At 45.7% G+C, this 118,316-nt stretch overlaps 2 protein-coding genes across 6 annotated transcripts; one reads left to right on the forward strand and one right to left on the reverse strand.

Moving 5' to 3' along the window:
• Positions 1–25,965: 25,965 nt before the first annotated feature.
• Positions 25,966–92,722, reverse strand: SNAP47 (synaptosome associated protein 47). 3 transcript variants are annotated; one of them, XR_009737306.1, is made up of 6 exons: positions 92,588–92,722; positions 82,336–82,880; positions 51,393–51,883; positions 44,728–44,852; positions 38,961–39,189; positions 27,450–27,540 (listed from the first exon to the last, which is right to left on the reverse strand). XR_009737306.1 is itself a non-coding variant. In XM_061421410.1 (5 exons), the coding sequence occupies exons 1-5, from the start codon at positions 92,720–92,722 to the stop codon at positions 27,394–27,396; spliced, it is 1,194 nt and encodes a 397-aa protein (XP_061277394.1). In that variant the 3' UTR covers positions 25,966–27,393. The 3 variants fall into 3 exon arrangements, 2 of the variants coding, with proteins under 2 accessions (XP_061277394.1, XP_061277393.1); XM_061421410.1 differs by lacking the exon at positions 38,961–39,189 and having other exon boundaries at positions 25,966–27,540; positions 51,393–51,634; XM_061421409.1 differs by lacking the exon at positions 38,961–39,189 and having other exon boundaries at positions 25,966–27,540.
• Positions 92,721–101,372, forward strand: JMJD4 (jumonji domain containing 4). 3 transcript variants are annotated; one of them, XM_061421406.1, is made up of 6 exons: positions 92,721–93,453; positions 93,682–93,847; positions 95,877–96,002; positions 96,303–96,570; positions 97,109–97,255; positions 97,701–101,372. In XM_061421406.1, exons 1-6 carry the CDS (start codon positions 92,721–92,723, stop codon positions 98,001–98,003), a joined length of 1,743 nt encoding a protein of 580 aa, XP_061277390.1. In that variant the 3' UTR covers positions 98,004–101,372. The 3 variants fall into 3 exon arrangements, with proteins under 3 accessions (XP_061277390.1, XP_061277391.1, XP_061277392.1); XM_061421407.1 differs by having other exon boundaries at positions 96,339–96,570; XM_061421408.1 differs by lacking the exon at positions 95,877–96,002 and having other exon boundaries at positions 93,656–93,847; positions 96,389–96,570.
• The last annotated feature ends 16,944 nt before the right edge of the window (positions 101,373–118,316 follow it).

The following is a 118,316-nucleotide window of genomic DNA, read 5'->3' on the forward strand; positions in this document are numbered from 1 at the left end:
ATGGACCACGTCTGGCTGCCACCTGTTTTATAAATGAAATTTTATTGGAAGAACCACACCCCTTTGTTTCCATATTGTCACTGGCTGCTTCTACTCTACTGCAGCAGAGTCAAGTATGTAGTAGTAACAGAGACCATAACCAGCTCGATTAAACTCAGCGGGGGCCACTGGAGAGGGTGGGAAAGATTCACAGGATCTGCTCTTGTCCTAATTAAAGGAAACTGAGTGGTTGATGAGTTTTGGATGGACACAACCGAGTGTGACAGCTGAGCACCTTCATATTGCCCCTGGGGAGCTATAGCTGTGACTCAGCTCAGCGTGCTGTTGCTCAGAGACTGAAGCACACACGCAGGCCTTGGGCCTTCTCCTCTTCTGGGGCCTCTGTCTCACCACCTGATCCACCTCACCTGGGCTGCTCCTCCTCACTCAGGCTGCCAATGAGACCCTATGCACCTGAGATGGAGCCTTCAACTCAGTCATCAAAAATATCGATAATTTTGGAGAAAGTCTCAGATCCTATGGGTTTTACACTGCAGTTGTTGGATGGGGACAGATAAGGATTTAAACAAACAGGGGAGTCTCAGACAGGATGATTGCTACAGAGACCCTGGCAGGCTCCTCATCAGGCACCTGCCCCATGAGAAGCCTGTTCACTAGGTAGGTAGCTACCTTAGTTTTTCTTCTCTTCCACGACAACTTTTCTAGGCTGTCAGATGGCCCCCGCCAGTTGAGAACTTGCACCTGTTCCGGTGTGAGGTCTTACCTGTGGTCTCTATTCCTACTGTGTGAGTGTGGAGGCTGACCTGACCAGGAAAACAAACTCACTTAAAGGGCCCAAGGAGTAGCAGGCCCTTACTGACCAGATGGCCAGGCTGGGAAGGCCTAGAGAGGGAAGGAAATGCCTGGCACCACAGGGCTGCCCAGCTGGGACAGGTCTCTTGGCTACCAATCATTGCTCTGAACAAAAAGGGCAGAGATGGCAACACAGAGGGTGTCCTAACATGAGCTCCCCCCATCCCTCCTTAAAATACCCTCTCTGATCTCCAAACCATATCTGGACCCAAGAGAACAGACCGCAGTGCTCCACCAACGGCCTTTGTTAACACCAAAGCCTCCGTATTCATCAGGGGCACGAGAGGCACCAGACACAGGCTATGGGAGCAGAGTGCACCTGCAGAGGCCTCGGGAAGGAATCCTGTTCTCACCAAGCGGCTCCGACATATGCCATGCACTGCTTGGTGCCATGCTCACAGCAGGGCTTGGGGTGGGGGTCGGGGGCGGTTCCTGATGGAAGGGCCTGTACTTCACATGGAGACACCATCTAAAGATGCCAGGACAGGTGACTGGGCATGCAGCTTCTCACCTGTGACACGCAGGATAATCACACAGGCCTCACCTAGGCACATGGTGAGTGATGCTTTCTGTTAGCTCTTCTTCCTACCTCCAATCTGATGCCACTATACTTTTCCCAAATGTTCTTTCTTGTCACTTATTTATTGTGTGAGATATTTTATGCATCCTTTACAAGCTGCTCCAAAACTAAACAACAAGGAGCACTGAGTATGTGCTGTGTGCCTGCCTGCCTGCATGTGCCAGCAGGTCCCCATGTGTCTGCGTGCGTCTGCAGGTCTCTTCATGTGTGTGTCTCTGTGAGCATCCCTGAGTGCCTGAGTCTGCCTGCACATGTGGGTCTCTGTGTGTGCATGCCTCTGCGTGCGCACACAAATGCACATGTGAAGAAATAACTGTGTAATTACATCTGAGTTGCTGGGGGATGAAGTCCCCGAGCAACTCTCCCACGTTGATTTTAGTGAGTTAGCACATGCTCCAGGAGCCCGTGTGATGGAAGGCTTGCTTCCACGGAGTGGCCACCAAAGGTAACTGAGACACAGCCTCCTCCTTCTGGGCCCAGTTCCAAGGGAAGGAAGTTCGTGTGACAAAACCTTGAATACACACAAACATTGCACAACATTACAAGTGCTCCTGACATCATAGGAAGACAGGAAGCTGGCCAGCAGCCCACGGTGGCCAGTGCTCCCCAGGGCATGCGTGGCCAGAAGGTTCTTCTGATGGCCCTTGGAGCACGGGTTTCTAGACTCACACCCTCTAGCTGTGTCTACAAGTCAGAGTTTTGCCTGAAAATAACCTCCATTTCCTTATAAAGATTAAAAAGTAACTAGAGAAGAAAACTATTTTTCCAGCATAAATTTCCCCTCTTCTTTCCTTTCATGAAGACTATCTACTAACATAGATTTTGAGAATATCACTCCAAGGTGTACTAAAAAGCAAACATCAGTTTTGGAGAGAAGGTGCAGACTCCCACCCTGCAGGGTACCTGGTGAGAATGTGTCTGCACGGTTACTACTGCAGATGGTTCTTAGGGAATTAGTGTTTAATGGTCAACCCATAAATAAGATAAAAATTGCAACTGAGGAACAATCCCAGAGAGGAGGTTATGGATTTCAAGCTTGATTTCAAATAAATATAATGATGCACTTACCACCATATGTTTAAACTGTGACTTTTACAGAGGTAGCCAAGGAAGAGGCTGTTTTAGGGCCAGTCTCAGCTCCAATTTATTTTGTTGGTTTTACAGTAAATTCAATGTTTTAAGTTTGCCTTGCAATATCAAAACACTGATCCAGAAGCTCCAGGGAAGGAAAACTTGTGTTGCAAAGCTCCACACAGCTGCTTGTATTTTTAATTATAAATAACACAAGTCAGCAAGAAGCACCCAACACTTGCAAGGACCATGGAACCATCCCTAATCCATGCACACATTTAGTTCCAACGTTCGTGGGTCACGGAAGAACCAAGAGAGCTCCAGAAAAGCAGCACGCAGTTAGCACCTCAAAGGAAGACTCCAGACAGCTCTGCGTGGAAGGTGGCAGGTGGAAAAAAACCCACTTCTCCCGTCAACTCTTCAGCTTGCCCACATCCATCCAGAGATATGACAAAAGTAGGTATTTACATGCCATTTGGCCTTGGCCCAGCCTCCTGAGGTGACTTCACCCAGTCTCCTGGTTTGTTTCCTTCTCCACAAGACAGAGTTTCCTAAGCTTTTTTCCAGTTTTAAGCGTTCCATATACATGTTTTTATTTTAAGCCAGCATGATCCTTTCTGAGAGAAAGTAAACACAAACCATTAATTTGTTGACTGGTATGTTATCTGGTTATAGTGGCCCCTCCTTATTTGCAGGCTCTGTATTTGTGAATTTTCCTACTTTTTAGTGCTGGTTTCCCTTTTTGAAACTTATTTGGCCCCTTGCAGTGAAGGCCTGTGAACACAGGACTGGGGCTGGGGAGCAGCGCCTGACCTGGGCGGGACGGTCCTGCCCAGAGGGTGGACTCAGAGGCCGTCGGCCCTATGCTCCTTTGGTTAAGACTGTATGTTTTTGGCTTTCAGCACGGCGAGGCCGTGGGCCGCCTTGGAACAGTTCGCTCCACCTCTGCGGAGCCTCAGCGCTGCCAAGGGTGGGGGTTAAACCGGGTGCCTTTCTGCCCCCTCAACCCTGCTCGGCGGCCTCTCCTTCAGCTCTTGCAGTGTCATCCAGCACTCAAAGAGAAGATGAGCCAGGCTTAGGAAAGGAGGGTGGGCAGCAGCCTCGCTTTCTTCAGTGGAAACCTGGCCCAAAGGCTTCCTTTGGCTGTGAGAAAGCTCTGCATGGCTGCAGCGAGGAACTGGAGAGGAGCTGACAGCACTCGGGGAGGACGGGGTCTGAGGGACGAGGGTGTGAGTGTCCTGCTGCCCCCTGAAGTGAGGAGCTGGGTGGAGGCCCGCCTCTGGGGGTCACCATCTCGACTGGAGCCTGGGCCCAGGTGGGATAGTGTAACTGCCTCACTGGACCTTCCCTTCTCCCATCCTTGCTTCTCAGTGGCTGTGAGTCTAAGCCTGAGCAGCTGGGAGTGAAGCAGCACCTTGGTGGGCGGGAGGATAGGACTCTACAGAGGGTGGATTCAGAGGCCATCGGCTGCATGTTCCTTCTTGGGTAAGACTGTATGTTTTTGACTCTCACCATGGCGAGGCCCTGGGCCACCTGTGGCCAGTTCACTCTATGGACTGAGGAAGATGGACTCTTGCTGGCTTGCAGAGAACTTGGGGTGCCACAGCTCCTGTCCTCAGTCTTTCACCGCTTGCCCCAAGTTTCCCTGGATGGTGCACTGAGAACAGGACTCCTGGTATCACATGGGGCCTTGGGCCTCTCGAAGCCAGCCACAGATGGGCCAAAGGGAGCCCCGTGGTGTGCACACCCTGTGCCCTTCCTAGCTAACCCTCGGGGTGCCCTGATGAGGACACAGTCCCTCCCCCTTGGAGGGAGGAAGCAGCTGGGCTGGAGTTGGGAGGGCACAGGAAACGAGCAGGCCCCACAGAGGGCGTGCCTTGCTTGAGAAACGCAGGTGGGAGGTTTGAATTCTGTGAAGTCATTCTGGCTATTGGTTTCTTTACCACTGTGCCCCTCCAGGGGGACTGTATGGACGGTGCATCCTCTAGGGTCCCTCAGGTCCCAGGATGAGAACGTGCCATCCTAGTGTTCATGACAAAGTCCCACACACTGGGAAGCTTCTCCCAGGCGCGTGAAAGGTGCAGGGTCTTTGATTGAAGCAGAAGACTGGGAGAAGAGTAAAAAGGTCACATGGTGGCCCCAAACGTGGTGAAAGCAGGCCTGTCTAGTGCCTAGTGGATAGGGCACAGACTGCTGATCTTTCACAGGGACAGGACGTGGCGACCTGGGACTCACGCTGCAGTGACGCAGTCCAAGCGCTCACTGTTGCACTCTGTGCTGAGGCGGTACTAGTTAACTGTTGCCCGGGGAATCACAGGGGATGAAAAAGAGAATGATGCTTACTAGCGCCAGGACAACCTGGCTGTCACCAAAAGGAAGGCTTCGGCATCAGAAGGAAGGACCACACACCTGGCTGAGAAGCCGGAGCTCACCCAGAGCACACGCACCATATGCTGGGTCTGGAGTGGGCGAGGAGCAAGAGTTGGCCACACACGTGGAGACCAAAGCCCAGTCCCTCAGACGGCAGCACTTCTGCCCAGGCGTGGGTTTCATCTCCCTGAGGGACCCCACGTGCAGCTGAGAGCGGTGGCTGCTGGGCGTCTTGGGCACACCACCCAAACGAGCACCATTCCCTTTACTGCCCTGGCTGAGAATACTCACATTTCCTATTTCAGAAGTTGCAACTAATGTCCTGTGGGTGGTAGAGGGGAAAATTTGGAGTAGACAGCCCCAGATCTATCCCTGCCCAGGGCTGTGCACATCTCGGGGAGGTGCTGCCTGACGACAGAATGGGGCATGGCTGACCTCAGCTACTGGGAGGCAGAACTCCTTGTCCTGGCACAGGGCAGCCTGGGCCAGGCTCCCAACCCACCCGGACTCTCTCACACACACATGTGCACACAGTCACACCCCAGCCCCTTCATATGCACATATACCCCACACCCAAACGCGTGTACATACTTATGTGTACATTCATTCACATGCACACACACACACCCAAACTCTTGCACACACATATACATACACCCATGCACATGTAGGGCTTCCCTGATAGCTCAGTTGCTAAAGAATCTGCCTGCAGTGCAGGAAACCCCGGTTCAATTCCTGGGTCAGGAAGATCTGCTGGAGAAGAGATAGGCTACCCACTCCAGTATTCTTGGGCTTCCTTTGTGGCTCAGCTGGTAAAGAATCCACCTGCAATGTGGGAGACCTGCGTTTGATCCCTGGGTTGGGAAGATCCCCTGGAGAAGGGAAAGGCTACCCACTCCAGTATTTTGGCCTGGAGGATGCCATGGATGGTATAGTTCATGGGGTCTCAAAGAGTCGGACATGACTGAGCAACTTTCACTTTCATGCACATACAAACTCATACACACCTAAACTCACACACATACCCTTGCACACACATCTCCAAATCCACTCACACACCCTCCATTGCACATATATGACTCCACACATAGTGTACACACACCCCACACACACACACGCTCATGTATCCACACCCCTTGTCCTACACCACCCCACACACACACACATTCATGTATCCACACCTTTTGTCCTGTGGTGTGTACACACACCACACACTCATGTACCCACACCGCTTGTCCTGTGGTGTGTACACACCCCCCCACACACACACGCTCACGTACCCACACCGCTTGTCCTGTGGTGTGTCTTCATCCAGGACCAGGAACACTGACCACAACAGCGCCGAGGGAGCTTGGCAAGCCACAGGTCAGAGCACTCCCTCCCACTGGCTCCCCTGCCCTGGAGCCAGGCTAGCCCTCCCTCTTCTACCTCATGAGGCTGTTCCCACTGCGTCCTTGGACAGCCCTAGGCATGCATCCCCAGACCAAACCCAGCTCCGGAACGAGGAGGAAAAGAAGCCAACGCTGAGCAGGGCTGCTAGTCAGTATCCTATGCAAATCCTGGTGGCCAAGGCCTGAGGAGGCCACAGGGCTCGTCAGAAGGCGGGACCCTCGGAAGGAGCTGGGAGCTTCCCACAGTCAGCTGACGTCTGCCCAGGCTGCGGGCAGCCTGTATGCAGACATACTTGTCTGGAGGGCTCCACAGTGTGCAGGTACCACTGTGTCACCTCAGGTACTGTTTCCAGAACACCGTCAGGGTTTCACCCTGTCTCCCTGCCTAAGCTCGGTGCCTGGAGGGTGCGGATCCTTTGCTCCCCCTCCCCCTATCCTTTGCTGCTTACCAAAGACCTCCCTCCTAAAGAAAGGGAGCTCGGTGCATCGTCCCTTCCCACCTTCAGACTCCAGCTGCCGGGAGATGCCCCCCAGCGCTACATGCTGCCCTTTCTATCACCTGTCCCCTCCACTTGGATGCCCTCCTGCTGCCATGCCCAAATCCCCTTCCACCTGACCATCCATTGCCCAGCCCACACTGCTCGGCCCCTTCTGCCTCGCTGCGGCTGTAAGCTCACTCTCACACCTTCCCAGTGGTCTGGAGACCAGTGGTGCCCAGACAAGCCCATACGCAGAGATGATAGAGCTCAACATATGAATGAGCAAAATATTAATACTCCCCGCACAAAATTTTCATCTGGATCCTTTAGCACTATACAGATAGAAGGACTGTATTAAAACAGGCCTCAGACTGTACCTAATTTTTATCAGACTCTGAACATAAGGAAAGAATTAAGCTTTGAAGGAGGTATCATTTCCAAATTTAAGCAGATTTTTGTTTTGGAACTTTCTCCCTTGAAAATTACCAAAAGCCAAAACTGACAGGCATGCTTTCTTCTGAAATTGCAGAGTAATTTATTTATTTATTCAGGCCATGTGCTCGCTGGGATGGCATCTGGAGATAAACATCTGCTTTTGGTGAGAGTCTGCAATTTAGTCATGCCAGGCGCACAGCAACTTCAGGCGTGCAAACACACAAAATATCTGGCCCTCTTTCTAAAATAAGAGACTGGTCAGAGGTGGGAGCCAAGTGTGGAGTCCTTCCACATCCTCCTGTGATGGAGCTTGTCCCAGGCAACGGGTCTTCTTTACAGGAAGGGGCCTTAGGAATGCCTATCCTGCCCTCTCTCCAGGACCCTATCCCAGGCCTTCTGCTTTCTGCCTCCTCACTCCTGCAATTCCATGCTCACCACTCCCCTGCTCAGACACACCCAAGCTGAAGGCTTAAGGCGTGGGGCAATAAAAAGTAACCTCTCCCAGTGGCATACCCCTCAGAAGCTCTCCCCTATATTATCCATCTGAACTTCATGTAGCCAGGACCCTAAATGGGTTTTGGTACGAACTGTGTGCCAGGCATGCCCTTATGGGTGCAAATGGTGCCCACTTGACCCCTGGGAGGCCCCACTGGAAGAGTGGAGAAGCCCAGCTGCAGGCGGGTATAGCTAACACACCCAGATCCTAATGAGGGCTCCAGCATCACCTCTGGGCCTGCTTGGGGCTCACCCTGAATGCCAACAAGCTGCAAGCTACCTGCCCGATCTCCTGTCCCCTCACATGGAGTTCCTGTAGTCCTAGTGTAAAGAGGAGAGGGAAGACTGTAGTCCTGAGGGCTGGAGAGTCTCCATCTCTGTCTCCCAGAGACACGCTTCATGGCAATTTCCAAAAAGTCTCTCAGGCACTGGACAGATGACAGATGAGCTTTGCTCCGTGCAATCAGTCAATTCAACACAAGATCTGTCAACAGCACTGAGTCCTTGTCACGCACAGAATTTCAGACACCCGGCTTGTTCTCTCCATTCTGTATCACTCAGAGGCAGCTTCCTAGTGCCCTGGGTGCCATCAGATGATCTCTGCCCCATTTTGGCCTCGCCCCCTCTCTCCATGGATGGAAGAGCCTCTCTTCCCTCCCGGAAGCCAAAGGGTTTTCGTTGAACAAATTCATGATCTCAGGACAAGCCAGGAGGGCCAGACTTGTCTCAGGTTTAAACATGAGCAATTTGAGTCAGGGACCCTCTTGACTGATTGGAAAAGACTGTGATGCTGGAAAGACAGAGGGCAGGAGAAGGGGATGACAGAGGGTGAGATGGCTGGATGACATCTCCAACTCAAAGGACATGAGTTCAAGCAAACTCCAGGAGATAGTGAAGGTCAGAGGAGCCTGGCATGCTACAGTCCATTGTGTCACAAAGAGTCAGACACGACTTAGCAACTGAACAACAAAAGTACCATTCTTTTAGATTCTACATATATGTGTTGGTACATGATGTTTGTTTTCCTCTTTCTGACTTACTTCACTCTGTGTGATACTCTCTAGGTCCATTCACGTCTCTGCAGACAACACAATTTTGTTCTGTTTTATGGCTGAGTAATATTCATATGTACCCCATCTTCTTTATCCATTCCTCAGTTGATGGGCATTTAGATTACCTGGAGAGCATCACCAACTCAATGGACATGAACTTGAACAAACTCCAGGAGACAGTGGGGGACACAGCAACTGAACAACAGATACCCTCTCGTAAAAAGATGACACCACTCTTATGGCAGAAAGTGAAGAGGAACTCAAAAGCCTCTTGATGAAAGTGAAAGTGGAGAGTGAAAAAGTTGGCTTAAAGCTCAACATTCAGAAAACAAAGATCATGGCATCTGGCCCCATCACTTCATGGCAAATAGATGGGGAAACAGTGGAAACAGTGTCAGACTTTATTTTTCTGGGCTCCAAAATCACTGCAGATGGTGACTGCAGCCATGAAATGAAAAGACGCTTACTCCTTGGAAGGAAAGTTATGACCAACCTAGATAGCATATTCAAAAGCAGAGACATTACTTTGCCAACAAAGGTCTGTCTAGTCAAGGCTGTGGTTTTTCCTGTGGTCATGTATGGATGTGAGAGTTGGACTGTGAAGAAGGCTGAGTGCCGAAGAATTGATGCTTTTAAACTGTGGTGTTGGAGAAGACTCTTGAGAGTCCCTTGGACTGCAAGGAGATCCAACCAGTCCATTCTGAAGGAGATCAGCCCTGGGATTTCTTTGGAAGAAATGATGCTAAAGCTGAAACTCCAGTACTTTGGCCACCTCATGCGAAGAGTTGACTCATTGGAAAAGACTCTGATGCTGGGAGGGATTGGGGGCAGGAGGAGAAGGGGACGACAGAGGATGAGATGGCTGGATGGCATCACTGACTCGATGGACGTGAGTCTGAGTGAACTCCGGGAGTTGGTGATGGACAGGGAGGCCTGGTGTGCTGCGATTCATGGGGTTGCAAAGAGTCAGACACGACTGAGCGACTGAACTGAACTGAACTGAACAAGCAGGCAGCAAGATGGGCTGTTGAACCACAGCATTTCATGACGTTATGTGATGTACAGGTCCCTGTCGCCATTTCTCAGGAGAAAAAAAAAAAAGTGAGACCATCTCTAGCAGTGTCAGGAGTGCCCTGGCTTCTGGAACACCTCCAGGATGGGAACACGTCAGAAATGCTTACTGTCCCTAGTGGGAAGGAACTAAACTCAGGGGGTCCTGCTTTCAAAACAGACAAGATGCAAGCCCCAGAGGGCAGGGTGCTCTGAGTTTGCTCTCCAATCGGGGAGCATCAAAAACACTTGGCCAGCATTAGCCTGCCTGTCTCCGCCACACATCTACAGTGTGCAGAGAGTGGAGGGACCCTGCCTGAGCACAGCGGGTTCCATTGAGGCCTCAGCACTCTTCTTGCTGTCTCCTCCCTTCACACTGCCCTGCCGATGGAGCACGCTGCACCCACAAACAGCAGCAAACCATGATGTCCCTCTCGGACGCTTACTCCACTGGTCACTGGTAACTGGACAGCGCCCTACTCACTCTATGGGGGTCCTGGATCCACTATTACTTCCTGTCTCTCCTGACTTTACTGCTGTAAACACCAGGCACCACGACACAAACTATTAAACTAAAAACATGCTGAACATGGGGAACAAATAGGAACATTTCCATAGACGGGTCTGGTGTCCAGCTGGCCATCTGCATTTTAAGTCCCCTGCTGTACCTCCCGGGCCCACTGCAGGTTCTGGACTGGCTGTCACCTTGAAAATAGCCTGCTGGAACCAGAGCAAGAGGTTCCTTTTGCGATGACAAGGACACCTGGTCCCCAGGCTGAGAGGGTGAGGGGGTTTCCTCCCCACAGCTGTGGCCCTCATGACTGCCTTCATCATACTCCTTCTGTCTCCTCAAATGTGTGATGGAGAGGAAGGGACTTCTCCCAGGACCTCAGCACTAAAGACCTCCTGGAAAAGGAGTGGCTTCACAAAACCCTTTGTTCGCTGTCTCCTAGCTCCTGAAGCCACTGTGAGGACATCTCACAGCCACCAGGGGTGCGGAAGTCTCACAGATAAGCAGATAGGAAGTAATGGCTTGGGCCAGGGGCTCTGGCTGGTTGTAACAGTGGGCCTTTAGAATCCATATGTTATAGATGCAGAAGTAAGTTACTTCCCACTTCAGAGGTGGGAAGTAACTTACAGAAGTCCTACAGACAGACAGCAAGGAGAACCAGCACTGTGAGCTTATGCATCGGCCCTGTGGGTGAGGAGTGAGGTCTGCACCACCACTTTCCTGGAGGCAGGAAACAGCCAGGGGTAGATCCTAAGACACCCTCAACATTCCTGCCCTTGTGTTCACACAGGCTTGCCCAGCTTTTTGATCAAACACTGATAAGGTGTTGCCGCATAAAGATTTTGTAGATAGGATGAGGGGACCTTAAGATAGGAAGATATCCATGTGGGCCTGACCCAGTTACATGACTTCCTTTAAAAGTATTTTTCTCTACCTGGTTGCAGAGGAAGAGTCCTAGGTTCACAGCATGAAAAGGATTTGGCCTGCTTCTGCTGGTATGAAGATGGAGGAGGCCATGGGGCAAGGAACATGGGTCACCTCTAGGGGCTCAGAGCAGCCCAACTGAGAGCCAGAAAGGAAACAAAGACCTCAGTCTCACTGCTGCAGGGAGACGAATTCTGCCAACAACCTGGATGAGCCTGGAAGAGCCCCAGATGAGCCCATATGAGGATGCAGCCTGGCTAACACCCTGATTTCAGAATTCTGGCCTCCAAGACTGTGAAAGGAAATTTCTGTTGTTTCAAGCCACCCAGCTTGTAGCACTTTGTTATGGCAGCCCTGGGAAACAAATACAGATTGTATTACTTGGGAGTGGTACACCACTGCAACAAATACCTAAAAACATGGAAGTGGCTTTAGAATTAGGTAATGCCTTGAAAAGTTTAGAGACGCATGATAGAAAAAGCCTAAACCGCCTTGAACAGACTATTGGTAGAAATATGGATGTTAACAACTCTGCCAGTGAGTACTCAGAAGGAAATGAGTAACATGTTATTGGAAACTGGAGGAAACTTATTATAAAGTGGCAGAGAACTCAGCTGAACTGTGTTCCACTGTGGGGTGAAAAGCAGAACTTGTAAACGAACACGAGGAGATTTCTAAGCAAAGTCTCGAAGGTGCAGCCTGGTACCTCCTGATGAGCATCTGATGATGTGGGAAACTCTCAGCCTGTTCAGATAGCAAAAGAGGCTAAAATTAGGAGATTCGTCATGGTTAATAAGGTATCCACTAGTGTGGCTGAAGAGATTAAGGGTGTGACTCAACCATCTCAGCAGAAGCAAGGAACAGAGATGGCGTTACCCAGGAAAGATCTAATGGAGGATCTTCTTGTCTGCGGTGTGGATCCCCATGACAAACACAGGAGACCCACACGTGTTTTGAGAATGTCAATCAGCAGAAACACTGCCAGCTGGGACTGAAAAGGATGAAGTGGAAAAGGGCTGTTGGACTTCTAAAATTCTACAGGCAGGAACCACGCTGATAGAGCTACTGAGCTATTGACGTGTTCCACCCTTCAAGAAAAAGGAAGAGTGTGCTGGGCCCAGAGGACGAAGCCTTGAACCACAGAGGATTCTTCTCAGGTCTTGAAACTGAGTGGGATTTGCCTTGCTGGACTTCCTTCCTTTATCTCCTTCTCTCTTTCCCTTATTTTTTCCCAGTGGTCTTTGTTTCTTAGAGCGGTTTTAGGTTCACAGCAAAACTGAGTGCAAGGTATAGAGAAAGTAATCCCTGGCCTGACGTTCACAGTGTCTCCTCCCACCACAATCCCACAACAAAGGGCACACTCATTATAATCAGTAAGCCCACACTGACACATCACTATCATCCAAAGTTCACATGAGGGTTCCCTCTCGGTCTCATACAATCAACGGGTTTTGACAAAAATAACCCTATTTTTTAGCAGTATCATACAAAGTGGTTTCACTGCCCTAAAAATCCTCTGTGCCCTGCCTATCCATCCCCTTCTCCCCTCCATCCCCAATTCCTGGGAACCATTGATCTTTTTACTGCCTCCATGGTCCTGCTGTTTCCAGAACATTATATAGTTGGAATTATATGGTACGTATATTCTCAAATTTTCTTTCAGTTAGTTAATATACATTTAAGCTTTTTCCATGTCACTTCATACTTCATAGCTCATTTCTTTTTAATGTTGAGTAACATTTCATTGTCTAATCAGCGAACTGAAATGGACTGGAATGGGTGAATTTAACTCAAATGACCATTATATCTACTACTGCGGGCAGGAATCCCTCAGAAGAAATGGAGTGGCCATCATGGTCAACAAAAGAGTCCGAAATGCAGTACTTGGATGCAATCTCAAAAACGACAGAATGATCTCTGTTCGTTTCCAAGGCAAACCATTCAATATCACAGTAATCCAAGTCTATGCCCCAACCAGTAACGCTGAAGAAGCTGAAGTTGAATGGTTCTATGAAGACCTACAAGACCTTTTAGAACGAACACCCAAAAAAGATGTCCTTTTCATTATAGGGGACTGGAATGCAAAAGTAGGAAGTCAAGAAACACTTGGAGTAACAGGCAAATTTGGCCTTGGAATACGGAATGAAGCAAAGACTGATAGAGTTTTGCCAAGAAAATGCACTGGTCATAACAAACACTCTCTTCCAACAACACAAGAGAAGACTCTATACATGGACATCACCAGATGGTCAACACCGAAATCAGATTGATTATATTCTTTGCAGCCAAAGATGGAGAAGCTCTGTACAGTCAGCAAAAACAAGACCAGGAGCTGACTGTGGCTCAGACCATGAACTCCTTATTGCCAAATTCAGACTTAAATTGAAGAAAGTAGGGAAAAGCACCAGACCATTCAGGTATGACCTAAATCAAATCCCTTATGATTATACAGCGGAAGTGAGAAATAGATTTAAGGGCCTAGATCTGATAGATAGAGTGCCTGATGAACTATGGAATGAGGTTCGTGACATTGTACAGGAGACAGGGATGAAGACCATTCCCATGGAAAAGAAATGCAAAAATGCAAAATGGCTGTCTGGGGAGGCCTTACAAATAGCTGTGAAAAGAAGAGAAATGAAAAGCAAAGGAGAAAAGGAAAGATATAAACATCTGAATGCAGAGTTCCAAAGAATAGCAAGAAGAGATAAGAAAGCCTTCTTCATCGATCAATGCAAAGAAATAGAGGAAAACAACAGAATGGCAAAGACTAGGGATCTCTTCAAGAAAATCAGAGATACCAAAGGAACATTTCATGCAAAGATGAGCTCGATAAAGGACATAAATGGTATGGACCTAACAGAAGCAGAAGATACTAAGAAGAGATGGCAAGAATACACAGAATTGTACAAAAAAGATCTTCACGACCCAGATAATCACAATGATGTGATCACTGACCTAGAGCCAGACATCCTGGAATGTGAAGTCAAGTGGGCCTTAGAAAGCATCACTACGAACAAAGCTAGTGGAGGTGATGGAATTCCAGTTGAACTATTCCAAATCCTGAAAGATGATGCTGTGAAAGTGCTGCACTCAATATGTAAGCAAATTTGGAAAACTCAGCAGTGGCCACAGGACTGGAAAGATCAGTTTTCATTCCAATCCCAAAGAAAGGTAATTCCAAAGAATGCTCAAACTACCGCACAATTGCACTCATCTCACACACTAGTAAAGTAATGCTCAAAATTCTCCATGCCAGGCTTCAGCAATATGTGAACCGTGAACTTCCTGATGTTCAAGCTGGTTTTAGAAAAGGCAGAGGAACCAGAGATCAAATTGTCAACATCTGCTGGATCATAGAAAAAGCAAGAGAGTTCCAGAAAAACATCTATTTCTGCTTTATTGACTATGCCAAAGCCTTTGACTGTGTGGATCACAATAAACTGTGGAAAATTCTGAAAGTGATGGGAATACCAGACCACCTGATCTGCCTCTTGAGAAATCTGTATGCAGGTCAGGAGGCAACAGTTAGAACTGGACATGGAACAACAGACTGGTTCCAAATAGGAAAAGGAGTTCGTCAAGGCTGTATATTGTCACCCTGTTTATTTAACTTATATGCAGAGTACATCATGAGAAACGCTGGGCTGGAAGAAACACAAGCTGGAATCAAGATTGCTGGGAGAAATATCAATAACCTCAGATATGCAGATGACACCACTCTTATGGCAGAAAGTGAAGAGGAACTAAAAAGCCTCTTGATGAAAGTGAAAGTGGAGAGTGAAAAAGTTGGCTTAAAGCTCAACATTCAGAAAACAAAGATCATGGCATCCGGTCCCACCACTTCATGGGAAATAGATGGGGAAACAGTGGAAACAGTGTCAGACTTTATTTTTGGGGGCTCCAAAATCACTGCAGATGGTGACTGCAGCCATGAAATGAAAAGACGCTTACTCCTTGGAAGGAAAGTTATGACCAACCTAGATAGCATATTCAAAAGCAGAGACATTACTTTGCCAACAAAGGTTCATCTAGTCAAGGCTATGGTTTTTCCTGTGGTCATGTATGGATGTGAGAGTTGGACTGTGAAGAAGGCTGAGCGCCGAAGAATTGATGCTTTTGAACTGTGGTGTTGGAGAAGACTCTTGAGAGTCCCTTGGACTGCAAGGAGATCCAAAAAGTCCATTCTGAAGGAGATCAGCCCTGGGATTTCGTTGGAAGGAATGATGCTAAAGCTGAAACTCCAGTACTTTGGCCACCTCATGGGAAGAGTTGACTCATTGGAAAAGACTCTGATGCTGGGAGGGATTGGGGGCAGGAGGACAAAAGGGGACAACAGAGGATGAGATGGCTGAATGGCATCACTGACTCGATGGACATGAGTCTGAGTGAACTCCGGGAGTTGGTGATGGACAGGGAGGCCTGGAGTGCTGCGATTCATGGGGTCGCAAAGAGTCAGACACGACTGAGCGACTGATCTGATCTGATCTCTGACCACAGTTTATTGGTTCGTTTTGTTCTTTGGATTACAGTCCTTACCAGGTATGTCTTTTGCAAATATTTTTTCCCCAGTCTGTGGCTTGACTTCTCATTCTCTTGACAGTATCTTTCACAGAGCTGAAGATTGAAATTGTAATGAAACCCAACTTATCCATTCTTCCTTTCATGGATCATGACTTTAGGGTTGTATCTTTCCTAAGATCTAGGTTTTTTCCTATGTTATCTTCTAGGTATAGTTTCGTGCGTTACATTTAAGCCTGTGATCCATTTGGAGTTAAATTTTTGTGAACAAAGTCTGTGTCTAAAGATTAATTTTTTTTCATGTGGGTGTCCAGTTGTTCCAGCACCATTTGTTGAAGTGTATATTTGCTACATTTTGTCGCCTTTGCTCCTTTGTCAAAGATTCACTTACTACATTCAGGTGAATCTACTTCCGGGCCCTCTACTGTTTCATTGATTTGTCTATTTTTTCAACAATACCACACTGTCTGGATTACTATCGCATTATAGTCATCTTGAAGTCAGTCCTCAGACTCTGTTCTCATTCAGTATTGAGTTGCCTATTGTGAGTCTTTTGATTCTCCAGATAAACCATAGAATCAGTTTGCTGATACCCACAGAGTGACTTACTGGGATTTTGGCTGGCATTGCATTGAATTTATAGATCAAGTTGGAAAATACTGATATCATAACAATAGTGACTCTTCCTATCCATGAACACAGAGTGTATTTAGCTCTTCTTTAATTTCTTTCATTAGTATATTGTAATTTACTACAATTACATAATACCACATACATAATTACAATTACATATACTACAATTATCTATAAGAGCTCTCATAGAGCTCTTATATATATTTTGTTAGATTTCTACCTAAGTATTATATTGGGGGCGGGTGTGCTAAAGTAAATGACATAGCAGTGAAACATGTATAATATCATGTATGAAACGAGTCGCCAGTCCAGGTTCGATGCATGATACTGGATGCTTGGGGCTGGTGCACTGGGACGACCCAGAGGGAGGGTATGGGGAGGGAGGAGGGAGGAAGGTTCAGGATGGGAAACACAGGTATACCTGTGGCGGATTCATTTCGATATTTAGCAAAACTAATACAATATTGTAAAGTTTAAAAATAAAATTTAAAAAAAAAAGAAAGAAAAAGAAAGAAGATAGGAAACCCATGAGAAAAAAAAATAAAGTAAATGACAGTGTTAACTTCAAATTCCATGTGTTCATCGATGGTATCTAGGAAAGTGATTGACTTTTGCATATTAACACTGTATCCTGCAACTTTGCCATAATTGTTTATTAGTTTCAGCAGTTTGTTTTGGTCAATTCTGATTTTTTTCATAGAAAATCATAACCTCTGCAAGCAAAAAAACTTTTATTTTTCCTTTCCAATCACTATACTTTTTATTTCTTTTTAGTTTCATTGCATTAACTTTCAGAACAATGTTAGAAGGAACACTTTTGCCTTGTCCCTGATCTTAGCAGAAAAACTTCAAGCTTCTCACTATTATGTATAGTATTTGCTTTAGATTTTTTTGTAGATGTTCCTTATGAAGTTGAGAAAATTCCCTTCTGTTCCTAGTTTGTTGGAAGATTTTTTTTTTTATCGTGAATGAGTATAGGATTTATCTTATGGTTTTTCTGTATCTATTGATATGATCATGTGATTTTTCTTCATCTGTTGATGTGATGGATTATACTGACTTTTTAAAATGTTGAACCAGCCTTGCAAACATGGGATAAATCCCACTCAGTCATTGTGTATAATCATTTTATGCTTTGTTGATTTGGTTTGCTAACACTTTGTTGAGGATTTGTGCATGTATTGGTACCCTGTAATACTTTTGTCTGGTTTCGTATTAAGGAAATGCTGGCCTCATAGAATGAGTTAGGAAGTTTGCCCTGTGAACTCATTTCTTTAATAGATATAAGAAGGGTTGTTGCTTTTCAGTTTGCTCAGCTTTTAACTTGTTGTTAGGATGGAGAAGTGAGTTCCCAGCCCCCCTCATGCCAGACAGCAAACAGGAACTCTGGTGACCCTTCCTAACTTCCATATCCCCTTCCCCCCTTTTGGAGTAAGAACAGCCTATCACTTTATCATAGGCCTGCCCCACTACTGTATTTGGAAGCAATCTGTTTTCTGGCTTCACAGGTCAGAGATGGAGAGAAATTTTGCCCCAGGATGGACCATACCAAGTGTCTCACCAATACTAGATGTAAATGATTCAGATGATGAGGTCAGAGCTGATGATATTTAGATGAGACTTTGGATGAAGAGCTGTCATGTAATGGGTTGAGACTTTTGCAGATGTTGGGATGGACGAATATATTTTCTATGTGGGATGAATGTGAATTTAGGAGGAACATCAGACAGATTATAACAGGCTGAACTATCGCCCTCAAAAGACATGTCCAAGTCCTAATTCCAGGAACCTGTAAATATGACCTACTTGGAAAAAGTGTCTCTACGTATGCAGTTAGGTTACAAATCTTGAGATGACCAGGTCATATGGGATATTTTAGTGGATGCGAAATCCACTGCCAAGTGTCCTTGTAAAAAAGAAGCACCGGGAATTTTGAGGCAGATACACAGAAGAGGAAGCGGTAATGGGAAGATGCAGCAGAAATGGAGAAATGTGGCTTCAGGAAGTGGAGAGGCAAAGATTCTCCCCTGGAGCCTCTGAGGAGACCAGGGCTCTGCTGACACCTTGACTTCAGAATTCGGAACTCTGGAATTGAGAGAGCTTAAATTCTGTTGTTTCAGGCCACCCAGTTTGTGGTATTCTGCTACAGCAGCCCCAGAACCATATGTCTCCATCTACTTTGCAGACAGGCCAGGTAATGGGGAGATCCTAGTCCATGCTGTGAGGTCTGTGAGTGAAGGGCTGGGTGACGCGGAGACCCCACCCCTCTGAGGTCTGTGGACTGTGAGAGCAGAGTAACATGGACACCCCACCCATGATGATGTTCCTGTGCTGGGCAGTGTGACAAGGGAGAGCTGAGCAAGCAGGAGTGGGTGGATCTGTGAGCAGCCTCAGGCTAGTTTATGAGGCCAAGAGGGCAGAGTGCTTACTTCACAGGATCCAGAGGTCAGAGTGGGCTTGAACAAGATGCAGTGGTGTCTTTTCTTATGACCCCACGCTCCAACAAGCACACAGAGCAAGTGAGGCTGCAGGTTCAGGCATCTCCTCATTTTGGGTTAAGCTGACAGGACAGTGAGTGACCGAGAAGGCATCTTGTTGCCTCCCCAGCTATTGCTTCAACCCCCTCTGTGACCCTCCCGTGCTGAAGCAATGTTCTACATGAATAAGCCAGTTGGAAAGACAGGTGGTCTCTAAGTTTAGCAAGCAGCTACTGCTTCCAAAAAGAAACAAATTTTCTATGACATGGGGCACAAAATGGGTGGGTTTGGATCTGTAAGTAACCCTGGTTCGTTGAGACCACACCCCGTGACCTGGGACACTTCCCTTCTCTCCACACTGTTCTGCGGGCTCACTCCTGTTGGGCGGTCAGGATCTCAGCAGAGCCTTGACTACAGACCTTGGGGGGGGGGGGTGTTAGGTATTTTGTTTCCTCACTTGTCAGAAAGATAAACAGAGATGCCCTCTGGGGAACTTCTGTGAGCACTCTGCAAAGCCAACAGGCTTGTGCGTCTGATTCACAGACGAACCACTTACTGGGCACTTAGGAATGGGATCCCTGGTCTCGTCTTCTGACCCACTTCCATCATCTTCATTCCTAATCTCTATTCCCAAATTGTCTATCTCTATGCTGCCATCACATTAGGAAATGAACCGCCCTCTAAAGCATCACTTCCATTGGAAAATGCAGCAGAAGGTCCAAACAACTCCATATGAGACTTCACAAGGCTGTGTATTCTCTGCTTGTCCTCACCTTCCATGGTAGGAGAACCCAGTGCCTGCACCCCACCTGCCACTCCTTTCCAGGGCACCTGCCCCGAGCCTCTAAAAAAGAGTCCAGCCTCATTAATCCCAGCACCAGCTCCACTGACCAGAAGTGGGAACAGAACAGCCGCTGCATGGGGGAAGCCGCGTGAGTGTGGCGGAAGAGGCATGGGCAGCAGGCTTGGGCTGTTTGCACATCCTGGGAGGGCCGATCCTCCTTTATGGATAGCTGGGTTTCTGCATCCTGCCCTTTACTCACTCTGGGGAACATGCCCTAGACCTACTAACCCTCCAGCCTCCAGAAGAGATAGATGGCGGAAATGAGTTGCCGTTCCCTAGCTCACACCTCCCTCCCCAGGGTGAGAGAAAGGGCCAGAGGTTGTGATAGAAGATGAAGGTAAAATGCAGAGGTCACTGAGGAACCAGTGCCGCCTCGGACCTGGTGGGAGAGCACGTGGGACAGTGTGGCACTACCGCGCCCCAGGACAGCAGCTGCTCATGGTGCGACGGCCTGAATATGGCTGCCTACCCAGCGAGAGCCCAGGACGTGAGCCAGGCTCAAAGAACACAGCCTTGACCGTGGTCGTGCTCACAGCTCCCCACTCCTGAAGCCGGGATCTCCTCACCTGGACGCTGCACACGGGCCTTGAGTGGCTCCTGGGTTGACAAGCAGCCCCTGCTGTCTTTGAATTGATGCCTTCTCTGCTCCTGCTGGTCTGTTTCTCACTGAGGAGGCTGAGGGACGAGACTAGGCAGTCCTTCTGGGAAGCAGGACCACCCTCGTCTTCAGACTAGCTGAAGGACCAACCTTGTGGCTTTTTACTTTCAAAATGAATCAGGGAAAATTACCTCCTGGGTAAACCCACTGCTGTTCTGTTTCCAGATGGGTGCCAAAAGCTTGAGATACTATGTGGCTGCGGAAATCAGTTGCAAATGCGAAAACTGATTACAATTTGCAAGTTGTATTCAAACCCATGACTAATAATTAAATCAGGAGCAGTGAGAGGCGAGCGGACTCCTCATAGGTGAGGCCAGTGGGGCCTTGGAAGCTTGCAGCATGGTCTCATGCCACGGCTGACATCCCAATCAATACAACTTCCTCCAAGAGGGCATTCCATCAAACCCAAAACCAAAGCCCCACACCCCAACTAACTGCCTGTAGTCAAGTTTCCTGTGTTATTTGAAAATGTCTCTAGGATTGACTGCTATCTTTTTCTCTCCTAAAATGTGTGTGTGTGCTGTTTTGGAGCCTCCAGAGATTACTCGTGGAAACCATTACCTGCCATTTCCCATCTCATTCTCTCTCTACTGTCCCCCATTTCTGCCTTATAAAGGGAGGGGACTGACTAGTGCCATTAACGCAGGCTTTGAAGCTCTGAACAGCTGAGCAGAGTCAGGAAACAAGCCGGTGGGTGTCTCCCAGCCTGTGGCTGGTACTTGTGCTGTAAGCAACTTTGCCGCGAGCAGTTTGGTCTCACAATTGGCTGTAAGGCAATTGTTCCATGAAAGATAATTGACTACAGTCTTGCAGAGCATTAATTATCAATTCTTTAGCTAATTTAGACACAGCAGCTTGTTCTCTAATGCTTTCTTAACCAAATTATGCAATATTAGAAGCTGGAGGGAAAGAAGAATCAAGGACCTCCTATTCCCCCCAACTCCAAAATACATGGTTATGTGATTCCTCATGAGCATAAGTTTCTTAAAAATGGTGATGTTATTTGATAGCAGAGTACGTGATGTAGCTAGAATTTTGGTATTTGGCACAGAATCTGGCTTAGATGATTTGGTTAAATATTAATATAGGAATGGGCATGTGATGGAACACTTAAATATAGGCCATGTATGTACTACCAATTATACACAATATATTGATAATAGCATCCTTCATCTGTTCATTTTACTTCCAGGAAAACGTCAAAAGATTTCAGATTTTTTTATATCATAAAGAACGTACAACTGACATTAGATCCTGAATCCTTAAATGATTGACTGTGAAAAAGGAAGTATCATCACTTTCTCTTAAAGTGAAAGTGAAATAGCTCAGTCATGTCCGACTCTTTGCGACCCCGTGGACTGTAGCCCACCAGGCTCCTTCGTCCACGGGATTCTCCAGGCAAGAATACTGGAGTGGGCTGCCATTTCCTTCTCCAGGGGATCTTCCCAACCCAGGGATCGAAACAGGGTCTCCCACATTGCAGGCAGATGCTTTAACCTCTGAGCCCCCAGGGAAACCATACTTTCTAAGTTATACCCAAATACAAGTATAACCATGAATTTACACACATTTTAATGACATTCAAATATTTTTAGCATTTTCATTTTTCCAAAATAAGATCTTTTAAAGATTCTGTCATTAGTTTTTCATGTTTCATTGTCATTTTTGCCTTTTTATCTTTTATGGCAAAAATACCCAAAACCCTCCCAGCCGCAACCCTAGACTCAGTGCTGGCCACCACAAGGAATGCCGTGTGAAGAGCTCAAGCCACACTTGAGTTTGGGGCTAAGGAGGGAAGTGAGATGCCCTCCAGACAATGCTCAAAGACTCTGATGTGAAACGTCAAAGGAACACACCCATCTGGGCAGGTGAGTGCAAAGCCCTGCAGTCTGTTCTCCTATGGCTTGCAAGCTGGGGACGTGTCTAAATGTTCAAATGGTTGAAAGAAAATCAGAACAAGAATAACATTGTGGAACACATGAAATATATGAAATTCTAACTTCACAGGTAGTTTTGATGGAACACAGCATGACCATTTGTTCCTAAGTCCAGGCTGCCTTCATTTAACAGTAGACCTGAGACATTTCAACAGATAACCACATGGCTTGAAAGATGAAGTATTTTTTACCTGGCCTTTTATTGAAAAAGTCTGCTGACCTCTGCCCTAAACAAACAAAAGAATCAGCCATTTTTGATGAAATGTCAAAGCAGTTTCATTTCAGCTCAGTATTCGTCTCACGGCTGCATTAGATGTGGGTCCTTATTCTGCCCACCTTTATAGTGTAAAACTGAACTTAAAGAATTACATGTTTTAAGAAGTGCAAACTCCTTATAGGGTGACAACAAACTTAACTCAATCCATTCCCTCAGTCAGAGGTTAAAGGGCAAATAGATTTTGTTACTCACATGCGTGAGCTTGACCCCCCCACACAAACCCAAAGTCAGTGTTAGGAGGACAAGCTCCACATCAGGAAAATTAAAAGCACAATAGGAGACACAGCAGGTCCTGATCCAAACACCAGTGGTGATGACCACGGGCTCGGTGTGCCTTTCCTGCCACTCTCCAGAGGGTCTACTCACCTGGTAGGATCCACTTGGTTCCAGCCATCACGCTTACCACCTAGGCCGCCTGAGGGTGGCAGGAGAGCTCACCAGCTGACCTGCTTGTCCCCTTCCCTTGGCACTGCTTCTAGGAGCATCTCAACAGCTGTCCCCCTCGAGGCCTCCCCATGTCCAGAACACGGAGGCAGAGCCAGTGCACCACAGTTGCAGGGAGCAGTGGGAGGTGGAATTACTTCCCTGGGATAAGTGTATCATGGGAGTCACTGCCTGGTTTCATAGAGTTCCTGGCAATTTTGCTTCAGCCTTGGTGACTAACCATTTGGCAGATGGATTTTCTGCTACGGGAAGGTGTTGAGGTTAAAAAGTTAGTTCTGGGGTCAAGGTTTAAAAAAAAATAGCATAAAATGGTCTTTGATGGCCCCCTTTTTTAAAAAAAAAAAAAAACACACTCTAAGTCTCCACATCAATTTAGCTATTCATGGGCGAGAAAGGGCCCAGAGAATAGTCCTCTAACAGTACAATGTCTTCTGTGCCACACACCTTCATGCTCAGAGTATCTGGTGATGGATAAGGAGAGGGTGAGGCCCACAGAGCTCAGGGCTTGTTCCTGGCAGGGGATCACCAGCAGAGTCCTGGCCCCTGCTTTCCAGAGGCCTGTTGGCAGCTGAGGTGTGTATGGTCCTGATGCCAGAGGAGTTACCTATTTTCAGGATGAGCAGAGGCTGGCTGGCTGCTGGAGACTGAGCTGGGGACCTCTGACCAGTGCCCACCTGTATTCAGAATAGCATCATGAGTGGCACGGATCTGTGTTCATGTCCACTGCTCAGGGCTCTCCAGAGCTAGATGCAGAGAGCGCAGGTCTGGCAGTAAGTCACCTGCTAATTGAGACATCTGGGTAACGCACGCACCCTCAGGTGTCCTGACTCCGGGCCTGAGGTCAGTGTGTGTTGTGTGCATGTATGTCTGTGTTTTCTGAGTCCCAGGCACGAGCCCCGTGCGTGGCCATGGTGAGAACCACGTACTCTACCCCAGGGGACACACTCTTTGAGGGATGCCGTGAGAAGCTATGGTATTTGGGTGTAGCCTGCCCACCTGCACTTGCCTGTGCCCAGGGCACATGTGCTAAATCTCTTCAGTCGTGTCCAACTCTATGCAACCCCGTGGACTGTAGCCCGCCAGGAGCCTCTGTCCATGGGATTCTCCAGGCAAGAATACTGGAGTGAGTTGCCATGCCCTCCTCCAGAGGATCTTCCCAACTAAGGGATCTAACCCGTCTCTCCTAAGTCTCCTGCACTGGCAGGCAGGTTCTTTACCACTAGTGCTACCTGGGGAGCCCATGCCCAGGGCACAGGCTGCCTTTCCTCAAGTGTTCCTCCAAGTTCCACAGGGATGTGATCCAGCTGCGGCTGCCTCTAGGCTGCCTCTCAGTAACTGTCCTTGTTGACACACGTTCCCATCTACTGTGTTCTCCCTGACCTCCCTGGGATCATGCACAAGAAAGGGCGGCATGGGCTCAGACCCCATGGAAGGGGCACGAGCTCTGAGCTGATCCGTCATTTGATGCAAAGGAAAGGTCAAGAGCAACTCTGCACACGCCTGCATTGGTACGAGAAACCTCGAGACGACAGGCCCACTTCTCATCTTGGAGGTTAGTGAGTACAAACCAAGGAAGACAAACAGAGACTAGGAATATAATTTACCAAACTGAATAAAGAAGGACCCTTATGACCATTACTCTCTAGAAATGCTACTTTCCATGTCTTTTTGGAATGGATCGGCTCTCACAAGGCTGGGCATCCCTAGGTGACCCAAAATCCATGCCCACTGGGAACCTCAGGCCTAATGTGGAAATGGGGTCTCTGTAGACATCATCAAGGTAAAAAGATCTTGAGGTGAGATAACCCTGGATTAGGACGGATCCTCATAAGAGAAAGGACAGGGAGTTTTGAAACACAGAAATGTGGGATGGTGGCCACATGACAATGGAGGCAGAGATCTGGGTGATGTGGCCACAAGCCCAGGGATACCTGGAGGCACCGGTGACCTGAAATGGCACAAATGATCCTCTCCTAGAGACACCAGAAGGACCGCAGACTGCCCACACCTCAACCCTGAATTTGCGGCCTCCAACCATGCATTCCTACTGCTGTAGGCCTCCTGTTTGTGGTACTTTGTTAGGGCAGCCCCAGAAAACTAACACTGTATCTGTGAATTAATTCTTAAAACCACCCAGGACTTAGTACGCAAGTGGAGTGGTGCGACGTGGCAGCACAGGGCTTGCAGGCGCCATCCCAGGAGGGCTGCAGCAACGGCGCTTCACAGCAACACCATACAAGGCCTAAGTGAGCTTCTCTGGGCAGGGCTCCTTGGGATGTGATTTCAAAGCAGCCTGAATGGGACTTGTTGTGAGAATGGGAGGACGCCACCCATTTCTCTACTCTCCCTCATCTTCCCATGAGGGGCTCTCCCAGGCACACGCTGTGCTGTGCTGTGCTTAGTCACTCAGTCGTGTCTGACTCTTTGAGACCCCTTAGTCCATCAGTCTCCTCTGTCCATGGGGATTCTCCAGGCAGGAATACTGGGGTGGGTTGCCATGCCCTCTTCCAGGGGATCTTCTCAACCCAGGGATTGAATCCAGGTCTCCCACATTGCAGATGGATTCTTCACTGTCTGATCCGCCAGGGAACACACTAAGACACCCCAAACCAAGCGAAAAGGCATCAATGTATAGCTTCAGACAACATTCTAAAACTAGCATTTCTGTCTCTGGATAGAAATGGGGCAGAAAAGCAAAAATTAACACTATTTAAAACAGGTGCAATTTCACCAGTCAGAATGGCTGCTATCTAAAAGTCTACAAGCAATAAATGCTAGAGAGGGTGTGGAGAAAAGGGAGCCCTCTTACACTGTTGGTGGGAACGCAAACTAGTACAGCCACTATGGAGAACAGTGTGGAGATTTCTTTAAAAACTGGAAATAGAACTGCCATACGACCCAGCAATCCCGCTGCTGGGCATACTCACCAAGGAAACCAGAATTGAAAGAGACACGTGTACCCCAATGTTCATCGCAGCACTGTTTATAATAGCCAGGGCGTGGAAGCAACCTAGATGTCCATCAGCAGATGAATGGATAAGAAAGCTGTGGTACATATACACAATGGAGTATTACTCAGCCATTAAAAAGAATACATCTGAATCAGTTCTAATGAGGTGGATGAAACTGGAGCCTATAGAGTGAAGTAAGCCAGAAAGAAAAACAATACAGTATGCTAACGCATTATATATGGAATTTAGAAAGATGGTTAACAATAACCCTGTATACGAGACAGCAAAAGAGACACTGATGTATAGAACAGTCTTTTGGACTCTGTGGGAGAGGGAGAGGGTGGGATGATTTGGGAGAATGGCATTGAAACATGTATAATATCATATGTGAAACGAATCGCCAGTCCAGGTTCGAAGCACAATACTGGATGCTCGGGGCTGGTGCACTGGGACGACCCAGAGGGATGGGATGGGGAGGGAGGTGGGAGGAGGGTTCAGGATGGGGAACACGTGTGCACCCGTGGTGGATTCATGTTGATGTATGGCAAAACCAATACAATATTGTAAAGTAATTAGCCTCCAATTAAAATAAATAAATTTATATTAAAAAATAATAAATTAAAAAAAATAGGTGCAGTATGTACTGTTTTCATGTTTGACTAAAAACTGAACAGTTAAAGAACATTTCAGGTGTCTACAGGATGATCTCGGGGTGCACCAGGTGTACTCTTAGCTTTTGTTAGAACTTACAGTATAACCAAAGAGAAACTGACCTGTCCATCAGAGAAAAACGGAACAACGTGAAGGCAATGGGGTCTGTGCTGAGCAGGCCATGCAGGAGAGGCAGGCTCAGGACTGAATGTAGTTCTGGAGAAGAGATTTTCCTGACAAAGGATACGCCTGCAGTGTTCAAACGGGCAGAGGGTTAGAAATAAGCAGATTCTTTCATAGAGACATAAATCATCCTTTTTATGGTTATCAAGAGGAGACAGGATGCAAATACAGCTAGTTGTGCACTGGAGACCTGGGACTGTGGCCAGGCAAAGTGGTCCCTGAGGCCTGCGTCCAGCTCACCCTCAGAATGAAGACGCCGTGCTGCCGTGGCCACCTCACAGGGCTCAGCCTGTGTTTGAATGTGTGTGCGCTCCTGACTCCCCAGGCAGCCTGGGAGGGCCCTGCGGGCAGGAGCTCACTGTACTTGTAGGCAGAACTCCTTCCCTGCACGTTCAACTCCCTACAAGGGAATCCCTTGGTGGCAGCTACGATCACCCCGAGCCACTTTCTCAGCAGCCCTTCATCCTGAGGCAGCCATGCACCTCCCAGGACAGGCACTTGGAATGACTTTCCGGGGTCTTCATCTCAAAGGAAGCATGCAGGATCTGAGAACAACGTACTCAGAAGTGATTCTCATCAGAAGCAGTCGTCCCTAAGCTTGCCTGTTCTTCTAAGTCAGTTTCTTCATTCGTCGGTTATGCTTGTCGATGGTTAAGGTCGCCCGGTCCACAGCTTCAGTGATGCCATCCAAGGCCTCATCCTGTCTCTCCAGCTCTGTCTCGGTGTCTAACGCAAGACCTTTGAGCTTCCTCAGGATCTGCAAGAGAAGCAGAAATGATAGGAGGGGCTGCCTTTTCTCATGCTCTCAAAAACAGATAATGTATCTTTCCATTATTTTCATAATACTCAGAAAATGTGTAAGTTAATGGAGATAACCAACCAATGTGTAAGTTAATGGGGAGGCTCTGACCCGGCTTTGGGTCTCAGCGCTGCCGTTTTCTGGCACTGACCTTCGGCGAGGTAGGGCTGTTGGGAGATGATGCATCCGCTGTCTGGCCCTGCTCCAGGCCATAAACAAGGAGACTGACCACACAGCCCCAGGAGATACATCCCTGAGGCACTGCTGTTTCCAACCCGTGATTTCGACGCTGACCGCCTTGCTGAGAATGTTACCACATCCACATGGAATTCCTGCGAACGGCAGTGGCACGGCACAGAACCAGGAATCCGGAGGCTACAACTCAGATCTGAGTCCCAGCTCTCACCTCATCACTGCTTCATTTACCTTTCTGCACCCAAGCGCCTAACTGCAGACTGAAGCTGGAAAACCAAAGCTTAAAGAGAAAGGCAACCCCCCTGTTTCGTCTGTATATTTGGGATATTTCACACACAAATATAAAAGGCAGAACACAACAGGAGAGATAGCCAGAGGTGATGAAGCAGGGACACACCATAGCCCCGTGGGCCTACCCAGAAATGCGGGGACAGCCCCGCGAGCGCAGGCCCTGGCATCCCAGCGAGCGCACACACGGGGGACACACAGAGACGCCATGAGCGCGCAGTGACGCCCGGGGAAGGACGGCGTCCCAGACCAAGGGAGCGGCCCAGGCTGGACGGCAGCTCCTTGCTCCATTGCCGGGACTCATGTCATACTTCATACAGTTTTATAAACTAGTTGAGGGCAACACTGTATTACTGTGAAATGTACTTTAATTATATACCTACTGAACCGGGGTTTAAAAATTTAATGTCTTTGACAACAAAAAGAAATGATTTTGAGAGAAATCTTAATGACCAACTACTTGCAATAAATATCAATACTGTTCCTCTTTTAGAGAAAGGTTCAGGAAAGGAAGGAACTGCACAATCTGAATTAAGCCCTTGGTGCCCGGTTTACTAACTCCCGAGGGACCAGCCTGCCTATGGATCCATGCCAAGTCCTTTATCACAGGAGGACGGGTCTGACGATGAGCAGCCTGGGTGAGCACCAGAGGAGGACCCGAGTGCAGTCCTACTGATGACATATCACACTCCAGACTGAGAGCCAGTCCCCGCGCAGGTCCCACCCAGAGACACAGGCAAGAAAGCTCTGGGCTCCATAGGCGGCCTGGGATAATCCTGAGCAGTGCTACTGCCTGGGAAAGGAGGCCACACCTCACGGAGAATAAAGTGCAGCCACATGGTGTTTCAGAAGGCACAGTACCTGTGAGGTCAAACGAATCAAAAAGCAATGCCTGAGCACCTGGCCCACCACCCACTGCCTGGGAGAACTCCTCCGTCTGATTAACAAGAAACAGAATAGGCAGGGAGATGGTCAGGAGGAGAATACGATCAACTCCTTCCCTAAGAACGGTGGGGCTCAAATGAGATCACAAATGTGAACAAGCTGTGAAAACCATAAAGTGCTGTGTAAGGCGCCGCCGCCAAGTCTTCGAACGCTCAGGCTGAAGGAGCCCAGCAACACGCCCCGCTTTTCGAATGCTCAGGCTGAAGGAACCCAGCAACACACCCCCGCTTTTTGGAGGGCGATGTGGAGATGAGGCTCGCTGAGGTCATCCGCAGTTATACGAAAGTCAGCGACAGAGGCAGGATTTACCCCGTCTCTCTTCAAACAAAGCATCATCACAGGGATCTTCGTCATGAGAAAGAAGAATAAATCCTGATCCAAGCTAGCAGTCTCAGACACTACCTTTTTGCGCCCTCTGGGAGCTGGTGGAAACTCCATCAGTTGAGTCACTTGAAAAACTGGACAGAGCTCTGGAAAGTATACTGTGGGGTCAGTCAGCTCTGGAGGGGATGGGCTAGATGACCTCATACAGGAGGTCTTTTCCATCTCTCATTTCTATGATCTCATATGGCTGAGGCCCAGACAGCATAATAAAAAAGTCACCACTCACCACTGTTAGGCAGGTCCTTCCATGCTGTTCTCTCTGGTCAACTATTCCTTCCTTATTGCCTCCATTTCAGTGTGATAATAAGGCCATTCTACCAGAAACTTGCGCAAAATGTCCCCTTTGTCAGACACCTGCATCCTACGTGACACCTTTGAGGAGGTCTCTCCCCTACGCTGAGTGATTAGGCCACACAGACCCTGTGACTCTCTTTGCAACCTCTACATCCTTGTCAATCACATCAAAACGTGGTCAAGTTTATTTTCAACTGAACTGTTTTTCAGGACTACCAGGTTCTGAACTGTAAACAGTCACTGTTCGCACATGCACTGATGGCAGGAGACGGGCTTCAGCAAGGGAGCCGCGTGCTCCCTTCCCTGCAGACAGCCAACTGTTTTGCTCTGTTCTGATATTAACAGTGCACACAGAAAACCAGGAAACAGAAGACATGATAAAAGTCCTCCAAAACCCAAATCCAAATTAGTGCCTGTTAGACAAGCACTGCTGATAATATTGCTTTCTCATCCCAACACCCGAACACTCTCAGAGGAAAGTAAAACTGGGGATTAGAGTGTGTGTGTGTGTGTGTGTATCTATATATGCGTGTGAGCTCAGCTGGGTCTGACTCTTTGCAATCCTTTGGACTGTAGCCTGCCAGGCTCCTCTGTCCGTGGGATTTTTCAGACAAAAATACTGGAGTGGGCGGCCATTCCTCCTCCAGGGGATCTTCCTGACTGAGAGACTGAACCAGCACTGCAGGCAGATTCTTTACTGCTGAGCCACTGGGAAAGCCACATAGATATATGATCTCTATGTATGTATGTGTATATATATATGTGGTTTTGTTTTCTGTGTTCTCATTCCCCAGGTATCTGAAATAAGAATAGAATTTAGGGGACCCCTACAATGTGCCCTAACTATTCTCTGCTAATCCTCAATCTAACTCTGCTTCACAGATGAAGCTGAGAAGGGTGGCTGACTTGCTTGAGTTCCTGGGGTCTAGCTCCTACTATGGCCCTGACAACCGCTGCATGGACAAGAGATGTCACGGCCATGACTCAGAGATTGCAAAAAAACGGCAACAGGGCTCTCACCAGGGATAGGCAGTCGATTCACATATCCTAGAACCTGTACCAGCTCTGAGACCCCTGAGCGACCATGGAAAGATATCCAATTAGGGAGAGCCATACTCGAAATTTCAAAATTTCTAATAAAAAGTAAATAGTATAATTAATTTTAATAATATATTTTATTTAAACCAAATAACCCAAAACATTATCATTTAAACATGTGAGTGGGTGCTCAGTTGTGTCCAACTCTGCAATCCCAAGGACTGTAGCCAACCGGACTTTACTGTCCATGGAATTTTCATGGCAAGAATACTGGAGTGGATTACCATTTCCTTCTCAAGGGGATCTTCCCAACCCAGGGACTGAACCCGTGTCCTTGGTGTCTCCTGCAATTGGCAGGTGGATTCTGTACCACTAGCACCACCTGAGAAGCCCCCCATTTAGACATGAAGTCAGTAAACATTAATGACAGATTTTATATTCATTCTTTTTTTATATGACGTTCTCACAAGCTACTTGGAGAACTTGGACCAGCTGCTTTTTAAGTGCTCAGCACCCACACGTGCCCAGTGGCCCAGGCCCGTATCGCCAGGCGACAGCACTCTCACCAAGGACCACTTTGTGTGACGGAGGCTGTGTGTCCTACACTTCCACAGCCATCTTTCTCTAGCGGATGAATCAACCGCCTCTTTTCCAAAAGGAAACAGTGGCAAAAGCAAGAACACCTATATTCTTGAGTCTATGCTTAATAAACACAGTAGTAAAAGGCACATACAACTTATTTTGTGAACAGGAACAGCTGACATGCCTACAAAAGTTGAGCATTTACCGAGTATATGAGTCCAAATAAAGGCTGGTTCCTGTTGAGTTTCATTTGGAAAAAGTTTCACTGAGATGGTCTTAAAAATAGCACTCGTTCTATGCAGCCTGTTGAGACCCTTGGTTGGTCTGCCAAAACTGCACTTGAAACTAATTAATACTGCAAAACACAAGTGAGATCTTTAAAGCTACCAAATCGGCAAAGAAAATTACTGAGTAAACCTTCAAACTACTAGTACCTCTGGAATACTGGTTCAGTGTCTTTTTCCTTTAAGAAAGGGATTGAAGTAATTAAATGGCATCGTGTGCATTCCATATAACATGGGATGGAAAGAATGGAGAATATGAAGTCTGGCCAAACCTTAAAACAGTTGTTACTTCTGTGGCCCAGGATGACAAGCTGTCTAGTCATCAATGCACGATGTTGCCAGCCTCTGGAGAATATCAACGGGGCTCTCAGACGAACCTTCACTGGGCTCTGACTCAAAGACCAGGGTCAAAATGGACTCTTCCCCAAGTCTCTGCTCCACTAATAAACAAACCCAGCAGCCAGCCATCATCCAGCTACATTTGTACCTAACACAGAAATTATGTGATTAATAGTACATTGAGTTTTAGGAAAAACTTTGATAAATTCCCAAGAAATATATAGTGCACATAAGTTCAAGTTAAGACAAAATAACATGTATGCCAGTATCTCTGGGAGCAGCATCTTGGGAAAACACCACAGAAACGCTCAATGCTCTTCAGCTCAGGAGTCCCAGGCACTCAACAAAGCCAGAGCAGGAGGCTTGGTTCCCCATAGGCAGGACGCTGGCCTCACTCACGAGCCTCAGAAACCAGGAAGTGGGAGAGCAGAGATGACTCAGGCAGGAAGTGGGAGGCACCACATGGTCCCCAGGACAGAGCAGAAGTTTCTGTCTTCTCTGGAAGAGGAAGACCTTCTGCTCGGCCACATGCTACGGTGACCTCCATCTCTGCAATGTCACAGACCTCAGAACGGTGGCACAGACACCATCTGGGTCGACAGAAGAGCAGATACAGAGATCCTTTAGCTTTCCAACCATTTTCACTTTGTTTATTAAAAAAAGAAAATAAATTATGGAAAAATGGCTCACCCAGTAGAGGAAGCTCCCTTACCAAAACAGACGTATGCCTCACGCCAGCTATCAAGGTGTGAAAGCCTGGGAATCAGAGGCCCCAAGCTCTGCTGTAAGTAGAGCCTGGAACATGTAGGCTTGTGCTTTCACTGTGTAAGGACATGGCCTTAATGTTTCTACAAAGCCTATAATATGCTAGTTGTTGCCTCACTTATAGTCTGAAAAAAGAAAGTGTTTTGTTCTACCTCACAATACAACTCCAGGATTTAGACTATTAGTATATTTAAGTACCTAAAATGAGTAGGAGAAGGAAACGGCAGCCCACTCCAGTATTCCTGCCTGAGAACCCATACACAGAGGAGCCTGGTGGCCTCCAGTCCATGGGGTGAGGGGGTATCACAACAAAGAAGTTGGAAATGGCTTAGCGACTGAACAACAGAGTCAGTTTAATATTAGCTAGACTGTCTGCCTTGATCTTGTTATTAAACTGACCCACTGAAAGACTGAATTTTCTTGCAGTAAGAAACTAGCAACCATTTAAGAACAGAGCTGGGATAAATCAAGCTGTCTGCAGTTCTACCATTTGGGACTATTAACATGCTGTAGAGAAGGCAAAGAGGGAAAAATTGGCTCCCTCTCAACCAAAGCTCTAGAGGCTGTATAGAATATTCTAGGCTACAATCTGTCACATTCAGCACTCACAGGCCACCCCCGTGCCCCGCCCTGCCCTCTCTGCATTCCCTGAGGTCCTGAGGGCAACCTGTGATGCACAGGGGCAGGAAAGGGTTCTCTTTTAAGGAGCACCCCTCTTCATAACCCTCTCGCAGCACAGAGAGTTGAGCATAAACCTGCCTTATGCACCAGGGCTGTGTCTGTACAAGACTTTGAGAGCTGAGTCTTCAGGGATCTGTTAGCCCTCACTTGAAGTCTGCTGAATAGCGCAGTTACAGACACCGCAACGGCCCACAGCAAAGATGGCCCCTTTAGCTCACGGCCTGGGCAAGGAAAGCACCTCAAAGGACTATAGAGAAGTCCTGGGAACCAAGCTGCTATCAGACTGTAAACAGAGCTTCCCATGATGAGAACCACGTTTTTAAGAGAGGAATGGAACCCCTACCACGTGAAATGCTCAATAAACTGAAGGTTCATCTTACATTAGGAAGTAAATGCCTCAGTGGGGACATCTCAGGATATGAAATAAAGAGAAAATGCATTAATTTGGAAGTTCTTCAGAGTTGACTGGGGCACAAACATTTGGGGCCCCACTGGTAAATTTGTTCAGAACAGAATTCTGCTCCATATAGTACCGGCCTCACCTTCACTTCAAAGCAAGCCTCAAGTAGGGGACCCTGTTTTGTAAAACGTGACAGTAGCATTTTATCTGGGAAATGTGCAGCCTGCTGAAGGCCACACGGCTCACTTGGCAAAGGCACTTATTGGCTGGCCACAGGAGCTATGTTTCCAAGAATTAGTCTCCAGCCCTATGCTACAGATGGGATGGACAGAGTACGCTGCCCAAGGCCATGAAGCTTTCCCAATACTGTGTCCATGTATTCAGTCCAATTTTACATTTAAATACTGCATAAAACCAACTTTCCAGCCTGAACCCAAAACCACCTAATACTAGTTAACTATTTTTCAAAAGTTAAAAAAGATGCTGGTAATGGATGAGATATCCCGATAGAAAATCAATAAGGAAACAAAAGACTTGAACACCATCTGCACCCAACAGAGGTACTCCACTCGAATCAGCGGAACCCGCAGTCTCCTCCAGGACACACAGGACATCCTCCAGGACAGACCCATGGCAGGCCTCAAAATAAGCCTCAACTTAAGACTGAGTAATAGAAAGTACCTTCACCGTGGAAAGAAACTAGAAATCTGGAAAAATAAAAAAAAACACTTACAAATATGTAGAATTACAACACTCTTTAACAACCAATGGATCAAACAGGGAAATTAGTAAACTCTCTAAGACAAATGAAAATAAAACCACAGCATACTAAAATAGTAGCAAACTAAACCCAAGTAGAATTTATGTCAGAATGCAAGGGTGGTTCAGACTTAGAAAATCAATTCATGCAATATACCATATTGTTAGAACAAACAGAAAAAACATATATAATCAACTCAACTGATGCAGAAACAGCAATGACAAAACCCAACATCCTTTCATGATAAAAAACCTTAGAAAAGCAGGACTAAAAGAGAACTCCCTTCTATGATAAAAGAAACCTAACCTATCCTTCTGAAACTATGCCAAAAAACTGCAGAGGAAGAAACACTACAAAAAGAAAAAAAAAGAAGGAAATACTTCCAAACTAATTCTATAAGGCAGGCGGATTCTTTACCGCCGAGCCCCTGAGGAAGCGGCCCCTGCCCCACCGTTGGTGGGGATGTAAACTGGTATAGCCATTATGGAGAACAGTTTGGAGGTTCCTTAAAAAACTAAAAACAGAGATACTATATGATCCGGCAATCCAACTCCCTGAGCACATACCTGGAGAAGAATCAAAATTCTAAAAGATGCAATTCTAAAATTGGTACTTCTAACTCTGTGAAAAATGCCATTGGTGATCTGATAAGGATTGCACTGAGTCTGTAGATTGCTTTGGGAAGTATAGTCGTGCTGACAGTATTGACCCCGCTCATCCAGGAGCACGGCACTCTCGCTCCGTTTGTGTGGCCTCTGATTTCTTTCAAGTGTCTTGCAGCTATCTGCATACATGTCTTCTGTCTCCGTAGGTACGTTTATTGCTAGGTGTTTTATTCTTTTTGTTGCAGTGGTGTCACAGGATTATTTAATTTCTCTTTCTGATTTTTCACTGTTAGTATACAGGAACACAAGGCATTTCTATGTTTTAATTTTATATCTTGTGATTTTACTAAATTCACTGATTAGCTCTAGTAATTTTCTGGTGGTGCCTTTAGGGTTTTCTATGTGTAGTATAATGTCATCTGAAAACAGTAAAAGTTTTACGTCTTCTTTTCCAATCTGGATTCCTTTTATTTCTTTTTCTTCTCTGATTGCCACAGCCAGGCCTTCTAAAACCATGTTGAATAACAGTGGCAAGAGTGGGCCTCCATATGACCCAGCAATCCCACTACTGGGCATATACCCTGAGAAAACCGCAATTCAGAAAGACACATGAACCCCGGTGTTCATTATAGCACTATTTACAATAGCCAGGGCATGGAAGCAAGCTAGATGTCCACTGACAGATAAGGACGTTGCGGTAAGACACTGCCACATTTAAAACAGAGACCCAACAAGGGCCCACTGTACAGCACAGGGAACTCTGCTCCATGTGATGTGCAGCGTGGAGGGCAGGGGAGTCTGCGGGAGAATGGATCCACGCACACGTACGTCTGAGTCCCTTCACTGTTCACCTGAGACTGAATATTACAGAACGTTAATACCTCAGCTATTAAAAGGAATGAATCTGAGTCAGCTGAACTGAGGTGGATGAACTTAGAGCCTGTTATACAAAGTGAAATCAGAAAAAGACAAATGTATATTAACACATATATATGGAATCTAGGGAAATGGTGCTGATGAGCCTATCTGTAGGGCAGGAATAGATATGCAGATGTAGAGAACAGATGTGTGCACACAGCTGGGGAAGGAGAGAGCTGGATGAATTGAGAGTAGCACTGAAATACATACTTTACCATGCACAAAACAGATTACTAGTTGGAAGCTGCTGTACGACACAGGGAGTTCAGGCCAGTGTTCTCTGACCACCTAGAAGGATGGGGGCTTGGGATAGGGTGGAGGAGGGAGGCTCAAGAGGAAGGGGATGTATGTATACTTACGCCTGATTCATGCTGTTGTATGGCACAGGCCAATACAACATTGTAAAGCAATAATCCTCCAATTAAAAGTAAATAAAAAATACATGTACCCCAGTGTTCACTGCAGCACTATTTACAATAGCCAGGACACAGAAGCAACCTAAATGTCCACTGACAGAGAACTGAATAAAGAACATGTGGAACATACACACACACACACACACACACACACACACACACACACACACATATACACAATGGAATATTACTCAGCCATTGAAAAGAATGAAATAATGCCATTTGCAGCAACATGAATGAACCTGGAGATTATTATACTAAGTAAAGTCAGACAAAGAAAGACAAATATCTTTCTTTGATATTTCATATGATATTGTTCACATGTGGTGGTGGTTGTTCAGTCACTCAGTCGTGTCTGACTTTGCGACCCCATGGACTGCAGCATTCCAGGCTTCCCTGTCCTTTACCATCTCCTTAAGCTTGTTCAAACTCATGTCCATTGAGTCAGTGATACCATCCAACCAATTCATCCTGTCATTCCCTTCTCTTCCTGCCCTCAACGTTTCCCAGCATCAGGGTTTCTCTAATGAGTCAGCTTTTTGCATCAGGTGGCCAAAGTACTGGAGTTTCAGCTTCAGCATCAGTCCTTCTAATGAATATTCAGGACTGATTTCCTTTACGATTGACTAGCTTGATCTTGCAGTACAAGGGACTCTCAAGAGTCTTCTCCAACACCACAGTTTAAAAGCAACAATTCTTCAGCACTTAGCCTTCTTTATGGTCCAACTCTCACATTCATACATTACTGGAAAACCCACAGCTTTGACCATACGGACCTTTGTTGGCAAAACAATGCCTCTGCTTTTTAATATGCTGTCTAGGTTTGTCATAGCTTTTCTTCCAAGGAGCAAGTGTCTTTTAATTTCATGGCTGCAGTCAGCATCTGCACTGATTTTGGAGCCCAAGAAAATAAAGTCTGTCACTGTTTCCACTGTTTGCCATGAAGTGATGGGACCAGATGCCATGATCTTCGTTTTCTAAATGGTGAGTTTTAGGCCAGCCTTTTCACTACCTTCTTTCACCTTCATCAAGAGGCTCTTTAGTTCTTCTTCGCTTTCTGCCATAAGGGTGCTGTCATCTGCATATCTGAGGTTATTGATATTTCTCCCGGCAATCTTGATTTCAGATTGTGCTTTATCCAGCCTGGCATTTCTCACGACGCACTCTGCACGGAAGTTAAATAAGCAAGGTGACAATATACAGGCTTGACGTATTCATTTCCCTGTTTTGAACCAGTCTGTTGTTCCATTTCCAGTTCTAACTGCTGCTTCTTGAACTGCATACAGGTTTTGCAGGAAAGGTGGTCTGGTATTCCCATCTCCTTAAGAATTTTCCATGTGGAAAATTATATGTAGAACCCCCCTCAAAAAATGATATAAATGAACTTATAAAAATAGTAGATATGACATGAAGGCATGACAAATGGAAATCATAATGAAATACAAATGGAGTATAATATAGGAGATACATGAATTATTGAGAACATATGTAATGATTAGAAATAGAAGAGCCTGTAATAAAGTAAAAACTTAAAAACATTTTTTAAAAAGGCGCTTATGAAAAATCCAGCTAATAGGAAACTCAATAGGGAAGGACTGAAAGCGTCTGCAAATTAGGAGACAAGAATGCCTACTTCCACCACTGCTACACAGTACTGCTATGCACTGCAAGTCCTAGACAGAGCAAGTAGGCAAGAAAAAGAAATAGAAGGCACCCAAACTGAAAAGGAAGAAGTAAAACCATCTCTGTTTTCACGTGTAACTGGTAACCTGTGCTAGTGCTCATCTGTGTCCGACTCTGGGAGCGCATGGACTGTGGCCCGCCAGTATCCTCTGTCCATGGAACTCTACAGGCAAGAAGACTGGAGTGGGTTGCCATTTTCTACTCCAGGGGATACTCCCAACCCACATTTCTTGCATCTCTTGCCTTGACAGGCAGGTTCTTTACCACTGCACCACTTGGGAAGCCCCATTTTCATATGACATGATCCTGTACACAGACTATCTCAAAGAATGCTGCTGCTGCTGCTGCTAAGCTAATTAAAAAGTTAGCAAAGTTACAGGATCAACACACAAAAACCAGCTGTGTTTCTATACAGCAGCAATGAAGAATCTGAAAAAGAAATTAAGAAAATAACCCCGACAAGGAAATAATATGGCAGCTAATTAAAAAGCTAAACATAAAATTATCCTACAACCAAGCAATTCTACTCTAAAGTATATGTACAAAAGAACGAAAGCAGAGACTCAAATACTTGTGCATGAATGTGTGTGGCAGCAGTATTCACAGTGGTCAAAGGCTGGAAATAATCTAAGTGTCCATCAGCGATGAACAGATAACACAAAGCATGTTTTATCCATACAACAGAAGACTATTCACCTAAAAAAAAGGAAAGAAGTACTGATTCATGCTACAAGATGGATCAGCCTTGAAAACATTAAGCTAAGTGAAAAAAGCCCGAAACAAAAGGACTATAATACTTACAGGAGGTTCCTGTGCTTGCACTCAGCGGCTCAGTCATGTCTGACTCTGGACCCCATGGACTATAGCCTGCCAGGCTCCTCTGTCATGCGACTTCCCAGGCAAGAATATGGAGTGGGTTGCCATTTCCTACTCCAGGGGGTCTTCCCGACCCAGGGATTGAACCCGCATCTCCTGCATTGGCAAGTGGATTCTTTACCACTGCACCACTTGGAAAGCCCATTGGAGGGTCCTAGAATAGGCAAATTCATAGAAACAGAGAAGATTAGACATTACCAGGAACTGGAGAGAGGTGAAATGTGGAGTTATTGTTTCATTATAACAGATTCTGTTGGGGTGATAAGAGAGCTCTGGAAATAAAACCATTAGTGGTGATGGTTGCAAAACATTTTTGAATGTAATTAATACTATTTATATAGTTAAAATAGAGAAAAAAAAATTTTAATAGTTAAAATGACAAGATTTTATTCTATATATTCTACCACAATAACAAACACGGTTATAATATACAAAACCTTCCACAGGCAGGTACTCAATAACAGTATAATCAAACACTTGATTTTAAGACCTGAGGTTCATTCAAAAGCTGACCAAGGACACAGGAAAATGTTCTGAAGGGTGAACAAGTCATCCTCCAAAACGAAATACCTGAGCATCTGTTTCTTGCCCCTTGGCATTCTACTTTCTGCATCACCAAGCAGCTGCTCTAGAATTTGTTCCCTGAGATGCTGGTACATTCTGGAATCACAAAACCTTAGAGTTCCTTATCTGGCAGCTTCTTTCCTATCCACAGTTCCCAGGGGTAACAGAAAATACAGAGTACATCCCCAAGATTCATCTGCGTGGGTATCTGGACCTGAAGGACAGGTGCCTCCCCCATGCAGCTCAGGTTCACACCACAGCTTCTGTGTGGAGGAGGTCCAGCGTGCCCACACAGCTTTCTCTGTCAACTGCAGAGGACACACAGCCACGCACTTGGACTGGCCCTCTCATCATGAACAGTCACTGTCACAGACAAGGGCCTCTGCTAGAATGGTGACCATACCCAACATACTGGGAATTCTGAAGGCTGCTACGGAGAAGAGCTGGTTGTCCCAGGCAATTACAGAGGGCACCAGTGGGAGGCACATGAAACCACAGCCAGCAGGGCTGGGCTAGGCGGTGGGGGCACCACGTGTCTGTCTGTCTGTCAAAGCAGTGCTCATGGTTACCAGTGACCCAGCTAACCAACAGAGCAGACAGGAAAACCAAAAATGAATAAGTGAGGCATGGCATTTTTCTGTAACTCAGCTTTCCTTTCACTGTGGCAGATTCTGCATTAGATGGTAGGTACTGGAACACACTACAAGTCAGTCCTTTGCTTTTCAGAAGTGGAGACGGGGGCCAGGGGAGCGAAGCAGCCTTCCCAGGACTACAGAGACAACAGGCAGGGCTGGGACCAGCGCCGGGATGCCCGGTTCCTAAGCCAGGGCTCATCCTAGGCCATGTGACCTTTCACTGAAATGTGCCCCGTATGTGGACAACAAAAGCTGCTAGCTACCTTTTCCTCTTCTAATGGCTTAACATTTAGAAATGACATGGGATATGATGTCAGAAACATTTATTAGTAATTCACAATTAGAGTAACATATATTTAAATAAACGGCCTACTTCGTTTCTAATATTCAGACTGGTATCAAAGCCATAAATAAAAATACTAACTTTCTAACTGTGCCCCGTAATTAACAAATGAAATGAACTATCTGAAAAAGATTCAGAAGACAGCAGAGGACAATAACAAGAGAACCTGAGGAGAATGAGTAAAAACCTGAAATCATCTCCTCTCTCCTTATTTAAAAATCTTCAATGATTCCAAGCTACTTACAGGACAAAATCCAGACTCCTTTGAGTGGACACGTCCAGCTCCCTGTCCCCAGGCCCCTCCACAGAGCCCACTCCAACAGAGGTGTCGGCACGCCTTCCCAGCACTGGTCAGCAGTCCTATAGCTGGTGCAATGCATTACCACTGCCTTTCTACTTTTGAAGGCCTACCAGTTTAGCCATTCCCACCTTCATCCTAAGAAGTATCAGTTCTAGAATGTGCATTTCTGGGGTGTGGTTTAGTCTACTGCCGCAGCTGATGAGAAGCATCATGGATTACCACCCCTCACTCATTATCTCAGACTTTGTCCTGACAGTTATTCAAGGAAACCCAGATGTGTTGTCTTCTCCAAAAAAACAAGTAATACACTGAAGCCAGGGCTATACAATCCCACTAATTCAGGCATTTATTTTAGGCTAAAGATCAGTTATGCAAGAAATGAGAGATTCTTTTTTTTCCTGACTAGGAAAGGAGACATGAATTGGGACAAATTTAAATAACTGGGAAAAAAGTACAAGGAAAAAGACCAGAATGGTGGAGTTACTGAAAACAAAATGTATTTTAGTACTTCTACAAAGAAGAAAGAAAAAAGAAAAAAAGATAAGACTACCTTGTAATAAACCATAATGGAAAACAATGTGAAAAAGAATGTAAATAGACACACACACAACATATAGAAAGAGAGAGAGAAAAGGACATTAATTTCTTAAGATAGTTAGCAAGGAGAGAGCCATAGCATCCTTTCTGGCCTTGAATTATTTCAGGAACCATCCAGTGAATTACCAGTGCAGATACATGTGGAACTTGGCTCAGCTAATCAACGCAGAGACAAAAGGCCTGGCCCTCAGTCCTCTCCCCAGCACAGGCATCCACAGGACTGCCTTTTCAATAAACTCTTCTCCTCATGCCAGCTGACGAGCTAAGTTTTCCAGTAAACCAACTTTCTGACTGAACTGAATGAATCACCTCCATTTTTAATTTTTGTGTTTTGCACTTATTGTTTATAAAGATACCACATACAGTAGGCAAGCTAAATGCCCAAATATAATCAAACAGAAAGTTCAAAACTATGACCTAAAAACTCGCCATGAACCCACACTCTGTGCAGCCCTTCTTCTTGGAAACGATGACGCGCCCGGGGCGAGTCTCCCCTCACTGCTGCTCCGCGGCCGGGGACGCTGAAGAGCCCGAGAAACCGTAAGGCCAGAGCCGAGTCAGCTTTCCATTCTGATCCTTTCTTTGGTGAGAGACGGAGGAAGGGTGAAAAAACAAGCACAGGACACAGAAGCGGAGATGAAGAAGTTATGAAGAAACTTTATATAAAACTGCAATGTCCTGAGGACAGAACCATGCCGTTTTTGTCTTATCACTTCCAAATGCTGTATCAAATACAAGGGAGCCACAGATTGAGTAACGAAAGAGCAGGAGTTCTGAGGCAGGAAAGGTTAGCACATCAGACATTGGAAATGATTCACGGGATTCTGCCAAACCCCTCTGAGGGACTCTGATTCCTCTCCCGGCCTCCTCCACCACGTGCCCTCCCACAGCGGATGGTGGACAGCCACAGCTACGCAGCAGATGGGGCCCAATTGTAGCCCACATGCCTGCTGCAGAGGCCCAGCACAGAGGGAGCTGGCACAGCGCGCTGAGCACACTGCTCCCGGAGGAAATCACGGCGCGTCTTCTCTCTAGCACCCCAACTGCACTTTAAGTCACCAAAATCCATTTTCACGTAATGACTTTAATAGCATCTGCAGCAGAAACCACAGATGAATGGAGGGAGATTTTCTTGCATTTTCATTTTCCCTAGAAATTTAACTCATTCCTACCTATGCCTGAGCTTCAGCTACACAGCTCAAAATTCTTCTCTAAATATGAAACATGTGTTTTACCTCAAGAAGACAACCTCGTATGAAACTACGTTCTCCCTGCAGGGAAGGAGAATGAGACAGCTAACTAGCACAAAGGCCCGCCCCTCCTGTGGGTAGGTCCTGCCAGCCCAACCGCTCAGGGATCACCACGTCCTCTGCCCCAAAGCCAGCGTCCTGATTCATGACCATGGCATCTGCTGTTCCCAGCACGGACGCCACACGGCTCACTGAGACTTGTTGATGACAGTCAGGACCAACCACATAGACACAAGCTTTGGGGGGAAGAATGGCGACCTCGGTGGTTACTGAGGAATCTTCTACTCTTAGCTGTTGGTGCATCCATCCCGCTCTCTCCCATTCCACCCATCTAGCTTTTAGGGGAAGGGCACACTGGACATGATAGCAGAGATTGTTTATTTGAAATTGGAAGGACCCTCTCAAACTACATGGCCACCAGTAGAATTAACAGATAAGATTATGCATTTCCCATGAAAAAGCCATGTTCTTGCTCCAGTCTCAGCACAATGGTGGGACACAGAAGAGCTCGTCTCAGCCACAGACATCTTCGTTGGAGGGTGAGAGAAGGGACCCAGATCCCACCAGTCTGAGGCCTGTATGTACCCTCAATCACTTTCACAAGAACAGGCAAAGTTTGCCTTCATGGTACAAAGCTTTCTCAAGTCCCAAGACAGAGAAGATCTGTAGTGTTCTGTAGTCAATAAGCCCATCAAAAGAAGGGATTACTAAGCTGCAAAATTTGCTAGTTGCAGCTAGAAAGCACCATGTCTATGTGTCATTACTAAAAGTGATTAAGTCAGATCAGAAGGAATAAGTGACAAATGTTTAAAATACCCCATAGTAAAAGATGAACACTTTTTTCCCCCAAAAGGAAAAAGCTGAGTTTAAAGGAGTCTATGCCTATGTAGACACGTAGAATAAAATTATCTAAAAACAGGTTTAAAAGCCATACAGTCTCTTACAGGCTTTGATGACATTTGTGGGGTGCCACCAACAAATCAGTCTCTCCAAAACAGAGCCTGAATCTGATGGAGCCTCTAGAGCTACAAACTGCCCTACAGGAGTACCAAGGCAGAGAGGAGACAGCTCACCGCCTGCTGGGAGCTGGGGAAACCAAGGAAGTAATATGTTGCAAGTTGCAAAATTTTGACACAGAAACAATTCAGCTTTTTCCATCAAATAAAGTGCAAAAGAAGAAGAAGAGATGACAGAGGAAAGTTGTGAATGAAAGGTACTTCACTAAAGGCAACACAGGGGCCTTCTGAGGATCCCAATCGGAACAAACATGTGACCCATCTTCCTAAATGAGGAGCTAAGGGAAACCTGCGCGCTGGCTGACGTCTGATGACACCAAGGAATCTACCTTTTACTTTTTAAGGTGAGTATGGTACTGTGCTGATTTTTTAAAACAGTTCTTTCTTTTAAAGCTACTGAAATATTTATAAATGAAATGACACAATGTCTAGGTATTTGCTACATAATTATTAAAAAAGGAGAAAGAAAAGGCCCCTGTGTTGTCCAGCATTAACATAGGAAGGTAAATTGCAAGTATTTCAATCAAATATTGTTTAAATTTCAATTTCCTGGACAAACAGTGGCAAGCCTTCTCAAGAACCAGTATTCAACACTGAGGGCAAGTGCCCTCAACTATACATGCCCAGCCAGTGCACACACACACAGGTGCTGCACATGTGTGCACACAAGGCATACGCCACACACGCATGCATGTACATGTACATGTACGGAGCATATGTGTGCACACACACACACATACGAGAGGCAAGACTACTATGTGTGCACAGGAATGCTATGTATATCTGCATGCCACAAAACGAAAGGAATCAGAATGGGCAATGCCTTTATTCTCCTTTTTCAAGCCACAGGGAGCTGAGCAAATCAGGTGGATATCCCAACATTCCCATGTAGGTGAGAGGCAAGCATAAATCAGTGGAAAATTATTTTTAGGCAAGAAAGAGCAGCTGCCTGCAGGGGAGGATATAACAGTATGAATGCACGTTACCTGCCCCAGTTCCTGGGTGTCTTCCTCAGAAATCACTGGCTCGCTTGTCTGTAGCTGAAGTGGCCTCCCTTCCTGGCTCCCTGAGGAGGGTTCACAGTGCGTGGCTTGGTCCATCAGTCCAGATGCTGAAATGTAAAGTCAAACACAGTGGCATTTTCCAGAAGGTGTGAACAACACAAGCACATTCAGAACTTTAGAAAAAGCGGTGTTTAAGACCGTCAGAGCTCTTTAGGTTGACAGAGTGTTTTCACAGTCACCTATGGGTGCAGAGCCTCTGTGCTTGCCAGAGCAGGAAGTGTGGGGAACTCACTTGGCTGAGCCTCTGCTTAGCTGACTGAATGTGGGACTTGCCTGAGCCTTGCCTTCTATCCCAACCCAGGGCTGCTTCCTTACCTGACACTGATTGGTGTACAACACGGTGAATACTCGGGATCTTGTTCTATAACTGACTTTGAGAAGAAACATCTTTTATCCAGGAGTATATATTATTTAGTCACTAAGTTGTGTCCAACTCTCTTGTGACCCCATGGTCTGTGCAGCCCACCAGACTCCTCTGTCCATGGGACTTCCCAGGCAAGAACACTGGAGTGGGTTGCCATTTCCTTCTCCAGTTTATTAGGATGCTGGAAAGATGAAAGCATATTGGTCTGAGAACCAGCATCTGGATTCCAGGACCAACTCCTTTGAGCAGCTTGCTCTGCTTCAGCAGAATGGGAGGGCAGAAATGGGACGCCCCCACTTCCTTCCAAGGACCGTCAGGGCAGTAAGCAGCGTCACCTTCTGGCAGAGTGGCCTAGAGCAGCTGATAAGTGCATCGTTAGGAAAGGAAATTCATTTTGGGGTCCAGTTCTTGCTGGGCCTGAAGAGTAGGAATACAGCTGGTAACTCTAAGGTATGCTAACTGCACAAGTCCCTGCTCCCAGGGGAAAGAACAGCCACCTCCAACAGGTATACAAGTATCCCCTTATTCTTGTTTCTTAAAAAATTTCTTACAAACTAACACTCCCTGAAATTCCCTAACTGAGCAGAGAAGACATGAGGATGAGAGCGTGTTTCCTGAGATACTAGAGTCTCGGTCAGATAGAGTGAGCTCAGGAACCAGCTGATGCAAAGCAAAACCTGCATGGAGGCAAGGGCAGGGGGTCCACACTGCAGACCTGAGCACGCCCCTGGGAAGGAGACCCTAAGAGAGACGCTTGCCTTTTAACTGTGCACACCTGTGAGAAGTGCAACCTACACACAACTGCTACACCGTCACATACACCTTGGGAGTCACAACACAAAAACCTCAGTACAGACCACGCACTCGGGTTGCTTTTCTATTCTTTATATAAAAGCTGCTTGCAATCAACCAAGTTGATTTCACAACCCGTGTTCTACAATCCCCAAAGTGCCACTGCTCCATCATCCTAAAGGCATATTAAATAAAGAACTTTCCACAGTATACAACTCACTGTTGGTTGGACTTACAAGACCTGAATGTCACTAAGATGTTACCTAATAAAAAGCACTTTTCTAACACATTAGCAACAGAACACCATCAGAGCTAAACTGGAGAACAGAGGGCGTGTTCTACTAACTATTATCAGCCTAAAGGAAAAGCTATCTAACGCACATGACCTTAAAATATTATCAGTGGTAACACGACGGCCAAGCGCACTTCATTTGTGTATGTGAACAGTGGTTCTCTGGCCTAATGGGTGAAAGCGAACTCCTCGGTCAGCCTACACCCTTCTCCCTAGTCTGCTCCCTGACCCTGCAGACTCCTGTTCCTGCCACCTGGCACCCTGCCCCAGCATACTGGCCCTGCCCACCATGCACCCCACTGCACATGTCATGCAGACAGATGTCCCCTAGCCCGAGTCTGGAGACGTGTTCTCTCCTCAGCCCTTTCATCACAGCAAGCTCCCCGCATCTGTCCTGGTGCCATTCAGTTTACACAGGACAGGGACTCGCTTGGTGCTGCACTGCTGTTTGTCTCTTTCGGCATCTGTTGGAACTGGGCTCCCCCCAGCTGGCTTCTCCGGGAGTAAGGCCCACGTCTGATTCACACTCGTGCACTTGTGCCCTGCTCCTTCACTGTCACTCTGGTTTCCATTCCAACAGCTACAGCTGCATGACAGGCAGAAACACACTACTTTTGAATTTTTAACAAATGGGATGGAACAACCAGAAAATCACAACTGAGGACTTTTCTTCCTGGAACATGCTAATCAGAGATGTTTCGCACAATGAGCTGTGGCATCACCAGGGTCCCGCCTAGTACAAAACTCAGCCACCCTCAGAACTGTGTGCTGAGACCTGGGTTGCTGACTCAGTTACTTTAATACTTCCAAATATCTTCTGAAAAAAATTAATTTGATGCTGTATAAGATGGGTTTTGTGTCAGAAGTCAACAGCATTAATAGTTAAACAAAATAAGCACAAATTGTTCAAGCTACGTGAGAACTTACCGACGATCCCACTCTCTAAGGACACGGAGGCATCAAGGGGAGCCCTGAGCAGGGACCGAGCTGGCAGGGGCAGCACCAGATGCAAAAGTCACCTCTGTGCACCAGACACAGACTGGTCGCCTCACTGCAAGTTCAGAGCAAAGACCACCAGGGCCTGCCCTGTGAGCAGAAAAACTGCTTCAAGTCTGTCTAGTCATGAGCAAATCCTTCTCCCTGTCCTTGGGCCCCAAATGCCCCACTGATGACACAGGAAAATGCCTACACTAACCAGCAGCTTATGTAACTGGAGTGGGAAGCCCTTTCAGAAACACACACAAAATGCCCCATGTCCTCAATGTAACAGGAGGTATATGAGAGAGAAAGCTGAAATGGAGAGAGACAGTAGTCTCAACTAATTACAATTTTTAAAAAACTTACTTTGCAAATTTACAAAATTGTATGGTACACAGCTTGGACCTCTGGGTCCTCGAAGGGGTCAAGGGGTTGAGGGTCAAGCAGCTCTCTGAGGGCCTGTCGACAGTCAGGAGTCACCATGTCCTAATAACCACGTGGGGCCTGTTTGAAGTCAGTGCACTCGTGTTCTAGTGGCCACGTGGGGGTCTCTCGGTGGTCAGCCTGACGGCCGTGGCCCATCAGCCACATGGAGCCCTGCTGGTGGGAAGTATGATGCCGTGTCCCAGGGTCAGAACCTCACTGCTCCAAAAGACGGTCCTACATTAATGGCCCTGTGCAGAGACTTCAATGCCCTAGAAGTTTACTTACCATTTTACAGAGATGCATGTGCTAAGCAAGATTTCTACAGGGTCAGTGAATGGGAAACCAGTCTTCTTAAATTAGATGGTCAGAGAAGGCCCCTCTCAGAAGGCAACAGTTAGCAAACAGTAAAAACAAAACTCAGTACCAAAAAACTCCTTAAAAATGCTATGCACGGACCTTGCTCTTATGATAAGAGCTCTGTGGTCTTCCTCCCCAAACCCATCACCCCAGTGGATCATGAGACAACATGAGACAAGGTCCAGCTAGGGAAAAGGCTACAAAACCTGACCACTGTCAAGATCATCAAAACAAGTGGAGTCTGAGAATCTGCAATAGTCTAGAGGAGTCCAAGATGAGACTCCAAAATATCATGTGGGACCCTGGATAGGATTCGGGAACAGTAAAACTTAAGGAAATCTGGATAAAGCATGGAATTTAGTGAGTACAGATGCATCAACACAGACAGGTTCATTAGTTGTGACGATGAACAATACCAACGTAAGACGACAAGAACCGGGGGACCTGGGTGTAGGAGACACCGGCACGCTGCGCTATCCTCACAACCCTCCCTCAAGTCTGAAACTGTTCTAAAACTTAAAAGATTATTCTAAAGATGCTGCGCAGGCAAACAGCAATTTGCAACTGCTCTTGCTTAAGGTGGAATCTTCCCACCTGCACCATTTCCAGCCCTTGAACCCCAGGAGACTCTCCTCCTCCCCCAGTTCCCAGCCTGGCCACCTAGGCCCTCAATCTGTCTACACTATACATTACAACAAAAGTCTCTGGAAAGTTCTTCTGGACTCTGGTTCTTAACAAACATTGGTCCACTGTTACTAGATCGCCACCTTCTGGCCACACATTTTACTAAAATAGCTCACTGAGGAGAGAGAGGTTTCTGAGATGTCAAAGTCATCTCCACTGTTTCTGCTGTTTCCCACACAGAAAAGTAAAAACAGAGGTGCTGACAGATGCAACAACAAGAAAGGTTAACAGTGAGAAGTAAGTTCTCATTACTGGGCTTGACAGGACCACTGTGAAGTTCCAAGCAAATAAGATATCCTCTTGCTTACTGAACTCAGCATGCTGGCTTCTTCCAAACGTAACTCCTCATCACCTGCATTCCTCCAAATCCACAGCTGTAAAGTACACCTGCCTTGCTGGGCAAGGCAGCTTCACAAGGGGAGGATGGCAGACTTCATGCTCAGTGCAAACCCAGACACACTGCAGGGATCCCACCCAGAAGCTAAAGTTAGCACTGAAATGAAAACCAATCTGTCACGGTGGATGTGGCTCAGCTCATTCCATATATATACAACCCATTACTGGGATGGGTGAGGCCATAGTCCCCAGTTATTCAATCCAACCCTAATCTAGCTGTTGCTGGGAAGGTGTTTATAGATGTGGTGAAAGCTCTCAATCAGTTAACTTTAGGGGAGGGGTTCTATCCTAGACAATCTGGTGGGCCTGGTTCAATCAGCTGAAAAAACTTAAAGGTGTAATATCCGCAGCTTCCCTAAGAAGAAAGACATTCAGCCTCTGCTCAGCAGCCTCAGTTTATGAGCAAGAGGTCCATTTTCCCCTTCCAGATGGGTGGCCTTGCAAATCTGCAGTCGCTTAGCTTCCTGCAGTCTGATCACAGCTGCAGAGTCCCTGGCGCTCACTCCCTGCTGCTCTCTAGCCCCATCTGCCACCTGTAGGCTTAGACTCAGAGCTTATCATCCCATCCTCGGGGTCTGCCCTCCGTGACAGCAAGGCCCAGCAAGCTTGCACTCGTCTCACTTGCACAGTATGACTTTCTGTGCCACACAAGACATGATCCCACCTGCCATCTCATTTGTGCCACGTTCTCTCTGTGCCACGTTCTCTCTGAAATCACCATGCCTAACAAGACCCATGAATTGAATGTGCTAGAGCTCCATGAGAAGAAGGATGGTTTTCAGGACTACAGGTACCTGGCATCATACCTGGTATAGGTGAATTCCTCAACAGCACTGTTAAAACCAGTAGCCCACAGTGCTCTGCATCTGGTCCCACCAGCCAGGCCCTCCTTCCTCCTCTCACTGCTGAGGCTCCCCCAGAGGAAAAGAGCAGTGATGAGGACTCAAAGACGTGGGTTATCAGAGGAGCTAACCAGGCTGAGCTTGCAGACGGCCTTTCCTCAAGGGTCCTTCTGCTCAGCATCTGATGTTGGCTGGTACAATCTACCCTTTTTGGCCCTTTTATGTAAATAGATTACATACTGAAATCAGTCACTTAAGAGGAAAAGGAAATGAAAGGAACTGGAATAGTAACAAACATAGCTCTTACAAACAAACTCTAACAACTGAAGTTAACAAGAAAAGATTATTACTTATTAGAAAAATCACTATAACAAGGAAGTAATGTCACCTGTAATGTTAGTATTAGAAAACAGAAGAATATTTTATGACTTTGGGATTTCTTAAGTAGGGCTCAAAAATAAACTTAAGGGGAAAAGTGGTGGATCTGACCACGGCAAAATTAGAGGTTTCTGTAACGGAGGCTGACAGTCTGGGAGACGTATTTGTCACTTCTAAATCAACGAGGAATAATAATCAATAATCAACAATAACAATCAATAATCAACGAGGAATCAATCTAGAATGAATAATGAACCCCTATAATTGTATCAGAGAGAAAAAAAAAAAAAAGCCTAGTAGAAAAACAAAAACAAACAGAACGACCAACCCACACAGAAAAATCTGCGAGACCAAAAAGCAACTACAAGGTGTCTGATATTTCACCTCACAATCAAAAAAATAAAAATACCATCAAGATACCACTGACACCCTCACATCCACATGTCCTGCCACCCACACTGGACCCAGGGGCCAGACTCAGCTATACCCTCCACACCCCACAGAGACCTGCAAGAGGATACTGCAGTCACACTGCCAAGAAAAGCAAAGGTTTTCACAATCTTTGTAGACGCTAAAAATCACACAAAAACTATGCTGCATAGTTATCAAAAATTCTGACATCCAAACGTACATCTGGAAGGTGGGCTTGGAAGACCTCGACTAAGTGCCAAGAAAACCAAGACTGATGCAGGTCCGGGCGGAGACACCAGGGCAGGTGGAGATGAAGCTAGGCAAGACCCTGAAGTGTTGGTTCTCAAATCAAGTGGAGGAAAGGGGTGAAAACACCTAACTTGGGAGCTTTCCTTCTTCTGAAAGTGTCACCAAAACCTTTCTGACCCACTTGGAAACCACAGCTCTAAAGGAAATGATAAAACCGAGTGATCTGATATTCAGAGGGTAAATACTAAGAAAAATGGTCTGAAAATATTTTTATTTACAAGCAAATGGGCAGTCGCTAGTGAGCTGAAACCAGCAGTTGCTGTATGTGATGCATCATGGTCAGTGTGCACCATGGGTGTGCTGAGTGTGACTGTGACTTTACAGGTTTTGTGCACAGACTGTTTTGATGATCACTCACCTGCATGCCAGACTGAGTAGCCCTTCTCTGCTAGAGAAGAGGTTCTAGTGCTTCCGAGCATCATGGCGACTTCTAATAACTCGATCTTCTTGCTGAACTGTACTTCCAAAATGGGGATAACCTCTGGCATCTTGGCAGATATCAAACGATAACTTATGTCTGGCTTCCCAATGAACCGCTGGCGGATGCTAATTTCATAAGGTGTGTGGACCTTGATGTCATCCACATCTTCTCTTTCAAATCTGTGCATGAGCAAAGAATCTGAGTTGTAGATTTCCAACCCAGAAACAAGGACCGTGAGCCTTCCTGGTTTAACATGAGATTCTGTTCTTTGGGAAATAATAGCAGGAACTTGGATCACTATCCCTTCTTTTCCAAAAGCTTTGGAATCAGCCATGGAGGCGTCCCACTTGGGCTTTGTCTCCGATGGCGTCTTCCAAAGCTTGGAGCTAAAGGGCCACCAAGAAGGAGACTCCAGTTCAGTCAGCAACCTAAAAAAGCAAACAAAACACAGAAAGTAGACAATCAGTTGTTAATTTTTTTTTTTTTTGGAAAATTGCTTTGACCTTTATAAAGACTGTTACCATTTTATAGTTTTCTTTTCCACAAGCACTCCAAGAAGCAGCTAGAGCAGGAATTATTATCCTCGTGTTTTAAAAAAAACTGAGGCTAAGAGCAGTGGGACATTTGTCTACAGACACACAGATAACCAGGAGTAGACACACAACAAAAACATTTTCTGACTAGAATACTGCTCTTTTCACACTTGACCTGGGGTAGTTTTGACCAAAATAAATCCTGATCATAACCTTTACAGAGCTATCTAATAGAACTTTCTGCACTAATCTGTATTTCCTAATCCAGTAATGGAGACACGTGGCTACTGGGCACCTGAAATATAGCCAAAGCAATGATGAACTGAATTTTAAACTTAATTTTACTGTGGTTAGTGGCTATCACATTGGACAACACAGCTCTAATTTAACCACTAATACATCAAGAGATAAATCTAAAAAGTAAGAAAGGAAAACAGCGGAAGCAAGAAAGGAAAAGCAAAGGAACAAAACAGCAAATCAAATAAACAGCAAACAACGAGATAGTAGAATTATCACAACCCTATTTGTAATTGTACCAAATATAAGTGGGCTAAATTCTCTAACTAAAAGGCACATGGTTAGTCCAAATAAAACAGTTATATCCTGTTGACAAGAAGCAATGTGAAATATAAAGACACACGACAGACTGAAAGTAAAGGGACTGGAAAAGTAAAATAAAATAACATGCCAAAATAAACTTTAAGACAAGAAATGTTACTGGGAAAAGAGGGACAATGCATAATAATAAAAGGGTCCATCTAAAAAAAACAGACAATGACAGTAAACATGCATGCATCTAAAAACAGAACTTCAAAATTCATTCAGCAAAAACGGACAAAACTACAAGTTGCAGGTTTTAACAAATTTCTCTCCACAACTGATACAGCAAGAAGACAAAGGTAATTAGTAAGAATAGAGAAATTTTGAACAATAGTATTCAACCATCTCAACTGATACCTCCAAATGCTGGATGCACTCTGAAGTATATTCAGAACATAAACAATAACAACAAAAATGTTATGTAACAGAGTGGTCAAGATGGCACAGAATGAACACCTTCACTTCCTCCCACAGGTAAACCAAAATTATGACTACTTACAGAGGAACTATCAGTGAGAAGGACCTGGAGACTAGCAGAAAAGATTTCCCCAAACTGAGGATATCAAGAAGGAACTACAATGAGATGGGTAGGAGCAGTGGAGCTGCAGTATAGTTAAAACCCACATCCCCAGGTAGGTGACATATAAAAGGGTGGGCAATCACAATTGCAGAGGTTCTCCCCAAGAAGTAAGGGGTCCATACTGGGCTCCCCACCCCAATAAGCTCCATAACAACTGACTTGGAAGGTCAGCAAGTCTTGTGTGTGAGAGCTAGAGGGCTCTAGGAAAAGAGAAATGCTTCTTTTAAATGATACAAAGTATCACATGCTCAGAGACCCGGCAAAGATGGAGTAATTTCAAAGAGAGTCTAGATCAGACCTGCCCATTACACTTGGAGAAGCCTGCCAGGGAGGTAGGAAGGCACCAGAACTTCTAGGGACACAGATGCTGGTGGCAGCCGTTTGTAGGAGCCGTTTAGGTTCTATCATGAGGATACTGAAGCTGGCAAGCGCACCAGTGGATGTACTTGTTTGGAGTCTAGACTATCGGCACTGGAACATGGCTCCACCCACCAGCAGGTGGCCAAGAGTCCTGGGACCTCCCACACTGCACAGCCATGACCCTGACAACGGCAGGCAGAGACCCCAGTCCTGGACCAACAGAGCTGTAGCCAGCCACACAAGAATCTGGCACCACCCATCAACGGGTAAGAATCAGCTCTGGGACCCCAGGCCCTACAGGCAACTACACTGGGAACAGGTTCCACTCATAATCAGGCAGGCACCAGCCCTAGGAGTCCTTGCTTCACACACTAGCAAGTACTGGGACTTGCTAGCTCTTGCAGACAGCAGTCCAAGGCTGGTAGGCCCCAAAGTCAACTGTACTGGGACCAGACACCACCTACTAGGAAACTATAAAATATTTGAAGTGAATGAAACTAAAAACATGATATACAAAAATATAGTGGAATGTAAACAGAGCAGTCATGAGAGGGAAGTTCATCTTTCTCAATGCGTATATTTGAAAACCTCTTGTTGTAATTCAGTTGCTCAGTCACATCCGGCTTTTTGAGACCCTATGGACTACATCACACCCCCAGGCTTCTCTGTCCTTCACTATCACCTGGAGTTTACTCAAAGTCATGTTCATTGAGTTGGTGATGTTATCCAACCATCTCTTCCTCTGCTGCCCCCTTCTCCTCCTGACCTCAATCTTTCTGAGCATTAGGGTCTTTTCTAATGAGTCAACTCTTCCCATCAGGTGGCCAAAATATCGGAGCTTCAGCTTCAGCATCAGTCCTTCCGATGAATATTCAGAGTTGATTTCCTTTAGGATTGACTACTCAATCTCCTTGCAGTTCAAGGGACTCACAAGAGTCTTCTCCAGCACCACAATTAAAAACGATCAGTTCTTCGATGCTCAGCCTTTTTATGATCCAACTCTCACATCCAGGGATGTCTACTGGAAAAACCACAGCTTTGACTATACAGACCTTTGTTGGCAAAGCAATGTCTCTGCTTTTCACTCTCTAGGTTTGTCAGCATCTTAATTTCATGGCTGCATTCATGGTCCACAGTGATTTTGGAGCCCAGGAAAAGAAAATCTGTCACCGTTTCCACTTTTTCCCCTTCTATTTGCCATGAAGTGATGGGATCAGACGCCATTATCTTAGTTTTCTGAATGCTGAGTTTTAAGCCAGCTTGAAACTCTCCTCTTTCATCCTCATCAAGCGGCTCTTTAGGTCCTCTTCACTTTCTGCCATTAGAGTGGTATCATCTGCCTATTTGGGGTTGTTGCTAATTCTCTCAGCCATCTTGGTTCCAGCTTGTGATTCATCCCAGCCTGGCATTTTGCACGACATACTCTGCATCTAAGTTAAATAAGCAGGGTGACAATATACAGCCTTGACATACTCCTCTCCCAATTTTGAACCAGTCTGTTGATCCATGTCCAGTTCTGACTATAGCTTTTTGATCTGCATATAGGTTTCTCAGGAAACAGGTCAGGTGGCCTGGTATTCTCATCTCTTTAAGAGTTTTCCACATTTTGTTGTCATCCATACAATCAAAGGCTTTAGCATCATCAATGAAGCAGAAGCAGAAGTTTTCCTGGAATTCCCTTGCTTTCTCTATGATCCAAAAAATGTTGGCAATTTGATCTCTGGTTCCTCTGCCTTTTCTATATCCAGCTTATACATCTGGAAGTTCCCAGTTGATATACTGTTGAAGGCTAGCTTGAAGGATTTTGAACATGACCTTGCTAGCATGTGAAATGAGCACAACTGTCTGGTTCATTCTTTGGCATTGCCCTTTTTTGGGACTTGAATGAAAACTAACCTTTTCTAGTCCTGTGGCCATTGCTGAGTTTTCCAAATTTGCTGACATATTGAGTGCAGCACTTCAACAGCACTATCTTTTAGTTTTTTAAATAATTCAGTTGGAATGTCACAACTTCCATTAGCTTTGTTCATAGTGATGCCTCCTAAGCTCCACTGAACTTTACACTCCAGGACATCTGGCTCTAGATGAGTGATCACACCATGGTTATCCAGGTCATCAAGATGTATTTTGTATAATTCTTCTGTGTATTCTTGCCACTTCTTTTTAATCTCCTCTGTTTTTGTTAGGTCTTCGATGTTTCTGTCCTTTATCATGCCTACCCATCTCTGCATAAAATGTTCCCTGATATCTCCAATTTTTTGGAAGAGATCTCTAGTCTTTCCCGTTCTATTGTTTTCCTTTATTTCTTTGCATTGTTTACTTAAGAAGGCTTTCTCATATCTCCATATTCTCTGGAACTCTGCATTCAGTTGGATATATCATTCCCTTTCTCCCTTGCCTTTCACCTCTCTTCTTTTCTCAGCTATTTGTAAAGCCTCCTCAGACCACCACTTTGCCTTCGTGCATTTCTTTTTCATTGGGATGGTTTTGATCAACACATCCTGTACAATACTAGGAACCTCCACCCATAGTTCTTCAGGCACTCTGTCTACCATATCTAACTCTTGAATCTATTCTTCACCTCCACTGTATAATCATAAGGATTTGATTTAGGCCAGGCCTGAATGGCCTAGTGGTTCTTCCCTATTTTCTTCAATTTAAGCCTGAATTTTGAGGAGATCATGAAAACTTCTTAGGAAGGTTTAAAATCAGTGGTCTAAGCCTCTACCTCAAAAAGCTATAAATTATACACAAAGAAAGTAGAAGGAAAAGTAGGAAACAATGAAAAGGAACACAGAGAAATTATAAAACATTATCTCTGAAGTAATTTTAAAAATTAAACCCCTAGCAAGAAATAATAAAGAAAAAAATTGAATGAGAGGGAGCAAACAACCTAAAAAGTAAAATAGGCTTAAGTAATTTTATTTTTATTTTTTAATAAAATTTTATTTAAATTGGAGGCTAATTACTTTACAATATTGTATTGGTTTTGTCATACATCAACATGAATCCGCCACAGGTATACACGTGTTCCCCATCCTGAACCCCCCTCCCACCTCCCTCCCCATACCATCCCTCTGGGTCATCCCAGTGCACCAGCCCCGAGGATCCTGTATCCTGCATCGAACCTGGACTGGCAATTCGTTTCACATATGATACATGTTTCAATGCCATTCTCCCAAATCATCCCACCCTCGCCCTCCCCCACAGAGTCCAAAAGACTGTTCTGTACATCTATGTCTCTTTTGCTGTCTCGCATACAGGGTTATCGTTACCATCTTTCTAAATCCCATATATATACGTTAGTATACTGTATTGGTGTTTTTCTTCCTGACTTACTTCACTCTGTATAATAGGCTCCAGTTTCATCCACCTCATTAGAATTGATTCAAATGTATTCTTTTTAATGGCTGAGTAATACTCCATTGTGTATCTGTACCACAGCTTTCTTATCTGTTCGTCTGCTGATGGACATCTAGGTTGCTTCCATACCCTGCATATTGTAAACAGTGTTGCGATGAACATTGGGGTACACGTGTCTCTTTCAATTCTGGTTTCCTCGGTGTGTATGCCCAGTAGTGGGACTGCTGGATCATATGGCAGTTCTACTTCCAGTTTTTTAAGGAATCTCCACACTGTTCTCCATAATGGCTGTACTAGTTTGCATTCCCACCAACAGTGTAAGAGGGCTCCCTTTTCTCCACACCCTCTCCAGCTGTTATTGTTTGTAGACTTTTGGATAGCAGCCATTCTGATTGGCATGAAATGGTACCTCATTGTGGTTTTGATTTGCATTTCTCTGATAAGGAGTAATGTTGAGCATCTTTTCATGTGTTTGTTAGCCATCTGTATGTCTTCTTTGAAGAAATGTCTGTTTAGTTCTTTGGCCCATTTTTTGATTGGGTCGTTTATTTTTCTGGAATTGAGCTGCAGGAGTTGCTTGTATATTTTTGAGATTAATTTTTTGTCAGTTGCTTCATTTGCTATTATTTTCTCCCATTCTGAAGGCTATCTTTTCACCTTGCTATAGTTTCCTTTGTTGTGCAGAAGCTTTTAAGTTTAATTAGGTCCCATTTGTTTATTTTTGCTTTTATTTCCAATATTCTGGGAGGTGGGTCATAGAGGATCCTGCTGTGATTTACGTCAGAGAGTGTTTTGCCTATGTTCTCCTCTAGGAGTTTTATAGTTTCTGGTCTTACGTTTAGATCTTTAACCCATTTTGAATTTATTTTGGTGTATGGTGTTAGAAAGTGTTCTAGTTTCATTCTTTTACAAGTGGTTGACCAGTTTTCCCAGCACCACTTATTAAAGAGATTGTCTTTTCTCCATTGTATAGTCTTGCCTCCTTTGTCAAAGATAAGGTGTCCACAGGTGTGTGGATTTATCTCTGGGCTTTCTATTTTGTTCCAATGATCTATATTTCTGTCTTTGTGCCAGTACCATACTGTCTTGATGACTGTGGCTTTGTAGTAAAGCCTGAAGTCAGGCAGGTTGATCCCTCCAGTTCCATTCTTCTTTCTCAAGATTGCTTTGGCTATTCGAGGTTTTTTATATTTCCATACAAATTGTGAAATTATTTGTTCTAGCTCTGTGAAAAATACCGTTGGTAGCTTGATAGGGATTGCATTGAATCTATAGATTACTTTGGGTGGTATACTCATTTTCACTATACTGATTCTTCCGATCCATGAACACAGTATACTTCTCCATCTATTAGTGTCCTCTTTGATTTCAGTGTAAGTAATTTTATATTCATCAATTATTACATTGTTAAGATGGCAAAACTCTCCCAAAATGACACATTCAGCCCAATTTCTATCAAAAGCCCAACTGGCTTTTGTGTAGCAACTGGCTAGCTGATCCTAAAATTCACATGAAAATGCAAGGGACCCAGAACAGCCAACAATCTTGAAATAGAAGAACAAAGTTAGATTCCTATTACCTGACTGCAAAACTTACTACAAAGCTATAGAAATGAAGATGGTGTAGTGCTGGTATAAAGTTATGTATATGAATGAAATATAGTAATTTTCATAATTCAATAATAACATAATAATTCAGAGTTCAGAAACAAACCTTGACATTTATGGGCAATTGATTATCAACAAGGGTGACAAGACAATTCAATGGGGAAACATATCTTTTCAACAAACATTGCTGATACAACTGGATATCCATAAAACAAACTGGTCCCATTCTTATGCCTTTTTCAAAAATGAACTCAAATTTAATCATATATAAGAGCTAAAACTAGAAAAACTCTTAGAAGAAAGTACAAGAGTAAATCTTTGCAACCTGGGATTAGACAAGAGATTCTTAGATATGACATCAAAAGTGAAACAATATTAAGGGAAAAATAGATACATCACACTTCATCAAAATTAAAAATTTTCATATTTCAAAAAAACAATTAAGAAAGGGAAATGACAATCCACAGAATAGGAGAAGATATCTGTAAGTCGTATGTCTGATAAAGGGACTTATATGCAGAATATATAAACAATTCTTATAACTCTAGAATAACAATAATAAATGATCAAAGGACTTGAAAATAATATATACATATGAACAAAAAGCACATGAAAAGATGTTCACTACTGTGAGGAAATGAAAATGGATACCACAATGAGATACCACTTCACACCCACTAGGATGGCTATCATTTTTAAAAAAGGCAATAGCAAGTATTAGTGAGGATGTGGAGAAAACAGAACTCTCATACATTACTGGCAGGAATGCAAAATGGTGCAACTCTTTTGAAAAACAATTTCTCAGCTTCTAAAAATGTTAAACAAAGACCCAGCAACTTCCCTCCCAGAGGAAATGAAAATATGTACCTATACAAACACTTGTACATGAGTATCCATAGCAGCATTATTAATAATAACCACAAAGTAGAAACAACACGTGTACCATTGGGTAGGGAGTCCCATGGTAGTCTAGTGGTTAGGATTCGGTGCTTTCACTGCCGTGGCCAGGTTCAGCCTGGGGACTTGAGATTCCACAAACCATGTGGTGCCCTCCCCCGCAAAAGACTAAAAACTAGTCAATGGGTAAACAAAATGTGACAGATCTACAGAACAGAGTGTTACTCAGAAATACACAGTAATAAAGTACATCCTACTACGTGAATGAATCTCAAAAACCATAATGCTAGCTGAAAGGAGCCAGGCATATATTAACTCTGCAGAAAGACAAACCCATACGACACACAACGAGAGCAGATTAGTGGTGACCCAGGCTATGCTAAGAACAAAGAGTGACAGCAACTGGGCTTGAGGCAACTTTTGAGGGTGACAGAAGTGTCCTAAAATTGGACTCTAGTTACATTCACTTAACTCTGTAAAGTACCTAAAAATCACTGAATTGTTCACATAAAATGAGTGAATTTTATGGTATGTAAGTTAGAAAGCTGTTCTAAAACATCTACAATAGACAAACAGCAGTAAAACATTAGAACATTTAGAATAGGCAGAAAAAAACATTAGCCACAAAGGAACAATAAATTCTCTCTAGCAATAACATATGCAAAGAGGACAATGGAAAACATCTTCAAAATGTTGAGCTGAATTTGGCTTAACTGAGAAAAGCCAAATTACCATTCAGAGTGTCAGTAAAATAAAGGCATATTCCAATATATGAAGACTGAGACAATGCTACTTACTCATAGAACCCAATGAAAACATAATGAATTCTAAAAATTCATTATGTAATCCTTATTTTACCACAGAATGTGAGGAAGTGGTAAAGATCTGATTGAAGAATGGCATGGCTGTTAAATGAGTATTAGGGAACCAGGACTCTTAACTCCCTCCCAAGAGGCAGCTGTAAATAAAGCCTCTGGACACCAACTGCACTGATGAGACTTTCTCCAGTGACTCTGAGCTTCTGTGCCTCGCCTTGCTTCTGCTCTATAGTGTGGGCTTTACCTGGAATTTGTCTGCAGACCATTCACCCAACAGTCATATTTAAAAGGTAATAAAAGGTGACAGGGGCTGTCCCTGAATACCTGAGGTTATATAATTTAAGGTTTACAATCCTAGATATTACTCCCTGCTAAATAATTGGATTAAAAATGTCACAACATGCTTAAAGATGGAACAGCTTAACGTTCAGTAGTATACTAATTGCAATGGATTGAAACTCATCAAATACTTTTAGATCCAGGAATTCAAAAGGATGTTAAAAATTATAACAACATTTTTTAATGATGATAAAGAACAAAATCATTACTTTGAAAACTGCTAAATACAGAAAAACAATGAAATTTGCTCTAGAATGAAATGGTCACATGAAGGGCATCATCTATTCATAAAAGCCATATAGACAGTGAGTACAGGGAAGATGGTGGAATAGGAAGCTGCAGAAATCTGTCCCTCCAGCAAAACAAATAAACTGGCAGAACTGTCTGAAGCAACTACCGTGGAACTCTGGTCAAGGAGAACATTTGCAGCATCCAGAGGAAGTTGATACAGAGACAGTGAATTTCAAGCAACTTCTGCTTTCAAGCAGTAGCAGCTACCATCCCCCACCCCACAAAACCATAGCTCACAGCTGTGGAACAGCAGCAAGTATTCCTAGTGTGGCCTGTTGGAGCCAGGGTGGGCAACATTGACCTTTCCTCCAAAAACTGAGACTGTTGAGTTTTGACTGGGGCTTTCGATTGCTGAGAGGCTGGCACAGAGTTCTCTACCACCATGGGCTGGAGTGCTCCCCAGTCAGGAGGGAATTTAAAGAAACAAGATCTATTTATTTTTTCTTTCTTGGGAGCTTCAGTGGCCACACTTAACAAGGAATACACGCGTTGCAAAAATAGTCTGGAGTAGTCACAAAAAGTCAGTTCCAACCCTCAACAAGCAAAAACCACCAACCCCTGAGGTACAGGAGAATTAGATTTCCAGAGTGTTATCATTCAGCTTGGGCTGCAACAGACTGGTAGCTTAAGCAACAAATATTTATTTCTTACAGTTTTGGAGGCTAAAAAGTCCAAGATCAGCATTACAACAGATGTGGTTTTTGCTCAGAGCTCTTTCCCTGGCTTTCAGTCACTTTCTCTCCAGCTTCTTCCTTCTCTGTAAAGACACTAATCCCATCATGGAGGCTACACCCTCATGACCTCATCTAAACTTTACCTTCCAAAGGCCCCACCTCCTAACACCATCACACTGGTGGTTTAGACTTAATACATGAATTTCAGGGACACATACATTCAGTCCATAACAGAGTTCTGAAAACATAATCTTCAAAATATGTAGTTCTGAAGACAAAATTACAAATATACAAAGAAAGAGGAAAATATGCCCCATTCACAGAAAATAAAGAAAGCCCAGACATTTGAATTATCAGTCAAAGACATTAGACCAACTGTCTTAAATATGTTCAAAGAGCTAAAGGAAATTATGGACAAAGAACTGAAAAAAATCAGAATAACAATATATAAGCAAAGAATCTCAATAAAAAGTTAGAAATTATGAAAAGAAACCAAACAAATTTTAGAGCTGAAAAGTAACAGTAACTGAAATAAAAAACTCACTACAGGAAGTCAAAAGCAGATCTGAGCAGGGAGAATAAAGGATAAGCAAATTTGAAGGTCAAACATTTGAAATTTTCTAGTCTGAGGAGCAGAAAGAAAAAAGAAGAAAAATGCTGCTGCTGCTGCTGCTAAGTCACTTCAGTCGTGTGCGACTCTGTGTGACCCCATAGACGGCAGCCCACCAGGCTCCCCGTCCCTGGGATTCTCCAGGCAAGAACACTGGAGTGGGTTGCCATTTCCTTCTCCAATGCATGAAAGTGAAAAGTGAAAGTGAAGTCGCTCAGTCGTGTCCAACTCTTAGCAACCCCACGGACTGCAGCGTACCAGGCTCCTCTGTCCATGTTATTTTCCAGGCAAGAGTACTGGAGTGGGGTGCCACCGCCTTCTCCAGAAGAAAAATGAACAGAACCTAAAGAAACTATGGGACACCATCAAGCAGATCAACACATGTATTACAGGAATTCCAGATGGACACAAAAGAGGCAGAAAATATATTTGATTTGAAACCTCTCAAATCTGGTGAAAACCATGAATAGACACATCCAAGAAGCTCAACAAACTCCATGGAGAATAAAAAAGAAACACATTATGATCAAATTGCTGAAACTTCAAAGACAGAAACAAAAATTTAAAGCAGCAAGAGTGACTCGCCATCTACAAAGAATTCACAGTAAGTAACATGCACTGTAACCAACCCACCAAGCAGCTGACTGAACACCCTGGAGAAAGATGCCACAGTGGAGACTCAGTGCTGACCGCTGCTGCCACGGGACTGCAGGGCAGTGGCAATCGCCAAGCTGGCCTTGATAAGTGGAGTTCGTGCTTCAGTGCCCAAACACAGCCTCCTCCACCCTGTTGCCGTTGTGCTCATGGGCCCACTGGGCAATAACAGGATGGACTGGAGAAACAGGCTGACTGGTGTCCAGAGAATGGGTCTTCCTATTCGTTTGGTTACTATAATTCTCTTCTGCTGAGGAGACGCTTTGGTGACCCCTCACGTGGGACATATCTTCACCTTTCTGCCCATTCAGAAAGACTATTCATTCAATTCTACCCCAGACCTGCTCGTCATCAAGTTTCCAATCATGTTTCTTCCCATCCCTGAACCTCCAGCCAAACCACTTTGCCACAACCAATCAGAACACAGTTCAGCCTCTGGCCATCCCTCCTTCCAAGCAGACTGTTGACCAGAATGCTGCTTATCGTCACTAATCCCAGAAGAGGACTCCAAACACCTCCCCACAGCACCGTGGTGTTGGAGTCAGCATGAAACACAACACAGTTAAGCGCTGGATGGAGCAACGCCTTACTGAGTTTTATTTACATAGAGAAGAGACAGAGCAAGATCAGTTCCAATAATAGGCACAGGTCCCTCATGGTCAGCAGGTCCCTCCAGCAGCCAATGGACAGCAACTGGCTCGTGCACACCCCTCAGTACCATAATGGAAGGACCCTTCCCCTTCCCCCACGGAGTCTGAACATCTTGAAAGACTGGGTATGCTTGAGAACCACTAATGTACAGGCTTAAGCAGAGCAAAAGATCACTGGTAGAGATTGTAACAAGGAAAGTTATTCCCCCAAAAGCATGGCATAGGTTGTGGGGTTTTTTTTTACCTCTTGATAATAAAGTGTTCTAGCCCCAAGGCCCACTCTTAAGAGGCAAAGTAGGGGTAAAAAGACTGCATACACAAGACTGCGTTTCCCAACACAAATGAACCAGAAGCACTGCTTGTGGTTCTGTCCACTGGGAGGATTTCCCTTCACCACTGTCCTTTAGGATGTCCCAGGGAGAAACCGTCCTGCTACTTCTCTCCTCCTCTGGGTAGTGCCTACATATCCTGCAACTAGGCCCCAGTGTTTCCTCCTCAGTCAACTGATTACAGGGCATTCCCCAAGTACGGAATGGTTGGGAAACAGAAGGCAGGGTACCAGAAAAGGGTGGGAGGAGCATGCATGTGGGCCAATTCCTCATGCATCTTAACCTGTGCCTTCAGGGCCTACTTGAGCCCAATCTTTTGTATCCCAATTTTTGTGGGATACAGTTGATGATGGGGTACTGCTAAGTATACCCAACTTCATGAATGGTGAGTCAGATAACAACCACTCAAGATGGCAGCTGAACTTGTATAGTAGCTTGGTGGCCTGTGGTTGTGTTCTGTCTCTACTAATGCCCAGCAGCAGGCCAAGAGCTGATTCTCAAAAGGAGTAGTTATCTGCAGAGGATAGCAGGGCTTTGCTCCAAAATCCTAAAGGTGTGTACAGAAATTCCCTAGAAAGGTTTGCAAAAGGCTCCAAAGAGCACACCTGCCACTCACACATCACATACCAATGGATCATGTGACCCCAGTGGCAGAGCGGCTCTGCGGCGTCTGGACCTGCTTCAGAGCCTTCTCTTGTTCTAGGCCCTACTCAAACCAGCAGCTTCTCAGGCACTTGGTAAATGTGCCCGAGTAAGACATCCAAATGAGGAACATGTTGCTTCAAATGCTAAGAAGCACTGCGCCTCCTTTTTGGTTGTAGGAAGAGTCAGATGCAACAACCTACCCTTCACCATACAGGAGATACTTCAATGAGCCATATACCATGGGATTTCTAAAAATTTCACTGCAGTAGAAGGCCCTTGAATTTCTGTCAGATTTCCCATCCTCTGATATGCAAATGTCTTATGAGTCTAGAGTAGTTGCTACTTCTTACTCACTAAGTACAATCAGCATTAACATCATGTCATCTTGTGGGAGAGAAAGCATCAAGACCTTTGTGAACTAAATCATGACACAGGGCTGAAAAGTTGGTATACCCTTGAAGTAGGACAGTGAAGGTGTACTGCTGGCCTTGTCAGCTGATAAAAACTGCTTCTCGTGGTCTTTACTAACAGGGATGGAAAAAAAAAAAACTTACCAGATCAGATGCTGCATACCAGACACCAGAGGATATGCTTGTTAATCTGCTCAAGCAGTAAAACTACATCTGGAATGCCAACTGTAATTATAGTCACTACCTGGTAAAGTTTAAGATGTCCTGCAAGACCCATATTCTTTTCCATAGCCAAATACTTGAGCTGAATGGAGATGGGGTAGGACTTACTATCCAAGTTCTTGATACTTGGTGGTACTCATCTCTATAATCCCTCCAGGGAAGCGAAATTGCTTTTGGTTTACTAATTTTCTAGGTATAAGCAGTTCTACTGGTTTTTACTTAGGTCTTTTCCACCAGAATATCTCTCATTCCACAGGTCATGGAACCAGTGTAGGGATTCTGCCAGTTCCTGAATATGTCTATTCCAATTACATACTTCAGAACTAGGAAAAATTACCACAGAATGGGTCAGAGGTCATCTCATTGTAAGATGAACCTGAGCTAAAACTCCACTGATCATCTGACCTCCAAAAGCCCCTAGATGAACCACAGTGATGTTTTGGATCTCCTAGAATCAGTTTTGGAGAAGGCAATGGCATTCTTGGAGAAGGCATGCCTTCTCCAATGGCACCCCACTCCAGTACTCTTGCCTGGAAAATCCCATGGACGGAGGAGCCTGGTGGGCTGCAATCCATGGGGTCGCTAAGAGTCAGACACAACTTCACTTTCACTTTTCACTTTCATGCATTGGAGAAGGAAATGGCAACCCACTCCAGTGTTCTTGCCTGGAGAATCCCAGGGATGGGGGAGCCTGGTGGGCTGCCGTCTATGGGGTCGCACAGAGTCAGACACGACTGAAGCAACTTAGCAGCAGCTTAGCAGAATCAGTTTTAGTTGAGAGCTAGTGTCTAGTGTGAAAGTGCTTAGTCTCTCAGTCATGTCCGACTCTTTGAGACCCCATGGACTATAGCCTGCCAGGCTCCTCTGTCCATGAAATTTTCTAGGCAAGAATACTGAAGTGGGTTGTCATTTCCTTCTCCAAGTGTCCAGCAGTGCCTGACAATCTGATTATTTCCTTTTCTCCAGTGCACGGTCACCCTGGTAAAATGCCACAGGTCTCTCGGGGGGAAAGCTGGGATAAAGATGAACAGTACAAAATTTGATAGCGTACTGAGATCCTTCCACAAGATGACAGACCCACCTTCCCCATTGTTCAAGGTGGTTCAAGTCTAGAAATCGATTAAGAAGCAATGACTTTTTTAAAAAATTCAATTTAGATGTTGTTCACATCACCTACAACTCTTCTGCTTAACAGTTCGAGTAAGAATTGAGTCAACTGCCCAACTATTTCTTTTCTAGGGGCACATGATCAAGTGGCCAACTGACTCCCAGGTCTCTGGGAATCAGATTATTCTGATTGCTTGTTTTGACTCTGCTGTCGATTATGGTAATCACCCCTACTTGTCTTTGGTGATTTAAGTGCTACCACTTAGCCCTGCCACCCCAAACTCCAATTATCCCTGTTCAGTTAAGGATCCCTGTTCAGTGGCAGCAGTTCCCACTGTAATTTCTGGCCTGCAGAGAAGAGCAACCACACAGCTCTTCAAGGATGCTGGGACTCCTCTTAAAAATGTATTTCCCATAGTCAAGGTGAAAAGTGTGTCTTCCTTGGACCCTGTCAGGGTAGATGAGGAGATCTCACATAATACATCTACTCTACCATTCCAATCTTCCTCAGTCTTCCTGTGAGTATACTCCCTATACTTCCTCGGAGATGCTTCCTCTGGAGTATACCAAGGCAGTTCTAGCATTCCAAACTTCATTTAGTCTAGGCTGCCTTTCAGTCCACATCTCATCCAACCAACCGTTAGAGCCTTTCTAACTTCTCGAGCTACAGCAACAAATCCAAGATCTCTGTTTAGCAAGCCCCCATTTCAGGAAACTCAGCCACATCCAATTTCATATTGCTCTCATCCAACTTCATATGCCTCTCACCACTGACCCACACCCAAGATATCCATACCCACACATATTCTTAAGATCTCTGTCTGTAAAAACTAGAAAAATCATGTGGTTCTTTTAAAGTGTTGTGCACCTCCTTTTGTAGGTCACACTTTGGGCTTCATCTTTTGGGATCTGCTGAGACTTAAGCCTTAACAATATACTTAGAAGCACAGTGGGATGGTGAGGGTAGGTCTTGAGGAGATTCTGCGTTGTCCTGCAAAGCAATTATCTCAGGGGAGGCCATTACAGATTCCTCAGGCAAAGTGTAGTTAATCACCCCAGATAGGGATGGAAGGGCTGCTTTTAGTGGCAAAGAAGACTCCTCAGAATTTAGAGGTTCTCTTCTTTCAGTTTCATCAGGACCTTTCCATGTGTCCACATTCTAATTTTCAGGATCCCATTTCATTCCTATTAATACCCTTGGTTTAACAGCAGACACCATGCAAAGTTGGGATTTCAATTTACATGATTCAGTCACTCGCAGGACGACACTCTGGATCTGATTTTCAGCAATCTCAGTTGTGCAGCTCTGGGAGCTAAGGTTTTCTTTCAGGGCAGATATAGCAGTGTTCAGGTCACTACGGGGCACCTGAACTCATCCCTTCCTTTCCATACTTTGTCCAGTGCAGTCAGAGCAGCCAGCCAATTTCATTACCTATCAGCATGTCAAAAATGTTATTAGAAAAAAAAAGTTATTAGGTATCAAATGCATGGTCACTCAGAGCCTTTTACAAATATTTGATTATGCGCAGCCCATGATGATATTTCATGTATCACCACTGCCACATCACCATTGTCTCCTATACCATTTGACATAAGGGTTATTAGTCACTTTAAATCTAACCAGATTATATTTCAAAATCTGTAGAATTCCGAAAACTCATCTTCCCTTAGTACAAAAAGAGAATGAAAGAGGAAGGGGAACAGGGAGATAGAAAGGGCGGCAGAGAGGGTCAGAGGAACGTGGCGGGCGTGGGGGGAGAGAAAGGGAAGGGACCATATTTTGGAAAGACTGTTGAAGGCACTGTCCTGTGGGCTTAGTTGTGTCTGACTCTTTGCAACCCCATGGACTGCAGCCTGCCAGGTTCCTCTGTCCATGGAATTTTCCAGGCATGAGTACTGGAGTGGGTTGCCATTTCCTTCTCCAATGGTTGAAGACACTAACTGCATAAATCTACCACTGTCATGGGAAGATGGACCCGACATTCTCAGACCACAAAGCACTACTCTCAAACACTGTGACCACACTCCTTTCAGCAGAACCAAAAATTTCACTGTACACCTCAGGCCTTCCCACGCAGAAAAATAAGACAAGGTTATCCATAACAACCCAAGAAAAAAGAGAACAGGGCATCCATGAAGTAATAACAGGCTGATACTCAAAAGAAACACTTGGAAAACAAAAAATAATTCTTGGAAATTAAAAATATGATAACAGAAATAAAAGGTAGGAAGATAAAATTCAAGAAACAAAAGCAGAACAGAGACTGCTTCAAGATAGAAGAGCAGAAGGAAATGTGCTCATTTTCTCCTGCGAGGACAACAAAATCGCAACTAGCTGTTGAACAACCATCGACAGGAGGACACTGGAACCCACTAAGGACAAAGGACAAAAGAGACAAACTTCCACAGGACTGGGGCAAGCAGACGCCACTCTTGGGAGGGCACAAATAAGACCTTGCATGTACCAGGACCCAGGGGAATGGAGCAGTGACCCCACAAGAGACGGAGCCAGATCTAGCTGTGAGTGTTTGAGGGTCTCCTGTGGAGGCATGGGTCCACAGTGGCCTGCAGCGGGGACAGGGGCACTGGCAGCAGGAGTCCTGGGAGGTGCGTGTTGGTCTAAGTCCTCTTACAGGTAGCCATTAGCCCTACCTTAGAGCCTGCAGACTCCAACACTAGGTCACCTCAGGCCAAACAATAAAAGGGAGGGAGTGTAGTTCCATTCATCAGCAGACAACTGGATTAAAGAAATACGAAGCACAGCATGGCCTTGTCACCAGAGCAAGACCCAGTTTTCCCCACAGCCAGTCCCTCCCATCTAAAAGCTTGCACAAGACTCATCCTCTCTCAAAAAAAAAAAAAAAAAGACTCATCCTCATTCACCAGAGGGCAGACAGAAGAAGCAAGAACTACAATCCCATAGCCTCTAGAAACCACAATCACAGAAAGCAAACCAAAGTGAAAAGAAGTAGGATTATGTCCCAGGTAAAGGAACAAGATAAATTACCAGAAAAACAACTAAATGAAATAGAATTAGGCAACCTTCCAGAAAAAGAATCCAGAATAATGATAGTGAAGATAATCCAGGATCTTGGAAAAAGAATGGAGGTAAAGACTGACAAGATGCAAGAAATGTTTCCCAAATAAGAACTAAAGAACAAACAGAGATATACAATACATTAAGAATAACTTAGGCAAACAAAAGGATAGATCTGGAAGACAAAATGCTGGAAATCACTGCCCCAAAACAGAATACAGAAAAAAAGAATGAAAAGAAATGAAGGCAGCTTAAGAGACCTCTGGGACAACATTAAATGCACCAATATTCACATTACAGGGGTCCCAGAAGGAGAAGAGAGAGAGAAGGGAACCGAGAAAACATCTGAAGACAATAATAGCTGAAAACTTCCTGAAGATGGGAAAGGAAATTATTAACCAAGTCCAGGAAGCACAGAGAGTCCCAGGAAGAATAAACCCAAAGAGGAACACACCGAGACACAGCCATCAAACTGACCAAAATTAAAGACAAAGATAAAATATTAAAAGCAACAAGGGAAAAAACACACAATAACACAGAAGAGAAATCCCACATAGTTATCAGCTGATTTCTCAAAAGAAACTCTACAAGCCAGAAGAGAATGGCATGGCATATTCCAAGTGATTAAAGGGAAGAAACCACAACTAAGAACACTACCCAGCAAGACTCCTGATCAGATCCAATGGAGAAACCAGGCTTTCCAGACAAGCAAGGGTAAGAGAATTCAGCACCACCGAATCAGTTTCACAACAAATGCTAAAGGAACTTCTCTACTCAAGAAACAAAGAGAAGGAAAAGGTCTTCAAAAAACAAACCCAAACAATTAAGAAAATGGTAATGCTGCTGCTACTGCTAAGTCGCTTCAGTCGTGTCCGACTGTGCGACCCCATAGACGGCAGCCCATCAGGCTCCTCCGTCCCTGGGATTCTCCAGGCAAGAACACAGGAGTGGGTTGCCATTTCCTTCTCCAGTGCATGAAAGTGAAAAGTGAAAGTGAAGTAGCTCAGTCGTGTCCGACTCCTAGTGACCCCATGGACTGCAGCCTACCAGGGCCCTCCGTCCATGGGGTTTTCCAGGCAACAGTACTGGAGTGGGTTGCCATTGCCTTCTCCGAAGAAAATGGTAATAGGATCACATGTATCAATAATCACCTTAAATGTAAATAGATTAAATGCACCAACCAAAAGACATAGACTGGCTGAGTGAAAACAAAAACAAGACCCATATATATAGTTGTCTACAAAAGACCTATCTCAGACCTAGGGACACTTATAGACTGAAAGTATGGGGGTAGGAGAAGGTATTCCATGCAAATGGAATTCGTAAGAAAGCTGGAGTAGCAATACTCATATCAGACAAAATAGTCTTTAAAGAAAAGACTATTGTAAGAGACAAAGAAGGACACTACATAATGATCAACCTAAGAAAAAGACATAACAACTATAAATATATATGCACCCAGCATAGCAACACCTCAGTATGTAAGGCAAAATACTAACAAATATAAAGGAAGAAATTAACAGTAACACAATAATAGTGGAGGACTTTAACACCTCACTTTTATCAATGGACAGATCATCCAGACAGAAAATTAACAAGGAAACACGAGCCTTAAGTGACACTTTAGATGAGCTGGACTTGACTGATACTTAGAGAGCATTTCACCCAAAAGCAGCAGACTACGCATTCTTCTTCAGTGCACATGGAATATTCTCCAGGACCGACAACACCCTGGGCCACAAGGTGAGCCTTGGTAAATTTAAGAAAATCAAAATTATATCAAGCATCTTTCTGATCACAACATATCTGATTAGAAATAAATTATAAGGAACAAAACAAACCTCTAAAAACCACAAACACGTGGTGGCTAAACAATATGCTCCTCAACTACCACTGGGCCACTGAAGAAATCGAAGAGGAGTGAAAAACACCTGGAGGAAGGGAAGGGCTGCCCTGGTGTCTCAGATGGCAAAGAGTGTGCCTGTGATGCAGACCAGTGTTCGATCCCTAAGTTGGAAAGATCCCCTGGAGAAGAAAATGGCTACCCACTCCAGTATTCTTGCCTAGAGAATTACACAAAGGAGTCTGGCAGGCTACAGTCCATGGAGGCACAAAGAGTCAGACACGACTGAGTGATTGAGTGCACACACACACACACACACACACACACACTGAGACACATGAAAACAAAAGCACAACAGTCCAAAATGTATGGGATCAAACAAAAGCAGTTCTAGGAGGGAAGTTTATAGCAATACTATCCTACCTCAAGAAATAAGAAAAATTTCAAATAACCTCGCACCTAAAGCAACTAGAGAAAGAACAAACAAAACCTACAGTTAGTAGAAGGAAGGAAATCATAAAGATCAGAGCAGAAATAAATGAAATGGAGAAAAAAAACATGCAAAGATCAATGAAACTAAAAGCTGGTTCTTTAAAAGGATAAACAAAATTGATAAACCCTAAGCAAGACTCACCAAGAAAAAAAGGAAAATTCAAATCAATAAAATTAGAAATGAAAAAGAAGTTACAATTGACTTCACAGAAATACCAAGGATCATAAGAGAATACTATGAACAATTGTTTGCAAATAAAATGGACGACCTGGAAGAAATGACCAAATGCTTACAAAGGTACAGTCTCCTTACACCAGGAAGAAATAGAAAATATAATAAACAGACCAATCACAAGCACTGAAATCAAAACTGTGATTAAAAACCTCTTGGGCTTCCCTTGTGGCTCAGCTGGTAAAGAATCCACCTGTAATACAGGAGACCTGGGTTCGATCCCTGGGCTGGGAAGATGCCCTGGAGAAGGGAAAGGCTACCCACTCCAGTATTCTGGTCTGGAGAATCCCAGGAACTATAATCCCATTGGGTCACAAACAGTCGGACACAACTTTCACTTTCACCAAAGAAAAGTCCAGGACCTGATGGCTTCGCAGGTGAATTTTATCAAACATTTAGAGAAGAGTTACCTATCATTCTGAAATGGTTCAAAAAAGTTATAGAAGAAGGAAAATTCCAAACTCATTTTATGAGACCACTATCACTCTAACCAAAAGCAGACAAAGATACCACACAAAAAAAGAAAACTACAGGCCAATATCACTGATGAACATAGACGCAAAAATTCTCAACAACATACTAGCAATGTGTATCCAACAATACATTAAAAAGATAACAGACCATGAACAAGAGGGATTCATTCCAGGGATGCAAGGATTTTTCATCCACCAATCAATCAATGTGAAACACCAAATCAACAAACTGAAGAATCATCTCATTAGATGTGGAGAAAGCTTTTGATAAAATTCAGCACCCATTTATGATAAAAAAAAAAAAAAAAACTCTCCAAAGAGTGCGAATAGAGGATACACACCTCAACATAATGAAGACCATATACGACAAACATACAGCTAATACCACACCCGATGGTCAAAAGCTGAAAGCATCCCCTCTAAGATCAGGAAAGGATGTCCGTTCTGGCCACTTTTATTCAACATAGTTTTGGAAGTCCTAGCTCCAGCAACAGAGAAGGCAATGGCACCCCACTCCAGTACTCTTGCCTGGAAAATCCCATGGATGGAGGAGCCTGGTAGGCTGTAGTCCATGGGGTCGCTAAGAGTCAGACACGACTGAGCAACTTCACTTTCACTTTTCACTTTCATGCATTGGAGAAGGAAATGGCAACCCACTCCAATGTTCTTGCCTGGAGAATCCCAGGGACGGGGGAGCCTGGTGGGCTTCCGTCTATGGGGTCACACAGAGTCGGACACGACTGAAATGACTTAGCAGCAGCAGCAGCAGCTCCAGCAATCAGAGAAGTAAAAGAAGTAAATGGAATCCAAATGGGAAAAGAAGAAGTTAAACTGCCACTGCAGATGACATGATACTATACATAGCAGATCCTAAAGATGCTACCAGAAAACTACCAGAGCTCATCAATGAATTTGGTAAAGCTGCAGATTACAAAATCAATACACTAAAATCTGTTGCATTTCTATACACTAACAATGAAAGATCCAGGAGAGGAATTCAAGAAGCAATTCCATTTACTATCACAACAAAATGAATAAAACACCTAAGGAGACAAAAGACCTATACTCCAAAAACTATAAGATGCTGATGAAAGATATCAAAGAGGACACAAAAAGATGGAAAGAAATACCATGTTCGTGGATTGGAAAAATCAACACTGTCAAAATGACTATGTTACCCAAGGCAATCTACAGATTCGATGCAATCCCTATCAAATTATCAATGGCATTTTTCAAAGAACTAGAACAAAAAATCTCAAAATTTAATGGAGACATAAAAGACCCCGAATAACCAAAGCAATCCTGAGAAAGAGAAACAGAGCTGGAGGAATCAGGCTCCCTGACTTCAGACTATACTACAAAGCTACAGTCATCAAAACAATACGGTACTGGCCCAAAAATTGAAATATTTATCAATGGAACAGGATAGAACACCCCCAAATACACCCAAACACCTACAGTCAATTAATCTATGACAAAGGAAGCAAGACTACACAATGCCAGAAAGACAATCTCTTCAACGAACGGTACTGGGAAAACTGCACAGCCACAAGTAAAAAAAATGAAATTAGATCATTCTTTAACTCCATACACAAAAATAAGCTCAAAATGGATTAAATGCCTAAATGTGAGACCAGACACTATAAAACTCCTAGAGGAAAACAGGCAGAACACTCTCTGACATAAATCACAGGAACATCTTTTCCAATCTATCTCTCAAAATAATGTAAATAAAAACAAAAATAAACAAATGGGACCTAATTAAACTCAAAAGTTTTGCATGGCAAAGGAAACAATAAACAAAATGAAAAGACAATCCACAGATTTGCAAATGATGTGACTGATGGGCGATTAGTCTCCAAAATTTACAAAGAGCTTATGATGCTTAAAAGCATCAAGACAAACACCCCACTCAAAAAATGGGCAGAAGACCTGAACAGACATCTCTCCAAAGAGGACATACAGATGGCCAAAGGCAACGAAAAGATGCTCAACATCACTAGTTACTGCTGCTGCTGCTAACTTGCTTCAGTCATATCCGACTCTGTGCGACCCCATAGACGGAAGCCCACTAGGGTCCCCCGTCCCTGGGATTCTCCAGGCAAGAACACTGGAGTGGGTTGCCATTTCCTTCTCCAATGCATGAAAGTGAAAAGTGAAAGTGAAGTTACTCAGTCGTGTCCGACTCTTAGCGACCCCATGGACTGCAGCCTACCAGGCTCCTCCGTCCATGGGATTTTCCAGGCAAGAGTACTGGAGTGGGGTGCCATTGCCTTCTCCCTAGTTACTAGAGAAGGAAATGGCACCCCACTCCAGTGTTCTTGCCTGGAGAATCCCAGGGACGGGGGAGCCTGGTGGGCTGCCGTCCATGGGGTCGCACAGAGTTGGACACGACTGAAGCGACTTAGCAGCAGCAGCAGCAGTTACTAGAGAAACACAAATCAAAACTACAGTGAGCTATCTCCTCACACCAGTCTGAATGGCTATCATCAAAAAATCCAAACAGTGAATGCTGGAGGGTGAAGGGGGAATGTAAACACCTACACTGTTGGTGGGAATATAAACTGATATAGCCATCATGGAGAACAGCATGACGCTTTCTTAAAAAACTAAAATTAGAGCTACCATATACCCTGCAATCTCACTCCTGGGCATATATCCAGAGAAAAACATGACCCAAAAGGATACATGCACTCCAATGTTCATTGCAGAACTGTTTACAATAACCAAGACTTGGAAGCAACCTAAATGTCCACCACCAGAGGAATGGATAAAGAAGATGTGGTATATATCTACAACTGAATATTACTCAGCCATTAAAAAGAATGAAATAATGCCATTAGCAGTATCATGAATGGACCTAGAGAGTGTCATACTGAGTGAAGTAACTCAGACAGAGAAGGAGAAATACTGTATGACATCCCTTATGCTGCTGCTGCTAAGTCACATCAGTCATGTCTGACTCTGTGCGACCCCATAGACGGCAGCCCACCAGGCTCCCCTGTCGCTGGGATTCTCCAGGCAAGAACAATGAAGTGGGTTGCCATCTCCTTCTCCAGTGCATGAAAGTGAAAAGTGAAAGTGAAGTCGCTCAGTCGTGTTCGACTCTTTGCAACCCCATGGACTGTAGCCTACCAGGCTCCTCTGTCCATGGGATTTCCCAGGCAAGAGTACTGGAGTGAGGTGCCATTGCCTTCTCCAACATCCCCTATATGTGCAATCAAAAAAGACAAGTCCTTCATTGGAAGGACTGATGCTGAAGCTGAAGCTCCAATACTTTGGTCACTTGATTCAAAGAACCGACTCATTGGAAAAGACTCTGATGCCGGGAAAGATTGAGGGTAAGAGGAGAAGGGGACGACAGAGGATGAGTTGGTTGGATGGCATCATTGTCTCAATGGACGTGGCTTTGAGCAAACTCTGTGAGATGGTAAAGGACAGGGAAGCCTGGTGTGCTGCAGGTCACAGGGCTGCAAAGAGCGGGATACAACTTAGTGACTAAACAACAACAAAAAAGAAATGATACAAATGAACTTACATACAAAACAGAAAGAGACTCACTGACTTAGAAAACAAACTTATGGTTGCCAGGGGAAGGGACAGTTAGGGAGTTTGGGAAGGTCATGTACACATTGCTATATTCAAAATGGATAACCAACAGAGACCTACTGTGTAACACATGGAACTCTACTCAGTGTTATACGTCAGCCTGGATGGGAGGGGTTCAGGGGACAATGGATACATGTGTATGTGTGGCTGAGCCCCTCCGCTGTCCACTTGAAACTACCACAACGTTGTTAAATGGGCTATACCCCGATAGGGCTTCCCAGGCGGCACCAGTGGTGAAGAACCTGCCTGCCCATGCAGGAGATGTAAGACACACTGGTTCGATCCCCGGGTTGGGAAGATCCCCTGGAGAAAAAAATGGCAACCCACTCTAGTATCCATGCCTGGAGAATCCCATGGACAGAGCAGCCTGGCAGGCTAGTCAATGGCATCACAAAGAGCTGGACATGACTGAGCAACTTAGCACACACATACCCCAGTACAAAATAAAAAGTTTAAAATCTGAAGAAAAAGCAGAACAAAAGGACGAGGAAAAAGAAAAATGAGAACAATATTGGAAGATCAGTTCAGAGTTCAAGAAGTCAGATAACAAAATGGGGGAGTTCCAAAAGAAATACATTTTAAAAAATGAGGTGAAAAAAATTTCAAAGAAATAATACAGGAAATAATAGGCTTACTGAGTGTCTATCACAATCAGCTTGAAAGGACCCATGCCGAGAAGAATCAGGAACCACAAGACCACCATCTAGGAACACCAGTCAGCTGCTCTCTGGGTAAATCACCACAGAGCTACACAGTATGGTGTCTGCATGTACCCTTCCTGTTCAGGTATTTATATTTTAATTCTATATTTTTCCTACAGTATTTTTTGCATGTGAAAAAATCATATAATGGTATCCTGCTGTACACATCTCTTTGCAACTTGCTTTGTTTTTCAAACAGTGCTTTGGGATTTATTCAAGTTGATATCTAATATATAACAGTTAACACGAAAAATTAGTCTATTTTGTGACTAAAACATAGCTTATATACCCAATCCCCTTGAGAAACAACTGACTGTAATTGCTCGCTACTGTCCAGAGTCTTTTATGAAAGTTCATGTCCACACACGCTGTGCACGAGAGCCAACATTTCCCAGGTTACACACCTGAAAGGGAAAGGTCACAGCATGGGGTCTGTGCACCTCTGGCTTCACCAGGTATTGACAATTGCTCTCCTAAGTGGCTGAGCCAATTCACATTCTTGACAGGAACATCAGAGTTATTATCATCCCACATCTGAACTAACAGCTGGGGTTACCCACTAATATACTTGTTGGTTTAATTTAACTTTCCTTATTACTAGGGATGATGAACTCCCTTTTTACTGGTCTTTTGGGATTTCTCAATTGCGAGACACTGTGGCAGAGACTACTCATGATCCCTATTATCCATTCTCCTCTTTTTCCTTTGATGGTGAAATATCTAGGTAACCTCTCACAACCACCCAGCTTCTTTGTTCGTAAGTGTAGCTACGAGATTAAGCCCTGCCAGTAGGATATGGGCAGAACTGTTAAGGGCGATTTTGGGGTCATCTTCTTAAAGACATGGCTGTACACCCTGGGCTCCCTCTCTGTTCCGCCTCCCCACTGGCTGGGAATGATCGATGCCACCAACTTCTGACGTAGTAATGGTGCCATGTGATAAGACAGGAGGACGTTCCAGTCAACATGCAGCCCCAGGTTACGGCGTAAAGCAGAGCTTTATATCTGCCTGGGATACCTACCTTCCTTTGGACCATTAGATTAAACTTCTAGCTTTTATCAACCACAATATTTTTGGATCTCTGTTACAGTGGCTTGTTAGTCTAAACCCCAATCAACGACCTTTCCTAACGTTCCTGTTGAATGGTCTTTTTCTCATTCGGCCTGTAACTAACTGGATGTTAATCTTTTGTTGGGATATGGGCAGGTATCACAAGTACTCTCTTCCAGTCTCAGGGTCATCCTTTCCCTTTGTCTTTTGTCAAAAGAGGATTTACAAACCACCCAACTGTTCTCCAAAAGTATTATGCCATTTGTTATTTTTATTATATTCTTTGCAGCCAAAGATGGAGAAGCTCCATACAATCAATAAAAACAAGACCTGGAGCTGACTGTGGCTCAGATCATGCGCTCCTTATGGCAAAATTCAGGCTTAAATGAAGAAAGTAGGGGATACCGCTAGGTCATTCCAGGATGACCTAAATCAAAGCCTTCATGATTACACAGCTGAGGTGACAAATAGATTCACGGGATCAGATCTTGTAGGAGTGCCTGAGAATTATGATTGGGACACTGTACAGGAGGCGGTGACCAAAACCGTCCCCAAGAAAAACAAATGTAAGAAGGCAAAGTGGTAGTCTGAGGAGGCTTTATAAATAGCCGAGCAAAGAAGAGAAACAAGAAAGGGAAAGACATTCCCAATGAATGCAGAGTTTCAGAAAACAGCAAGGAGAGCCAAGAAGCCCTTCTTAAATGAGAAATGCAAAGAAATAGAGGAAAACAATACAACTGGAAAGACATGAGATCGCTTCAAGAAAAGGGGCGATATCAAGGGAACATTTCATGCAAGAATGGGCACGATAAAGGACAGAAACAGCAAGGACCCAACAGAAACAGCAGAGTGAGAAGAAGTGGCAACAATACACAGAAGAACTACACAAGGAAGTTCTTAATGACCCAGATAATCACGATGGTGTGGTCACTCACCGAGAGCTGGACACCCTGGAGTGTGAAGTCAAGTGGGTCTGAGGAAGCATTACTATGAACAAAACTAGTAGAGCTGATGGAATTTCAGCTGAGTTATTTAAAATCCTAAAAGATGATGCTGTTAAACTGCTGCATTCAGTATGTCAGCAAATTTAGAAAACTCAGCAGTGGCCACAGGACTGGAAAAGGTCAGTTTTCTTTCCAATCCCAAAGAAGGGCAATGCCAAAGAATCTTCAAACTACTCTACAACTGCACTCATTTCACATGCTAGCAAGGTTATGCTCAAAATCCTTCAAGTCAGGCTTCAGCAGTACATGAACTGAGAACTTCTAGATGTACAAGCTGGGTTTTGAAGAGGCAGAGGAACCAAAGATCAAATTGCCAGCATTTGCTGGATCATGGAGAAAGCAAGGGAGTTCCAGAAGAGCATCTACTTCTGCTTCATTGACTACACTAAATCCTCTGACTGTGTGGATCACAACAAACTGCGGAAAATTTTCAAAGAGATGGGAATACCAGACCATTTTATCTGTCTCCTGAGAAACCTTTATGCAGGTCAAGAGGCAACACAGACACAGGCAATGGACTGGTTCAAAACTGGAAGAGGAGTAGGGCAAGGCTGTACTGTGTCACTCTGTTTATTCAACTTCTATGCAGAGTACATCATGGGAAATGCCAGGCTGCATAAATCACAAGCTGGAATCAAGATTGCTGGGAGAAATATCAACAACCTCAGATGCAGAGATGATACCACTCTAATGGCAGAAAGCAAAGAGGATCTAAAGAGCCTCTTGAGGATGGTGAAAGAGGAGAGAGAAAAGCTGGCTTGAAATTCAACATTCAAAAAACTAAGATTATCACATCCTGTCCCATTACTTCATGGCAAACAGAAGAGGAAAAAGTGGAAGCAGTGTCAGATTTTACTTTCTTGGGCTCCAGAATCACTGTGGACGGTGACTGCAGCAGTGAAGTTAAAAGGTGCTTGCCCCTTAGAAGCAAAGCTATGACAAACCTAGACAGCATATTAAAAAGCAGAGACATCACTTTGCCAACAAAGGTCCACACAGTCAAGCTATGATTGTTCCCATAGTCACATTCAGATGTGAGAACTGGACCATAAAGAAGGCTGCCCGTGTGTGTGCTAAGTCGCTTCAGTTGTGCCCGACTGTTTGCGACCCTATGGACTATAGCCTGTCAGGCATCTCTGTCCACGGGCTTCTCCAGGCAGAAATATTGGAGTGGGTTGCCATGCCCTCCTCCAGTGAATCTTCCCAACTCAGGGACTGAACACATGTTTCTTATGTCTCCTACATTGGCAGGTTGGTTCTTTACCCCCAGTGCCACCTGGGAAGCCCAAAGAAGGCTAAGTGAGAAAGAGTTAAGTCACTCAGTCGTGTCTGATTCTTTGCAATCCCATGGACTGTAGCCTGCCAGGATCCTCTGTCCATGGAATTCTCCAGGCATGAATACTGGAGTGGGTAGCCATTCCCTTCTCTAGGGGAGCTTCCCAACCCAGGGATCAAACCTGGGTTTCCAACATTGCAGGCATATTCTTTACCTTCTAAGCCACCAGGGAAGTGCTGAAGAATTGATGCTTTTGAGCTGTGGTGTTGGAGAAGACTCTTGTGAGTCCCTTTGACTGCAAGCAAATCAAACCAGTCCATCCTAAAGGAAATCAACCCTAAATATTCATTGGAAGGACTGCTGCTGAAGTTGAAGCTCCAACATTTTGGCCACCTGATGCAAAGAGCCGAGTCATTGGAAAAGACTCTGATGTTGGGAAAGATTGAAGGCAATAGGAGAATGGGGCAGCAGAGGATAGGATAGATAGATAGCATCACCAACTCAATGGACACGAATCTAAGCAATCTCTGGGAGAGAGTGGAGGACAGAGGAGCCTGGCCTGCTACACAGTCCGTGGGGTCGCAAAGAGTCAGACACTACTTAGCAACAGAAGAACAACAAAATTCTTACTTTTAGTTGTTACTAATCTGATCATTAAAACCTAGATTTCCATTATTTTAGTGTACATTTCTTTGATTTCCAGTGTGGATGAACATTCTTCTAAATCTCGGATCTCAGTGTTCTGTTGTATGTTGAAGCTATTTAATAGGTGTCTCTCTTTCCTACAGGACTGTTGTGCTAGTCTACGAGGGTTGCCTGCTCTAACAAACAACTCCCTGAATCTTTAGGGCCTAGCCCAGTAAAGGACTATCGCTTGTTCACACTGCAGTCCAGTTGAGGGCTCAGATCAGGGTTCTGCTCTGGGAGGCCACTTGGGGCCCTAAACTCTATCTAACTAATGTTCCTGTCCTAGCGCCTTCCAGTCCTGGAGGATTCCAGCAGATAAAGGGGAAGACAGTCTTAGAGACTGGGTAGGAGAGCTTTTAGAGTCTAGGCCTGCAAGTGACCAACACCACTTCTGTAACAACTCAGTCGTATAACTCCTGAACTGCAAGAAGAGTGGGAAAATGTCTAGCCTTGTTCCCATGAGGAAAGCTCACAGAGGTCTGATGATGTTACATCTCATTTACCATAAGCACCTCCTCTTAAGAATAAGAAGCAGGGCCCAGTTCCCTGTAGCTCTAGCACAAAGCCCTTTACCACACAGGGCTTAGAAATAGCAACAGGTGGTGACTCCAGAAGCAAGGATCTCACAAACAGCAGTCATGCACCCCTGGTCTCAGGGTCATCATAAGACTGTCACCTCATCCTGAGCTCTCAAGCAACCATTCCAGACATCAGGGAGGGAGAGGTTACTCCTACTAGACTCAAAAATCCCTGACATATTTTATAGGTCGTATAGTTAGCACAGCACTTCTCAAAGTGTGGTCTTTGAGACCCTCCAAAGGAGTCTGGGAGGTCAAAATTACTTCATACAATACCACAACGCTCTGTAGCTTTCTACTCTCATTCTCTCACAAGTGTAGAGTGGCGTTTCCAGAGACTTGTGATATCACATGTGACTTGTGATACCACAGCAGACTGATTGCAGAAGCAAGCATGAGAATTCAGCTGTTTTATACTAAGCTTTACCTTAAAGAGAGGTGCAGAAAATCTTAAACAGTGACACTCCTCTCACTACACATTTTGCTTTATAAAAGTTATTTTTCATTAAAAAAAAATTGTCATTTATTTTACTAGAAGCCTGGCATGCTGCAGTCCATGGGTCGCAAAGAGTTGGACGTGACTGAGCAACTGAACTGAACTGAGGACTTGGATTTATCATTGTACTTTTTAAGTGAATAATTATTTAATGCCTTAGTTTTTTAAAAAAATATGGTACATATTGGTATATACAACCCACATAAACAAAAGCTCTTTGGATACTCAATTTTTAAGGAGGATGAGATGGTCCCCAAGACTGAAGGTTTGCGAGTGGTTTGGGGCAGTGGCTAAGATGGCAGTTTCTGAAGCCAAAATGCTTTAGCTCAAACCCTGCTGCTATATAGGTATGAAAAAGAAATAAAGATGAACTATGCTAACAAACTTAGTGTGTGTGACCTTGAACAAATTATTTGGCCTCTCAGCCTGTTTCCCCATGGACAAAATGTGGACCAACATGCTCTTCCTGGCTTGTCTGGTGACTGAATGAGGTAATCCCCATAAACACTTAAAACTGTACTTGGCACATACTGCACGCTCAGTGAATGCTGGCCCTCATTTATTTGTATGCCCACAGCAATCAGCTCAGCGCAACTGCCCAGGAGTACAGCTTGTGTTTTCAGATGCTGAATGTGAAATAAATGGAAGATGATGGAAAAGATACCATACCACAGCCATTCCAAGGCCAGGCTAGGATTCCAGAGTTTGCTTACCTGTCAGCCACATCCAGGTCAGATTCCATCTTGTCCAGGCCTCTGGAGATACCGTCGAGTTGCTCGCCCTGATGGTGGAGGACTCTGGCTGTGTCTTCCAGACGCTTCTGGGTACAGGCCATCAGACAAGTCAGCTCCTTCCCCTTGGTCATGGAGGAGGAGGCCGCCTCAGCGGCAGCTCCTGACTCGGACAACAGCAGCTCTCTCCAGAAATGCTCGATGACGCTGAAAACAGCATTTCGGCTAGGCTGCAAGGAACTGAACCAGTGCTTGCTGTGGTCCCTCTCCAGGATGGTAATGGAACTGAAGATAAAATGAGAAGCTTCTTTCTTGATCTCAATTATACTAGAGAGGGGAAAGCTGACAAGAGTCTCTCTAGTTTTATCAGTCATAAACTTCAGCGAGAGAGAAGTTAACGACAGTCTTCCAGGGACCCATCGCTTTTCAAGCTCTAAATAATAGGAGCACGGCCAGGTTTGGACACAGGTGTCTCCGCTCATCTGGTTCCTGCGTCGGTTTGCACCACGGCCAACGTCGCTCTGCCTCTGAAGGAAAGGGCACACGTTAGTGGGCGGACGAGCCCGAAACAGACCTGGACACCTGGACCAGGGACAGCAGGACACGGACGCTGAGGGGTGATCCGGGTTCCGAGCCCACGGGAGACTCCAGCACAGGCCAGGCCCGCACCTGCACGGGCTCCCACACCACCTGTCACAGGCAGGATGAAGACCGCACCCAACGCGGAAGAGAAGCGAGGGCGGGGGCCAGGCCTGTACTGGTCCCAGAGCACCACGGTCCCCAGGAGCCCTGCACCACAGCACCCTCGATGCTCATCTGTGGCCAGATGCGACCGAGGGAGAAAACCACTGGGAACGACTGCCCACGGATTCTTCACAGGAGCACCACTCTAGCTGCGACGGCTCCCACCACTGTACGTCCTACAAGTTTCTAAACCAACACTCTTCTTTTGACAATTTTATAAGTTTACTTAGTTTCATATAGAAAATAATCCTACAGACTTTTTCATTTGTGTAATCCCAACCAACTTGATAAGAGTTCCATATCATCATATGTACATATTTATATATAGTTTTATATAGTTACAGGTAACAAAGGTATACTATTCATACCTACAGGTTGCATTTACCAGTGCATTTTTTTCTTTTTTTGGACACGCTGCATAGCTTGTGGGATCTTAGTTCTCCAACCAATGACTGAACCCAAGCCCTCAGCAGTGAGAGTGCAGAGTCCCACCCACTGGACCAGCAGGGCATTCCTTATCAAAGCATTTAAAAGTCATGAATGACAGATCTGAAACAGCCCTTGTAGAACACTCAGTCCGACCCTCTCATCATACAGATAAAGAATATAGGGCCAAGAAAGGATGAAGACTTTGTACAGGGTGAAACCACAAGTTTTAAGTCCCCCAACACACTATGCTGGGCTGCAAGCAGAAAAGAAACAACATCCTTGGCTCACAGAGCTTAAGAGTCCACTGGAATTCTATAAACTTCCTCACTGAGTTATACTCTAAAGACTCAAGACTCTTCAAAGTAATTACTGTACTACATGCCGCATCAAACAACACAAGGCTAGACACCACAAAAGGGAGTAGCTGCGCCTGAGAAGCTGCACTGAATTCAGAGGCCCGGTGATAAAGAAATAAAGTCACTTGAGATTTGGAAGAGCATCATCAACTGTGAAGTGAGTTAATGCGAGAAAACAAAAAACCCAAAGCTCATAGGTTACAGGCATAAAAAGAGATGTAAAGAAGTCTTAACTGGACTACAGGGGCATCTAACTGGTCTCCCGCCTTTGTACTCCAAAACACTACCTGCTGCTGCTGAAACCTTCTTTCCAGAGTGAGAGAGGCCTTACCCGCCCTGACCCCTCCTCCCCTCTTTCTACCTTGCGGGGCTGTACAGAACTTATGCACACTTACAGAACATGTTAAATGGTAGGATGACCACTTGTTATTTGACTGCAGGCTCTCAAAGGGCAATGATCATATTTTATTCATAACCCTGACTCAGGAAACACTTTGAGACTGAACGAGTGCAGCAGATACTCATGGCTCATGGTGTCTGTCCAGCTGTGACCCTCAGCACAGTTGTGGTCGGTGCTCAGGCTGGCCTCACCCTGCTGCTTAATGGTCTCCATACAAGGTGTGGACATTACAGAGAGGGAATTCTTCACAGTGTTTCTCCACATATTATATCAAAAACTGATATGAAATTTTATGTCATGAGAACTGTCCAAGAATATCTTCCTTGTAACTGTGGATAGTGTCTTCCTCCTGGCTGAGAGATCTGTTTCCTGACCAGGATAAGAAGTGAGTGTCCCCTCTGAGGCAAGGGTTAGACAGGTTTGCTAGCAGTCCCCCCATAAGTTATGCCACAAACCCATGGAATGTGCAGCATCCACGTGGGCCTTAGAAGTCAGGGGCAAAGTGGGCAGATGTACAAGAATCCTGCTACACAATAGGCCCTTTCTCTCTGACCAAGGGCCTCCTGTCTTCTTCCACATCTGCAAAACTAAGGCAGGCTCACTCTCAAACCTATAATAAAGTCTCAGACTCTTCATGATTCCCGGCAGTGATGCGCACCCCAAGATCATTCTATTTTGGGGTATGGGTTCTTCATACCAGAATCTCTATTAAAACTAAGTATTTAGGAAGTAAACTCCACAAATCAACTCTATCAACTCATAACACCCCTAAGATGTTTCTATTTGACTTAAGGGAATCAAGACTTTCCCCAAACTTAATTCATTTTAAAAATAAGTACATGAAAAGCTCAAAAACAGGAGTCAGAAGGGTAGTTATAGCCAGGGAGAAGGGGGCCTTAAGGAGGACCCTGTGGTACTGGTAATGTTCTGCTTCTTGCCCTGGGTGTATTCATTTTGTGATAATTCAAGATTTGTGCTTTTTCTGTTCTTATGATTGGCTACTTTTTCTGCATTAACACTTCAATGGAGGATTTACTATTTACTAATAAAATAAAATTATATTAAAAATTAATAATAAATGTACGTACACATGAGAGATGTACCAAAACTAAATTTCAGCTGGGTATCACAATTTTGAAAACACCTAAAATCACTGCCTTGGGTAGCAGTGCATCTAGAAGACTACAACACAAAGCTCTCATACAGATAATGGCCGGTGTTCCCACTCATCTGTGAATGACCCCTTCTGTGTGTGACTCGGCCCTCCTTGCATCCACTTCCTGATCTGTAGATGGAGGTCACTGTACGTATCTCATACTGCAGTGGTGAGGCTTAACTGAACCGATCTGTGAAAGGTGCTTCGACGAGTACTTGGCACCTAATATATGCTGTAAGTGTAATTATGAATACTACAAAGTATCTATAGAGCTAACTCAGCTCATCTATTAGGTGTGAAGAGTCTACAGTTTTCTCTTGATCCCACTTCTTTAGCAACCGCTAAAGCATCACTATACTCAGAATCTGTCATTTGGTCTCATTAGTTTTCACCATCTGATCAGAGTTGGCTACAGACAGCACCTGAAGAGAAAAAGAAACATGCCAGTGAAACAGAGAAGAAAAGAAAGAAGGATGCGTGTAGACATGCAAAATTAAGGTGTCAAAACAACCTGATTCCATTACAAGAGGAATAAATTTAACTATGTTAATCAAACTGAAGCACTTTCCAAATATATTCTAGAACTTCTCTCAATCACAACAGCAAGGGCTGGCCCAAACTTCCCAGATACGCGTATGTGCCAGTCAAGCCCTGTTACAACTACAAAGCAGTCCAGTTTCCTAGGGCTGCTAATTACTAATACCTGCGATTAGGACAAGCCTAGAAGAAAGCTGCCACACCAAGATGAGAATGTTGTCATCACTACAAAGTAAGACATGGCACTTGGAAGTAATAAATATAAAGGTATCAGGGCTGGAGGGACCACAGAGATCATCTCCAATTCACTTCATTCAACACATGAATGAGCACAGTCCTATCATGGCAAAAGCTCTCAAAGTCCACTGATAGGACTTTCCTGGAGGTCCAGTAATCAAGAGTCCGCCTGCCAATGCAGGGGACACAGGTTCGATCCCTGGTCTGGGAAGACCCCACACGCCACGAGCAACTAAGCCCAGGCACCACAACCCCTGTGTGCCTGGAGCCCGCACTCTGTGGCAGGAGAGGCCACTGCGGTGAGAAGCCTGTGCGCTGCCATGAAGAGCAGCCCCACCCCCCAGCACAACTAGAGAAAGCCCACACATGGCAAGGGAGACTCAGTTTAGCCAAAAATAAGTAAATAATTTTTTTTTAATTGAAAGTCCGCTGACGGCTTGGCTAATACTTTCAGGAGTATTAGCATCTTCAAGTGTTTTCTCTGAGTGTCAATTCTGAGAAAGCAATAGCCTTAGGATCTACATATTTAAGGAGACATGAACCCAAGAATCCATCTTCTCAGCCAACATGATGATGAATGCCAGACCAACACTAAAAACACACTGAACAAACAAACAAACTCATACTCCCAGCTCGGCAGGGCTCTGTAAACGATCCAGGAAATCCATGCTCTTATGTCACTGGAAAGCTAACGAAGATCTCCTCAGCTGTTTGAAACTCCTGACCTTCTGTACCAAAGACTGGTGTCATCTTCTTTGCGGGCGTTATCTGTGAGCTCCCTCCCAGGTCCTCCCGGCACATGCTAGGATTGTGAAGAAGCAGAAAGCAAGGGGCAGAGCAGTTGGGAGGGGGCCTTTCCTCTTAAACAGCAGTTCCCACTGGACAAAGGAACTGCAAAGCCAAAGGGTCTTCATCAGACCTTTCTCCCTAGAAAGAACACTCGCCCAAGCGCTCTGAAACAGACATAAAACAGACTACAGAGCATCGCCTGACTGGGACGCAAGGGAGGTGCAGACCTTCAGCTTGTTATGCCATCCTTCCTGAGTTGTAAGGACCCTGGCAAGCCACCTGCATAGCCCGCTAGCACCGTCTTGCCGTGAGGCCTCTGCGCAGTCATTCAGATGTGAATAAGAGAAAAGATTTTTCTCTGAGAATTAGGGGACGACTAACCCCAACAATTTAACCATGTTTTTCAGTGTTTCCACATCCAAGACAAGGTGCCTCTGGCCTCAGTCACCAGTGTGCTCATAGCTCTGGTCAGGCTCCAGCTCTGAAACTGGCAGGACCTCATCCTTCTGACTGGAAACAGCCTCCCGCCACCTGGCCACCCTGTGCCCGCCATCAACCCCAAGAGAGCTGATGAGGGGCAGGAGCTTGTTTACTGCTCCTCCCCACACGTAAGAGATTGACTCAGCATGAAAACTGAGTTCACACTAACAAACCACCTGACCTGAGCCGTCATTCCTGAGCATGTACTCTGGGAGGTACTCCTTGAACACTGAGATTACGCACAAATCCCCCACAGAATTGTTGAGTCTGGCATTGCAGCATCCAAGGAACCATGCTGTGGTTCCAGTGCCAGCTCCATCACAAACTTAATGACCGTGGAAAAGTTATTTCACCTTCTGGGTCTCTGTTAACCATTAAAATCACTAAAAGACCCAAGGACAACAGCAGCTCTAAACTATTCTAAAACTCTCTAAAGAGAGAAAAGAGGAAAGAAAATTCAAGAGAAGAGCAAAAACACTTCTCTTTCCTGTAGTATATAAAAGAAATACGAGAAAAGTACTTAGGTTTGACGAATACCAAGGAAAAAGCAAAAGGAGAAACCTGTGGCCACAACTTTTCCTACAACAGAGTTCCATGGCAGCCTTCCAATCAGACCAAAATAAATGACGATTAAGTGGAAGAGCCAAAGGAACAACATTCCTGTGTGCGTTAGCATGACCCCACAGACACCCTCCCTTTCCCTCGTTAGGACTCGGATACCACACCTGTCCCTGGGTGTCCACCTTTCCTCTCTCCATGCACAGTTTGTGGGAAGCAGTGTCCCCACTCCCTCAAAGACCAGGTTCTAGTCCTCTTGATCCCAACCCCCTCCCTCTCCAGCAGCAGTAACTTCTCTGTCCCTTCACCACTAGGAGAGGGTATGCTTTTCCCCACCTCTAAGGGCCAAGTAGTAAATATTTTAGGCTTTGTGAGCAGATGGTCTCTGTTAAACTATTCTGCTGTTGCAGACTGTAAGTAGCCAGACAATCCCCACAGTCCACTCACTGTTCCTCCAAGAGACTCCAAATGCGGCCCTGTGCTTGGCCACCAGCCAGGAATGTCCCCCTCCAGACAGGCTCCTGTCCCCACTGCTCACGGACACTTCTCAGCCCAGGCCTCCAGGTGGCCAAATCTAATGCACACATCTGTTCTAAGCTCTGTCCAACATACCTGCCTACCTCCTGGGAGACATCATGTCTTGGATTCTTGGATACCATGCTCCCCTGGTCTCCCACCCCCTGGAGCCTGTTTTCAGCCTGCTCTGCTGGTTCTTCCTCTTCTACCTGACTGCTAAATGCTGGAATCACCAGGTCACAACCTTGGTCCTCTTAATCAATACTCGGTTCTTAAGTGAGTCAACACAGTTTCGTGGCATTAAATATACCTTCCAGCTGTTGCCTGGCAAACTTTCCTGTCCAGCCCAGACTCTCTTGAGACGTGAGTACTGCCTGGGCATTTCCACCTGACCATCTAATAGACATTTCCAACTTAGCAAGCCCCTCCATCTGCTCCCGAATTTCAGTGAAGGTGTGCCAGGTGAGTTCTCATAGATTCCCTCTGCCTTACCCTCTCAATCCATCAGCAAGTCCTGGCAGCCGTTTCTCACACCCGCCCTCTGCGCTCCCCGCCCCACAGCCACAACACTAGGCAATGTTGTCACCACTCCCCTGGACAACCTCCCAACTGACCTCCTTGTTTCATTCTGCCCCCCCACTCATTCTTTATCCAGCAGCCAACGTGACAACCGTAAAACAAAATGAGAAAATATCGCTCTTCTACTGAAACCCTTCCCCATGTACCTTGAGCAAAGTCACCAGCTAAGACAGGTAGGCTTTAGTAACCACAGCCACACCACCCAGCCCAGTAGAGACAGCCTCTCTCTGCTCCGTTCTTCAGGGCTCCCCACCTGCTGCTCTTTGGACTCTGAATGGCCAACTCCACCTCACTCTCCAGGTCTCTGTTCCAGTGGCATCCTTGCCTCTTCACCAACCACAGCACTCACGTTAACTCCAAAGAGCCTGTGAATGTGTTTACATGTTGACCAACTGGGTCAAAACACTGGAGAAGGCAAACACTACAAGGAGGGTGCCTTGGGGACAATACTGGTGCAAAACAGGAACCCGGGAAATATGGGATGAGTGAACTACAAATCATACGATGTGAAAACACCAGCTGTGTCCACTGGGGACAGTCGTCTTCCTTCTATATGCTAAATTAGGTCCCCATTCTATGCTAAGTTCCTGGAGGCCTTACTTGGTCCTCGCCTGCTGTAACCCGGAACCCACATCTCCAGTGAAAACACAACACACCTGCTGACCTATGGAGAGAGTTGAATTAGGGAGGAGAGGTCATGGCAAGACACCTCAAGAGTGTCTAAAAGTAACCCACACAGTGATGCTCTCGGGGAAGAAATGAGTGGTCACAGGGACTGAACTTACAACATCCTGCAGTTAGTATAATGGATCTCTTTTAGCACTTCCATCAGACCTGTGTCCTGGAGTAGACTCAGTATCAAGTAAACAGCCTATTTTTAGTTAATTTCCAATGTAACAGACCAAGCAGCATTTTACACACCTTCCAATAACTCCTGACCATAAGAAGGATTAGAGTCAGAACAGTGGGAGCAGTGTCTCCAGGCAGCAGCAGTCAGTCTTTTCCATTACCTTCACCTCCCGCTCCTCAGAGGCTCCCACGTTCAACCTGGGAGGTTTGGGGTGTTTCATGGCAATAACACAGCCTATTCACATGGCATGCACCATCTTCTTAACTTCCCAGAGCCGAGAACTAGGCTTTTATGTTATTCCCACTGCATTTCCTAAAACACTAACTTTTAAACTCCCCTCCTGCTATTTTTCCTCTGGCCCTCTGTGGGGTGTGTCACTGGGATGTGATAAGGCATGCCATGCTCCCAGATCTGATTCAGGTCTGGGTGGAGCTCAGGAATGTGCATTCGCCACCAGTGCCCAGGTGATACCAGGGCTGTTGTCTAGGGGCCTTGGAGGAACACAGACCTGTGTTCCAGTCCCAGTCGTGTTCTCAATAGCTATGTCAGAAACTCATGCATACAATGGCAGTAATAGGGTCAACACTAGAGAGCCATCATACAAACTAGAGAAAATACAGGACAAAATACCTGGCCCAGGGCAAATGCTCGAGAAAGGAGACATTCTCTCCTACACTGAGCTACTCGTTCAGTTGCCCCAACAATCCTGGGAAGCATGGGGACCTGCTGGCCTAAAGCGTCCCCTTACTTATAAAACTTAGTCGCAACCACAGAGCTTCAGAAGCTGGAATTCTGGAATTCTTCCCAGGCAATGTCTATCTGAACTCCATATTTCCCTTATAAGGCAAACTTTGAACCATATTTCCCAAATCTTTAGACAATTATGAACATTCTGCTGCCCATACTTTTCCTATTTGCCTTCCATACTCTGCACATACCACAACTAAAATCAAATAACTAAGGAACATCCAGTCAATATGTGGCAAAAAAAAAAACCAAAACTGACAACTGTTAATCTTTTTTAAAAAGTTAAAAGCAGCAAAAGCTTACATATGTAAATTCACTTACATATAAAATAGAAAGACAGACTGTGTGTGTCTGTGTGTGTGTGTATGTGTACAGAGAGGGACATAGAGGAAAAAAAAAAAAGAATGAATGAGTACATGCCTGGAAGGATAACTCTATATCAAGAAAAAAAAAAAAAGCTCATCTCTGGATGGAATTAAGGGTGACTCTTTTTCTCCATTTTAACTTCTAAAGGCATTCTAACTTTCTGCCCAACACTGGCCCAATGAAGAATTCCACAGCTTGAGATGGCACAATAAGACAGACTGGGAAAAGCGCCCAGTGCACAATCACACGACCCCTCACACTGCTCTGCTCGCCACAAACTCTCCACCACCTGTCCCCTCTTACCCACATTCTCAGCTCCCACTTCAGACCCCTCCTCTACCTGGACTTCAGACTCTCCCTAACTCACTTTCTTCCTAGTCCTCCCCTCTGCCTTACCCCACTTCTGGTCCTTGCTGTTCTCCTGCATAAGCTTTAACCCCCCTGGAAAGAGTCTCCACCCCCAAACCCCTCTCCAAAGCTCAGAGAGCCCCAATATCCCCAGAGTCTCCCTTATGCCACCTATAAGGATAAACAAGGTTACATCTTCACTGTTCAATAAAGGGGAAGAAGCTGCCCCTTCTCTACCCTTTGAGTGTTTCTTTTGGTCAGGAATGAAACAAACTCAGTGTTCAGATTTTACAGGGCACAGTCACCACCTGCTGACTCAGAGTTGTAAATAAACAGGGACCTCCAGGACCCAGGAGTCTCTTGTCAGGCACAGACTACACAGGTGCATCTATTTTTCCCTCGAGGCAATGACAGAGGTCTTCACAATTCTTTCTCTGCTTTTTGTGTGTGAAATGTGTGAAGTTCTGCCCAACTCTACTCTCTTGCAGATGCCTTAAATGTATGTAATCTGCTCACACAGCAATGAAACTGTTTTCTTTTCTCCATATTGATACGGGTAGATTTGAGTTGGAAGGACATGTATTTCTCCAACATGCTGAGACCCTGACGTGTCATCCCCACTCAAGTCCCCCTTTTTTGTCCCTCATTTCAGGTCTGCTGGTGTGCACAGCCTCGTATCTCCACACTTGAACCCCCACACCTTCACTTCAGACCCTCGCTATTCCCCCAGCATCTCCTCCAGGTTCCCACCACCCCCTCCAGGTCCCATCATCCTATCTTGGTCTACACATCCCCTCCACGTTCTCAGCATCGCCCTAGGCCCTCAGCACTCCCCTAACCCCTAGCATCCCCACCAGGTTCCACCATCACCGGCAAATTACAGCATTCCTTCCAAGTCCCCATCATCTCCCAAGGCCTCTCCATCCCCTCCAGGTCCCCAGCATCCCTTGAAGACCCCCAGCATCCCTCAGATCCCACCTCTGGCCCTTGTACCTCTTTGTTAGCCCTGCCCACATCCCATCAACCTTCCGCAGTCCTTGAAGGTTGAGGAAGGAAAGAAGAGTCCTTGCCTCGCTGGTAGCGTCAGGGGGCATTATGCCGGAAGGGCACAAGCCCAGCTGCACACTGGAGACACCGCTTACCTGAGTCGCTGGGAAGACGAGAAAACAGCGAGACTCGGGGCCGGCACCGTTCGACAACCTCTGAAGCCCTGGGGTACCCGAAGCTGGGTCGAAGCCGCTGCAGGCCGTTCCAGTACCGGGTGCGGGCCGCAGCATGAAGCGAGCATGCGCGCAGGGCCTGGCTCGCCGTGTTTCAGGCTCCGGCAGGAACTCCGAGTGCAGACTCTTGGTTCCGCTTGACTGCTCTGGGACTACCGCGGGCTCTGCTGTCTGTACCTCGCCGGTTTCTCTCTGGCCGGCTGTGGGCTGTGAGCCACGGACGCCCAGAGGGTTTACTCCGGAAGCAGTTCTAGCAAACACTTCCTTTTTCTTCTCCCAGTTTAAAGAGCAGAGACGTAGGAATGCCCAAGTGGGATTCCGGGCTTCCGCCCTTCGCGGGTCCGCGGCCGGGAGACTTCACCGCTGTTTCCATTATCCGTACCAGCCCCTCTGTCCCCGCTGCTCCTTCGACATCCCCCGAGCCCCGCCCCGTTCCCAGCAGCCCTCCAGACTCCCCGTCCCCCGGCGGCAGACTCCCAGCCCAGGTTTCCCTGCACCCCACGGACGCAGAACCTGGCCCGGGATGGACAGGGAGACGCGCGTGTTCGCCGAGAGCCACTTCAGAGGCCTCGAGGGGCGTCTCCCCAGCAGGGTTTGTCCGAAACTGGACCGCGTGGACTTCATCGAGAAGCCGGACTCCTTTTCCTACGCCGACTTTTTCAAGGGCTACCTGCTCCCCAACTTGCCCTGTGTTTTTTCCAGCGCCTTCACCGAGGACTGGGGCAGCAGGAGGCTCTGGGTGACACCCAGCGGAAAGCCCAACTTCGATTATCTGCTTCAGAACTATGGTAAGGACTGGGCAGGAACACCCTGGAGTGCAAGGTCAGGCCTTGACTCTGACCTGAGTCAGACTGTGAGGGCGGAGATGAGGAGAGCCAGAGAGGGCTTGAGGGAGGCAGGGCATGAGAATTCACTGGAGACAGTGTAGCAGTGAATTGGAGGGCGGACAGGGTCAGGGAGGATGGACAGGCTGGAGGACTCTCAGAAAAGTCTTGTGCCTGACCCTTTGCTTTCAGGAGACGTGGTTGTACCTGTTGCAAACTGTGGGGTCCAGGAATACAACTCCAACCCCAAAGAACACATGCCCCTCAGAGACTACATCAGCTACTGGAAAGAGTACATTCAGGCAAACTACTCCTCTTCACGGGGCTGTTTATATCTCAAAGACTGGCATCTGTGCAGGTAAAAGGGCCTGGAATACTGGCCACAGCACTGCTTCTCAGTTCTGAGTGAGCCCTGGCTGCACGCAGAGGAACTGGGCTATAACCCATTTAGGAATTTAACGTGATCTCTTCAGTGGTTCAAAGTGTCATTCTCTCCAGTCATGGCCATCTCACTATGCCATCACAGGCTTGCCTGCTGTGAAGAATGTGGGCCTGGCAGAGGCGCATATGGCTGTGGTTACCCACCTCTTCGTTGTCAGTTTTGCCCAGAACCTTCCTTGTCAGCTTCACCGCCATCTAACTGGCAGCACCCAGCCTTTGCCTGTCTTCTCAGGCGTCCTGGGACCAGCCTCCCGTGTCCAAACCTACTTCCCTAGGTCAGGCCTCTTACCATTCACCTTGGTTGCTGCCAACCTCCAGACTGCCCTGCCTCAGGTACTGGACTCCACTGGTAGGCTCACTGAAGTCCAAATGAGCTTTCCAGCAGGACTGTGTCTCTCCCGTTTAAAAATCTCCATCACTAACAAGCAATGGCAACTGTTTAATGTGGCCTTCCAAGGTCTGTCCCCACCCACTGCATACTTCTTCCACCTGGAGAGCTCGAAGGATGTTGTCCTCAGAAACATCTCGCTCATGTGGGCAATCCCACCCCTTCTGTGGTGATCCCATTCTCTGAGGTGGTCCTCGGGTTTTGTAGCCATTTCTCCTGCCAGGGTTATGCTTTTCACAAGCAGAGAAGGGGTCCTACCCAGATCCCCACTCTCTGGCACGGGGCCTTGGCACAGAGTAGGTGCTCATTTAATAAATGAGTGACCAATTGAGTTCTTGTTTCACTGACGCAGGAATTAAGACTCAAAAAAAAAAAAAAAATGAATTCAGGCCCTTGTGATTCCCAAGAGCAGTCCAAGAGTACATGAAAGGCATCAGCAGCATCCTGCTCACAGCTTGCCTTGGTACTAGCTGCCACAGTTTCTTACCTGGCAGATAGAAGCTAAGATGCAACCAAACTCTGGCTTTGGCCTCAGGGATTCATATTCCAGCAGCCCAGATGGACTCATAGACTCAGACGCTCATGTCCTGTGAATTTGTGCTTCAGATAAGCAATGAGTGGTTTTTACATACTTACCCTAGAAGCTTGTTCACTGTTTATTTGAAATTCAGTTTTGATAGAGTGTCTTGCGTTTTCCTGGGCAACCCAAAACTAAAAAGAGCAGAGGAAGACCTGCATCAGGTAGGCAGGGGTAGCCACAGGGGAGATAATGTCTGAGCAGGGTTTTGAAGGGCAAGCAGGTGTCTGTTCGTGTACAGAGGCATGGCAGCGGAGGAATCTGCACGGTGTTGGGGAGACTACCCGTGGTGTGGCACCACTAAGGCTGTACCCTGGCATGGCTCTGACCGACAGTGTTGTGTGACCGTGTAGATAGATGCGCACTCTCCCTTGGGCTGGTTTGGAATGTTCCTCTACTTGGGATCCCATCGGTTGGGCTGTGGGGGTGAACCAGGAGAGTGAGGGATTGAGAAACAAAGCAGAAAGGAGTTTGGTGTACCTGGGCTGTCCTCATGGCTGGGCTTATGGCTTTGAATCTGCTTGATGGTCCGGGTCACTGGTGTGCGTAAAAAAGTGGAAGCGCGCAAACTCGGGAAGCCGTCATGATGCAAATGACGCATTTATAACGCCAGCTCAGCCAGAGGCTGAGATCCTGGAATGGGTGTGCAAGGGGCCCTAAACATCTAGGTTACTGCCTGTACAAGTTATCTAGGTTCTGTCATAGCACCCCCAAAGCCATTTTATCTGCTTACATCTCTGGTTCAGTCATTTGGGCAGGGATCAGCTAGGGTCACTTGGGGCTGTAGTCATCTGGTGGCAGGGCTATGGCTGGATGGTCTGAGGTGGCCCCACTCCTGGTGGTTGGTGCTGACTCCAGAAGGCAGGTCAGGGTCATTCACATAATTTCAAAACTCTCATGATATTTCATGTACTCAGGATGTGGGTGCTGGGAGGTTGGCTTGTAGCCACTTATGCTGCAGCTTCATGCCACTTTCTAAAGGGACTTCTTGGCAGAAGGCGTGTTCACCCTGCCCATATACTTCTCATCTGACTGGCTCAACGAGTACTGGGACGCCCTAGACGTGGATGACTACCGCTTCGTTTACATGGGGCCCACCGGCACTTGGTAACTGCCTGTCTGCTCCCATCCGCCATCCTACACCCCTGTCCCAGTCACTCCTGAACCTTCCTGTTGGTCTGTTGGCTCTTGCCCAGAGCCTCTCAGAGATCCCTGTTAGCCAAATGGAAAGAGCTCCTACACCTCCTTTGTGATGTTCCGGGGTTGGGGAGGTTTGGCCCTCCCACCTGGCTCCCAGGCCAGGTGTGAGAACTGGGGACCACTGAGGCCTCTGAGCCTGGCCAGTCTATTCAGAAGAGGCATAGCCCACACCCAAGCCACATGGCACCAACAGGAGCTCTTGCACAGGTCGCCGTTCCATGCTGACGTTTTCCGCTCCTTCAGCTGGTCCGTCAACATCTGCGGGAGGAAAAAGTGGTTCTTCTTCCCACCAGGGCAAGAAGAAGCCCTGCGGGATTGCCACGGTGGCCTGCCCTACGACGTGACCTCCCCCACCCTCCTGGATAGCCGCCTACACCCCATGCGAGATCGCTGTGGCCCACCACTGGAGGTCACGCAGGAGGCAGGCGAGATGGTGTTTGTGCCCAGTGGGTGGCACCACCAAGTCCATAACCTGGTAGGATGGCACTCCACACCCCACGACCTATGGCCCGGGCGGGTCAGGGAAACAGGCCACGGTACTACACTGGGCTAACTCTTACTCTGACTCAGCTGAGCACTTTGGCGTGCCAGCAGCTCTCCTTGCCTTCAGCACCTTCCTGAGTGCGTTCCTGCAGAGTGGGCAGGGAGAGCCTGGGTATGGGAGGGGGCAGGCCATGGGCAAGACTGGTGCTGCACGTAGCCATGTTGGTTCCCGCACACAGCGCTGCTGACGGCCCCCAGCCTCTTTGCCTCCCTTACATGTTACTTTCTTGGGTGACAGTGGGCAAGGGATCCACACACGTGGGGTTGTCCCAGCCTTTGGGGAGCCCCACTATGGGTTAATAATTGTGGATTAGGATGATCCCAGCCCCAGCTCCCTCTTCTCTGCCAGCTCCCACTGGGAGATAGGAGTGGCTTTTCCCAGCTGAGGAAGTCTGAGCGGATCTCAAGACAGGGAGGGGACAGTGCCCCCTGAGGGATCATGAGGACAGCCTGCGCCCTGCCCCTTCCAGGAGGACACCATCTCCATCAACCACAACTGGGTCAACGGCTGTAACCTGGCCAATATGTGGCACTTCCTGCAGCAGGAGCTCAGTGCTGTGCAGCAAGAGGTCATTGAGTGGAGGGACACCATGCCTGACTGGCATCACCACTGCCAGGTGGGACAACTGGTCTGAGCAGTAGTGGGGCACGGGCTGAGTGAGGCTCGCCACAGCTATGTAGGAGTAGGAGGCGGGTAGGGGCCTACCTGGGCCAGGGCCACAGTCGGGGCAAGAATATGCTCACTAGGCCAAGGCCTCAGTCGGGGAAAGGTGTGGGAAAAACCCCGGGACAGCCTGCAATCTGAAGGGAGGTGTGGTCTCTGAGGTCGGAGCTGCAGTCTTAGGGGCCCAGTGGCAACTAGGACTACCTATGTGAGTGAGGGTCTGGGCTTCCAGGCTGCAGGACTCAGACCCCTTTGATCACTGGCCGACCCCCAGGTGTGTCTCAAGGACTGGACTGTGTGTCAGGGCCCTTTGTAGCCTAGACTCAGTATAGGGTCAACAGAGCTTGCCCAGAGCTATGAGTGAGCAGCAGCTCACTGGCTGTTTCTTTCTGACCCAGGTCATCATGAAGTCCTGCTCTGGGATTAATTTCGAAGAATTTTATCACTTCCTGAAGATCATTGCTGAAAGGAGGCTTCTCCTCCTTGCGAAGGGGATGAGCCTTGGCCAGGTGGAGGGTGGCGAGGACACTGGGTTGGGCCCCCAGCAGGCCGCATTTGACATTGGCCGCATAGCTGAGGTGCTGGAGTCCGTGGTGGCCCACCCTGACTTCCAGAGGGTGGATCCTAGTACATTCTCACCACGGCCAGAGGTACTACTGCGACAGCTGGAAGAGGCTGTAGCTGCCACCACATCCCTTTAGTGCGTGCTCTGAGGACTGGGTGAAGCACGTCTCTGGGGAACGCTGGAGGCACCAGTGTGAAAGGCAGTCATCCTGCTCCAGGATCCCTTCTGGAAATAAAGCTCTGCCCTCCTGTGTGGCCTGGGACTTGTCACCTCCCCGTTGAACTGTCACTTCAGTGTCCCAGGCACAGATCCTGCTCTTAGGGGTCTGGTATGTCCTGGCTCTCTTTTGGCATCCCTGGGGCCCTGACGCCTGTCCAGAAGGTCCAGGCCCCTTGTCCTTGTGAGGCTCAGCCAGGACTGGGAACTGGATCTTGTGGGGGGGTGCATGGGGAAGTGGTGGTCATTTGGACCCAGGGCAAGGAGGTTAGGAATGTGCTGGGGACTCAGGAGTGGGGGTGGCATATGGCCAGGTCTTCTTCCCCCTTCTTCCCCCGACCAGCCTTCCCTCAGCAAAGGCTAGCACCCATGCTGACAGCCTCCCATCCTCAGCAGTGCAGGGCCCCCTCTGCAGCAGCACCACATCCCTGCATGAGTCCACACATCTCCCACTAGAAGAGGGTTCTCAGTGTAAGGTAGAGACTGAGGCCCAAGGCAGACCCAAGATCCAAGGCCTATGTCTCCATCCCACATTGGAATCACTTTAAATAGAGCGTTCCTTCCCTCTTCTGGCCTTTGACCCTCTTTTCCCCAGCAGGATCTTGTGCTGTCTATTAGTCAGAGCTCCAGGCCTCATGTGCTATCCTTCATGCAGGTCTCCCAGATGTCATAGGTACATCGTTCAGGTGCTCTTTGGGCCCTGGCAATAGGGCAAGGCAAAGTCTGTCCCCCTCCTGCTTGCTACAGCAATACCTTTCCCCTGCAGAGACTCTGAGGTCACCCTTGTAGCTGCACACCCAGTGAGGGAGAATGCCTTGTCTGAGGTCTCCCTGCAGGCCAGGTAGGGCCCAGAGGCCAGCTGGAGCCTGGGTCTCTTCCACACCTCATACACCATCCAGCTTCAACTCATTGCACACCCACTATTGGCCATCTAAAGTCACTTTGCACACTGATTCAACAGCCACTCTTTGTGCACTCATTCTGCCCTGTCCAGAATTTATCATTACACTCTTTTCACACTTATCTGTACCATCCAGTTTCCACTTGTTGCACACCTATATTATATGCAGTAGTCAGTTTTCAGGATTCTCCACAGAAATGGAACCAATAGAATATATGTAGAAAAAGAGGTATTAAGGGCTGGTGAGTGTGGAATTTGCATGATAGGCTGCAGATCCAGGGAACAGCTGACATTGCAGTCTTGAGTCTAGAGGCTGGAAATTCAGGCAGGGCTTCTGTGATCCAGTCTAGAGGCAGAATTGCCTTTTTGGGAAACCTAGGTCCTTTGCTAGTAAGATCTGAAACTGATTTAATGAGGTCTACCCACATTTTGGAGGGTCATCTGCTTAAAATCTCTTGAGTTGAATGTTAATCACATTTTAAAAATGCCTTCACAGCAACATCCAGACACTAGCATTTAGCCAAATAACTGCACCATGACCTAACCACACTGGCACATAAAATGGACCGTTGCAGTCACTCCTTACATATTCACTGGTCACTCTGCTTCATCCAGTGCCCCGTTCTTACATGCCCACTCAGACTCACCAATATCTCCTTGCACACTCACTGTGTAATTAAAAAGCCGGTGACTGCCATTTCCAGGTCACTTTGCACATCTACTTGCTATCTGGAGTCACTGCATACTCTGCATGTGCAGTTCACCAACTAGTCTGCATGTGTGTCCCACTCTCACTCCAGCACACTCCTGTAGCATTAACAATCGCTCCTCCCATGCTCACCATCAAATTTTCTATTCTCACACACTACTGTGTGCTAGTCTATAAAGTTATTGCACACACACTGTGTAAGACTGCCCGCACACTGGGGCCAAGTTATCAACTGCCTCCCATGCTCCTCACTCTTCCAGCTTCCCCTTCTACACAGCCATTGTGTGCCATTTAACAGTGCTTGCACACTCACTGCAAAACAACTACTCCACATTTCTGTGAATTTATCTGTCTTTCCTTGCACATTAGTTCTGCACCATCCACATTCATCAATAGTCAACTCCGTTATGGTCGTTATGTATAGTTCAACCATCAGACGTAGGGTGAGCTCTATCTTGCTCATCCTATGTCTTCCTGCACTCCGACTTGCATTCAACAGTCACTTGCGCGAATCCTTGAGGGCCTGGCAGTGGTGAGCCCTACTGTGTGTCTGAGTGACAGAACCATCAGGAAGGAAAAGGTAACTCAGAATTGCCCCACAATTCATCTGTTTCTTGCCTTTAAAGGCTATATATTCAGGGGAGGGTATTGAAAATACGTGACAGTATAGTCTGAAGGCTGTGTAGGATCCCAGGAGCTCCCTCACTGTGCCTGACATTAACTCTTTAATTTCCAATCCTAGGAGAAGCCTCAGGAGGGCACTCAGGTGAGGGCAGGGCAATGTGTGTTTCCCATCCAGGTTGGAAGCAGTCTAGTGTTTAATTGGTAGAGCTGTGTCTGTGCTGTCCATGGATTGTTGGTCCTGGTGGTATACCTTCTCCCTGCCTATCAGGCTGCATCTTGGAGCCCTTCCTACAGGAAAGGTTGACATCTCCATGACATAACCAAGCCCCAGACAGAGAAGAGTGGCCATTGGTGTGCCTGATAGGGGCCTGGGGACCATCTAGGACATCTCTGCATTAAAAGTTTGCAGGGCACTGCAGGGATGCTGGGAATCCTTGTACACAGGCAGCAGGAGTGCTGGTAGAATGCCATCACAAATCTTTCCCTGGAAAAGAAATAAGCAGGGAAAGGAATCCTGAGGTCAGAGGAGTATTCCAATTTATGTGAAGTACTGACCTTGGGAAAGTGGGGTGATGGAAAATCTTGTCTGCCCTCAGTTTGTTTCCTAATAACCTTCCTCTGCCTTCTTCTTTTCCATGTTGTATGTTTTCTCTTTTTCACAAGTTTCTCCACTTAGGGCTTACAGAATTGCAGAGTTTGACCAACAGTTTCCCAATTGGTGGTCAAAAGATATCTCAATAACAGAAGCAGAAATCTCTCCCTCCATAATGTAGAAATCAGCCGTTGTCCTGGGGTAGGAAGTGATCCTGGCAAGAGTTAACTTTTAAGGATGCCCACATTTCAGTGGTTGTTGATATGCCTGTGAAAATACCTTCAGCTTCCAAATTCCCCAAGTTCTGAGGGGCTTTCTCAGCTCCTTGTCCAGTTTAATGATACTGAAACAAACATCTCTGTGAAAGATGGATGTGGATATGTCCTTCAGAGAAGAGTAACTGGTGCTTCTTTCTTCCACATACAATAAACTGATGGCCTTGCAAGACTTACTGAATGAGGAATGAGAGTGTCTGTCTCTTTTTAAACACAAAAAATGAAAGAATCACAACTCCTAGGCTGTAGTAGAAAATGGGATTTTAGTACAATATTCAAGTGCAGCTTTGGCTATTTACAACAATAGTAAACTTTTTTTTTTTCACCTTTTATACAAAAAAAGCAGTTACTCCCTTACCTCTGAAATCTTCCCACTGACCCCTTCTCCTGTGGTCTCATAAGTCCTTGGTGCTTGGCACTTGCAGTGGCACCAGACAACATCAGTGGGATGAAGATGAAGAGCAAGATATGTGAAGTGGGGTCTCTCCTCTACTGGGGAAGGGAAGTGGGTAAGACTGTCACTCTCAGTTGGCCTTGATGATAGAATCTCTGAGATTCCTTCTAGCCTGAGAAAATGGTGGGAGGTAGGACCAGGATCCCTGGGAAGGTCATAGGCAGGTGCTGTGAAACAGGAGAGAACTGCAGTCATCTGACCCAGTGGGTGAATGGGGTTCTGGGCAGCCTGTGAGCACAGCTGGCAGTGAGTGGTACCTGTGAAGGCCACTGTACAGAGGGCAGTATCTGGCAGCAGCAGGCAGGGCACTGTGCCCATTGGCAGTGCTCAGCTAAAGTTAACTAGCCTTCTGGTTCCCAGAGAGCAGAAGGCACCTAAGGCAGTAAAACCTGTGGGAGGCCAGGTTAGCCTGTGAACCGCCCAGCCAGAAAACAGGTTCAGTTGATGAAACAAGCCTGGGGGTGGCCTGGGCTGTCAGGTTTTAGCACGGTGTCTGGTTGACCTGGGCCACTTCAGTCTGGAAGTCTTGAATTCACTCTGGAGAGGGTGATCCTGAGGCTGGCTACTGTCAGGAGTCAGAAGATGCCCTTTGTGAACCAAAGAAAGAGCAAAGTAAGGCTAAAAACTTAAGAGCAGAGATGAATATAATAAGAGAACAACATAACAATGGAGAAAATCAACAAACTAAAAATTGTTTATCTGGAGAAATGAAAAAATTGACAAACATTTAGATAAATTGACTAAGAAAAATGTAGAGAAGGCTCAGCTAAAGTCAGAAACAAAGTTTGGGGTTACCCAGAATGACCCTGGGTGTCCCATCCCTGCTGCTGTTGCTTTGTTGAGTGCAGTGGGTACAGCCCATCCCACTGGTAAAGTCAGTGTTCTAACTATAATCCAGACAAGAAACCAGAGAACAAAACACAATTTTGGATGTCATCAGACAGTGGTTCCCTGGGCCCTTAACGGGGCAGAGGAGTGGGACGTGCAGACTCCAGGAGTGGTGAGGACCTCAATCCTCCCTTGTCTCCGTGTTAGCTTCCTCTGGCCCTGGATGTCCAGTTCACTCATGAGACCTCACCAAGCCTGGACAGTAAACCTAACTCCACTTCCAAATGAGGACCCCAAGCCTCCAGCAAAGATGGTCATGTCTCTGGACTTAACTATGTTATGAATTATATCTGGTCCTCAATCACCCATGCCCTCAAGCTATTCTGCTTGGAGGATTGCCAGTGTCCTCAGCACAGTGGACCATCAATGGAGGACCAAGTCCAAAAGATACTTCTCTTGGAAGTGGAACTCTTGGGATCACTCCATGCACCCAACTAATAGAGGAGGAAACTAAAGATTTCTGTAGCCCCCTCCACACTAAGGGATTTTGCTCAGATGCCTATATCAGTAGACACAAGACCCCAGCAACAAGAGTTCCAGGTGCCTATATCAGTAGACACAAGACCCCAGGCACTGTCCTGTCTAGGATGCTCTACAGGTATCCCATTCCAGAACCCTGGGGGACCTCTGCCTATCAGCCTGGTATCACTCCCCCTCCCCATGCTGTGGGCCTGTGGACATGCTGCTAGGAGATTAAATGTCCCTACCCTGTAAGAGAGCTTCCCCCACCCTCTTTTTCCTCTTACCACCTTCAGGTGTCTACTCTTCCTCTGCCCCCCATACTTATGGTGCCCACCTGGAAGTCTCTGTGTGTATTGGAAGGATACTTGAAGGAATATGGCCCATTAAGGAGAGGGTGAACAGGAATCCACCAGATTCCTATTGAATTTCATTCTTAAAACATAACCCATGGGAGTGGTTGACTAAGGGTATCAGGATAAGAGTTGGGCGTAAGAGGTTGGGATTAGGGATCAAGTGTAGGACATTATAGTCAGGGTCAGTATTGAAATCTGGATCAAGATTGAGATCTGAGATTAAGATTTGAGTTTGTGTTTGTGCTTGGGTTTCAGTTTGTAATTGGGTTAAGGGGGTCAGGGTCAGGATGTAGGTTAGGGTCAGAATTAAGAATAGTGTCAGGGTCAGGATCAGGTTTTGGCTTTGAGCCTAGGGTTAGGATCAGGATAAGAATCAAAGTTTGGATTAGGTTTTAGATTTGGGGATGGATTGGGGGTTAGGGATTTGAATTAGGGTCAGGGTTAGGTTTAGAAACAATTTTAAGTCTCTATAAACACTTCACACATTACAGAATATCACTTCCATTAACAAAACACTGTTTGGAACACAGCTTCTAAGTAGCTTCTAGAAACACCTTTGTTTCAAGTCCCTTAAATCTTCACTACAGGCATTATAGAATAGGTGACACTTCCATTTACTGATGGAACACTATACCGATTGCAGATTTCAGTGACTGTTTAAAAACCATTTCAAGTCTCAAACATTTCACCACATGCATTACAAAATGGGTATTGTTTTATTCATTGAAAGAACGCTGTGCTGAAGGCACCTTGCAAGTAGCTTGTAAGAAACATCTTTATTTCCAGCCAAGGTCAATCTGAGACAACTGTTATAGAAGTTAATTGAATGGCAACTCAGAATCTGAGGACAAGTCACTGATACCTCAGACAGACAGCTAGTCAACCCAGAAGGTAGGCATCCTAGGCCAAGGCCAAGGCTGAAACACTTTAGAAAGACAGGTGACTGAGCTAGTAGCCAGGTGCTTAAGGCCAAGTCTAGGATGATCGGGTTAGACAAAAGGTCAACACGGCAGCTTAATGCCTAAGGCCAACTCCAGGACTCCTGTGAAGGACAGCTGGTCTGGCACTTTAGTATTAGAGGTCAAGTTTAGGATGCCTGAGACTTTATATAGGTTGTTGACATGGCAGCCTGACACAAGAGACCAAGTCTGGGACACCCTGGAAAGGGCTGGCCAACCCAGCAACCTGGTGGCCAAGGCTAAGTTTGGGGTGCCCAGGATGAACAGCTCTTCAAACCAGAAGACTAATACCCAAATCCAAGTCTGGGAGGCCTGGGGAAAACAATTGGTAGACACAGCAGCTCAGTGCCCAAGGGCAAGTCTAGAACACCTAGGACAAAGAGCTGGATGATCGAGCACCCAAGATCAAGTCTGAGAGGCCCAAGACATACAGATGATCAACTAAAATCTGGCACTAGAGGCCAAGTCCAGGACACTGGTTGACCAACAGTACAATGTCCAAGGGTAAGTTCAGGAAACCTGAGATACCAGTGATAGATTGACCTGGCAGCTCAGTGCCCAAGGCAAAGTCTGGAACCTTCCAAGGCACATGAGACATCCACGATGAATAACAAGTCAACCCAGCAGCCCAGTGCCTGATGTCAAGTCTGGGATTCCTAGGATTGTCAGCTGGTTTACTTGACAGTCTAGTACGCTAGGCCAAGTCTGAGTACTAGACATGGGATGCCTGGGATTCATATGTGGTTGATCCAGAAACTTGACACTTGAGGCCAAATCCAAGATGCCCAACAAGACAGCTAGTTACTTGGCAGAGTGGCACCTGAGACCAATTTTGGGATACCTGGGTCAAAGAGTTGGTGGGCCTTCCAGCCTGACACCAGAGGTCAATCTGAAATGGACACTTGACTGACCTGGAAGCTTGGAATCCAAGGCCAAGCTCAGGTCACCTGGGATGAATAATTGGGCAGTTCAGTAGGCTGGTGCCAAGTTCCTGAATGAACAGCTAGTTGACTTGGCTACCATCCCCCAAGGTCAAGCCTGGCTCTTCTAGAATGAATATTTGGTCACCCCAGCACCCAAGGCAAAGTCTGGGATGTCTGAAAAGGACATCCCAGCTGATTGACTCTGCAACTTGGAGCCTTAAGACTAAATCTGGGACATGCCTGAAATAAACAACTTGTCAGTCAGGCAGTCTGGCAACCAAAGCCAACTCTGGGCCACCCCAGACAGCTGGTCAACTCAGAAGCTCAGTGCTTGAGGCATAGTCCAGAAAACCTTGGACTGACAGTCAGTTGACCCAGCATTGCAACCATGGAGATCAAATCAGGGACCTCCATAAGGGACAGCTAGTCAACATAGTAGGTTAACACCCTAAGCCAAGGCTTGTTGTTGTTCAGTTGCCCAGTTAAGTCCAACTCTTTGTGACTCCATGGACTACAACACTCCCTGTCCCTCACCATCTCCTAGTTTGCCCAAGTTCCTGTCCATTACATCGATGATGCCATCCAGCCATCTCTCCTCTGATGCCCTCTTCTCCTTCTTCCTTCAATCTTTCCCAGAATCAGAGTCTTTTCCAATAAGACAGCTGTTCGATACAGGTGACCAAAATATTGGCCAAGGCTGGGACCTTACAAATAGACAGCAGGTTGACTTGGCAGCTCAGTGTTTGAGGCCAGTCAGTGATGCATGGACATCACTAAGTTGGACAGATGTTAAACCCACAAGCCTGATGCTAAAGGCCAAGTCAAGGATGCCTGAGATGAACAGCTGGTCACCCCAGCACCCTGGCATTCAAGACCAAGACTGGGAAACCCTGGACAGACAGCTGTTTGACCCAGCAGGCCATGTCTGGGATGCCACAAATTAACAGCTGGTGGACCCAGAAGCCTAATGTATGAGGCTAAGTCTATGACATCCTGGGTCAGATAGGTGGATGATGTGGCAGACCAATGCTAGAGGCCAAGTCTTGGATCCTGGAGGAACAGATGGTCAACCTGACAGCCAGTGCCAGAGGCCAAGTCATCTAGGGGTAGACAGTTGGTTGACCTGGCAGACAGATGCCAAATGCGATGTTTGGGAACCCCCAAATGGACAGCTGGTTGACCTGGTAGCCCACTGAGAAACCAAATCCAGGATCCTCTGAACAGATAGCTGGTTGACCAGGCAACCCACTCTTCATGGCCAAGTCTGAGACAACCAAGATGCCTAGGACACAGTTGATACAGCAACCTGACACTGGAAAACAGATATAAAAAGGCTAGAATGTTTGGGATGGACAGCCGATGGAGTCAGTAACTCAATGCTGGTAGCCAATTCTTGGATGCCTTGGAGAGTAAGCTAGTCAACTCAATACTCTTGCCACCCAAAGCCAAGTCTAGGATGCCAGAGGTTGACAGCTGGTGAACCCCAAGACCCGGTGGACAAGGCCAAGTTTCATGATACCCCCAAACTGATAAGTGGTCAATCTGAAATCCTAGCAACCAAGGCCAAGTCTGGGAAATTGGGACACCCTAGACTAATATCTTGGAGAAGGCGATGGCACCCCACTCCAGTACTCTTGCCTGGAAAATCCCATGGATGGAGGAGCCTGGAAGGCTGCAGTCCATGGGGTCGCTGAGGGTCGCACACGACTGAGCGACTTCTCTTTCACTTTTTACTTTCATGCATTGGAGAAGGAAATGGCAACCCACTCCAGTGTTCTTGTCTGGAGAATCCCAGGGACGGGGGAGCCTGGTGGGCGGCCTTCTATGGGGTCACACAGAGTCGGACATGACTGAAGCAACTTAGCAGCAGCAGCAGACTAATATCTTCAAGAAAATTAGAGATACCAAGGGAACATTTCATGCAAATATGGGCTCAATAAAGGACACAAATGTTATGGACCTAACAAAAGCAGAAGATATTAAGAAGAGGTGGCAAGAATACACAGAAGAACTGTACGAAAAAGATCTTCATGACCCAGATAATCACGATGGTGTGATCACTCACCTAGAGCCAGACATCCTGGAATGTGAAGTCAAGCGGGCCTTAGAAAGCATCACTACGAACAAAGCTAGTGGAGGTGATGGAATACTGGTTGAGCTATTTCAAATCCTGAAAGATGATGCTGTGAAAGTGCTGCACTCAATATGCCAGCAAATTTGGAAAACTCAGCAGTGGCCACAGGACTGGAAAAGGTCAGTTTTCATTCCAATCCCAAAGAAAGGCAATGCCAAAGAATGCTCAAACTACCGCACAATTACACTCATCTCACATGCTAGTGATCTTGCCTGGAGAATCCCAGGGACGGTGGAGCCTGGTGGGCTGCCGTCTATGGGGTCACACAGAGTCGGACACGACTGAAGTGACTTAGCAGCAGCAGCAGCAGCATACGCTAGTAAAGTAATGCTCAAAATTCTCCAAGCCAGGCTTCAGCAATACGTGAACCGTGAACTTCCAAATGTTCAAGCTGGTTTTAGAAAAGGCAGAGGAACCAGAGATTAAATTGCCAACATCCACTGGATCATCGAAAAAGCAAAAGAGTTCCAGAAAAACACCTATTTCTGCTTTACTGACTATGCCAAAGTCTTTGACTGTGTGGATCACAATAAACTGTGGAAAATTGAGAAAGAGATGGGAATACCAGACCACCTGCCTTTTGAGAAACCTATATGCGGGTCAGGAAGCAACAGTTAGAACTGGACATGGAACAACAGACTGGTTCCAAACAGGAAAAGGAGTACGTCAAGATTGTATATTGTTACCCTGCTTATTTAACTTATATGCAGAGTACATCATGAGAAATGCTGGGCTGGAAGAAGCACAAGTTGGAATCAAGATTGCCAGGAGAAATATCAATAACCTCAGATATGCAGATGACACCACCCTTATGGCAGAAAGTGAAGAGGAACTAAAAAGCCTCTTGTTGAAAGTGAAAGAGGAGAGTGAAAAAGTTGGCTTAAAGCTCACCATTCAGAAAATTAAGATCATGGCATCTGGTCCCATCACTTCATGGGAAATAGATGGGGAAACAGTGAAAACAGTGGCTGACTTCATTTTGGGGGACTCCAAAATCACTACAGATGGTGATTGCAGCCATGAAATTAAAAGACGCTTACTCCTTGGAAGGAGAGTTATGACCAACCTAGATAGCATATTAAAAAGCAGAGACATTACTTTGCCAACAAAGGTCCATCTAGTCAAAGCTATGGTTTTTCCGGTGGTCATGTATGGATGTGAGAGTTGGACTGTGAAGAAAGCTGAGTGCCAAAGAATTAATGCTTTTGAACTGTGGTGTTGGAGAAGACTCTTGAGAGTCCCTTGGACTGCAAGGAGATCCAACTAGTCCATTCTAAAGGAGATCAGTCCTGGGTGTTCATTGGAAGGACTGATGCTAAAGCTGAAACTCCAGTACTTTGGCCACCTCACACGAATAGTTGACTCTCAGAAAAGACCCTGATGCTGGGAGGGACTGGGGGCAGGAGAAGAAGGGGACGACTGCCGGGAGCCAGCATGAGGAACTCCGCCCATGGCAAAGGTCATGAGGAAGGAGGCTCGGCATACACAAAGGCAGGATCGAGCCTCAGGAGTCCCCCTGGAAATTCTCGAGCACCTACCCCCAAAACCAGAGTCTGCCTACTTTACTGCTTTGTGCTCTCACCTACACCTCTGACTTTACGGGGGGCTGTCCCCCACCACCTCTCTCTGAAAAAGAGTTAACTTACAGCTCCAGTTAATAAAGTTCCTGGGCATGACAAGAGTATTTCAACCTACAAACTCCTTTGGAAGTCCTCTAGCCTGCCTGAACAGGTTCTTCTGGCCACACGTGATTGTTCACAGCCTCCCAACCGTGAGAGGCATGAGATGTTCTAAACTGTCTAAATACAGATTCCTTTCAGCAGTTAAAAGATTGATTAGAAATTGTATTGGTGAAGAGTTTTTCACTTGTTGGGCCAATGTTTGCTGCTGAGTTTCCGTATCCCTTACCTACTGTGTCCCTAGGAGTGTATTGATTAATATAATTGGTGTATAGGAATGTAAGTAGTAGCTTTAATGTTTGTAACCTTGGACCCTTGAGTTAATTCTTTTCTTGTTATAGCCCACCACACCTTTGCCCTTTAGGAATGCAACTTTATCTAATGCTTTTGGAGGGTGGTGCCTGACTTTAGAATAATCACCTTTAGAGAAAAATAAGTTTTCTGAAGAAGGGTTATAAAATGTTAACAGGCCCCCTGGCCAGAAGATGATGTAAATCACCTAAACTTTGCATATGATAAGTTTGAAAGCCTGGCTTCGATAAGGATCAAGGACTGCTGACCTTCCCCCATTATCCTCTATGCACAACTTAAGGTATAAAAACTACTTTGGAAAATAAAGTGCGGGCCTTGTTTACCGAAGCTTTGTCTCCCCATGTCATTCTTTCTCTCACCTTCTGGCTGAATTCCCATCTGGCGTGTGGAGGCTCGTCAAGCCTACTTATTATGCCTGAGCTTCTAAGATCTGACCAGGGAGGCCTTAGTGTCTCCTCTCCTTCGGGAGAATGGGAGGATGCCTGCGGCCTATGTAGGTGAAGCAAATTCCTTGTCTTGGAATTTTATTAGCTTTCCACGTAAACCAAATTATTCAGCCTCTTTTCTCCACTGAATTTTCTCACTGAGCTATCCTTACTTAACCACTCTTTATATCTTTAATTAACGCTTAATTGATCTATTGTTTCCTGATCGCCGATGCCGTCCCCACTTCAAATTCCCTGGATCCACCAGGGCTGGACCCTGGCAGATGACAGAGGATGAGATGGCTGGGTGGCATCACCGACTCGATGGACATGAGTTTGAGTAAACTCCGGGAGTTGGTGATGGACAGGGAGGCCTGGTGTGCTGCAATTCATGGGGTCGCAAAGAGTCAGACAAGACTGAGCAACTGAACTGAATTGAACTGAGACTAACATCTGGTTGACCCAGAAGCCCAAGTCCAAAGGTTAAGTCTGGGAACCCTGGGATGGACAACTGGTCAACCTGGAAGCCTGATGCCTAAAGCCAAGTCAGAGATGCTATAGGATGCACAGCTGGTTGCAGCCACCTGACACTGGAGGCCAAGTTTAGGGCACTATGGGTGTCACAGATGGTTGACTTGGGAGGCCCAGTTGCATGGGATGGACAGCCAGCCAACCTGGCAGCATGATACTGGAAACCAAGTCCAGGTCCCAGCACCCCAGTGGATGAGATCATATCTGGGGTGCTTGGAACAGAAGCTTCTCAACCCAACATCTGGGCACCCAAGACCAAGTCCAAGAAACCCAAGAAGCCTGGCATGGACAATTGATCAATTCAGCAGCTCAATACCTGAGGCTACTTTTGGATCAGAAAGGACAGGTAGCTTGTCAACCAAGTAGTGTGGCACCCAAGACCAACTTCAGAACATTCACAATACCCAGTGTGAACAGCTGGTCTGGTAGCCTAATACTGGAGACCATGGCAAGGATACCCCAGAAGAATGGTGGGTTTATTATAGGGAAGAGCCATTTTGACTCCATGTTGGATCCATTTCTTTTACTTTAACGTTTGCTTCCCATTGCTTTTGTTCACTACAAGGATACTCTCCATACATAACTGTCTGCCTCAGGGAACCCTGCCCCTCTGCCTGAAAGTTAAACCAGAATGCCTTTGTTTAGGACCCTGTCCATGTGTGGATGGCTCCAGAAAGCAAGAAATTAACGCATCCCCTGCCCAAATCTGGCATTTCCAGGAGATATTTGAAGATAAATGGTCTTTTTACTTTATTTCCTCACCTCCCCCCTTTTCTGTTCTATAAAAGAACCTGGCCTCCAGACCCCGATAAGATGGTTATTTTGAGACATTAGTCTGTCATCTTTTCAGTCTGTCAGCTTTCCGAATAAAGTCATATTCCTTGCCTCAACACTATGTCTCTCACATTTATTGGCCTACTGTTGGTGAGCACAGCAAACTTTGCTTCAGTAACAATAGCAGGTGCTATCCATGACCAGTTCTAAATTCATTGGTCCATCTTTCACTGCAGCTACAGCTGTGATAGTTTTACCTATCTTAGGGGCTTTCCACTTCAAACATCTGCTGCATCTTTTGGTTTTCTAATTTAGGACTCTTTCTGAACCCCCAAGACCTAACCAAACTACAACTCCTGTACTGCAGGAGAGTTAATGCCCAAGAAAAAACCATCAAGTAAGCTGTGCTGTGCTTAGTTGCTCAGTCATGTCTGACTCTTTGTGACCCCATGGACTGTAGCAAGCAATGGGTAGGAGTAGACAAGTAGTTTCCTTTCTTTGAGGTGACAATTCTGAGGTGTATTCCACATGTTAGAGAGTCTCCAGTAGCACTTAGCCCATAGTGACCACAGAAGTAAATAGCAAAATAGTATATGCTTCATTGCCTTCATGCTTTCTCAGTCTCAATCTCCCTGTTCCCTCAGTCTTGTCTCCTTGTATAGCATTCTGCTTTTGAGGGGAAAAAAGAAGGAAGATGATTCTAGCAAAAAATTAGAAATTACTGAAGTAAACCCCTCATTGAGAGAATAAATAAAACTATAAATAGGGCTTTGAAAAGGATAACAAATTTGATTACAGGAAACAAGGCCAAAGAAAAAGAGAGCAACTAATCAACAAAGGCGGAGAAGGCAATGGCACCCCACTCCAGTACTCTTGCCTGGAAAATCCCATGGATGGAGGAGCCTGGTGGGCTGCAGTCCATGGGGTCGCTAAGAGTCGGACACAACTAAGCGACTTCACTTTCACTTTTCACTTGCATGCATTGGAGAAGGAAATGGCAACCCACTCCAGTGTTCTTGCCTGGAGAATCCCAGGGACAGGGGAGCCTGGTGGGCTGCCGTCTATGGGGTTGTGCAGAGTAGGACACAACTGAAGCGACTTAGCAGCAGCAGCTGCTAAGGAATCAATAAAGGAATAAATAAAGGAATCAATAAAGGAAATCAGAAAGGAAAACCATTAAAGATCCAGTAGTCTTTAAAATATGAGGGCTATGAACAACTTCCTAAAATTGTGAAAATGATTATAAATGGGCAAATTATTGTAAAAATTTATCAAAGTTGTTAAAATTGAATTTTTTTCATCATGGCATCCAGTCCCATCACGTCATGGCAAAATAGAAGAAGAAATAATGGAAACAGTGACAGACTTTATTTTCTCAGGCTCCAAAATTACTGCGGATGCTAACTGCTACTGCTGCTGCTGCTAAGTTGCTTCAGTCGTGTCCGACTCTATGCAACCCCTGAGATGGCAGCCCACCAGGCTTCCCCATCCCTGGGATTCTCCAGGAAAGAACACTGGAGTGGGTTGCCATTTCCTTCTCCAATGCGTGAAAGTGAAGTCGCTCGGTCGTGTCCGACTCTTAGCGACCCCATGGACTGCAGCCTACCAGGCTCTTCCGTCCATGGGATTTTCCAGGCAAGAGTACTAGAGTGGGGTGCCATTGCCTTCTCTGGCAGATGCTAACTACAGCCGTGAAGTTAAAAGACACTTGCTCCTTGAAAGAAAGGCTATGACCAACCTAGTCTAGTCTAATCTAAGTAGCTAAGTCATGTCCAACTCTTGAGACTCCATGGACTGTAGCCCGCCAGGCTCCTCTGTCCATGAGATTTTCCAGGCAAGAATACTGGAGTGGGTTGCCATTTCCATCTCCAGGGGATTTTCCTGATCCAGAGATCAAACCCGGGTCTCCTGCTCTGCAGGCCAATTCTTTACTAACTGAGCTACAAGAGAAGCCCAACAGCAGCTCCACCTAGACAGCATATTAAAAAGCAGAGACATTACTTTGCTGAGAAAGGTCCATCTAGTCAAAGCTATCATTTTTCTAGTAGTCATGTATGGATGTGAGAGCTGGACCATAAAGAAAGCTGAATGCCGAAGAATTGATGCTTTTGAACTGGGGTGTTGGAGAAGACTCATGAGAGTACATTGGACTGCAAGGAGATCCAACCAGTCAATCCTAAAGGAAATCAGTCCTAGGTGTTCATTGGAAGGACTGATGCTGAAGCTGAAGTTCCAATACTTCGGCCAACTGATGTGAAGAACTGACTTATTGGGAAAGACCCTGATCCTAAGAAAAAATGAAGGCAGGAGAAGGGGATGACAGAGAATGAGATGGCTGGATGGCATCACTGACTCAGTGGACATGAGTTTGAGCAAGCTCCAGGAGTTGGTGATGGACAGAGAAGCCTGGTGTGCTGCAGTCCATGGGGTCACAAAGAGTCTGACACAACCGAGCAACTTCACCTCAAGACAACATCAAGCATACTAACGTTCACATGATAAGGGTCCTAGAAGGAGAAGAGAGAGAGCAAAAGTGGCAAAGAGCATATTTCAAGACATAATAGCTGAAAACTTCTGTAACTTGGGAAAGGAAACAGATATCTGGTCCAGGAGACACAGAAAATCCAAAACAGGATCATCTCAAAAAGGATCACACCAAGACACACTGTAATTAAAATGGCAAAATATTAAATGAAAAGAGAATATTAAAAGCAACAAGGGAAAAAGGAACAAGTCACATACAAGGGAACTCCAATAAAGCTGTCAGCTGATTTCTCAGCAGAAATTCGGCAGGTCAAAAAGAAGTAGACAGTCTTGTAGGTCTTCATAGAACTGTTCAACTTCAGCTTCTTCAGCATTCCTGGTTGGGGCATAGACTTGGATTACTGTGATATTGAATGGTTTGCCTTGGAAACAAACAGAGGTCATTCTATCGTTTTTGAGATTGCATCCAAGTACTGCCTTTTGGACTCTTTTGTTGACTATGATGGCTACTCCATTTCTTCTAAGGGATTCTTCCCTTAGAAGTAGTAGATAGAATGGTCATCTGTGTTAAATTCACCCATTCCAGTCCATTTTAGTTCACTGATTTCTAAAATGTTGATGTTCACTCTTTAAATCCCACATAAATACAGCCAATTGATGTTTGACAAAGAGCAAGGGAAATACAATGGAGCAATGACAGTCTCTTCAACAAATGGTGCTAGAAGAACTGAACATCCACACACGCACAAATAAAATGAATCTAGACACAGATCTTACATCCTTCACAAAAATCAACTCAAAATCAACCTATATGAAAGCGCAAAATGTAAAATTTTAAAAGATAACATAGGAGAAAACCTAGACGACCTTGGGTAAAGTAGTGACTTGAGATACAACACCATAAACATGATCAGTGACAGAAATAATTGTAAAGTTGGACTTCATCACAATTAAAAATGTCTGCTCTCGTGGTACAGTGGATAAGAATTCACCTGCCAGTGCAGGAGACACGGGTTCAATCCCTGGCCCAGGAAGATTCCACATTGCACAGAGCAACTATAGCTCACAGGCCACAACTGAGCCTGAGTATTGCAACTACTGAAGCATATCTAGAGTCTGTGCTCTGCAACAAGAGGAGCCACCACAGTGAGAAGCCCACACACTGCAATGAAGGGTAGCCCTCACTTGCTGCGCCTAGGGAAAGCCTGCATGCAGCAATGAAGACCTGCTGCTGCTGCTGCTGCTGCTGCTAAGTCGCTTCAGTCGTATTCGACTCTGTGCGACCTCATAGACGGCAGCCCACCAGGCTCCCCGTCCCTGGGATTCTCCTGGCAAGAACACTGGAGTGAGTTGCCATTTCCTTCTCCAATGCATGCAAGTGAAAAGTGAAAGTGAAGTCGCTCAGTCGTGTCCAACTCTTAGGGACCCCATGGACTGCAGCCCACCAGGCTCCTCCAGCCATGGGATTTTCCAGGCAAGAGTACTGGAGTGGGGTGCCATTGTCTTCTCCAAATGAAGACCTAGTGTAGCCAAAAATAATATAAATTTTTTTTAAATGTCTATTCTGTGAAAGGCACCATCAGTCTAATGAAAATAAAAGCCAAAGACTGAGAGAAAATCTGCAAAAAGCTATATCTGATAAAGGACTTATCAGATATTATCCAAAATATACAAAGACCATTAAAGCTCAGTAGTAGGAAAATAATAAGATTTTTTAAAATGGGCCAAAGACTTTTATGGCAAATAAGCATATGAAGATATATGGCAAATAAGCATGTTAAAAGATCATCATATGCTCTACATCACATGTCATTAAGGAAATGTATATTAAAATAACAATGGATTCCTTCACATGCCTATTAGAATGGCCAAAATCCAGAACACTGACAATACCCAATGCTGTCAAGGATGTGAAGCAAGAGGAAGTCTCATACTTTGCTGAAGGGAATGCAAAATGGGACAGTCACTTTAGAAGACAATTTAGTAGTTTCTTACAAGACGAAACATATTCTTACCATATGATCTAGGTGTGAAAGTATTAGTCATTCAGTCATGTTTGACTCTTTGTGACCCCATGGAGTGTAGCCCACCAGGCTCCTCTGTCCATGGTGTTTCCCAGGCAAGAATACTGGACTGGGTTGCCATTTCCTTATTCATATGACCAAAGAGTCATGCTCAAAAGAGAATTTGAAAGCTATGTCCACACAAAAACTCACACATGGCCATTTAAAGCAGCTGTATTCATAACTGCCAAAACTTGTAAGCAATATAGATGCTCTTCAGTAGGTGAAAAGATAAAAAGTATGGTACATTCAGACAATGGAATATCATTCAGCTTTAAAACTCAGTGAACAAAATCAAGTCACAATAAAATCAAGTCACAAAAAGATGCAGAGGAAACATAAATGCATGTTACAAAAGGAAAGGAGCCAGTTTTAAATGGCTTCATACTGTGCGATATCAACTATATGACATTCTGGAAAAGGCAAAACTATGGAAACAGTAAAAATATCAGTGGTTGCCAGTTAGGGGATAGGGAGGGATGAACAGGCAGAGCACAGAGGATTTAAAGCTGGGAAACTACTCTGTAACCATAGATATGTCATTCACTATATATTTGTTCAAACCTATAGAATATACAAAACCAAGAGTTAACCCTAAAGTAAACTACAGAATTTGAGTAAGTGGGATGTCACTGTAGGTATATCGGCTGTGACAAACATAACACTGGGGCGAATGATGTTGATAATGAGGGAAGCTATGATACATTGGTGTAGAAAATAAATGAAAAATTGTGCTATCTTCCTCTCAATCTTGCTGTGAACCTAAAACTGCTCTTTAATACTTTTTTGTCTTTTTTCACACACACACAAAAAAAAACTGAGGTGTGGTGGACACAGTGGGAGAAGGAGGATAAGAAGAACTGAGAGAGTAGCACTAACGTGTGGACACTTGTTGTCATTGTTGCTGTTCAGTCGCTCAGTCGTGTCTGGCTTTTTGCGACCCCATGGATCACAGCACACCAGGTTTTCCTGTCCTTCACCATCGCCTGCAGCTTGCTCCAACTCGTGGCCATTGAGTCAGTGATGCCAGGTCTACACTACAATGTGTGAAATAGACAGCTACAGATAGCTAGCAGGAAGCTGCTGTGTAGCAGAGGGAGCCCAGGCTGTCAGTCTGTGATGGTCTAGAGGGTGGTATCGGGGGCAGGTGGTGGAGGCTCAAGAGGGAAGGGATATTATATATATCCCTTTAATTAATAATTAATAATTCAGTTCAGTTCAGTTCAGTCGCTCAGTCGTGTCCGACTCTTTGCAACCCCATGGACTGTCCATGGAATTCTCGAGGCCAGAATACTGGAGTGGGTAGCCTTTCCTTTCTCCAGGGGATCTTCCTGACCTAGGAATTGAACCAGGGTCTCCTGCATTGCAGGCGGATTCTTTACCAACAGAGCTATCTAGGAAGCCTCAATGGAATATTACTCAGCCATAAAAAGGAACGCATTTGAGTCAGTTCTGATGAGGTTGATGACCCTAGAACCTATTATACACAGTAAAGTGAGTCATAAATAGAAAGATAAATATCATATTTTAACACACATATATGGAATCTAGGAAAATGGTTCTGAAGAATTTACTTACAGGGCAGCAATGGAGAAACAAACAGAGAGAATATATTTATGGACATGGTGAGAGGGGAGGAGAGGGTGAGATGTATGAAAAGAGTACATGTAAACTTACATTACCATATGTAAAATAGATTGCCAACGAGAATTTGCTGTGTGGCTCAGGAAACTCAAATAGGGGCTCTGTATCAACCTAAATGGGTGGGATAGGGAGGGAGATGGGAGGAAGGTTCAAAAGGGAGGGGATATATGTATACCAATGGCTGATTCATGTTGAGGTATGACAGAAAACAAAGTTTTGTAAAGCAATTATCCTTCAATAAAAAATAAATAAAGAACTTACAGAAGGATACTTATTCTACCTTACCAAGATTGTTTCCTGCTATATTAACAAAGGGTGGTATTTGTGACCCTATTCCTTGCTGCAACCTGCCTCCATACCTGTTGCAGATTCTTCCTTTCTTTTCTTTTGCTTTTCCCCATAATGCTTATTTTCTAAAATGCTATATAATTTTGTTCATGACTTCTTATCTGCTCAATCTCTCTGTTAGGGAAAGCATACTGACTGAAATCGCCCAGCTTGGCCAGGCACCACAGTAACCATTTGCATGAGTTATTTCACGACAGGAGGAGGTCCTAGTAAAGAATAGCAACTAATCAGCCACCACCAACCAGAAGAATTCGGGAAAGGTCAAAAGGAAACACCACATGTCCGATCATCTTCCAGAATCCTTCTCCCTGGTATCCATCTTGGCTGAGGAACGTGTACAGCACCAGGAAGGACTCTGAGTCAGAATAATTGGCCAAAGACAACCTGGAAAGTAATCCCCCATTACCATAATGCTTGAGACTGTGAGCCACGTGGCAGAGCAGTCCTCCTGGGTTCCCTTACCCTACTGCTCTCTGGGGGGCTGGGGTGTGGGGTCAGGATACTTTTTCCAATAAAGTCTCTTGCTTTGTGAGCATGTGTGTCTCCTTGGACATATCGTTTCCGAGTGTTAGACAAGAGCCCTCTTTGGGCCCTGGAAGGGGTTTCCCTTCCTGCAACACCTCCTTCCCCGTCCCCTGACCCAGAAAAAAGTTCTCCAAAGCAATGATCTCTGTTTTGCTCACTGAGGTAGGGCTTATC

This window comes from Bos javanicus, chromosome 7 (assembly GCF_032452875.1).
Source record: "Bos javanicus breed banteng chromosome 7, ARS-OSU_banteng_1.0, whole genome shotgun sequence".
NCBI lineage: Eukaryota > Metazoa > Chordata > Mammalia > Artiodactyla > Bovidae > Bos > Bos javanicus.

What these genes read in the sequence shown, in the direction of transcription:
- JMJD4 (XM_061421406.1), top strand. Translation starts at nt 92,721, where the DNA reads ATGAAGCGAGCATGCGCGCAGGGCCTGGCTCGCCGTGTTTCAGGCTCC. An exon ending in AAAGACTGGCATCTGTGCAG is followed by an intron (nt 93,848 to 95,876) that starts GTAAAAGGGCCT and finishes CACTTTCTAAAG; the next exon opens with GGACTTCTTGGCAGAAGGCG. An exon ending in ACTGGCATCACCACTGCCAG is followed by an intron (nt 97,256 to 97,700) that starts GTGGGACAACTG and finishes TTTCTGACCCAG; the next exon opens with GTCATCATGAAGTCCTGCTC.
- SNAP47 (XM_061421409.1), bottom strand. Translation starts at nt 92,722, where the DNA reads ATGCTGCGGCCCGCACCCGGTACTGGAACGGCCTGCAGCGGCTTCGAC. An exon ending in CTACTCAGTCTGGCATGCAG is followed by an intron (nt 44,853 to 51,392) that starts GTGAGTGATCAT and finishes TTTACATTTCAG; the next exon opens with CATCTGGACTGATGGACCAA. An exon ending in ACACCCAGGAACTGGGGCAG is followed by an intron (nt 27,541 to 44,727) that starts GTAACGTGCATT and finishes CTTCTCTTGCAG; the next exon opens with ATCCTGAGGAAGCTCAAAGG.